At 42.0% G+C, this 139,717-nt stretch overlaps 11 protein-coding genes and 2 long non-coding RNA genes across 29 annotated transcripts; 3 read left to right on the plus strand and 10 right to left on the minus strand.

Annotated features, from left to right (window-relative positions):
• Positions 1–5,013: 5,013 nt before the first annotated feature.
• Positions 5,014–6,327, plus strand: LOC27208083. Of its 2 annotated transcripts, none has more exons than XR_005544623.2 (3): positions 5,014–5,284; positions 5,356–5,700; positions 5,885–6,327. It is a non-coding gene; the product is annotated as an uncharacterized LOC27208083 (long non-coding RNA). The 2 variants fall into 2 exon arrangements; XR_001600693.3 differs by having other exon boundaries at positions 5,015–5,284; positions 5,850–6,326.
• Positions 6,328–6,667: 340 nt separating this feature from the next.
• Positions 6,668–7,754, minus strand: LOC120285331. The gene is made up of 2 exons (XR_005544624.2): positions 7,712–7,754; positions 6,668–7,649 (listed from the first exon to the last, which is right to left on the minus strand). It is a non-coding gene; the product is annotated as an uncharacterized LOC120285331 (long non-coding RNA).
• An 11,679-nt stretch (positions 7,755–19,433) lies between these two features.
• Positions 19,434–24,258, minus strand: LOC6740416 (neutral alpha-glucosidase AB). 3 transcript variants are annotated; one of them, XM_016167637.3, is made up of 5 exons: positions 24,115–24,258; positions 23,417–23,546; positions 21,833–22,582; positions 20,184–21,669; positions 19,434–20,123 (listed from the first exon to the last, which is right to left on the minus strand). In XM_016167637.3, exons 2-5 carry the CDS (start codon positions 23,521–23,523, stop codon positions 19,692–19,694), a joined length of 2,775 nt encoding a protein of 924 aa, XP_016040294.1. In that variant the 5' UTR covers positions 23,524–23,546; positions 24,115–24,258; the 3' UTR covers positions 19,434–19,691. The 3 variants fall into 3 exon arrangements, with proteins under 3 accessions (XP_016040294.1, XP_016040295.1, XP_016040293.1); XM_016167638.3 differs by having other exon boundaries at positions 23,936–24,234; XM_016167636.3 differs by lacking the exon at positions 24,115–24,258 and adding an exon at positions 23,902–24,083.
• Positions 24,259–24,799: 541 nt separating this feature from the next.
• LOC120285318 (tektin-3) lies at positions 24,800–27,060 on the minus strand. Its single transcript, XM_039297219.2, has 3 exons — positions 26,460–27,060; positions 25,764–26,351; positions 24,800–25,595 (listed from the first exon to the last, which is right to left on the minus strand). The coding sequence occupies exons 1-3, from the start codon at positions 26,894–26,896 to the stop codon at positions 25,058–25,060; spliced, it is 1,563 nt and encodes a 520-aa protein (XP_039153153.1). The 5' UTR covers positions 26,897–27,060; the 3' UTR covers positions 24,800–25,057.
• Positions 27,061–28,373: 1,313 nt separating this feature from the next.
• LOC6726614 (NFU1 iron-sulfur cluster scaffold homolog, mitochondrial) lies at positions 28,374–30,528 on the minus strand. The gene is made up of 3 exons (XM_039297241.1): positions 30,369–30,528; positions 30,053–30,309; positions 28,374–29,052 (listed from the first exon to the last, which is right to left on the minus strand). Exons 1-3 carry the CDS (start codon positions 30,434–30,436, stop codon positions 28,526–28,528), a joined length of 852 nt encoding a protein of 283 aa, XP_039153175.1. The 5' UTR covers positions 30,437–30,528; the 3' UTR covers positions 28,374–28,525.
• A 497-nt stretch (positions 30,529–31,025) lies between these two features.
• Positions 31,026–33,802, minus strand: LOC27208883. 3 transcript variants are annotated; one of them, XM_039297239.2, is made up of 5 exons: positions 33,618–33,776; positions 32,596–33,455; positions 32,099–32,483; positions 31,448–31,944; positions 31,026–31,395 (listed from the first exon to the last, which is right to left on the minus strand). In XM_039297239.2, the coding sequence occupies exons 3-5, from the start codon at positions 32,448–32,450 to the stop codon at positions 31,198–31,200; spliced, it is 1,047 nt and encodes a 348-aa protein (XP_039153173.1). In that variant the 5' UTR covers positions 32,451–32,483; positions 32,596–33,455; positions 33,618–33,776; the 3' UTR covers positions 31,026–31,197. The 3 variants fall into 3 exon arrangements, with proteins under 3 accessions (XP_039153173.1, XP_039153172.1, XP_039153171.1); XM_039297238.2 differs by lacking the exon at positions 32,596–33,455 and having other exon boundaries at positions 33,618–33,802; XM_039297237.2 differs by having other exon boundaries at positions 32,099–33,455.
• Positions 33,803–47,727: 13,925 nt separating this feature from the next.
• Positions 47,728–78,129, minus strand: LOC6726616. 5 transcript variants are annotated; one of them, XM_039297234.2, is made up of 4 exons: positions 55,279–56,968; positions 54,628–55,124; positions 54,466–54,575; positions 47,728–47,896 (listed from the first exon to the last, which is right to left on the minus strand). In XM_039297234.2, exons 1-4 carry the CDS (start codon positions 55,757–55,759, stop codon positions 47,809–47,811), a joined length of 1,176 nt encoding a protein of 391 aa, XP_039153168.1. In that variant the 5' UTR covers positions 55,760–56,968; the 3' UTR covers positions 47,728–47,808. The 5 variants fall into 5 exon arrangements, 4 of the variants coding, with proteins under 4 accessions (XP_039153168.1, XP_039153167.1, XP_039153169.1 ...); XM_039297233.1 differs by lacking the exon at positions 47,728–47,896 and adding an exon at positions 77,999–78,129 and having other exon boundaries at positions 53,953–54,575; positions 55,279–56,635; XM_039297235.2 differs by lacking the exon at positions 47,728–47,896 and having other exon boundaries at positions 53,953–54,575; positions 55,279–55,663; positions 56,807–56,987.
• On the minus strand, positions 47,961–50,132 carry LOC6726613 (tektin-3). Its single transcript, XM_002107526.4, has 3 exons — positions 49,627–50,132; positions 48,931–49,518; positions 47,961–48,762 (listed from the first exon to the last, which is right to left on the minus strand). The coding sequence occupies exons 1-3, from the start codon at positions 50,061–50,063 to the stop codon at positions 48,225–48,227; spliced, it is 1,563 nt and encodes a 520-aa protein (XP_002107562.3). The 5' UTR covers positions 50,064–50,132; the 3' UTR covers positions 47,961–48,224.
• LOC120285321 (NFU1 iron-sulfur cluster scaffold homolog, mitochondrial) lies at positions 51,541–53,708 on the minus strand. The gene is made up of 3 exons (XM_039297240.2): positions 53,548–53,708; positions 53,232–53,488; positions 51,541–52,219 (listed from the first exon to the last, which is right to left on the minus strand). The coding sequence occupies exons 1-3, from the start codon at positions 53,613–53,615 to the stop codon at positions 51,693–51,695; spliced, it is 852 nt and encodes a 283-aa protein (XP_039153174.1). The 5' UTR covers positions 53,616–53,708; the 3' UTR covers positions 51,541–51,692.
• On the plus strand, positions 58,145–59,882 carry LOC123327037. The gene has a single exon (XM_044923608.1). It carries the CDS (start codon positions 58,423–58,425, stop codon positions 59,824–59,826), a length of 1,404 nt encoding a protein of 467 aa, XP_044779543.1. The 5' UTR covers positions 58,145–58,422; the 3' UTR covers positions 59,827–59,882.
• On the plus strand, positions 59,309–65,634 carry LOC120285319. 2 transcript variants are annotated; one of them, XM_039297222.2, is made up of 3 exons: positions 59,309–59,446; positions 61,779–63,163; positions 65,497–65,634. In XM_039297222.2, exons 2-3 carry the CDS (start codon positions 62,140–62,142, stop codon positions 65,499–65,501), a joined length of 1,029 nt encoding a protein of 342 aa, XP_039153156.1. In that variant the 5' UTR covers positions 59,309–59,446; positions 61,779–62,139; the 3' UTR covers positions 65,502–65,634. The 2 variants fall into 2 exon arrangements, with proteins under 2 accessions (XP_039153156.1, XP_039153155.1); XM_039297221.2 differs by lacking the exon at positions 65,497–65,634 and having other exon boundaries at positions 61,779–63,599.
• Positions 69,107–72,049, minus strand: LOC6739845 (double-stranded RNA-specific editase 1). Of its 4 annotated transcripts, XM_039297231.2 has the most exons (5): positions 71,852–72,049; positions 71,667–71,680; positions 70,237–70,555; positions 69,516–70,093; positions 69,107–69,463 (listed from the first exon to the last, which is right to left on the minus strand). In XM_039297231.2, the coding sequence occupies exons 2-5, from the start codon at positions 71,670–71,672 to the stop codon at positions 69,266–69,268; spliced, it is 1,101 nt and encodes a 366-aa protein (XP_039153165.1). In that variant the 5' UTR covers positions 71,673–71,680; positions 71,852–72,049; the 3' UTR covers positions 69,107–69,265. The 4 variants fall into 4 exon arrangements, with proteins under 4 accessions (XP_039153165.1, XP_039153164.1, XP_039153163.1 ...); XM_039297230.2 differs by lacking the exon at positions 71,667–71,680; XM_039297229.2 differs by lacking the exon at positions 71,667–71,680 and having other exon boundaries at positions 70,237–70,600.
• On the minus strand, positions 75,370–78,140 carry LOC120285320 (double-stranded RNA-specific editase 1-like). 4 transcript variants are annotated; one of them, XM_039297227.2, is made up of 5 exons: positions 77,999–78,140; positions 76,938–77,803; positions 76,462–76,825; positions 75,741–76,318; positions 75,370–75,688 (listed from the first exon to the last, which is right to left on the minus strand). In XM_039297227.2, exons 3-5 carry the CDS (start codon positions 76,805–76,807, stop codon positions 75,491–75,493), a joined length of 1,122 nt encoding a protein of 373 aa, XP_039153161.1. In that variant the 5' UTR covers positions 76,808–76,825; positions 76,938–77,803; positions 77,999–78,140; the 3' UTR covers positions 75,370–75,490. The 4 variants fall into 4 exon arrangements, with proteins under 4 accessions (XP_039153161.1, XP_039153158.1, XP_039153159.1 ...); XM_039297224.2 differs by having other exon boundaries at positions 76,462–77,803; XM_039297225.2 differs by lacking the exon at positions 76,938–77,803 and having other exon boundaries at positions 77,999–78,136.
• Between the last annotated feature and the right edge of the window lie 61,577 nt (positions 78,141–139,717).

Raw genomic sequence — 139,717 nt, forward strand, 5'->3', positions numbered from 1 at the left:
TTTTGAAAACGAACTTTTCAGAAAAACTGAATTTTAAACAAATCGCACATGCCATGTCGAAAATAAAGAACTATTCCTCTTTAGATCACACTGCTTCAGTTGGCTTGCAAAAAAGCCCTAAAATGAGGCTCTAAGAAGTGATAGATTCTCATATCACTCTTAAAAAAGGCAACTATCATGAAACAGGTTTCCGTACATGCCTCGTCCTGATCGCATCATTTCTGATTTAAACCCAACTCCCCCATATGCTCTCGCTTATACTATATATTGTCTGGCATTCAATCATTTGTTCAATCATATTTCCAGCAATCCCAGAGGCACCCGAATAATCGACTTCATTTAACTGAAAAACAGTGAACCACAGCTGAGCATTTGGTGGGTGGACTCCCGCAGGAGTGGCTCCTGCCGAATGGCATTACGATGTAATATTGCATTAGATGATAGATTTATTCCCAGCACAATTTTAACTGCCACTTCTGCTGTTTGCCGTTATTTCCGATTCCCCATTCCGGTCCCTTGTGCTTCCCCCAATGCTTCGGGTTCCTGGCCGACTTCCTTCTTTGGCAGTTTACAACGTCCGCACAGTTTTTGGACCAATGGCCGATTATGTCCTTTGGGTGCCTTTTGCCATTATTCCCCAAGTCCTCACGCCTTTCCTGCTTGCTCGCCGGGAGCTTCCCCCGTTTGGCTAACGTTTCCACTCTGCCCAGTTGATTGTTTCGTTTTTTTCACACAATTTTTCTTGTTTCGTTACTTTATTTCTGCTCCTACCACTTTATCTACTGGCCAAATCTGTATGCAGAAAATATTTTGTCCATCACCGACAACGTCTCGCCTTTTTTGCCTCGGTGGAAAAACTTTCGAAGTGAAAATGATAAACATCTTTGTGAAAATTCTGTGATTTTTTTCTTCCTTTCCTTCCAATGATTTTGATACCCTATGCGTGGGTGCCACAGTTGGTGGATCAGTTCAAAAATAGGTAACTTCACATAGCTCGGAAATTTCTACAGATTACCAGCTTGAAACAAAGAACGGAACATTTATAGGGTACACAAATATTACATATATGCTAAGTTTCTATATGGTATTAAACGAACGATGGGTTCTTTTATAATCTGCAAATTATTCGAGTGAACTTTGTTTTGTCTTTTTTATTGAGCTTAAAGTATATATATTTACTTAGTCGGTGCTATTATTTTTTTTAAGCAGCAGCTGACATAGTTTTTTATATTTCCTGTTGGGTTTCACAAACATATAGCCATCTCGCTCGGCTTGTCCATTCTGCGGCTTGTTTCTTCTTCATGCGCTCCACTTCCGTTTCCCTTCTTTCCTCATCTTCCTTTTGGTCGCTTCATCAATGTTTTGGTGTGAAATGTAACAGCCACTTATTGTGATTGTGTGGGTGCTGTATTGGTGGGCTTGTTTGGGTGTGTGTGTGTGTGTGTGTGGAGAATAAGAGATGGAACGTCAAGCGTATCAGATGGTAGATTCCCCAACCACCATTCTGAAATCCCTACCATCCCCTCCTCCACCACCCACATGATGATGATTCCGTTGGGTTGTAATTTTTAGTGTCCTTTTCTTCGATTGCAACATCATTTACACGCTCTGCCGTATTTATCAATCAAATTGAAATCTGTTTGTTGTTACCAACCACCAACCACCAACCGACCAACGAACCCCTCCCGCGGCCCATAAAATAATTGAAAAAGAGGCAAAAGCTGATGAAGTTTAAGGCAGGGGTGGAATTTATATGGGGAAGCGCATGTGTGTTGCTCTGGCCAGCTGAATGAAAAACGGAAATGGAATTGCCAAAGTGATTGCCATTTTTTAGGCAAGTATTCGGAGATTCTTCATCACTTCCTTGATATAAAGTGAAGTCCCAAAGCAATGGCTTCACAATGAATATTTTGTTGAAATAATAATAGTTTTTAGACATATTACGAGAGTGTGGCTTTACTGCGTGGCACTAAAATACGCACGCCTAATCCCAAAAGTCTAGGTCCTTCGGCTTCTGACGTTCTCAACATTCATACGAAGAGAAGGACAGGCAAACGGACATGCTAACGTTAATACATAACGTACATGGCCAGTTTGACTATGCTAATAATTTCATCAATGCACAATAGATAGGCTAAATGAACACGTCATTGCAATGACGCGTAAGACTTCCGCGTGTGTGCGTAAGTAATGCAAGTCCGAATGCGCCTCCCAAAGCACACGATTCCCAACACTGCAAAATGTACAGTGCAGGTGTTGCAGAGCGTCATGAAAGAAACTGCTTTGCAGGGTTTTAGCCCAAGTCGGATTTTCGGGGACTGAGAAACAGTTTGGTTTTGCACTTTAATAATTATGAAATGCATCTTTTTATAACCTCCTCCCAACCGCCTCCGTTCTTCAAATATTTATATTTATTACAACATTTTTTACGTTTGCACTTCCTGAATGTTGAATTCCTGGAATCACAGAAAAATTGTTGGGAAATTTGATAGTGCTTCTCACCCTGATATCACAGGCCGGATCGTTCCTGGCGCTCAAGCCCAAAATCATTGGCAATCGTATGCTTTCATGGCAATAGTTCGACTTCTTCAAATAATGTGAACAACAATCATTTTCCTTGATATGGGATTCTTTTTAGCCAATACATGATCACACTTCAGCTGCTAGACACGTGTATACTAGCTTATTAAAGTTGGTTACCAGTTTTATATGGTATGGTTTTGTCCAAAGGTGGAACTTGTACAATTCCACGAAATATTTTTCGACTCTTAATAGAAGTTGAATCTGAGTTGTCGAATAGAAGGAATAAAGACAGTCCCAGCGTAATCTGGAGTGTTTGTTTCAAATCCTGAACGGTGTCATTATTTTGCATGTGAACATTTTATAGCTTTTTTCTATTTTCGTGCGATAATTTTGTTCAAAGACAGGAACTACTCAGTAAAGCTTAAAATAGGTTTGATCGGTCAAAGAGGCTTTCAATCCCATTAAATGGAATAACTATAAAAAAATCTCTACCAAGTACGTGTTTTCTATTTTTAGGCGTGGGCGTGCTACAACATAGATTTTAAAGAGATGTCAAAACATAATTTAACGGAATGTAGACTCCAAAAGTTGTTAACTCAAAAGTATCCGTCCATGGAGTGCTGTATAAATAGTGCATTGGGTTTACTCTAGAACCGCCTGTTCATTTATCTATTTATTTATTATGTATTTATTTATTCATGCTTTGTTTCATTGGAATTCCTTTTCTAGCTTCTGTGGGGCCACGTCTCCTCCCCTTCCCCCCCGTCCATGTATGGGTGTGGGTGGAAGTGTGTGCTTTCATTTGATTTTCCAAGCTGGCGCTTTCAGTTTTCATTTCTTTGTCAAACACGTTACGCAAATATTGTTCCAGTTCCCACGGCGACGGGCGTGCAAACATCTGGCGCTTTTACCGTTACCTGACCGGGGGAACAAATGGAATGGGTCGCGGGGAACGGAAACGGAAACGGGAGTGCGGACTGTGCCTATGCCACTTATGTACACAGTGTCCACGGTCGGCTTTGAATACTGCCCGCTCGTCCCTACCACTCCCCAAAAATGGTAAACTATGTAGAACTGTCGTCGGTCATGGAAAACATGGATTGCATTGAATTTGGGAATTGCTGTTTGTAGCACAGTCCCAGAGGATGCTTCTTAAACGTCATCCGTGCTCAAGTTAAGTGACTCGAATAGTTACTCAACGTGTAACTTGATCAATTAGCTTTAAATAGCAATGCAATAATAGCTTATTAATAGTTGCTAGTTATGTCACAACATTAATTCATTCAAGCGTGATTTTAGCGTGGATAAACTACACTCATAAGAAGAATTTATTTACATAAAACCAAAAGATGCTTGGATGCATTGTACAGAAAAATAAAAGCAACATCGAACAGTCTAAATTTGAGCAGGAAACCAAAATGGAATTACAGAAGTTTGGCACCCAGTGAATTCTTGGTGGTGTGAGAACAACTAAGCTATAACTTATAACTATACAACTTTAAAAACCAATAGCCTAATCTTAACCGAGTTCAATTGATAGGATCGCACTGAAATCGCTTCGGTAATTTCAAGATTTACCATTTAACATTCCCTATCGATCGACTTTTCGCAGGATTCCCGTTTGTGGCCCCACATGTAGGCACATTACAAAGAATCCCCATTAAGGGAGTTAAGGCCAGCCAGGAGCCCCCGAAGCGCACTCCATACGCGGACGTAGTTTTCCGCTTTCCCCACAGCGTGGTTTTTCGGCACGTTCCACGTCCATCTCCTTTCCACTCGTTCCTGGAGTTCCCAGAAATGCCCAATAGCGTTGGATTTGCTCCATTCTCCAGCTTCCCGTTCTTCGTCCTTCATTCAACGATGCCCCATAAATTATTCCAGCGCTCCAAATTAAGCGAGCGTCATCGCCTTTTGATGGGCGCCCCGGTTGTTTTATGCTCAGTACTAATATTACCGAGTGTATTTTGAATTTCTAAAGCGCTTGTAACAATCTGTAATTATTTAAAAAAAATCCATTCTTGAAATGCCTTAAAATAGAATTATAAAAATTAGTTCCATACAAAAGAAAGTCTTATCCCATGCAGTTGACCTAAAGTGCCATATTTCATATTTAGTTATGCTATCAAATATATTTTGTTTTCAGTTCAGACGCCTATCTACATGTATTCCTGATACTAATTAAGTGAATACATTTTCCTGAATTTGCTTGTATTTGCACCAATAGAAAAAAAAATATTCTAAAATCACGGTATTTTATGATCGTTACGACATGTTTTAGTCCCGTTTCCTTTCTGGGCTTTTTTATCTTGAGTGTGTGTGGCTCTGCACCCCTGGACATTCAACAATTTGATTTTTTACGCCCACTCCAGCTGCCCGTGTTGGCCATTGATTTTACATGCTGTGAATAAATAATGAACGACCATGATGTGTTAAATTGAATATGGCGTGAAATTAGCTTAAGTAAATGGAATTAAGTGGATTTCACAGCTGACTGAGTGTCGCACCCCAGCATCCAGAAAAACGCAAAAAAAAAAAAAAATCGAGGAAAAAACTGAAAGCTGTTGACTGGACAGCGGAGGCAATGATTTAGTGGCCTATAAAAGGCCACTTCCCTGACCTAAAACCCCAACCAATCTTAAAAAGGGGAAGCCCCCGATGGAAGTCGTAAAAGTTTTCGGCATGAGTATATCGTGTCAGTTGTCGTGTCATGTCATGACCTCCTGGAACATTTTATGGCCGCTCCGGAAACGAGAAAAACGGGGTTGTCTTAAAATCCGTTCAGGCAAATCGCATCGTATTAACCTTCAACGTTTTCATTTTGAACATTTTCAGTGACAGCAATTCAATTCCCACCCCCACGAACACGAACTCCCCGCGCCACTTGATCCCCATTTGATTTGTCAAATGCTCCAGACATCAGAGACGTTGGTATGCAGGGGCAAAAGTACACACACATCCTCAGCAAAGCAAAAAAGGGTTCCCACATCGGCCTCACCAGCAATGACACTTGTAGCAGACAAATGGGATCTTGGAATACCGGGCGGAACCTTGTACACCCTTTCCTCTTGAAAATACAGCAGTGAATGCGAGAGCACAAGGAGCACTTACATAAGTCAAATTGTCTAACATCCTTACCTCGAGAAATAATATTCGAGTTGCACCTTATGTATTGATACAGTATGTATGTATTTTTAAGTTATAGTTAAGTTATTGTACCACTTAAAAAGCTCAGATATTTTACATCAATATTAAAGCTTGGCACTCCCCGCGAATAAGTGTAAACGTGCTGGCTATACTTATTAATGTATTTAATGTATTTATTTAAGGTATTTAATGCTGCTTCCCTTTCGTTTTGGCCCAGACTAAGCAACCTTGCTTTGAGACCATCAAGCCAGATGATCCAACTTGATGTAGGACTCTCAGGATACGAGGGACTTTGGGGATGCGGTGTCTGGATTCCGACCATCCGCATATCCCTCTCCGCCTGCGACTCCGGCGGAGCTAAAATGACATTCACTGACACTGAGCACTCGTCGCCTGGGAGTCTCGCAATAAAAATAAAACGATTCTCAAATAAGCGCTCAGGGAGTTTGTCACAGGAGCTGTCTTTTCGCTGCCAAAACAGCTCGCATATCCTTTCTGCCTGCCACACCTGCAAGTGTATTATATATATATATATATATATATATATCTAAGCGTGTCTGCAGAGAAACCCAAATACAAATGGTCTGTTTTAATTTGCAAGCAACGTAATAACACTGCCAATGTATTATACTATATTAGAATTTGAAGACTACATACATTATTTAAGTCCAGTGAATATATTTTTTTTTTATACTCGATGAGTAAAAAGGTTGGTAAAATTAAAACACAGGTAAGGGGTGCCGTTCCATACGTTCGTATGTACATAAATATTCTCTTGATCAGGATACCAAGCCAAGACCATGTCCGTTTGCTGTCCGTTGCTCTGTCCGTATTCGTTTAAAAGCACATGACTGCTACACATAAAGAAGAGTTTCCATCGCTAAAAGTATGTATATTCTTAGGGCACTAGCCGAGTCGAGATTCTCGGCTTATCCAATGTTTTAATGTCTTGGCCCATTTCAGCCGTGGAAAGTTTGTTGAAACAACGCCTTCGATTTAGAAAAGAGTATACATTTTCTTTGCTTGTACCAATAAGTATTCAAAGTGTTATGCAATTGCTTTAACCGCCAATGTCGCTGGCAACTTTGCTGCTTTTTCGCATACTTTTTCTTGTGACATATCCAATGAATGTTTGCCTTTTTAATTTTTGTAAAATATGTATATTACTTAGAGCTAAGAAAGGCTACGGATGAAATTAATAGTAAGTGTTCTCACGTACACCCTCTATGTAAGATCATAAGACTCTGAAGATTCACCTATGAAACAGCCAGAATCTGAAGCAGAGAATATGAGTCAAGTGAGTTAAATGCAGTTCGGCAAAAAGCAAGTGTCAGATGTCCACTCCAGTTCTAATGGAAATTCTACTCCAGTTAATGGCAGAGCTTATCAGCAGGGCATTGACTCCCAAAACAGGAGAAGTAGTTAAATATTATTCCTAGGCGGGAACACTTGGCCCATAGAACCGATTATAGGAGTAGACCAGAGAAAGATCTAAGATGGTATAAAACGACTATAGCCTACTAGAAGAATGTTGAGAGGGGACCCGCTTAGGAAAAGACAGTCTCAAGAAGGGACTCTTTTAGGAGGCTCCTAAAGGAGCCGTTCCGCTGAGGAGATCGTTCAAAGAGCTACAGTCATCGGTGCAAAAGGATCCCGCGATCGAGAGCCCCGAGAGCCCAGATAGGACATCGTCGTTCCGATCCTGTACAAAATAGCGGGATTTCATGGACCTAAACTGGAAAGGGGACCTGACAGGCAAAAGGACACTTCGTAAAAGAAGACTCACTTTTTCAATGCAACAGACAGGAGTTCAAGAGGGCGCCTTGTGAAGAAAGACTTGCCTTTCAAAGCAAGATACAGGAAATTCCTAGATGGGCTGCAATACGGCCAATGTGATAAAGAACGGGGAAGTAATGGACCATAAAGACCGGATCCTAGGCGTGCTCCATACCCTTACATTCATCGCGGCAATGTTGATGGTTCTGGCAGTATTGAAATTTGTGAACAAGTGGTCAGTGAAGCGGCGTCGTGATAATCACCCTACATTGGAAAAGATTGTGTCCACTATCCCGCAGTCTCAATAATCCATATTAAACTCGCATAGCAAGAAAACAAAAATAGTGAACCGAGGCAAAACCAATAAACAACAATAACTTCCCAAATTGCGGAGCATGCCGCGTGGAAACATACATACCACCCTACAATTATATATACATATATATATAAATAATTCTAGTGTGTACTTTTTTACGCTTTTGTATAATCTACAATTTGTTGGCACGCTTATATATATATGTGTGAATTGGTTCGAGTAAGAATACTCGCACTGGAAATAGGTATTAGATCTCTCGATACTTCTACATTGCAGCCCTGATTAAAATGCAACCCTAGACAAGAGCAAGCTATCGATAGAAATGGAGCGAGTGTAGAGTAAAGTGGCACTGTGTTGGCAAGAGCGATTGTTCTAAATCTAAATAATAAATTTTGTCATGAGTCTAAATAATTAAATTTGAAGTCTTGAAGAACATAAATGATTTGTTACACTTATAAGCTCTACTACTTGTTTAATAAAAACTACATAAGCGAAGAACTACATATGTATGTATATGTATATGTAAATGTATAATTCCAACAACATGTCTGAAAACAACAAGGATCAAACGCATCGAGATCTCATCGCCCACGATTAAGGCGGGGTCAGTTTGACGGAACACAGTTCCCATGTTTTCTTCATATTTCATTTATTGTTATATATACAATATATGCAACGGATACATGACATTTTTTGCTACATAAATCTTAAATATTAAAATGCTTAAGCCAAAATGACTCGTTTATGCACAGATGGGTAGCTTAAAGATGGGTTTTACATATGTGTACAAGCAGTTTATATATACCCTATTGGGCCGAAAATTAATTTGCCTCCACGGGTAGAAAACTTCTGCTAATCCTTTTTTATGCTCACACAAAACATGCATATGCGGGTGCTTTAAAGTTAAGGGCTTCCAGTGTGATCTTGGCCGGTAATTATCCTGGTAAAGAAGTCCGCCTACCCAAACTTGTCACGGCTCCTTCTCTTAACACTCCGTGTGTGAAAATGCTTGAAACGGTATAGGGAGAGTTTGGTCCGCTTAAAATGCTAATTATTAAAACAATTTTAAGCTGATGGCGGGTTGCAGGATTTGGCCGGTCTCGTTGCTATGCATGCGCTTTTGCGCTTTTAACAAGTTTCTTTAGCTAATTTGTCAAACACTTTGCATAATTTGGGCTCCGACCCCTCGATTCCTGCCCAGCTGCCACTCTCTTTGGCCAGGATAACGATGTGGCGTAAGGAGCCTGACAGCCCGAGATCCTGCAAGCTTTTCCATGACAGCAGCGTCTTGTGTTTGTTAATTATGAATTTCCACAGCGCAATTTGGAGCTTGCTCATATCGAGCGTCTTTTTTCAACGGTGTCTCGCACCACCAGCTTTAAACTGTACACCTATAAGCAGATTAATAATTTCTTTATGATTTTAATAAAAAGTACATATGGGCATATGAGTATATTGCAGAGCACGCGATTTAGTACTGGAAAAAGCTCCTAGCTTAAAGTTAATGGACGGATCTAGTTAACCCGCCCAAGTGCAACTTGAGTACTAAACAAGAGAGAAAGCTATAGTCGAGTTCCCCGACTATCAGATACCCGTTACTCAGCGAAATTTCGTAATTTCTCTGGCATATATGTATAGATATTGGGGAATAAAATGAGAAAAAATTTAAAAAATTTTCAACAATGTGGGCGTGACCGGCTTGGCGACTTTAGAGTGGGCGTGGCAACATGGGTTAACAAGCTAGCGCTGCGTTTTTGTCTCTAGGATCTGTAAGACAGAAGGACACACGGACATGGCTATCCTACTGATTAATCCGAAAAGTAGTAGCGAAAGGATTTCCCCAGGCAGTTCAGATCTATGGAAAAAAAGCAGAGCGAAGATTTCGCTTCGAATTCCCATACTTGCATTTGCAATTAAAGTAATTTCGCAACAATTTCGCGCTCAAGCCATTGCCGAGAATCCTTAAGTGAAGCGTTGAGTTTTCCACTGCCATCAGAAAATGGGAGTTATGCCTTAAATATGCGGAAAAGATTAGGGGTGAAAGGAAAAGACGCCCTTACGTGTTAATGTGTGCAATGCGAGAACATTTTCAACTCATAAATTAGCGTGCGCGTGAACATTTATTTCGTTATTAAATTTAACAAGTGCCACCCACCCCCCCTCTACAAAACCCGTTTTCCACCCCCACATCATCGTACAACGAACCAAATACACCCCCCCAACCCCCAACGACCCACACACAGTCTGTTATTAATTTGCAGTTGCCTTGCTGCCATCTTGGCTCAAAAGTTTTTGTCTTAAATTGTTCTCGCTCGTTTCGTTACGTTTCGCACTTGAATACAAAGTTGCCACCCAGCGCGACCTTCAACCCGGCCACGCCCCCCGACACGACCCGGCCCCGGAAGGGGTAATTGCCACTGTGTGTGTGTGGGTGGGAGAGGTGTGGAGAGGGCAAGGTAGTCCCTTTGGCGTTATTAAGCAATTTACAAGATACTTAAACAAGAATTATGTGCAACATTTTCCAACAAAATGATTCCGAGGAGCTGAATTTTAAAATAAACAAAACTGACTTCTGACAACCCAACGCCCCCCCTCCCCCCTCCACCTTCGATATATTCGCATGTGCGCTGTGTTTGTCTTTTTAGGTGAGAGGAAAATTAAAAATAATGCCTGATTTTAAAACGGCTTACAGCCGAAGACGAAGGAAAAGCGTCTTCGGCTGTAAGCCGTTTTAAAATCACTTCATTACCGACACAGACACTTGCAGCTTAGAAGCGAGTTTCGCCAATACATTAAGGGCTTGGAATTTTATTTTGCACCAAAAGAAACTGTATTCATTTTTCAAATCAAGTCCTAGGCACTACCTTCTCTGAAAAGTATAGTATAGTTTTCCGCACAGCTAAGTGGGCTGACTTGGAAGAGCCTTCCACTCGTCGCAGGAACAGGAGCAAAAACTTCCATCGCTGCACATTGAATCAATTTAATTTCCGCAGGACATGCATACATACGTACATGGCCACGTGTTTGAGCCATAAAAAATGCGTGACAAAGGCTTAAAAATCCACTCCTGGCTCCATAATCAAACTTCAGGCCAATTGAAAATTCAAAAGCCGGAATCGCTTCCCCTTCGCTTTTTCACATCATATGAAAGAAAGTCCCACCGATGCCCCCTTTTTCGCCGCCACTGCTCGTCGCTTGTCGCTTGTTTGCCGCACTTTACAGGGGCAGTAAACAAAGAATTGGCGACCTGGTAAGGGGGAAATGGTCAACAAAGAGTTAACGTGGTCGAGAGGACCAAGCCGTTGCATCGAACCTAGTCAGCATGGCATAATAAGTACAATGTATGTAAGCCACGAATTTGTGTGCTAATTTCCTTTGCAAATGCAACGCTGTACAAATGCAACGAGTGACATTTGTAGGCTCCTTGTTGATATAGGAGTTACAGATTGTTTATATTGTCAGTTCATAAAACTGGATATGGATCTCAGACTAGAATTTTTCAATCTTCAAGTCTTAGCGTAAAATCAGGAAGTGGCTGGGAAATTGCTAGAAAATGTGAAACTGTCAGCTTAAGGATGTCCCCGTCGCACTTTGGCAATCGGCACTGCAGCAATATGTGCAAATTTAATTTTCCGCCAATTCAGTCGCCGCACGTAGTCGCAGGCGGAAAAAGTCGGGAGTATGGGCCGAGGAAGGAGGACTTAAGGCGGCTTTAATGCCAAGCCAAGCCAAGACAACCTGCATCTGTTCCAGCTGCACACTCGGAGCTCCGTATTCATTGCCAGCTCCAGCCATAACTCACACGAAATCTGTAAGGACACACGCATCCTGCAGCGCCCGGGCAGCGCATTAACATTAACCCGAAATGAACTCCGTCCGCCAAACCCCCCTCCCTTTCGCCAGCTCCAAATCACGCGGAACATCTTTTGCCTGACTTAGCCGGCTGGATAAACATTACGCTTCAGGACGGGCACGACTGGGAAGGGGTACCAGCACTAGGAGAAATCGGCGCTGAGTTCCGAGTTCAGTTGTGCAAAGTCTATACAATTTTATTAAGAACGGTGCTCTCCACTTTCCGTTGTAAATTATAGTTTATATGCTTAACTTAAAACAAATCAACTATTAACTCATTTAATTTATTAGGTAATTAACTAAATTACTAATTGGACTTCCTCGAATCGAGAGTCTTTATTATACTAATACATATTTTTGCGAGTGTGCCTGTATGCGCCAGAATCTTGGGGCGGGCGGAGGAAGTGGCTGCCAGGAGGATCCCGGCATCGACTTGACATGTTTGCTTATGCATAAAGCGATGTCAGGCGGCACCGAGCGCGGAGCTTGCCACTCGAGGAGAGGCGACCAAGTTATCATCCGTGGCCCAGGCATCGGCATCCACGGGCATTTTTTGGGAATTTTGGAGCCACGAGCGGGCGTCTGGAAGCCGCGAGCAGCCAGTTTATTGCGTGTCGCCCCGTTGTTTGGCTTTCAATTTTTATTTTAGTTTTATTTATACATTATTTTTTTACTGACGCCAGCAATAGAGATAAGGGAAGCATCAGGCACTCGGTGCGTTGGGGTGCTTTTTGGTTGGCACCACGCCTTGAAGTTACTCCCCAGGCTCGCCAGTTTAGGATGTAGTGCGGAAATTTAAATATATTCACTACAACGTCACAACACTACAAAGTCATTTAATGAAGTGCATAAAATCGTAGTCCATTTAACTGATCAACTCATTTGCAATCGCCATGGCTTATCACCAAAGTTAGTTGGTTAACTATAGTCTCTAGAATAAGACAAACTATAAAAAGAGCAACTTTGGCTTAGACTAATCCATCGAACAGTGTAAACAGTTCTAAACTGTTCAGTTCAGCTTAAAAAGTCATCCGTTCCAGATGTCATAAATAAATTAACGTTAATGTATACAATACGGTTCCTTAAGATACATAAATGCAAAAATAAAAAACACTTCCTAAAGAAATTAAAAATAAATATGCAAAAACCAAATTCTCGACATCTAACATTTCAAAGAGGGAAATATAATATTTCTAATCAGAAATCACCGTTAAATAAATAATGAATCCTACTGATACCAACATCTGAAAGTACATTTTCTAACACTACATCATAATTTGGTGCTTTATTCGAACAGATACTGCGCCTTTCAACTCGCCGGCTGAAATTCAGTAGTTCTTCATCCCACTTGCTGAGTAATTAATCAGACAACGCCGAGATCGGGCAGATATCAATAAATATTATTGCAGGGTTTGACTTTGGCCCTACACTACCAAAGTGAAAGGCAAACAAAAGCGAAATGCTGCATAAACACGCGGCACTCGAACCCAAAGGAGCGGAGTCCCCTCAGTTCTGCCTCTGATCCCCTTTTTTCATCTAGCGTCGCACAGTGGGGCAATAAGTGATATTTCTTTGTGAAAATCATACCTTTATGAACCAAATGATAAGCGCTATAATATTGAATAGAGCAGTACATTAATGTTTAGTATAGTACATGTTGTATATAAAATAAAACGGAAGTATTAGAAAATTACTTTAAAGTACATAATTGTAATATCTTTATAATAATAACTATAATCAAGCCAACTGAATTCTGCTGACACCTAATATATACATTTCATATTTACTAGTCATTGCATGAGCTACATTTGGATTTTTGCACAACGTTTTACGATTAACAAGTGCGGAGAGCAACCAAAAGTCTAGACAGTCCGAGCAGAATTTTCTGTTATCGAGACAGCGACATACTTATCGGATAATATCGGAATTATCGATATAATCAACATTTTAATCGCGTTTTCCAATTACTATTTTGTGATTTCCTTACCTTCCCAACGGATAGTCCTCGATCGAAATACGTCGGCATTATCCGACTTACTAAAGCCGCCTTTCAAGCACCACCGATGGAATTTTACTTTGCAAATTTCATCCAAGTTAGTGCTCGGCAATAACAACATAAAGCGAGAGAGCTTCAATTAAAATAAATGCAGCACAAGCGTAAAAAGAGGAAAAAACGCAGGGCTCGATGGGAAGAGGCGTCTGCAGAAAAAAAGAGTGAAACAATAAACTTTGACTTGCTGACGGTGGCATTTGCGTGATGGTCCCAGGTTCCACATCCCCATACCCATGCCCACCCCTTCCCCTTCCACGTCCACGCCCGTGCCCCATGACCCATGTCCCGTGTCCTATATGCCCTATATGTATGTGCTATCCTATTCCGGCTCTGTGTCTCTTTGCACCTGCATCACAGATCAAAGTGACAGCTCCCCTTTCACCACGCCCCTGGTCAAGTGCTGCACTTGTGTGCGTGGACCCGTAATGAAAAAGCGCGACGTGAGTAGTGCATGGGAGGGTGAGGGGACTCCAAGGTGGAAGGGGGCTCCGTAAGGGGGTAAATAAATAGGTGGAAGCGGTTGGCTAAAGCGGGTCTAGGAAGGCGGCAAAGGGGTAAACACAGTGAGATGAGTGTTGCCCCGCTGCCCGCCTCCCCTTTTATTACCCACTTTTTGTTGCCACAATTTCATTTTCAATTGGAAGTCCGACTCCTCCGCCTGGTCATCATGTATAGTATAATATTTGTATTGCATCTCGCCGAGCGATGACCAAGTGGACCCCCTCTTACCGACGCCCTTTGACCAATTGCAATGTCGTTTGTTGGCTTTATTTAATAAGAGAAAAGTCGCTTACATATATTTACCGAGCCATTCGAATCCAATTTGCGGCCAGCTTCAATTGAAGCCTGCCAAGGCAGGAATACATTTTGTTTTCAATATTTTTAAAATACATATTCGAATCGTCAAAACTTTAAATTACTCGTACATTATTGTTTAGTCCTTCTATTAAGTGCAAGCCTGAAAATGTTATCAAAACATAGAAAATCTTTGTTACTGGGTTCATCAGTTAAAGTTCAACATCTTAATGGGTAGCTATTATTATTTTTTGAAATTTACAGTGAAGCTAAGATGTTACATGGTTTTTCCAACAGTCATTTTGGGAATTAGTATTGAATGCGAATGCGTTCCATCCATATTTACCTAGGTAAAGGTTTTAGGTTTTATACTTTTCTAGTTTTCAAAACGCGTCTACGACAGCGATCCATGAAAACTAGAGAGATCATAAGAGATGGTTTACATCACTCTGGAAGTGCTGTAAGACAGGAAAGTCGAGAAGAAAGTGTTTTTTTTTTTACTGCGAATATAACCATTTGCCAGATTTTATGCAAGAATGTCGCCTGGTTAGCTCACGACCCATCGATCCTACAGCACTTCATCCTCCAGACTCCTACTACTTTGCGGTCCCAACTAACTGGGCATTCTGGGCACCTACTCGATCGTCAGGTGTCCTAGGGTGTGGCGTCTTCCAGCTCGTCATCCTATATCAGATCTATCTTCCAGCCGCTCCTTGCACTGCGACTCCCCTCCAGAACGATCTAGACTTGTGTGTGACACTTGTTGGCTCTCGCTAATTAAGAGATTACTTTGCAATACATTTCCAATTGTTTTCCAACTGCTGAATTTGCTTAGAAGACACGACAATCGAGGGAAAACTATGAAATGAACCTTCGCTTCTGGCGGACCTTCTTCGTTCAAATTGGCACTGCATATGCAAAATTCCAGATTAATGGCGGTCATATCCGTCGCCTTTAAACAATTTTTCTTGTTATGCGTGGTGTTCTTACCATTTTTGCGTTTTTATCCAAATCTGTCTGCGTTTGGCTATTTTTTCTCCGCCTTTGTTTTGTTTTTTCATAAGAATTTTTTAATTTAACGCTCAATAAGCTTTTGCCGCGTTTCGTTTTGGTTTTCCGTTCTTGTTTTTGTTTAATGTTTTTTATTTGGTTTTTGGTCCTTCATTCTCATTCTCTCACTCTGCTTTTTGGATGCGCTTAATTTTTTTTGCTGTCTAAACGCAGCAAAGACGAGATATGTATGTATGTGTGTATCATGTAGATGGCTTTAGGGGAGAGCAACTACATTTAGTTGAGTGTGGCGCACACTGAGAGAAAGAACATGGCTACTAAAATTTCACTATATGGCTATTGGTTAGTTCTGCGATTATAAATTCATTTTTAGGCAACACACTTTGTCTCCATTGCGAGTAGTAAAGGCTATTCGATTCGTCCTCTTCGATCTAAAGTAGAAGACAATTTTTCTCAGTATCGGAGGAACTCAAATAGGAAGGAGAATACCGAAATCCAAATCATGAACGTGCACGCATCTGTGTGTGCGAGGGTAAGTGTGTGTGTGTGTGGCATTCGACCAAGATTGATGGGAATTTAAATTGAGCATTTCGTTATAAATATGCGCGCGTTTTACTGTGTTTTGCGGCAGGTCCCCCGAAACTAACACGCCTCCCCCCGATCTTGGCCCTCCACATCCCTCCACTATTTTCTCTGGATTACATGGCGTGGGGGGGAGGGGGGCTTTGGTTTGGTAGCGTGGCAAAGGCGTTCTGACATGGGGCGTGGCGCCGCACTACGTGTGTGCATCCGCACTTAACTTGACAGTCAGCAAGTCAGCCAAGTGCTGTCGTCAGTCAGTCAGCTGCATACATACATATGTCCGCCATCCCCATCCCCATTCCCTTCATGCCACTATCCCCTTACCTTTCCCCCAGCATACCGCCCTCTCGCTCGCACTGGCTTCGTCAAACTGCACAGTGGCCGAAAGAAATAGGCCTAAAACGACAATTATTCGAAACTTCAATGACTTCACATTTTCTAAACAACCTATTTTCGGACTATTCCATAAAGCTGTCGTGCCATACATTGAAAAATTTGGACAAGTTTCTCTACTATCGGATACCCATAACTCAGTTAAATTCAGGCCAATACTTGGACCCGACTGAATAGCTATGCTATATGTAATAAGATTAATATAACACAGGTATATCTAAAAACATATATGCATATATCACCCTGTAATTTTATACCACATTAAAAGGATGTCTAACAAACACATTAGACACTGTGCTTGTGAACAACAATTTGAGCATGACGCACATAATTCAAACGCATCAAAGCCAATGCATTGAGAAAAACAAAAACAATTTTTGCAAATATTGTGCTCGAATTTGAAACTTAAGTTTTAAAACGCATCTTTGGGTGGCGGAAACTTTGGCTAAAAAAAATACAAACAAGAGAGAATGCTATATTAGAGTTCCCCGACTATCAGATACCCGTTGCTCTGCTAGTGAATGCGAAGCCGAAATTTCATTATTTCTCTGGGATATCGATAGATATTGGGGAATAAAATGAGAAAAAATGGAAAAAAATTTCAAAAGTGTAGGCTCGACAGGCAAAAAATTGGTGGGCAAAGCGATAGAACTTTAAGCAACTAATAAAATTACGAAAAAATATTCAACAATTTTTCAAAAGGGTGGGTGTGGCAGTTTTGGGCGGTTTGTGGGCGTTCGAGTGGGCGTGGCAACATGGGTCAAAAAAATATCGCTGCGTCTTTGTCTCTAGAATCTTTATGCTAAATCTCAACCTTCTAGCCTTTATAGTTCCTGAGATCTCGACGTTTATACGGACAGACGGACGGATCGACTGTGCTATTGATCCTGATCAAGAATATATATACTTAATATATTCGGAAACGCTTCCTTTTGCCTGTTACATACTTTTCACTTTTTTACTCTAACTGCACAGAACTTTGGCATTGACATTTTTTTCAGTACACAACCCAATTTTCGGAATTCAAATCCACCCATTGCTGGTCGAGCAGGGATGCTGCTGTCAACAAAGTCGGGAATTGGGGCTTAAGCATTGTGGAATGGGGATTGGGGATTGGACGGGAGTGTGGTGAAAGGACCCTGAAATGATGGGAGACGAGAAGTGCTACTGACATTTGTTCTATTGCTGACGTTGCGTTCAATGTTGCACACAAAAAATTTGGATTGGTTAGCCTGAGACAGTTTCAAACACCGCAATATGGTAGCAACTGCCCAAATGAACTACAAGTAAAATATAATTAAAAACAAAAAATGCCAGCTGTTGGAATATTTTATACATTGAACAGCTCTGAAGCGGATATATTGCTGCGTTTTTATATCAAGAAGGACCTGAAACGACTCCTACTGTTAGTAAATGGATCTACTGGACTATATTTGGTGAAATATGACAGTCCCTACTGCTCGAGTAACAATTAGGAGTATCTAGCATCTTCAGTGGTTTTTGGAGATACTATCGGACTGCGACGAATGGACCCAAAAGCTCAGCTAATTTTCTAATTTTGCAATGTAATGCGCTCGGTCAGCCTGTGGGTGGCGATGGGGAGTTCGCAGGACACGGAAAAGCCAAGGATCCCAGAAATGCCAAGGATGTGCTTGTTGCTATTATTGTTTTTGCTTCGCTCGCTTACCCCTTTCAAATTCTTACAGAGCGCATTAAAAATAATTATGCTTATGCTGCCGGAAAATCTGCTGACCTCCATACAAGTGCTCACATGGCCACATCCGTTCAAAATGCTAAAATATATATGCATGCACATGTGTATGGGGGGGTACACAAGTACGAGTATAGGGGGAAATGACCGCAGAGAGAAAGTGGCAGTGGAAGGGAACCGAAGGAAGGCTGCAAAAATATTTTAACAACATTCTTAAGCTCAACCGAAACGAAAAGTTATGAACATTTTTATGAAAATACATCTAAGGCCGTCGGGGGTCAGAGGTCAGCAAGTGAAGTGGGAGCACCGCAGCCCATTTTCTCGCCCCACTGACTTGGAGCCACATTTTAATTGAAATAACTTTGATAATGTTGCCCACATCCGGGAAGGAAATGAATAAGAACAGCCACCAAGCGAAATCGGGATGCAGTTGGAATAAATTCGTTAAGATCAACAAAACTTATCAATATCAATATCTTATGGGTAAGATAAATCCCATGAGCAACTATCCCAACTATGGTAAAGAAGTTCGAATTAAAATCAAATCGAAAACCAAGAAAGCAATCATTCGATCATACGATAATTAATTGCTGAATAAGCCTAAAACGTGACGTTAAAAGTTTGGCAAATTTCTTAAGCAGTGGAATTAAGATAACATTTAAATAAAACTTTGTCTTTTCAACTGCATTTTGCACAAATCTCTAGCTTGATTACCTATGGGAACTGAAATGCTTACCCGCTGGCATCCTTCACAAAAGCCGTAGAACAAAACGGTCCTATATCATATATTACCATAAAAATTCGCTTACCACTCGACATTTCAAACATGAACACAACAATGCAACATAACTGGGACATTCTAGGACATTCGCCTTTTCTCCTGAACCGTGCACTTTTACCGGCACATTGCTATTACTCGTATGATCGAAGGACCACAGCAGGTTTTCATTTTTATGGTGCACTTCGTCACTACGCTCCACACTGAATGGTCTACTAATAACTTAAGTATTGAGTGTTTCTTCGGCCAATTTTTGGTATAGCCCCTAACATATGTATATTTGTGGACCCATGTTGCCACGCCCACAAGACGCTCAAAACTGCGGTTTGTCATGTTCGACATGTAGAACAGACACAAGACTTTGAAAAGCTTCAAGCAGATTACTAGCTAGGGCTTGTTTCGAACAAGAATATATACATATTGACAGATACTTTAAATGGTGCTGTGCTTATTGCTACTTTCCCTCTGGGCAATACTTTTACCAATAAGAAATCGTTCGTACAGAAAAATTTTTATATTTATTGAAACATAAATTGCGTTCCACTTGAGTTGCACTCTCCGAATGTTGAATTAATGGAATTGCAAAGAAGGAGCGGGGGATACTAATCGAAGGCAGTTAGGGAATCTATTATTTGAGTTTGCCTGGAATAGGAGAGGGTCGAGGTGATGCTTAAAACATTTAATGGCAATTTTTAAGATGCACAAAATTAAAATATTTAGGAGAACATTAATACACGGCGCACATTGCGACTACAGACTACGCAAAGTTGAGTTTAATGGCGAAGTCGACGTCCATCTTGACGCCCGGCTTGCGCACGACGACGGCGTTATCATGCTGGAGCACCTCCAACTGCTGGCTGACGCCATTCACCGTAATGCTGGCGCTGCTGGGCACCTTCTCAAGTCCGGCGATCACGATTCGCTCTATCCAGGCAAGGGTCTTGTACTTGGGCTTGCCCACGAAGCTGTTGACCAGCTGGTCGTGGGCGAACTCGTAGTTCACGTGGATGCGCTGTCCCTGGCGGTACGCGTAGGACTTCTCGTCGTCTAGGTAAAGGGAACCGGCTGCCTTGCCCTGACGGTCTAAGCAGATTATCAGTGTGTACGGATCGTGCAGCATCAAGGTTGAGGCGCGGCGCTGTCGCTCCTTCTTAGGAACAATACTGCCACCACGCTGCCAAACAGGGATCTGTAAGGAGTTTAAAACATAATTAATGTGACCTTTCAAAAACAGAAAAACGCCCCTCACCTTGAAATCATCTACTGGAACCGACACATAGCCGGATCGTTCCTGGCGCTGGTAAGTATCCACATCGTACCACCAGTCGCTGTTCTTTTTGTCATCAATTGCCGGGAAGTACACGTCCACCTTGCTGACGCCCTGCTGCATGACGGGTCTTACAAGCAGGCGATCTTGCACCAGCAGCTGGCTGTCAACGCCGAAGGCCTCCTTATCCAGTGGATAGTGAGCTAATAATGGGCGAATTACCGGCTCTCCAGTCAGCTCCAGCTCGTAGAATGCGGTGTACCACAGGGGCAGATATGAATAACGCTTGATCACAGCATTTTGGATTACCTGGCGAGTGCGTTCTGGGAAGAGCCATGGCTCCCGGCGCTTAGTGTCGATGTGTGCATGAGCCCGGAAAAAGGGCAGGAAGGCACCGGTTTGATACCAGCGCTCCAGCAGCTCAGTATCTGGGTTTCCAAAGAAGCCACCGACATCGGCACCGCAGAAGGAGAAGCCGGCCACCGCTTCCGTGAGACACATCTTGACGGAGTGCTGTAGATGCGACCAGTCCGCAAAGTTGTCACCCGTCCAAATGGCAGCATAACGCTGGGACCCAGCAAAGTGGGCGCGTGTGAGGATGAAGGGCCGCTGGTTGGGATCGCGCTGCTGCAGGCCCGCAAAGGAGCCCATCAAGTGCATGTGACCGTACAAATTGTGCACGTCGCGGTGCTCCCAGTTGCCGAAGTGGATCAAGTCCTTGGGCGCCGTGATCTCAGGACCGTTGAACACCGATGGCTCGTTCATGTCGTTCCACAACATCACATCTGCGGTGACCGTTTGGAACTTGTCCAGCGCGTACTGGCTGGCGTAGTACTCTCTGACCACGGGGTTGAAGAAATCAGGATAACTAGCCGCTCCCGGCCAACACCAGCCCTCGTAATCATTGCCCTCGCGCGTTTTCACATAATAACCACGATCCGTGCAGTCGCGGTGGAAAAAGTAATTATTATCCCGCTTGATGTGCGGGTCGACTATCACCACCAAGTGGCGACCCAATTCTGTAAGATTCTTGATCATTGCCAGCGGGTGCGGGAACTTGAACTTGTCCCAGGTGAAGTAGCGCTTGCCATCTGTATACTCGATGTCCAGCCACATGGTGTCCATGGGTATGTTGTACTCGTCGAATTTCGCTGACACGGAGGTCACGTCCCTCTCGTCGTTGTAGTTCCAGCGACTCTGGTGGTAGGCCAGAGCAAATAACTGAGGCAACTCGTGCGTTCCAGTCAAAGCCGCGTACTGCTTAAAAGCGTCCATGGGCTTGGGTCCCAGCATGATGAAGGCGTCCACGATGCCCGACTCCGACATGAAGTGGGCAGCCGGAGGAGGAGTCTTCTGCGAGCCGGATACAAAATTTACCAGCGAAGATACAACATTGGTCTCCGAGGTTTGGATGTCCACCCAAGTTTCAGCGGCATTCTGCCAGTAAACACCCGCAGTGCGTTGCGCTCTGGAAGATATTACAAATTAGATGTTAACATTTGTTCTAAACAACACTTCGTATTATAGCATTAAACAGTGTAGACAGCCTATATGGGCGATCAGCATGCTATTCGCCAGTTTTTAAGCTTTTAACTTACCTACAGTAGTAAAAGAACTCAAAGGAAACTCACCCATGACCATAGATTACCGGCACTGAGCCATATAGGGCCATCTTGCTGTCCACAATGTATTCGAACACATCCAAGTTGTACAGGCGGTAAGGATCCGTGCCCGAGGTGGACTTTAGTATGAAGCTGTCGGCGTGCTCTGGAATACCGAATAGAACTTTGGCTGCGGGGAACGAGAAGTCCAGAGCCACAGCTTCCGGACCGTAGGGCTTAGAGTCGTGGTGCGATTTGAAGTTCTCCTCCCATGCACCAGGGTCATCGATAGTATCTGCTGCTTTAGGAGTTTCGACAGCGGCATCCTGCTCCTGCTGATTCTCGTTTTCCGGCGGGTGGAAGGTCTGTTCCTGGGCCTTCTGCCGCAGATGTTCGAAGTACAACCAGTTCTTGGCATTCACCGAGACCACCAGCACGTCGTTCTCGAAGAAATCGATGCGGAACGGGTCTCCGTGGATCACAGCCTTGTTCTTCTCCGATGTGATAACGATCTCTCCATCTGTTTCCCGCTGGACACGAATGCGTCCGGCCTGGGTTGGACCCTTCAGAGCGTGCTCGACGCGATATCGTGGTCGAAGTGGCTGCTTCTCATCTATCTGCAAGCGGAAGGTACTGCCCTCCAGAGCCTCTAGCTTAAAGGCGAACTGGTGATGGTTCTCCTTGTTAACGAGATCAGCGGTCAACGAATCCCCATAGGTGTTCAAGGTGCCGGGAATTAAGGCGTACTTGCTGCCCGATCCCTGAATCTTTCGGGAGCGTCTGAAAACCATAAATAAAATCATCATCAAGTTATGGTGTTCCTATAAAACAGTCCTTTACAGCCGCAAAAACAACTTGAATTATCAATATGTGGGCTTATTTCGCTAAATATTTTCGAAATTACAGTGGACTAGCACTTTGAGTGCAGCCAACTTGAGCACCAAAATGTTGAGTTTAAACGTTGTGAAACTACTAGACACTTTCTTTTTAAGTGGACATTTAAAAACAACACAAAGCTACAGAGGGTAAAGTCTGCCTTCCTAGTGCGTTTCATTGACGAAAATATCCATATTTGGAGAAAAAACAAGAGAGAATGCTACAGTCTAGTTACCCGACTATCAGATAACCGTTACTCAGCTAGTGTGAATGCAAACGCGAAATTTCATCATTTTTCTGTGATATCGACAGATTTTGGGGAATAAAATGACAAAAATTGTAAAAATTGTTCAAAAGTGTAAGCGTGACCGGTTTGGCGTCTTTAAGGCGTTAGAGTGAGCGTGGCAAAAAGTTTTTGGAAAATCGATAGTAATTTAGGCCACTAATAAAATTATGAAAAAATATTCAACAATTTTCAAAAATGTGGGCGTAGCAATTTTGGGCGGTTTTGGGACGTTAGAGTGAGCGTGATAGAAATTTACAAGAAAAATAAAATGACGAAAAAATATCCATCATTTTTCGAAAATGTGGGAGTGGTAATTTTTGGCGGTTTTAGGTCGTTAGAGTAGGCGTGGCAAAAACTTTTTTTGCAAATCGATAGAAATTTACAAGACTAATACAAATGTGAAAAAATATCCCCGTACGTATGCAGTGCATCGTGTACAAAGCCAGACTCACCGACAAAAACTGCTCTGCTCGCAGGTCTTAAAGTTCCCGGGGTCCACTCCGTCGGCCAGGACGAAAAAAGCCCAGATGATGGCCACGATGGCCAGAGCGAATCGCATGGCGGCTTGTCCTGTGTTTCGACCTGAAGAGCGGGAAAATATATAATTAACAAACTACTACGGACTCGGCCGATTTTCGATTTTGTTTTCTAGTATTATCCTATTTTGCTCTACACGACGCGGCCTACTGTAACAGTAACAGTAACTGTAACTGTCAAGATTACAGGGAATTCGATCCTGTTGCTTCGCTTTTACATTGCTTACACACAAACGGCATTCTTTCAAGCCATCGTGTGTGTGCGCGCGTGTGTGTGTGTGTGTGGGGCCCACCGCTGCAAAATTAATGTACACGTCAGTCGTGGCCCAGAAGGTGGGACGGAACCGTTAGGCGAAAATGGTCGGAAAATGCAGCTTGCATGCAGCTGCGCTACGGATTACCCTCTAATCAACCCCTGGCAGGGGATATGCGCACTTGCGGGGAAAATCAGATGGTGTTGGTGTGTGGTGCAGCTGACTAGCACGGAAAAGTTTTGATTATGGTCGTAAAAATATGTCGCCGGTTATTAATGCACTTTGCACTGCAGGACTTTCGGGAGATCCGCTGATCCATTAAAACATTGGCCATGCATCCGTCTTCGTGTGACTCCAAACCTTTAAGTTTCAAACAGCTCGCCTCCGGTTGAATTCTGGTTAATAACTTTTATTAAAAATCTTGCATAGGACACAATCAATGTGACCGTCGCTTGGCTGTTTAAAGATGCAAAGTGTTCACTTACCAAAGTGTTCACTTAATACCAAACATAGCAAAAATACCAACCCCACTATTAGTGTGCCTGTACGTTTATTTTATGGCGGCAATTTTAAAAAATGTCAATATTCTTAGTGTTTCCAAAGCATCAAAAAATTTTCTAAGCTAGGAGAAGCTAAGAGCTAATGGATTCCAATAATCAAAAGTGGCAGACGAAAACTTCAGAAACACACAGACCCAACTTTCGTAATTTGTGCCAACATACACATCATAAGCTATCTTTTATAGTGAAATTCAGTAACTGTTCTTCAATATACAAGTCGGTTACATTAATAGTTTACAACTCTGTTATGCACATACATGTATGTATATTATATGTATATGTATGTATATTATATATACATGTATATGTATATTTGTTTATATAAGGCAAGGAAACTAAAATTAGCTATAGCACTTGTAGCCCATCGCTTGTCATGCATATGCATTTATGTTTTATAGGGCCAATGAAAAAGAGAATGTTGGATCATCTCGAAGGAGTTTTCAACAAATGCCATCTAGTCTTAAAGTAATCTATCAGCAGTTCCGTTTATGTAATATAGAGATTTAAAAATTATTTTTATTCTTGCTCCTAATAATTCCGAATAGTTAGTACACCTATTGTTCCGTTTGAAAGTATATCATATGTGCCAGTAAAAAGGATAACTGTGCTTCAGCGGGAGACTGCAGTTTGGCTCTTGAAGTGGACACACACAGAAAAGCCAAGTTAAGAAAACAGGTGGCGGAAAAGCGAGTGGGAGTGCGGAGTCCAGAGTCCAGAGCCCGGCGTGCGGTTACGGATACGGATCAGTACTTGATCAGATTGCTGACCGGAAAGGAGCGCCGGAGACTCATGCACTTCTCCCTGTCGATGAACAGGGCATTGACCTTGTTGCGCAGATCTACCTCCAAGGTGCAGCGCGTCTTTAGTAGGCCCTGGTGGGTGGCCTCCGCCTCCATCAGCTTGTGGTGCAGCGTCTCCACGGCACCCTGGATGTCCTGCACCTCTTGGACAAGGCGGTCCTGGGCGTGGTCCTTGCACAGCTCGACGCCCTCGCGGTGGGAGCGGGCTTCCAGTCGCGTCTGGGCCACTTTTAACGGCCCGGACTTGTCCTGGATGGCCTTCTGCAGCAGGAAGAGATGCTTCTCCATGTCGAACAGCTCCTGTTGGACCTTCTGCAGGTGCAGCTGCACCCGGTTCTTCGCCTCAGCCATCTCCTGCGAGCGGCGATCGAAGGCGTTGTTCGTGTTGCTCCAGAAGTCCCACACGGTGGTGGCCACCGAGTTGACCACACTCTGGGCATCGCTTCGCAGCTGGGAGAGCTTCGCGCGCTCCGCCTGGGAGCTGTGGAAACAAGGGATTGAAAAGGGTACAAGAATCTCGATTTTGGATGCGAATTTGATTAGCTTTCGGCTTAATGAACGAATCACCTCTATAGGCATCCTTTACTCCTACTCCTTTAAGCTAAATAATGGGTATTCGATAGGCGAGGCACAAGACAAATGGACTCACCGGCGGACGTGCTCGCTGCTGGCCTGCGCCCAGGACTCCTGGGTGCTGACCGAGGGATCGAACTTCTCGATGCCGCCGTAGTAGGTGATGCCGCGGCTGTGGTTGTTCAGCTGGTGGCACATGGAGTCGATGCCGAGCGAGGACTCCTTGTGCGACACATCGTCCTCGAGGAGATGCTGGGCGCCACGGCAGTCGAGGGCCTGCTTCGAGATCTTCTCGTGCAGGCCGCCCAGGCGGTCACGGGAGTTCCTCAAGTTGTTGATCTCCACGAGGAGGGCCTTCTCTACGATGTCATGCACCTTCTCTGTGCCCTGGCGCGACTCACGGTGAAAGAGGCACTCCTGGGCGATGTGCAGCGGTATCTCCAGGTCGAGGAGCGCCTTGCCGCACTGCCGCTGCAGCTCGTTGATGTCCGACATCTCGGCGATCAGCTTCTCCAGCTCCGCGTTCAGCTCGTTGCGCCAGAAAGTCAGGTCAGTGATGCGCTCGCCTAGCCTTCGGCCGGCGTCCCTCTGGCCCGAGGTGGCCTTCTCGTCCGTCTCCCGCATCAGACGCACTGCGTCATTCCGCATGCGCTCCGAGAGGTTGCTGAAAGACACGATGAATCATGCGGTTGTCCTTCTTGCAATAGTATGGTACCAGATATTCATACATACATATGTCATACGTCTTTTCAATAAGGAGCTAGCCACTTACCGATTCATGTTCGACTCGGAGTACTTGGTCATGTTGTTGTTGTACCACTCGTTGCTGGTGTACCGCGTGTAGAGGGCAGCCCGGGCGGCGTGCTGCGGATTGCGATCGAATCCGGTGACCAGGTTGGGGAATATCATGCCGTCCGTCTTCATGCCCTTGGGCAGGAAGCACTGCTTGGTCAGCTGGTTGGTCACCGGCTGCTCGGGCATATGCTTCACCTGGATTAGCTCATAGGCCATAGCCGGGCGCCACGGGTGCTTCGTGGGCGTCTCGTAGGCGGCGCCAACTCTCGGCGGGATCGAAGGCCCCATGACGGGCTCCATGCAGGGCGGAGCGCCCGCCTGGCTCCATGGCTGCAATTGGGAATACATGACCGTGGTTGGCGGGATGGGCGATCCGCCGGATCCGGCTCCGACACCAGCCCCATTGTGACTCATCGCGGTCGAAGGTTTCGGTAATGGTATCGGTTATAAGTCGAATCGTTGGGATAGTGAAGTACTAGTAATTTGTGCCACTTGGAATTTGGACTGGGTGTTGGGAACAAACGAATGATTTCAAAAAGCACAGATACGTTCCCGTTCGAGGAGTGGAGTAAACTAAACTAATCTCAGACTGTGACCGGGTGACAGGGCCCAGCGTTCAAAAGTGGCCTACTCCGATTGCTCACCGAATTTTAGCCAAGTGGCATTGCAACAGAAATAAAGTAAGCTATAAAGCATAATGTGGTATGTGGCATGACTCCAGCTCGATCCATATATCGAACGAAAAAGGATCAAATGACATGGCTGATGCGATATCGAAATCAACGTGATAGTCCTCCATGCAGGAAGCAGACATATAGATATGCCTTCTGGGTGCCCACCTACATCTAAAGCAGCTACATCTTGGCCAGGTGCTCCACTACTTTTCAGTGCTGCTATGGTAGATGAATGCCAAGATACGAAACTACATACATACATACATAGGTGCAATGGGTAATGGTATGGGTTAGTGGTACATAGGACTCCATGAGGTTCCGGTGGTCCTTGCGCTCGTTGTACTCGTTCATGTCAGCGGTGGGCCACTTGTCCAGAAGGTTGCCCTTGACCAGGCGGTGATCGAAGATGCGGTTCTCGAGGTAGGAGTGCTTGTGGAACTTGAGCACCTCCTGCCCCTTGAGCGGTGCCATGGTGCCGGCGAAACGTGAGTCCTACTCGGGGTTTGGAGCACTCACTATCGGTACACTGGATCGCAACAGCAGGTTCTTGAGCGTTTCTGGCGCCTTTTGCTGTGGATTCGGGTAGCGTTGGCTCAGATAGTGATCCTCGTTGGCCCAGCAGAGCATTGGTCGACGGACTTGATATATTACCACTTCTCTTCCTCGGAGATCCCTTTCCTTTGGGTCTGTGCGGTCCTGCGGCTATGGATAGAATGGTCCCAGCGCCCGCGCTCGGTGGCTTCTTCTCTGGCGGGCTTATTGATTAAACGGTAGCCTGGCAACGGTATCGCCTGGCAATGGGTTCCTTCAACGATTTGTGGAATCGATGGCAATGACACGGGTTATTGACCCACTTGCCAATGAGGGTCAGACTGGGCCGTAGGCCCCACTGAGTTAGTTTCTCAATTATTGACCTTGCTTAGTGCCGAATTAATTAGGCTGTTGGTTTTCAATTGATTAGCTTGAAGACCTTATCCTTATCGAACCCACATTTTCAATAGTATTGAATGAATGCATTGAATAGATATTCTTAGTGGGACGTTCTTATATTCCCTTCTTTTTTAATATCTAAATATCCATTTATAAATGAGGCACCTTTTGCCATTAAAGAGGGAATTTAAAGGAGTTATTTATAAATTTAAATTTGCTCAAAGAAATTTTAACAGTTTAAACAAGTGTAAATTTCCTTTGTAACCCCAAAGATCAAAGCTCGAATATGAGTTTCTGTACATCAGTTCATGCACTAACAGTTAAGCTTAAAGCCGTAGATTTATTTAAACAATCAACTACATGTACCTTATGTATACAACTAACTATTGGCTTCACTAGAGAATTAGCACCGTAAGCAGGGACATTAAAATAAGTCCCTCTAATGGGGACCGCCGCCACTGGGCTCCTGCTGCTTGAGCGTCTTAAGGTTCTTTTCGAAGCGCTCAAACTCGCTGTCAATCATCCTGTCTGCCTCGTCGAAGACCTGCTCAACGGACTCCACTTCCGGTATGTAGAACTGCAGCATGTTCTGCACGCCGTTCTTCAGCGTCACAATGGAGCTGGGGCAGGAGGAGCAGGAGCCCTGCATCTTTAGCTTGACTACGCCGGCCTCGTAGCCCATGAAGACGATGTCGCCACCGTCCTCCTGGACGGTTGGCCGGATGCGCGTGTCCAGCAGCTCCTTGATCATCATCACCGTCTCGTCGTCATCCTCGAGAATCTCGGTGTCCGCATTGGGCTGGGCATCGTTGAGGACTGGCAAGCCGCTGGCAAAGAAGTCCATTATGACGGCAAACACCTCTGGCTTAATCAGGCTCCACTCGGCGCCCTCCTGCTTCGATATGGTGATGAAATCGGCGCCAAAGAACACGCCCTTAACGCCCTCCACGCGGAACAGCAATTTGGCTGCGGATCCAGTGATAATTACAAATAGAACATTAGTATAGTAGTACATTTCATTAGGATTATATAATATCAAAAATTGGAAAGTTACAACGATCGGCCGTATGCATTATTAATCTTGTGGATCTAACAAAAATGTTTGGTTTCCAAGAACATCTAACAATTCAGTATTATGGCCTCCAGATGGAGTGCTTCCACTTGTTGTGCGCAAACTAGTTGCGCTTTAATTAGATAGAGACGCAACACTTTAGAACCTTTTTTTTTTAGAACGAATTTGTTTTTAAACCATTTTTAGAACAACTAAAAAAAATAAATTATTGCACATATTGAAATAGGCATTTAAAAAACAAGCTAAATGGTTGCACTTCGAGAGGCTGTTTTAAAATCTGAAATAATTAAATTGTGATTATTTAGATAATTCTTTACATTTTTAATTATGGGTGGCAGTAGAAATATCTAAATTCTGCGACTTTGTGCGTTAAGAATTTGTAAACAGCCAGGAACGTAATAAGTAATACTCAATTTTTCATCATCAGTATATATATATACTGATAGTGCTAGTAATGTAAATTGTATTTATATATATTGATTAATTTCTAACTGAATTACCCAGGTTACATTATTTTGCACCTTTTCATTCTTTTTCAAGAATGAATATTATAAAAATGTCCAGTTTTTCCCTACACTCCCTACCAAACCAAAACTACTTCAAATTAATGAAAGCATAGTATTTTCAAATTTAAATTAGTTTGCTAAGAACACTGAAGAACGCCACCAGATCCACCTTGAGCTCTACCATTGAAGATATAGCGCTTCCTTCACAAACTGCCTACGTATTGCATCAATTTCGGGGTGGAAGCATCAAGTATCTCTCTGCTAAAAGATAACCGCCTATTTTGGAGGCAATCAGAAAAACTGGACCTTTACAGCAATGTGATCTTTTCGGCCACCCGAGAACCGATTTATGGGATACCCAGGGAGCCGCACGTGGATCCTTACTCACCCAAAGGACTGCTGTGGGCGGTGGTTCCGTGGGGGAAGTCGTACGTGTTCCCCTTTCCCAGGACGTCCACGCCGGGCAGGAACTTCAAGCTCTCCGGATTCGGAGTGTCCTGGGTCTGGATGAACATGCTCCTTCTGCACGCCACCGGCATCCGCAACTCTAGCAGCCCGCGTCCCGCAGACTGACCACATCCCCATTCCTGGTGACCCGCTCCGCGATGGTTACGCGTGTTAGAGATGCCCGCAAAACTGCGCACTCTGGAGAACAGCGGCAATGGGTTACTCCTGTGGGCATCGGGTGATCGTGGAGTACTTACAGTTGTCGCGACCCCAGGCGCGTGTTTCGCAGCGTATTTATAGCCGCTTGGGACAGAAATTTCGACATGTCGTTCGCTTTTGCGTTTGATAATAAAAACTAACGAAAAGTCAGCTAACAGCTGCTGAAGGGTTGCCAACGCTGTTCGATTAGTTTATGGTGGGAAGCCAGAATAGCCAACTAGCACGGACCAAAACCCTGCTGCGATACCGTTTTACTAAAAAATGTATAATTGGGCAACATTGAACCAATACTCGCAAGTATGAGCGCAACAAATCAGAATACACTTGACAATTTTATATTCAATACTTGTATTAATGTGTTCATGTTTTTAAAAATCAAGTAATTTACCACTCAAGACCTAAAATTAATATTGCTCTATCTAGTTAACGACAACAAATGTAATTCACTGGTAAGCAAAATTTTTATTTTATACCCAATCTCCCACCGAAATGCTCTTCTGTGGAAGCGATTTCATAATAAAAAAAAAAACAAGCCAACAGTGTATAACAAAATACACGGAAAAAATTAATCAGCATTACCAAGGAACCTTGCGTTAAAATTATTCGGATAATCTTGCAGTTCAAGATTACTCGTGGTTGAAAACGGCTGCGGCCCACCTAAAAATTCATAAGTAAGAGCTGTTCCAAATGCAAGCTAAATTGGTAAATTCTTGTTTAATATGCCTCTTCACCTTCACAGAGAAGGAATTCTTAAAGCTGCGCATTTGGCGTCAGGGTCGCAATCTTCTGATTGCTGGCCGTTAAGAGAGGCGTGTTGGCGAGGTGTGTTGCTGTCGGCAGTTGGAGTCTGCGGCTGGAGTTGGTGTCTTAAGCGCTGTCGTCGTAGGTGAAGTTTGTGCCGAATAGAGAGTTGCACACTTTCACGGCCACGTTTCGACGGGCGATCTTCTTGGATCTGCCGTGGGCGTGGAACTTCTGGTTGTCCACCGTGATTCCCATATGCTGCATGTAAGTGACCTTGTGCCAAGATAATCCGTAGTCCACGTAGTTGAGTCCCGGGCGCATCTGCAGGGGAATTGATTACTGACAGTCAATATAGTGAGGTAAGCTGGCCTACAATGCAAAGAATGCTCGCCGGGTGCATGGTCTCCCAGCCAAAGGGTAGCTCCGTACGCTGGGCAGCATTGGCCGAAGGGTGCATCTTGGGTACGACATAGCCCCTGCGCTCCCACTCCGCGAACAGCTTGTAGATGGCAAACGAAGCCAGATTCAACATGGGCAGATCATCATCCGGAGCATCGGCCTCATCTTCGTTGGTATCCGTCTCCACCTTGTGAATACCGGGCGGCTTGGGAGTCATCTTTGCAATTATAAAATCGCGCCAAGCCTCCTCGCAGGCCGCGTTCTTAGCTGTCATTTCCGAGGTACCCTTGCCCACGTACTGAGTCGAGTTCACAGTGACAACGGCCGTGAATCCCCCGTAGGTATTGCTGACGATGGTGAAATCGCTGATGGTCACGCCCTTAACCTCCTTGAGGGCCATCAGAGCGTTCTTGGGGAGCATGGACTCGCGCAGCTGGCGGTTCTGTCGCAGCTTCTTGTCCCGAGTGCGTTCTACGATCGAGTTAGAAGACATATATGTTATTTTAAAAAATAAATTTAAAGTTGTTAAGTAATTTCCAGTCTGTCCTTTCATAAGAATTCTAGTGATTCCTGTGTGTGTGTGAAAAGTCTGGGAAATCTGATCACCAAAGGATTTCATGCTTACCAGACGACTTCTTGCGGTTTTGGAAGATATTTATAAATGGGATCTTGCCCCCGATGCCGATGGCACTGGTACTGGAACTGGTATTTTCCTCTATAATATCGACGGACGGTTTATCGTCGACAGAGATCGGCTCCTCCTTGATTATAACTGGCAAGGGCAGCTTCGAATCTGCATCCGGATTCTGGTGCTGGACGGAAGAGTTCGACACTCGAACAGGTACAGGAGCCGATGGAGGCTTCACAGCCAATAATGCGTCCGGTGGCGACTGAACAGCCACCGGAGTGGCCGGTGTCGGATATGAAGCCACCGGAGGAGACTTTTGCTCCTGGACATTGGCGGCCTGCAACGGCATTTGGATCAAAGTCTTGACGGTGCCATTGGGATTCTGCGTTTGCGAAAGAGTTAACCGATTAGTTAGCAAAGGCAACGGGCTGGTCCAGTGGGTCGACAGAAAAGCGACTCGCTGGCCAACGGAAACCATCAAGTCGTCAAGTTACCCGGAAGCGTCAGGGTGGTCGGCTGGTCAACTTAAAACCATAGTTCCGGAAATAGCCATGGCCATTCCTGCGACCCAAGTGCCCCGAAACAAAGCTCTGCACCATCGGAGCCACCTGCCCAGCGAATTTGGATCTAGGGTAGGGTAACAATTCCCTCATTCATTTTAAGGGGTTAAAAACAGCAGAGTCCGATTAACAAATAAATGCAGTCTCATGGTGAGTTAATTTTTCGCTAATGTATTCTGTTGCAGCGAGGTTCGAGAAAATCAAATTCTAATTCCAATACAATTTTCTCCGATATGCAAAAATAGATTAATTTTTAATGACTAGTGCTCTATAAGTTACACAATTCTAAAATAAGTTAAATTTTTTCTTTCTATTTTAGTAAGAAACAAATCAAACACGAATTAATTTTGGACTTGGAATAGCATAGTTATGGGGATCCTTCGGTCATCGGCTGTGCTCATGGCCGCCGGCTCGTTTCGGGCACTTTCGGTGGAGTGAATGGGCATTGCTATCTGACGCAAAACTAATAATTTTAGTTACAATTTTGGGTGAATCCATTTTCAGTAGCCATAAAAGTTAGCGATAACCGCAAGTCAAGCATGAATCTATCGTAGTGCTGGCGATCTCTAGCTGTTCGAAAGGACGAGCGGAGTGGAATGAGTGCAATGACCAAATGGGTGGGATAAAAATGCAATGGAAGAGGTGGTGGTGGGCTGGAGGGTGCATTGTGGATGCTGGTGGAATTCGGACAACGATCTGCAGTGCAGACTCTGCACTTTCGATTAACCCGCTTTTAGTGGCTATTGCAAATGAGTTCACAATTGTAATGAATACACACACTTTCACTTTGTGCGCTGCAAATTATAGAAATAAAATCGAAAACTTTGTTATTTCACAAATCAAATATGGATGAGTCCAACAATGGTTTTTGTTTTCGTGATCTAGGAACACATCTCTTCACAGGGAAGTTTAAACTCACAATCCTGCACACACTTGCAAAAAATGTAGATTCTTACGTAAATGCCTCCAAAGACAAATGGCTTGTTGTTTGCCGCGAGTGGACGAAGATTTCCCTCCATCTTGATTTTTTCGTTTTTGTAATTTAATTTTTCACTGTTCAAATCACAGAGATAAGCTTACTGCGCTGATGGGAAAAGCCTAAATAGGGATGTAAGGCATATATCAGAATATATCGATATTTGTTTCACATATTTTGAAAATCGATTCTTGTATTAAATATATTATAGACATTTCACACTGGTCATAGTAATATAACCAAGTGAAGATATAGAAAGACGGCGGAAAATGAACGCAGGCAACTGATTTTTTTCTAAAAAAATTAACAATAATATAAAAATAACACGAAAATGCCTATTTGAAGTGTCTAAAAATTAATGCGAAAATTAAAAATTGCAACAGTATTTCTGTATTTCTTGAGAAATTTATAGCTTTTAGAGCGTGTGCATGTTAATTCCCTCAATTTTTTGTGACTGACTTACATTTGAATATAGTAAAAGAATAGTCTAAAACTCAAACCATACCCGCAACAAAATTATTAATTTAACGCACAAAATTTTTGTTATGATCGTGGTTTATTTTTTGACCACAAATGTATAGTACTTTTAAAATATTTAAGCTGAAGACACTGTGCACACACGACGAGTTAGAAAATGGCAATGCAATAACGTATTAAATCGTTTTCATGACTTGCAAACACAATTTGGCAGTCCGCAGCGTGGGCAAAATCTATAAGGTTCCAATCAACGAAAAACAGAAAAGGTGTTCACACTGTTTTAACAAGAGTTTTGCGTTTCCTCAACCACAGCAATAGGAAAGAATGCGAATTTATAAAAATGAACACCGAATTAAGTGAATTAACTATCTGGGTTGGGATTAATCGCCCAGTTTTTAATATTTTTCATATATTAAACAAATATTATTATTCGTCAAAGTAAGGTAAGATACCTGTAACTCAGATAGTGGTAGTTCGATGGAGAATTTTCGACATTCTTTTTGCACATCTATAGAAAGTGCCAAGACAAATAATTTTCAGAAAAAAATGGGAACATTTTTGAAAAGGGTGGGCATGGCAGTTTTGGACAAACTTGCTGCATCAACTGCTCTAGAATCTGGACCATAAGTCTCAACGCCCTGACTTTTTATAGTTCCTCAGATCTAGAAATTCATACGGACGGAAATGGACAGATCGCGGATTTTATTATTTTTACGAAAATTTAAGCAGTAGTCAACCTGCGCTGCATAGGCATACAGGCTTGGCCCAACTAGCCTTTAAGGTTCGCGAGGACAAAAGACCATGGGACAGCACGACTCGTTTTGTGATTCTGGACTACAGAGAACTCAATACAAACATATATACACTACATCACTACACTAAACTACAGATCTATGTTTAAATTGGGATATCTGAAATAAAATGGTACAATTTTTTTAACTGAGGTCCACCCAAATAAAACGCATCTAAGAGAAGGAATTGAACAACATTGTACCAAAGACGAAACAGGACGTCAAAGATTAAGTGTGCTTGCATACCTAAATATTATAAATACAAAACAGGAAAACTTCTTAAAAAATTTAATTCTTATAGGCTTAGGGAAATGTAAGTCGACAGCTAACTGAGCTCGCAAGCCGTTTGGAATCCGATAATATATTTATATACCAAATAATGTCGCAAAACTTTTCTTCACTTCGGTACAAGCGCCTGACTAAAATCAATTTACGGTGTCCACGAATATGTAAATTGTACACTGACGATGAACTAGTGTCAAATTTGTACAGCACCTATTTTAACAACATTCTTAACGAGAAAACTTAGACAGCATTTTTAATATAATTGTTTTTTTTTCGCGTTTCCACATGTGCACATATACACATGTGACAATTTGAATTTTAAAATTAAATAAGAAGAAAGGCATTTTTTTAAATAAAAAGACATGAAAATAACTTCAAATTTTTCGAACTACAATTACACTTAATGCGCGTGCGCATTTAAAACAATTTAAAATGCAGTGTTCACTAATTAGTTTAAACTCGAAAATATTTCGATATAATTGAGTAATTGAAATTCTACGGGAAACAACAACGAAAAGAAAGAGGTTTGTGGGTTGGAAACCAGAATACCCAACTAGCACGGACCCAAACCGTGCTGCGATACACTGACAAAATTTCGTCAGAAACCCACTCTCCTCCCGGACAAACTTCAGGGTCAATGGCTTTACCCTACATACTATCAACCATCCGGATGACAGACAACACGAGGGGGCGCCGATCCTTGCTAGATCAAATATCTCTCATCGCCACTCTATCTCAAAATCATATCCAGGAAGTAACTATTCAGCTGACTGCAAGCAGAGTAAACTTTAATGTTGCCTTAGTATACTGCCCTCCGACACTTAGATGGACAGATGCCATTGCTGGGCATTTCATCACACACAATTGGAGAAGCCACATGCTACCCCCACCGTGCAACTGCCTCTCCAAGTGCCATAGATTTTGGGATCTCCAAAGGCTTTAGACAGCAACTAATCAGGGTGAAAGTGCTAACAGAACTGTTATCTGACCATCATCTGCCATTGATTGAAGACGCCGAATCATTTAGAAGTGTTAAAAAAATGCTGTCTCCACAAGCCAGAATTCGGATCTTTAAAGAACACATCGAGGCTACTGTAGAACTCAACATTTTCATTGACACTTGCAGTAGGCTGGAAGCGTACGTCGACTACTTCACATCGGCGATCATTGAAGCTGCAAGGCAGGCTACACCAAGTTGGTCTCACGGCCATAAGGAGGCCTGCCATTTTAAGCTTGAAGGCTAGGGACTTGCTTAGCCACAAAAGACGCCTCAGAAGACAATACACCGCGACAGGAGATCCTAGCATTTACCAGCAATATTCATACTCCAACGCTCAGACACGCCCTATACCTTACCGCATAAGGTAATGATGCAACTAAAGGCTTTGCAGCAAAAAAAAACCCTGGTTACTATGGCATAGACAACCGAACTGCGAAATTTCTACCACGCAAAGGAGTGCTTGCTCTTGTGAAAATATTTAATGCTATGCTAAGATTAGGTAATTTTCCCAGGCAATGAAAACGTGCGCGCATTGTAATGATCCCCAAAGCTGGAAAGTCACCAACACAGATCGACTCATACCGCCCGATAATCCTGCTACCAACTTTCTCCAACGTTTTTGAGAGAATTTTGCTTACCCGCTTGATGGAACTGCCGGAGGTAGGTAACACATCCCACAAGAACTAGCTTTGAACAGTCGGCGTATTTTTGGACGTGAAACAAGCGTTTGATAAGGTGTGGCATGAAGGTCTGCTATATAAAATGAAAGATCTCCTCCGAGCAGCCCATTTGGCCATCCTCAGCTCCTTCATCGCTGATCGGCCCCATCGATGTTGCTGTACGAAACTGTCGGTCAAGCCTGGAAAACATTCATGCAGGGGTTCCACAGGGAAGTGTGCTTGGACCCTTTCCGTATACCCTGTACACTGCTGACATGTCAACTCCCGTCAACAACACCGATGAAGCCTCCCCTGCTCAGCTGCTCCTGGCCACCTACACTGATGACACCGCCATGCTTGGGTCGCACTCATCCTTTCAATTCAGCCCAATACAGTTCAGGAATGGCTGCATGCAATCGAGCGATGGACTGGTAAATGGAACAAATCCATTACATTCACTAAGTCGGCCTGTGTCACATTTACCCTGCGACCTCAACATGCCTAGGTCTTCTCTTTGACGGAAATACCATTGACCACGTCTCATCCCACTGCTACTTCGGAGTTCACCTTGATGGACGCTGAGTTGAAAAGCCCATACAGGCTTTTCCACTCAAGCAAACTCCATAAGGCTCCCTTAATAAAAGACATATTAGGTCCAACACTGACCTACGCCATCCAAGTGTGGAGTGTGCCTCTGGGACTCAGCTCAATGGGCTTTGATGGGTTGTTGGGGGTTGCTGTCCTGGAATTTTCCAAATATGCTGAAAAGAAAACACTCGAAGAAAAGCGACCACTAGACTTTTCGTAATTGCGCGGGCGCGACCGGGCGTATGTTTATTCAGCGTGGTTAGTTTTGACACTGGTGCTTATTCTAATTAGTTAGGCTCTCCCAAGCGCAGCGGAGACTCCTTGGAGACTCTGTGGTGAAGAGCGGAAGAGCGTAAGAGGGAGCGGAGAGCGTATGAGGGAGCGGAGAGCGGGTGACAGTCCAAACCCCGTAACTTGAACATTTCGCCCTCCTTGCAATCACTGGGGTTGCAACACAGCCATCCTACGGCAGGCTGCAGGCACCGGACACGATCCACCCAAAAACAGTTTTCTGAGCGACCGGCATTCCCTCGTCGAAGGTCAGGAATCCGGATTGGATAACCTTTGGATAAACATCTGCTCCTAAGACCATGGAGACGGTAGCAGGCCGATGGAACTGGTCATCAGCCAGCATGATGTCCCGGAACTTGGACCCCACGGTGTCGCTCAATGCCCGGACAGGTGTGCGGATCCGCACACTAGGCTCGATCTTGAGCACGACCTCCAGCTTAGTGTTCGCGTCGATCCTGGAGCGAATCGTCGTCGTGCAGACCTTCTCGTCGCCAACGTTGGTCATCGGAAGCGTAAAGGCTGACGCCAACGAAGCGTCGATGCAGCTCATGGGGGTGCACGGATCGATAAGTGCTGCGGTCTCGAAGGTCTTCGTCCCGGTCTCCAACTTGACCAGCGCTGTCGGAAGGATGTTCACGCTGTGGCGTTGCAGCAGCGACGAGAGCGATGGGCCTGGCGTGGTCGATTACGGGTGTCGTGGCGGTGAACTCCTACGCTGAGTTGGCGGATTTTGCCGGCGGGAACGTTGGGACGAGGCCGAAGCTGCTTGCCGGGTTGGCACCGGTTGGAGACGCGAGCGCGTGCTAGTGAACTACAACTAAGGACGAGAGGAGCGCCTATTATTGTGGAGATTCGGAAGACTCCGTCGGCAAAAGCACCACTTTTTCCACTGGATGTTTAATATCTCCACGTGCAGTACGGATATTTACTACACGGACGTTGCCGTCGGCTCCTGGGAAAACAGACTCAATTCTGCCGAGCCGCCACTCATTAGAGGGCAAGTTGTCGTCCTTGATAACGACCATGTCATCGATGCGGAGATTTTTGGACGGGGCCTGCCATTTAGAACGCTTGTGGAGTTCTTTGAGGCACTCTTCTTTCCATCGCACACGGAACTGCTGATGGAGAGCTTTCAAATGCTGCCACCGATTAAGAAGGGATTTCGTTTCCCCCTTTACTTCGGGTTCCACCGTGGACATAAGGGGTCCCCCTGGCGTCAGAGCCAGCAAATCTGTCGGATCCTCAGACATAGGAGAGAGCGGCCTGGAGTTAAGACACGCTTCTATTTTTGCCAAGAGCGTGGAGAGCTCGAACGTGAATTTTCGTGTGGCAGTGCATTTGTAAAATAGCGTCTTAAAACTTTTTACGCCTGCTTTCCAAAGGCCTCCCATATGGGGTGCCCCCGGAGGAATAAATTGCCATTGCATCTCTTGATGAATATAGGCATTCGTCACCAACTCTTTTACGGCTTGAAGGAAATCGCGGGAAGGCAGGGTGGCAGCGCCAACAAAGGTTTTGCAATTGTCTGACTGGACTTGACGTGGACACCCTCTTCTGGATACAAAACGAGAGAAAGCGGCAAGAAACTTTTCGGTCGTTAAGTCAGATGTAGGCTCTAAATGGATGGCCTTGGTGGAGAAACAAACAAAAACTAACACATACCCCTTTGTAATAAGACATGCTCTTCCCGTATAGTTCTTTATATCGAACGGACCGGCGTAATCCATGCCAGTATACGTGAATGGTCGGGAGAACGATGCTATTTCTTTGGGCAGGACACCCATCAGTTGGCTTTGCAACCGCTTTTTGTGGATCACACATACTTTGCACGAATTTACTACTGCTTTCATCAGATTCTTAATTCTCGGAATCCAGTATTTCGACCGGATGAGGCGCACCATTAACTGGTTACCACCATGGAGAGTTATGCGATGAGTGAAATTCGCAAGGAGGCGAGAAAGCAGGCAGTTATACGGAAGTTATACGGAAGAACTGGATGCAGAGTAACGACATATTTGCCGCACTCGTTTCTCGTGGCCGTTTGAAGCAAATTCTTCTCACACATGGAATCGGATTCTTTTACAAACTATGTTGGTATATTCTCCACCTCCCAAAATTTTGTGAGTAGTTTGTCCAGTGAATTATCGTACGCGTGGGAGATCTGTGTCGAAAAAGAGGAAATTCAGCTTTGGGCTGAGTCTGACACTGGCCCAGTTAGTACCCAGCCGAAAATGGTCTCTTGCCCCAAGAGAGAGCCACAGATGTTGGTTTTTGCTCCACTCAGAAGCACCGAAGGCAGAATGTCGGCTCCGATAAGGACATCTATTTGTGCGCTCTCATAGAATTTTGGATCCGCCAGTGGAAAATCGGGAAGATCCCGAGGGAAATTTTGCGGAATTGGGTAGGAAGGCAGATTTCCGGCTAGTTGAGGGAGGACATAGGCCGTCGTCTCCAACTGCAACGCGGGCCTAGTCGGAGATCGGATGGTGAAACTGCAGAGCTTCTTGGACTGAGCAGCTACTGTTTGGTTTAAGCCCGAGACTTGGGCTTGAACCACCTGGAATGGCAATTAGATTGAACAGTCGCTCGGTTATGAATGTCGCTTCTGATCCGGAGTCGATCAGGGCGCGTGCCTTAAAGTTAGTGCCAAGATGGGAGATATTGATTATGGCAGTACCAAGAAGGATAGCTCTTGAGCTCGTGGCGAAATAATTTTGAACAACGGCTTGCTCATTTGGAACGAAATTGGCCTGATTAGCGGAAATTTGCGGAAATCCTTGCAGGATTTGAAGGGCTTGAATTGCTGGAACAGAGGTTGTTTCGGTGCAACAACGTGTGATGCCGGCCACGGCAAGTAAAACAATTGTGCGTGCTTTTGCACTCACGAAGCTGATGTCCCTTTGCGAAGCAGTTTAAGCATAACTGCTTCCGTTTAATGTGGGCTGACCGGTCGTCAACCGACATTTGGAGAAAACGCGGACATACACGGACAGGATGGTTCTCCTTGTTGCACAAGTCGCAACTTTTCGATTTTGGGGCCACTTTCGTCTCATAGGAATTTAATCTTCTAGAGGGCCCACTTGAGTTTATCGCTTTGGAATGCGACTGACTTGGTACGGACGGACTTCGATGACGTTCTGTGAGGAAGGTGTTCAGCTCTCCCCATGTCGGGGGGGGGGCCATAAGGAGAGAGTTATCTTCGGGAGCTTGGATGAACACAGATATACCAGCAGGCAGTCCCAGTTCTCAGTGTTGATGCCTGACAGTTCTAAGGCAGTCAAGCAACCTTGAACAGTACTTTGCAGTACCTTCAAGGCCGCCCCAGATTCCTGTGGTATCGACTGCACATTAAACAGTATTTTCAATTGACTGTTTACCAACAATCGTTTATTTTCGAAACGCTCTATTAGGTTTTCCCACGCACAGCTGAAACCCTCGTTGGTGAGAGGCGAAATCGAAACTATGGCATGCGCGTCGCCACTTGTTTTGGCATTTAAATGGAATAACTTTTCAACCGGAGTCAGCCGTGGATTATTGATATAAATGGCTGTGAAAAGATCCCGGAAAGTCGGCCAGCGAAGATAGTCGCCTGCGAAAACTTCTGTATCGCATGGAGGCAACCGACAACCAGAGGAAATGTAGGGCTGGGGCGCAGCGTTCGCGGTTGGGATGGACTAAGACGTGCCCTGCTCGATTTTATCAACGAGCTGGGCAACACACCTTTCATAGACTGAATAGCAATAACTGTATTTAGCCCTGAGAATAGGCATGTTGCTTGCTGCCGCTTCGCCCGCTGACACAAAGCACTCTGAGCAGAGGTCGTATTCCTTTTCAACTTTGTCCCATAGGGTTCGGACTTGGTCGCGACGGACGCCAAGCATCGTGACGGTTGGAGCTGCGGATTCCGGAGTGTTGATCTGAGCCTCAAATTCGCTTAAGCGGTCAGAAACCGAAATGAATTTGGCTAGCGCTAGATCGGAAGCAGCCATATTTTAAGCTGTGCGCTGTACTGTGGCTTTGGATGGAGTAGCACAGTCGTCGGAAATCTGCGCAGGCGTTTTCACCGAAATGCTTGGGATTCTTACACTCTTGGGCCCTTGTGGTGAAAAAATAGACCTGGGACAATTTCTTCTTATCGTCCCCGATGGGCATAATCGAAGAAATACGAAATGGAAGGGAAGCGGTTTTGGAGCCCGTTCACACTTTTGAAAAAGTAGACAGATTCCTCAGACTGCACTTAATAAATTTAAGCTTGCCGCCGTGAACGGTATAAAGCAGCGGAAAAAGACCGTATAGGATGTAATGGGTGAGAAAGTGGTGTAAAATTTACGAAGTGGAATCGCCGTAGTTTAGACTAATTGGACAGGTGACTCGGAGTGAACAGCGAATTGTATAAATGACCTGTGATTTATGGTAATTAGGTCCACCTTATTTACGGTTGGAACGAAGAAAATTTTATTTTTTTGTTTACAAATGAAAATGGAATGGTGGAATTGGAGTCTTTTCTCCGCGTTGTAAGTACTTCTAAAATAAACACAAATTAATATCCAAGCAATACAGGAAAAAATATTTGTCGGGTGAACGACTTGTATTTGGCGGTCGTATTATTTATTTATGGATGATTTTTTTTGAAAACTTTCAAAAAAAAAAAAATTTAAAAATAATTTAATAAATATTGAAAAAGTTATTTATTATTTTACGGAAAAAATTGATGGAAAACAAAACGCCTTTTCCGCGTCGGCACTTGGAATAAATTTTATTTGTGGTTTGGATTTGCCGACGGGAAACAATTTAAACTTTGGTATATGTTTAAAAGGAATGCAGATAATATGCGCAATGTATGTCGGTAATATATGTGGATATAATATATGTTGATGTGATATATGTAATATATATGGATGTAGTATATGTTGATGTAATATATGTAATATATTTGGATGTAGTATATGTTGATGTAATATATGTTGATGTAATATATGGAACTGGCGGGTAAATGTTTAATTAATATTTTATTTGGAATGGCCAGAGGGTATGTGTTGTTGGTTGTTGTATTCTTCGATAGCAAAGCAAATTGTATTAAGTGGACTGCGGAGTTAAAGCAAAAAAATGTGTTGCGAAAAGAATTTGGCTTGCGTTGGACACAGTGAAACGAGAACAGAATTTTTGCCACTTTTGGCAAAGCTTTGGACTTAGAAATTTTCACTGAACTTGGCACAAATTATTTTCCATTTTTCACATTTGGAATTTAGCACTTTTCGGACTGGATGAATATTTATATATATTCGGAAATTTGGAATTAGAAATTTTCAAGAATGAGGGTGAAAGGAGAACGGTGGGTAATATGGCGGCGCCCGTGATAAGTACTTTTCTTTAATTGCCTTTTGTCGGAGAAATCCGTTAGATTTGGATTAGAATTGGATTTTCGAACCTTTTGCTGCAGACCGGCAATTAAAAGGAATGGAAATTTCGTACTCATCTTATAATTTGGTCGCTGGTGGACAAACTTGAAAATCCAGGGGATCCGGCTCGAAGGACCAAAAAATGATGGGTTGTTGGGGGTTGCTGTCCTGGAATTTTCCAAATATGCTGAAAAGAAAACACCCTATTTCCCCCTATTTCCCTTACACGTAAGCTAGCATAATCTCTCCACGGTACATTTGTATATGTCGCAGATCATTTATATGTAACGACATTTCTAGTAATTGCGCGTTTCTGCTATGCAGGCGCCTTTTCTATTCTTTTGATGCGTGGCAGAGAACCGTTAGAGTTTCTGCCGAACGTAGTCTGGTCGTGTGTATGAGCGCGGGGAAGTAGATGTCTGCAGTAATTACGGAAGCGTACAGCAAAATGCGGTGTGCATTAGTATTGATGTATGTGGACTAGAGTGGGTCTCCAAAATGTGTTGGTAATGCGTGTAGAGTTAAGAACTACCCATAATTCTGATTTTGTGAAGAGAGATTGAGTCAGTCAGTAATCGATTATTGAGCAGAACACATGCCTCGCTCACGCGCCAGAAAACGTTGCGCAGACAACGAGAATAGTGAAGAGGAAGATGATGAATCTCCGACATCAGAAGTGGGATCGCGTATACCTACTTTGAACAGTGAAAATGGTTTGCTGGCAATTTTGAAGTCGCAAAATCAAAATTTTTCTGAACTTTTGAAACAAGTGCAACACTCACAAAGAGAGCCAAAAGAATCGTTTGCTGTGGTATTGCCCAGGTTTAATCCTGATCGTGCGGGATCAGACGCGCAATCCTGGTGATCAACAGTGGACTACATCCTGTCGGAAAACGGTATGAAAGGCAGCGCTCTTGTGATGACCCTCAGCAAATCACTGGAAGGAAGCGCGTCTCATTGGATGTCACAGACTTGCTTTCCCGGTATATCATGGACACAGTTCCGAGACTTGTTTCTGCAACATTTTGCGGGAACAGAAACATTAGCGGCAGCAGTTATGAATCTGCTAAATGGACGCCCTGCGGAAGGCGAGTGCCTTTCGTTATATGGAAGCCGCTTATGAATGAAAGCCGCTTATGGCCAAATGGAAGACGCTGAGTGTGGAGCAAATCGCAGTGTCCATTACACTGGTGCATACAGCTGGAATTGAGAGGCGTTTGGCGTTTCATTTCCGACATCAGCACTCACAACGAGCTGCACCAAGAACTGAAGGCCTATTCATTTGACCGAGCCACATTTCAAACGATGGTACATCAGAGCCGCCAGGAAAACGAGCTAAGTCCTACTTCGAGTGTCACAACTGCGGAAAGCCTGGTTACAAAACGGCGGATTGTCGATCAAAAACAATGGCAGTGCACGTCCAGCAACCCGGCAAGCAACCATCCGGAAAAGACCGGTCTACTTTGACTTGTTTCACCTGCGGAAAAGCTGGACACATCTCTACAGTATGTCCTGATCGTCAGGACGTTCGTAGTGTACCAAAAACAAAAAAAAGATGTCAACCTGTAGGAACGTTTTCGCAATCTGGTGAGTCGTTCCAATTTTGTTTTGATTCTGGATCCGAGTCTTCACTCATCAAGGAGGCTACTACGCATAGACTATCTGAATCCAGAATGGGCAACGTAGCTATTTCAAGGGGTATTAGTAGCAATACTATTTGTAGCACTTTGCAGATATTGGGCAATGTTTTGATATGTGAACGTTTATATGAAATATTTTTTCATGTAGTGTTATTTATCGGGCCAGTCTCATATTTTCGACCCCTAGAGTTCGTAGGTGGTGGTCGTACTTGCAATCTTTTGAATTTGATATTTAGTATAGACCATGTGAGAACATGTGTATTGGTTTGGCTCGTGTCGACTTTCTGTTTTGGAATCCGGTTCCAAAAATTGTCGATGTGGTTAGAGAAATGGCAAAACGTAACATGGAAAAGAATGCCAAAATTGATAAAGCTAGATTTGATTAAAATAAAGCTTCTATTGTAAGACACAAGGTAGGAGACCATGTTTTGCTTAAAAATGAAGAGCGTCATCAGACCGACCTAGATCCTAAGTTTAAATGTCCACTTGTAGTGGTCGAAGTATTACCAGGAGATCGATATAAACTCAAAGCATTAACTAATAACCGAACTTATAAATATTCTAATGAATTTTTGCGATGTATGCCTGAGAGGAGGATTACCACAGTGTTTGATGATGAAGACGCAGAAGACGCCAGTGAGGGCTGTGATCTTGAGAACGACTAAGAATTCGTAAACCTCCGGACCTATTCCAAATGCGACTTTCTCTACCTCATGGGTGCCCGAGTTAAGTGGTTCGCCATTTTGTTGCAGTTAAGCTTAAATTTGGTAACGGTTGGTGGTGTGAGTTAACTGGCCGGCTTATAGACTTCGTCATCTGGGTGCCACGTATGTTGGCCGGATTATCGAGTTGTAAGCTGTGAGCTAGGCTAACAAAAGATGGACTGCCCGGTTTGAAAAACTTTGCGCTAGTAGAAAAATGTATTATAAATCCAGAACTTTAACGATTTATGTGTAAAATTATGATTGATTGCTTGAAAGTTGTTGGTAATCCGGATCTCATGGCTTAAATGTAATAAGTGAAATGTTTTAAATACTTGTATTGGTTTGCTTTGAAGTAATAAAGAATGAAGAATAACTTAATGAATTAATAACGATGATCGATATTAAGGGATTACTAGCACACGTGGACGGGTGATAGATCAGGAAGGCCGTGTCGCAGATCATGCAAATGTAATTGTGCGTTTCTGCTTGGCACGCGCCATGCAGGCGACTTTTCTATTCTTTTGATGCGCGGCAGAGAACCGTTAGAGTTTCTGCCGAACGTCTGGTTGTGTGTAGAAGCGCGGGGAAGTAGATGTCTGCAGGAATAACGGAAGCGTACAGAAAAATGCTGTGTGCAATAGTATTGATGTATATGGACTGGAGTGGGTCTCCAAATTGTGTTGGTAATGCGTTTAGAGTTAAGAACTACGCATAATTCTGAATTTGTGAAGAGAGATTGAGTCAGTCAATGATCGATTATTGAGCAGAACAGACATGCCTCGCTCACACGCCAGAAAACGTTGCGCAGACAACGAGAATAGTGAAGAGGATGAAGGGAATTTGATGATGAATTTCCGACATATACATTATAATTAAGGTACAGTATCCATAATAATATCTTTTAAGCAACACATTAAGTTCATAAGTTCAGAACAATAAAAGATTTCAAAAAAAAAAAAAAACATTCTTCGTGTTGATTCTGTATGAGTATGAACACAAGAAATTAAAATGCACTTTACAATTTTGTATTCAAAACATGTATTTATGTCTTTGTTTTTAAAAACCAAGTAAATATACTACTCAAGACCTAACATTAATTTAGCTTAATCTAGATAACGACAAAAAATTTAATAATTCAATTAAAAATTGAAATATTTAATTAAAAATTTTATTACTTGATACCCAATCTGCCACGGAAATGCTCTTCTGTGGAAGCGTTTTCAAAAAAACAAAACCAAGAGTGCACAAAGAGGACGCACCGTGAACTAACGGTACAACTGTTGGACCTTGTACCCGAACGGGCCGTGCGCAAAAGGGGAAATAACGGGATCCCGGCGGCCTATAAAGGGACGGCGGAAGCGCAGCTCGAGGCAGTCAGTCTCAACACGCGAGGAGTACGTACGCGAGGATAGTCGAGGAGAGTACCGGCGCGAGTCGCGCGGTCAGCGCGCAGTCGGAACGGGGTCTGAAGGCGGAGGAGTAGGAGACAGTTAGTGAGACAGCAAGATCGCGTACGGAAAAAGGCCGAGCGTCGGAGTGTTAACGGAAGGAGCTCGGAAGTGAGAACGCGCGGTCAAGTCAGAAGGAAAGGAACAGGGCAAGCATCGGGCGGCAAGAAGCCCGAAGGACGCGAAAGGACGATCACCACAAGCAAGTGGAGATCCTGGGAGTGGAGGAGAAGGATCGGGCGTGTCGTAAGGATCAGTGGAGTCAGTGGCCAGCAAAGGTAGTCCCAGGCCGAGCGTTGCCTCGCCCGTGGACGATACACACTGCACCATAACATCCTAGTCCCGGCCGGGCCGACTCGTCGTCCGCGTCAAGGAGCAAGCAGTACCACGGAGGCAAGGCGTTGCAGGAGAAGCGCCGCAGGAGTAGTGAGATCTCCGAAGAAATTATATTTGAAACGGTAGAATAACGGCTATAATAAGAACCCATTGCTTTTCCTTGGTCGGGCAATCACACAAATCATAAATTTGGTGGGACGAACGCGCAAACTCTCTGAGCTACCCGCTGCAATCCGTAGCGAGCGAAGTAAGAAAATCAGTTCTTCACAGCATCTTGCTTTAAAATTATTCGGATAATCCTGCAGTTCAAGATTACTCGTGGTTGAAAACGGCTGCGGCCCACCTAAAAAATCATGGGTAGGAGCTGTCCCAAATGCAAGCAAAATTGGAAAATTCTTGTTTAATATGCCTCTTCTCCTTCACAGAAAAGGAATTCTTAAAGCTGCGCATTTGACGACAGGGTCGCAATCTTCTGATTGCTGGCCGTTAAGAGAGGCGTGTTGGCGAGGTGTGTTGCTGTCGGCAGTTGGAGTCTGCGGTTGGAGTTGGTGTCTTAAGCGGTGTCGCCGTAGGCGAAGTTGGTGCCGAACAGAGAGTTGCACACTTTCACGGCCACGTTGCGACGGGCGATCTTCTTGGATCTGCCGTGGGCGTGGAACTTTTGGTTGTCCACCGTGATTCCCATTAAAAGTAATCTATCAGCAGTTCCGTTTATGTAATATAATAGACTTAAAAATTAATTTTATTCTTGCTCCTAATAATTCCGAATAGTTAGTACACCTATTGTTCCGTTTGAAAGTATATCATATGTGCCAGTAAAAAGGATAACTGTACTTCAGCGGGAGACTGCAGTTTGGCTCTTGAAGTGGACACACACAGAAAAGCCAAGTTAAGAAAACAGGTGGCGGAAAAGCGAGTGGGAGTGCAGAGTCCAGAGTCCAGAGCCCGGCGTGCGGTTACGGATACGGATCAGTACTTGATCAGATTGCTGACCGGAAAGGATCGCCGGAGACTCATGCACTTCTCTCTGTCGATGAACAGGGCATTGACCTTGTTGCGCAGATCTACCTCCAAGGTGCAGCGCGTCTTTAGTAGGCCCTGGTGGGTGGCCTCCGCCTCCATCAGCTTGTGGTGCAGCGTCTCCACGGCACCCTGGATGTCCTGCACCTCTTGGACAAGGCGGTCCTGGGCGTGGTCCTTGCACAGCTCGACGCCCTCGCGGTGGGAGCGGGCTTCCAGTCGCGTCTGGGCCACTTTTAACGGCCCGGACTTGTCCTGGATGGCCTTCTGCAGCAGGAAGAGATGCTTCTCCATGTCGAACAGCTCCTGTTGGACCTTCTGCAGGTGCAGCTGCACCCGGTTCTTCGCCTCAGCCATCTCCTGCGAGCGGCGATCGAAGGCGTTGTTCGTGTTGCTCCAGAAGTCCCACACGGTGGTGGCCACCGAGTTGACCACACTCTGGGCATCGCTTCGCAGCTGGGAGAGCTTCGCGCGCTCCGCCTGGGAGCTGTGGAAACAAGGGATTGAAAAGGGTACAAGAATCTCGATTTTGGATGCGAATTTGATTAGCTTTCGGCTTAATGAACGAATCACCTCTATAGGCATCCTTTACTCCTACTCCTTTAAGCTAAATAATGGGTATTCGATAGGCGAGGCACAAGACAAATGGACTCACCGGCGGACGTGCTCGCTGCTGGCCTGCGCCCAGGACTCCTGGGTGCTGACCGAGGGATCGAACTTCTCGATGCCGCCGTAGTAGGTGATGCCGCGGCTGTGGTTGTTCAGCTGGTGGCACATGGAGTCGATGCCGAGCGAGGACTCCTTGTGCGACACATCGTCCTCGAGGAGATGCTGGGCGCCACGGCAGTCGAGGGCCTGCTTCGAGATCTTCTCGTGCAGGCCGCCCAGGCGGTCACGGGAGTTCCTCAAGTTGTTGATCTCCACGAGAAGGGCCTTCTCTACGATGTCATGCACCTTCTCCGTGCCCTGGCGCGACTCACGGTGAAAGAGGCACTCCTGGGCGATGTGCAGCGGTATCTCCAGGTCGAGGAGCGCCTTGCCGCACTGCCGCTGCAGCTCGTTGATGTCCGACATCTCGGCGATCAGCTTCTCCAGCTCCGCGTTCAGCTCGTTGCGCCAGAAAGTCAGGTCAGTGATGCGCTCGCCTAGCCTTCGGCCGGCGTCCCTCTGGCCCGAGGTGGCCTTCTCGTCCGTCTCCCGCATCAGACGCACTGCGTCATTCCGCATGCGCTCCGAGAGGTTGCTGAAAGACACGATGAATCATGCGGTTGTCCTTCTTGCAATAGTATGGTACCAGATATTCATACATACATATGTCATACGTCTTTTCAATAAGGAGCTAGCCACTTACCGATTCATGTTCGACTCGGAGTACTTGGTCATGTTGTTGTTGTACCACTCGTTGCTGGTGTACCGCGTGTAGAGGGCAGCCCGGGCGGCGTGCTGCGGATTGCGATCGAATCCGGTGACCAGGTTGGGGAATATCATGCCGTCCGTCTTCATGCCCTTGGGCAGGAAGCACTGCTTGGTCAGCTGGTTGGTCACCGGCTGCTCGGGCATATGCTTCACCTGGATTAGCTCATAGGCCATAGCCGGGCGCCACGGGTGCTTCGTGGGCGTCTCGTAGGCGGCGCCAACTCTCGGCGGGATCGAAGGCCCCATGACGGGCTCCATGCAGGGCGGAGCGCCCGCCTGGCTCCATGGCTGCAATTGGGAATACATGACCGTGGTTGGCGGGATGGGCGATCCGCCGGATCCGGCTCCGACACCACCCCCATTGTGACTCATCGCGGTCGAAGGTTTCGGTAATGGTATCGGTTATAAGTCGAATCGTTGGGATAGTGAAGTACTAGTAATTTGTGCCACTTGGAATTTGGACTGGGTGTTGGGAACAAACGAATGATTTCAAAAAGCACAGATACGTTCCCGTTCGAGGAGTGGAGTAAACTAAACTAATCTCAGACTGTGACCGGGTGACAGGGCCCAGCGTTCAAAAGTGGCCTACTCCGATTGCTCACCGAATTTTAGCCAAGTGGCATTGCAACAGAAATAAAGTAAGCTATAAAGCATAATGTGGTATGTGCCATGACTCCAGCTCGATCCATATATCGAACGAAAAAGGATCAAATGACATGGCTGATGCGATATCGAAATCAACGTGATAGTCCTCCATGCAGGAAGCAGACATATAGATATGCCTTCTGGGTGCCCACCTACATCTAAAGCAGCTACATCTTGGCCAGGTGCTACACTACTTTTCAGTGCTGCTATGGTAGATGAATGCCAAGATACGAAACTACATACATACATACATAGGTGCAATGGGTAATGGTATGGGTTAGTGGTACATAGGACTCCATGAGGTTCCGGTGGTCCTTGCGCTCGTTGTACTCGTTCATGTCAGCGGTGGGCCACTTGTCCAGAAGGTTGCCCTTGACCAGGCGGTGATCGAAGATGCGGTTCTCGAGGTAGGAGTGCTTGTGGAACTTGAGCACCTCCTGCCCCTTGAGCGGTGCCATGGTGCCGGCGAAACGTGAGTCCTACTCGGGGTTTGGAGCACTCACTATCGGTACACTGGATCGCAACAGCAGGTTCTTGAGCGTTTCTGGCGCCTTTTGCTGTGGATTCGGGTAGCGTTGGCTCAGATAGTGATCCTCGTTGGCCCAGCAGAGCATTGGTCGACGGACTTGATATATTACCACTTCTCTTCCTCGGAGATCCCTTTCCTTTGGGTCTGTGCGGTCCTGCGGCTATGGATAGAATGGTCCCAGCGCCCGCGCTCGGTGGCTTCTTCTCTGGCGGGCTTATTGATTAAACGGTAGCCTGGCAACGGTATCGCCTGGCAATGGGTTCCTTCAACGATTTGTGGAATCGATGGCAATGACACGGGTTATTGACCCACTTGCCAATGAGGGTCAGACTGGGCCGTAGGCCCCACTGAGTTAGTTTCTCAATTATTGACCTTGCTTAGTGCCGAATTAATTAGGCTGTTGGTTTTCAATTGATTAGCTTGAAGACCTTATCCTTATCGAACCCACATTTTCAATAGTATTGAATGAATGCATTGAATAGATATTCTTAGTGGGACGTTCTTATATTCCCTTCTTTTTTAATATCTAAATATCCATTTATAAATGAGGCACCTTTTGCCATTAAAGAGGGAATTTAAAGGAGTTATTTATAAATTTAAATTTGCTCAAAGAAATTTTAACAGTTTAAACAAGTGTAAATTTCCTTTGTAACCCCAAAGATCAAAGCTCGAATATGAGTTTCTGTACATCAGTTCATGCACTAACAGTTAAGCTTAAAGCCGTAGATTTATTTAAACAATCAACTACATGTACCTTATGTATACAACTAACTATTGGCTTCACTAGAGAATTAGCACCGTAAGCAGGGACATTAAAATAAGTCCCTCTAATGGGGACCGCCGCCACTGGGCCCCTGCTGCTTGAGCGTCTTAAGGTTCTTTTCGAAGCGCTCAAACTCGCTGTCGATCATCCTGTCTGCCTCGTCGAAGACCTGCTCAACGGACTCCACTTCCGGTATGTAGAACTGCAGCATGTTCTGCACGCCGTTCTTCAGCGTCACAATGGAGCTGGGGCAGGAGGAGCAGGAGCCCTGCATCTTTAGCTTGACTACGCCGGCCTCGTAGCCCATGAAGACGATGTCGCCACCGTCCTCCTGGACGGTTGGCCGGATGCGCGTGTCCAGCAGCTCCTTGATCATCATCACCGTCTCGTCGTCATCCTCGAGAATCTCGGTGTCCGCATTGGGCTGGGCATCGTTGAGGACTGGCAAGCCGCTGGCAAAGAAGTCCATTATGACGGCAAACACCTCTGGCTTAATCAGGCTCCACTCGGCGCCCTCCTGCTTCGATATGGTGATGAAATCGGAGCCAAAGAACACGCCCTTAACGCCCTCCACGCGGAACAGCAATTTGGCTGCGGATCCAGTGATAATTACAAATAGAAGTACATTTCATTAGGATTATATAATATCAAAAACTGGAAAGTTACAACGATCGGCCGTATGCATTATTAATCTTGTGGATCTAACAAAAATGTTTGGTTTCCAAGAACATCTAACAATTCAGTATTATGGCCTCCAGATGGAGTGCTTCCACTTGTTGTGCGCAAACTAGTTGCGCTTTAATTAGATAGAGACGCAACACTTTAGAACCTACAAGAATGTGTTCACAAAACCCCATTTTTTTTTAGAACGAATTTGTTTTTAAACCATTTTTAGAACAACTAAAAAAAATAAATTATTGCACATATTGAAATAGGCATTTAAAAAACAAGCTAAATGGTTGCACTTCGAGAGGCTGTTTTAAAATCTGAAATAATTAAATTGTGATTATTTAGATAATTCTTTACATTTTTAATTATGGGTGGCAGTAGAAATATCTAAATTCTGCGACTTTGTGCGTTAAGAATTTGTAAACAGCCAGGAACGTAATAAGTAATACTCAATTTTTCATCATCAGTATATATATATACTGATAGTGCTAGTAATGTAAATTGTATTTATATATATTGATTAATTTCTAACTGAATTACCCAGGTTACATTATTTTGCACCTTTTCATTCTTTTTCAAGAATGAATATTATAAAAATGTCCAGTTTTTCCCTACACTCCCTACCAAACCAAAACTACTTCAAATTAATGAAAGCATAGTATTTTCAAATTTAAATTAGTTTGCTAAGAACACTGAAGAACGCCACCAGATCCACCTTGAGCTCTACCATTGAAGATATAGCGCTTCCTTCACAAACTGCCTACGTATTGCATCAATTTCGGGGTGGAAGCATCAAGTATCTCTCTGCTAAAAGATAACCGCCTATTTTGGAGGCAATCAGAAAAACTGGACCTTTACAGCAATGTGATCTTTTCGGCCACCCGAGAACCGATTTATGGGATACCCAGGGAGCCGCACGTGGATCCTTACTCACCCAAAGGACTGCTGTGGGCGGTGGTTCCGTGGGGGAAGTCGTACGTGTTCCCCTTTCCCAGGACGTCCACGCCGGGCAGGAACTTCAAGCTCTCCGGATTCGGAGTGTCCTGGGTCTGGATGAACATGCTCCTTCTGCACGCCACCGGCATCCGCAACTCTAGCAGCCCGCGTTCCGCAGACTGACCACATCCCCATTCCTGGTGACCCGCTCCGCGATGGTTACGCGTGTTAGAGATGCCCGCAAAACTGCGCACCCTGGAGAACAGCGGCAATGGGTTACTCCTGTGGGCATCGGGTGATCGTGGAGTACTTACAGTTGTCGCGACCCCAGGCGCGTGTTTCGCAGCGTATTTATAGCCGCTTGGGACAGAAATTTCGACATGTCGTTCGCTTTTGCGTTTGATAATAAAAACTAACGAAAAGTCAGCTAACAGCTGCTGAAGGGTTGCCAACGCTGTTCGATTAGTTTATGGTGGGAAGCCAGAATAGCCAACTAGCACGGACCAAAACCCTGCTGCGATACCGTTTTACTAAAAAATTTATAATTGGGCAACATTGAACCAATACTCGCAAGTATGAGCGCAACAAATCAGAATACACTTGACAATTTTATATTCAATACTTGTATTTAATGTGTTCATGTTTTTAAAAATCAAGTAATTTACCACTCAAGACCTAAAATTAATATTGCTCTATCTAGTTAACGACAACAAATGTAATTCACTGGTAAGCAAAATTTTTATTTTATACCCAATCTGCCACCGAAATGCTCTTCTGTGGAAGCGATTTCATAATAAAAAAAAAAACAAGCCAACAGTGTATAACAAAATACACGGAAAAAATTAATCAGCATTACCAAGGAACCTTGCGTTAAAATTATTCGGATAATCTTGCAGTTCAAGATTACTCGTGGTTGAAAACGGCTGCGGCCCACCTAAAAATTCATAAGTAAGAGCTGTTCCAAATGCAAGCTAAATTGGTAAATTCTTGTTTAATATGCCTCTTCACCTTCACAGAGAAGGAATTCTTAAAGCTGCGCATTTGGCGTCAGGGTCGCAATCTTCTGATTGCTGGCCGTTAAGAGAGGCGTGTTGGCGAGGTGTGTTGCTGTCGGCAGTTGGAGTCTGCGGCTGGAGTTGGTGTCTTAAGCGCTGTCGTCGTAGGTGAAGTTTGTGCCGAATAGAGAGTTGCACACTTTCACGGCCACGTTTCGACGGGCGATCTTCTTGGATCTGCCGTGGGCGTGGAACTTCTGGTTGTCCACCGTGATTCCCATATGCTGCATGTAAGTGACCTTGTGCCAAGATAATCCGTAGTCCACGTAGTTGAGTCCCGGGCGCATCTGCAGGGGAATTGATTACTGACAGTCAATATAGTGAGGTAAGCTGGCCTACAATGCAAAGAATGCTCGCCGGGTGCATGGTCTCCCAGCCAAAGGGTAGCTCCGTACGCTGGGCAGCATTGGCCGAAGGGTACATCTTGGGTACGACATAGCCCCTGCGCTCCCACTCCGCGAACAGCTTGTAGATGGCAAACGAAGCCAGATTCAACATGGGCAGATCATCATCCGGAGCATCGGCCTCATCTTCGTTGGTATCCGTCTCCACCTTGTGAATACCGGGCGGCTTGGGGGTCATCTTTGCAATTATAAAATCGCGCCAAGCCTCCTCGCAGGCCGCGTTCTTGGCTGTCATTTCCGAGGTACCCTTGCCCACGTACTGAGTCGAGTTCACAGTGACAACGGCCGTGAATCCCCCGTAGGTATTGCTGACGATGGTGAAATCGCTGATGGTCACGCCCTTAACCTCCTTGAGGGCCATCAGAGCGTTCTTGGGGAGCATGGACTCGCGCAGCTGGCGGTTCTGTCGCAGCTTCTTGTCCCGAGTGCGTTCTACGATCGAGTTAGAAGACATATATGTTATTTTAAAAAATAAATTTAAAGTTGTTAAGTAATTTCCAGTCTGTCCTTTCATAAGAATTCTAGTGATTCCTGTGTGTGTGTGAAAAGTCTGGGAAATCTGATCACCAAAGGATTTCATGCTTACCAGACGACTTCTTGCGGTTTTGGAAGATATTTATAAATGGGATCTTGCCCCCGATGCCGATGGCACTGGTACTGGAACTGGTATTTTCCTCTATAATATCGACGGACGGTTTATCGTCGACAGAGATCGGCTCCTCCTTGATTATAACTGGCAAGGGCAGCTTCGAATCTGCATCCGGATTCTGGTGCTGGACGGAAGAGTTCGACACTCGAACAGGTACAGGAGCCGATGGAGGCTTCACAGCCAATAATGCGTCCGGTGGCGACTGAACAGCCACCGGAGTGGCCGGTGTCGGATATGAAGCCACCGGAGGAGACTTTTGCTCCTGGACATTGGCGGCCTGCAACGGCATTTGGATCAAAGTCTTGACGGTGCCATTGGGATTCTGCGTTTGCGAAAGAGTTAACCGATTAGTTAGCAAAGGCAACGGGCTGGTCCAGTGGGTCGACAGAAAAGCGACTCGCTGGCCAACGGAAACCATCAAGTCGTCAAGTTACCCGGAAGCGTCAGGGTGGTCGGCTGGTCAACTTAAAACCATAGTTCCGGAAATAGCCATGGCCATTCCTGCGACCCAAGTGCCCCGAAACGAAGCTCTGCACCAGCGGAGCCACCTGCCCAGCGAATTTGGATCTAGGGTAGGGTAACAATTCCCTCATTCATTTTAAGGGGTTAAAAACAGCAGAGTCCGATTAACAAATAAATGCAGTCTCATGGTGAGTTAATTTTTCGCTAATGTATTCTGTTGCAGCGAGGTTCGAGAAAATCAAATTCTAATTCTAATACAATTTTCTCCGATATGCAAAAATAGATCAATTTTTAATGACTAGTGCTCTATAAGTTACACAATTCTAAAATAAGTTAAATTTTTTCTTTCTATTTTAGTAAGAAACAAATCAAACACGAATTCATTTTGGACTTGGAATAGTATAGTTATGGGGATCCTTCGGTCATCGGCTGAGCTCATGGTCGCCGGCTCGTTTCGGGCACTTTCGGTGGAGTGAATGGGCATTGCTATCTGACGCAAAACTAATAATTTTAGTTACAATTTTGGGTGAATCCATTTTCAGTAGCCATAAAAGTTAGCGATAACCGCAAGTCAAGCATGAATCTATCGTAGTGCTGGCGATCTCTAGCTGTTCGAAAGGACGAGCGGAGTGGAATGAGTGCAATGACCAAATGGGTGGGATAAAAATGCAATGGAAGAGGTGGTGGTGGGCTGGAGGGTGCATTGTGGATGCTGGTGGAATTCGGACAACGATCTGCAGTGCAGACTCTGCACTTTCGATTAACCCGCTTTTAGTGGCTATTGCAAATGAGTTCACAATTGTAATGAATACACACACTTTCACTTTGTGCGCTGCAAATTATAGAAATAAAATCGAAAACTTTGTTATTTCACAAATCAAATATGGATGAGTCCAACAATGGTTTTTGTTTTCGTGATCTAGGAACACTAGGAACACATCTCTTCACAGGGAAGTTTAAACTCACACTCCTGCACACACTTGGAAAAAATGTAGATTCTTACGTAAATGCCTCCAAAGACAAATGGCTTGTTGTTTATCGCGAGTGGACGAAGATTTCCCTCCATCTTGATTTTTTCGTTTTTGTAATTTAATTTTTCATTGTTCAAATCACAGAGATAAGCTTACTGCGCTGATGGGAAAAGCCTAAATAGGGAAGTAATGCATATATCAGAATATATCGATATTTGTTTCACATATTTTGAAAATCGATTCTTGTATTAAATATATTATAGACATTTCACACTGACCGTAGTAATATAACCAAGTGAAGGGATAGAAAGACGGCGGAAAATGAGCGCAGACAACTGATTTTTTTCTAAAATAATTAACAATAATATAAAAATAACACGAATATGCCTATTTGAAGTGTCTAAAAATTAATGCGAAAATTAAAAATTGCAACAGTATTTCTGTATTTCTTGAGAAATTTATAGCTTTTAGAGCGTGTGCATGTTAATTCCCTCAATTTGTTGTGACTGACTTACATTTGAATATAGTAAAAGAATAGTCTAAAACTCAAACCATACCCGCAACAAAATTATTAATTTAACGCACAAAATTTTTGTTATGATCGTGGTTTATTTTTTGACCACAAATGTATAGTACTTTTAAAATATTTAAGCTGAAGACACTGTGCACACACGACGAGTTAGACTCATCGTTTTCATGACTTGCAAACACAATTTGGCAGTCCACAGCGTGGGCAAAATCTATAAGGTTCCAATCAACGAAAAACAGAAAAGGTGTTCACACTGTTTTAACAAGAGTTTTGCGTTTCCTCAACCACAGCAATAGGAAAGTATGCGAATTTATGAAAATGAACACCGAATTAAGTGAATTAACTATTTGGGTTGGGATTAATCGCCCAGTTTTTAATATTTTTCATATATTAAACAAATATTATTATTCGTCAAAGTAAGGTAAGATACCTGTAACTCAGATAGGGGTAGTTCGATGGAGAATTTTCGACATTCTTTTTGCACATCTATAGAAAGTGCCAAGACAAATAATTTTCAGAAAAAAATGGGAACATTTTTAAAAAGGGTTGGCATGGCAGTTTTGGACAAACTTGCTGCATCAACTGCTCTAGAATCTGGAGCATAAGTCTCAACGCCCTGACTTTTTATAGTTCCTCAGATCTAGAAATTCATACGGACGGATTTTATTATTTTACGAAAATTTAAGCAGTAGTCAACCTGCGCTGCATAGGCATACAGGCTTGCCCAACTAGCCTTTAAGGTTCGCGAGGACAAAAGACCATGGGACAGCACGACTCGTTTTGTGATCCTGGACTACAGAGAACTCAATACAAACATATATATGTCGCATCATTATTAGTCTTATTTTTATTTTCTATGTTCCATCTCTAATAAATAAAATTCGTATCGAGCTGTTCTTGTCTTCGTTTCTTTTTGATCGCTGTTCGCTGTGTTCCGTTATGCGAGTTTAACGGATTTTGCTCTGTTCTACATAGCCTCGGTTCGACGATGCGTTAGAGTGAGACAAATGCTTGTCCTGTGGTGAGTTCGGACCAGCATGTATCAAGCGAGATAGAGCGATGTTGAAATGTACGCGGGTCACTTATGTTTGAAAACTCTGAAAAAGCAGACGCGTGAATATGTCGCAACCGAGGAAGTGTACGACTCGCGGGCGGAGCGCGGCAACAGAGGACCCCGAAACAGTTAACTTTCCGACATCAGAAGTGGGATCGCCTCAGCCCCAAGCCATCACTGATGATCGCCTGTCCACAATTTTAGAAATGCAGCATCGTAATCTATTGGAAATTGTAAATGCCGTGAGGGGCTCGCAGACTACACAAGTAGTTGTACTACCCAAGTTCAACCCTGAGTCCGCCGGTTCAAGTGCAGCCACTTGGTGCTCTACAGTGGACCTTATTGTAGGAGAAAATCCTCTGGATGGCAGTGCTTTGCTCATGGCCTTAACCAAATCATTGGAGGGCAGTGCTTCTAATTGGCTGTCACAAATTTGTTTCGCCGGAATGACTTGGAGCCAATTCCAAGAAATGTTCCTTCAGCAGTATGAAGGCAATGAGACGCCAGCAGCAACAGTCTTTAATGTATTAAACGGGCGGCCAAACGACGGCGAATGTCTTGCGCTGTATGGTAGCCGATTAATAACAACACTTATGGCAAAATGGAAGTCTATGACCGCAGAAGAAATCGCAGTGTCTGTTGCCCTGGCACATGCTGCAAATATAGATGGTAGGCTGCAACGCACTGTGTTCACAACTACTGTCAAAACACGCAACGAGTTGCAGAACGAGCTAAGAGCGTTTTCGTATGGCAAGAGGAAGGACCATCCCGTTCCAGAAAATTCTACCAGCAAAAGAGCTCGCCTACACCCAAATGTTGAGTGCCACTTTTGTGGAAAAATTGGCCACAAGATAGCTGACTGCCGCTCCATGAAAAACAACTTAAAGAATCAACAAGGATCTAGTTCGAGTATTGGGCGCTTATCTGACTCTAAACCTGGGTCAATTACTTGCTATAGATGTGGAAACCAGGGGCATATAGCGTCAGCTTGCCCTGCAAGACAATCGTTGTCAAACCAAACTAAAGCCGACGAGAAGCGTGTCAACGTGTGTCACGTAGTCGAGCCAATTGGGACATTGATATCATCTGGTGAGTCGTATCCATTTTATTTCGACTCTGGAGCCGAATGCTCACTTGTAAGAGAATCTGTGTCCACCCAACTCTCGGGCACACGAATTAACAACATTGTAGTTTTAAAGGGTATCGGAAATAATACTGTTACCAGTACATTACAAATTTTGTCAAACGTAACAATAAGTGGCTACTGTCTCGAAGTGCTTTTTCACGTAATTCTTAATGATTGCATTAATTATAATATTATAATTGGACGCGAAATTTTAAGTCAGGGATTTAGTGCTACTATAACAATAGATAAAATAGAGTTATGTAAAACAAGGTCTGTGCAAACCCTATCTGCTTTGAGTAGTAGTTCGTGTTACAACTGGCGAATTAGAAGTACGCTTAATTGATCCAATAAAAACTGTACACAGACGACCGTACCGACTTAGTATAGAGGAAAAACAAATTGTCCGAAACAAGGTTAATGAGCTGCTGTTAGCTAACATCATCCGTCCTAGCAGCTCACCGTTCGCCAGTCCAGTTTTACTCGTTAAAAAGAAAAATGGTTCTGATCGTCTTTGCGTGGATTACCGCGAACTAAATACAAACACAGTTGCAGAGAAATATCCCTTACCACTAATTAGTGACCAAATATCTAGGTTGTGTGGAGCAAGTTTCTTTAGTTGCTTGGATATGGCCAGCGGGTTTCATCAGATACCTATTCACGCAAATTCAATTGAGCGCACGGCTTTTGTGACACCTGACGGCCAATTCGAATTTCTAACTATGCCCTTCGGGTTAAAGAATGCCCCATCCGTGTTCCAGCGTGCAGTTATGAAAGCTTTGGGTGAGCTTGCCCACTCTTACGTTATCGTTTATATGGACGATATAATGATTATCGCAGAAACAAAAGAAGAAGCTTTTGTAAGGTTAAGGACAGTTTTGAAAATATTATCGCAGGCTGGGTTTTCTTTTAATATCGGAAAATGTTCATTCCTGAAATCTTGCGTTGAATATCTGGGGTTTGTGGTAAAAGAGGGCGAAATAAGACCAAATCCCTCTAAGATAAAAGCATTAGTCGCTTTACCGCCTCCGCAGTCTGTTACCCAAGTAAGACAATTTATTGGCCTAGCCTCTTATTTTAGGCAGTTTGTGCCAAAGTTTTCAGAAATCATGAGACCCTTATATAGACTGACCTGCAAAAACAAAATATTTGAATGGAAACTTGAACACGAACAAATTCGTCAAAAAGTCACTAAATTGCTTACAGATGAGCCCGTCCTTGTTATCTTCGATCCTCGGCATCCCATTGAACTGCATACAGATGCCAGTATGGATGGCTACGGAGCAATTCTACTCCACAAAATAGATAATAAACGTCGTGTAGTTGAGTATTACAGCAAACAAACATCCTTGACGGAATCTCGATATCATTCGTACGAGCTTGAAACTTTAGCTGTGTATAACTCCATGAGACACTTTCGTCACTATTTACATGGACGACGATTTGTTGTTTTTACAGACTGTAATTCTCTAAAAGCTACTCGCAACAAGACTGAACTAACGCCGAGAGTACACCGTTGGTGGGCATATATGCAGTCCTTCGACTTTGACATAGAATATAGACCAAAAATATAAAGGACCTTTCCTCGTGACAGAGGTACTTGAGGGAGATCGTTATATTTTAAAATCTTTAACTAATAAGCGGACTTATAAGTACCCACATGAAGCTTTGCGCAGTATGCCAACAGAGGAGATCCCCAAAGAGTTAGATCTATGTGATGATCAAGAAAACGTTGAAAGAGACGTTAGAAATCCCTTGGTGGATTCCAATGTGGATGAAAACGTTGAAAGAGACGTTAGAAATCCCTTGGTGGATTCCAATGTGGATGAAAACGTTGAAAGAGACGTTAGAAATCCCTTGGTGGATTTCAATGTGGATGAAAACGTTGAAAGAGACGTTAGAAATCCCTTGGTGGATTCCAATGTGGATGAAAACGTTGAAAGAGACGTTAGAAATCCGTTGGTGGATGCCAATGTAAGCGAAAAGTTACTGAGTTGTTTGAAGACTCAAGTGAATGAGAGGCATTGATGGATTTCAATGCGAGATTGGGGACACATGCAACGTCGCCAAGTTGCCAGTGCTAGTAGGTACACGTGTTACTGTGTTGACTTATTTGATGTCTGGTGACTGGCGGCGTGGCGGGTTGAATTGTCCTAGTGTGTTGCTAATAATAACAAACGATCTTCTTGGTACTTCTGTCACTCGAGTTGGTCGATAACAAGAAAAATAAAATTAAAAAAAAAAAAAAAAGAGAACCTTTACTAATACTCTGAATTACGTTTAATGTTATCTTTCTAGATTAAGCTTGTTTAATTTCAAAACTTATATTACACACGAGGACGTGTGCTGGTCAGGAAGGCCGTGTCGCATCATTATTAGTCTTATTTTTATTTTCTATGTTCCATCTCTAATAAATAAAATTCGTATCGAGCTGTTCTTGTCTTCGTTTCTTTTTGATCGCTGTTCGCTGTGTTCCGTTACGCGAGTTTAACGGATTTTGCTCTGTTCTACATAGCCTCGGTTCGACGATGCGTTAGAGTGAGACAAATGCTTGTCCTGTGGTGAGTTCGGACCAGCATGTATCAAGCGAGATAGAGCGATGTTGAAATGTACGCGGGTCACTTATGTTTGAAAACTCTGAAAAAGCAGACGCGTGAATATGTCGCAACCGAGGAAGTGTACGACTCGCGGGCGGAGCGCGGCAACAGAGGACCCCGAAACAGTTAACTTTCCGACATCAGAAGTGGGATCGCCTCAGCCCCAAGCCATCACTGATGATCGCCTGTCCACAATTTTAGAAATGCAGCATCGTAATCTATTGGAAATTGTAAATGCCGTGAGGGGCTCGCAGACTACACAAGTAGTTGTACTACCCAAGTTCAACCCTGAGTCCGCCGGTTCAAGTGCAGCCACTTGGTGCTCTACAGTGGACCTTATTGTAGGAGAAAATCCTCTGGATGGCAGTGCTTTGCTCATGGCCTTAACCAAATCATTGGAGGGCAGTGCTTCTAATTGGCTGTCACAAATTTGTTTCGCCGGAATGACTTGGAGCCAATTCCAAGAAATGTTCCTTCAGCAGTATGAAGGCAATGAGACGCCAGCAGCAACAGTCTTTAATGTATTAAACGGGCGGCCAAACGACGGCGAATGTCTTGCGCTGTATGGTAGCCGATTAATAACAACACTTATGGCAAAATGGAAGTCTATGACCGCAGAAGAAATCGCAGTGTCTGTTGCCCTGGCACATGCTGCAAATATAGATGGTAGGCTGCAACGCACTGTGTTCACAACTACTGTCAAAACACGCAACGAGTTGCAGAACGAGCTAAGAGCGTTTTCGTATGGCAAGAGGAAGGACCATCCCGTTCCAGAAAATTCTACCAGCAAAAGAGCTCGCCTACACCCAAATGTTGAGTGCCACTTTTGTGGAAAAATTGGCCACAAGATAGCTGACTGCCGCTCCATGAAAAACAACTTAAAGAATCAACAAGGATCTAGTTCGAGTATTGGGCGCTTATCTGACTCTAAACCTGGGTCAATTACTTGCTATAGATGTGGAAACCAGGGGCATATAGCGTCAGCTTGCCCTGCAAGACAATCGTTGTCAAACCAAACTAAAGCCGACGAGAAGCGTGTCAACGTGTGTCACGTAGTCGAGCCAATTGGGACATTGATATCATCTGGTGAGTCGTATCCATTTTATTTCGACTCTGGAGCCGAATGCTCACTTGTAAGAGAATCTGTGTCCACCCAACTCTCGGGCACACGAATTAACAACATTGTAGTTTTAAAGGGTATCGGAAATAATACTGTTACCAGTACATTACAAATTTTGTCAAACGTAACAATAAGTGGCTACTGTCTCGAAGTGCTTTTTCACGTAATTCTTAATGATTGCATTAATTATAATATTATAATTGGACGCGAAATTTTAAGTCAGGGATTTAGTGCTACTATAACAATAGATAAAATAGAGTTATGTAAAACAAGGTCTGTGCAAACCCTATCTGCTTTGAGTAGTAGTTCGTGTTACAACTGGCGAATTAGAAGTACGCTTAATTGATCCAATAAAAACTGTACACAGACGACCGTACCGACTTAGTATAGAGGAAAAACAAATTGTCCGAAACAAGGTTAATGAGCTGCTGTTAGCTAACATCATCCGTCCTAGCAGCTCACCGTTCGCCAGTCCAGTTTTACTCGTTAAAAAGAAAAATGGTTCTGATCGTCTTTGCGTGGATTACCGCGAACTAAATACAAACACAGTTGCAGAGAAATATCCCTTACCACTAATTAGTGACCAAATATCTAGGTTGTGTGGAGCAAGTTTCTTTAGTTGCTTGGATATGGCCAGCGGGTTTCATCAGATACCTATTCACGCAAATTCAATTGAGCGCACGGCTTTTGTGACACCTGACGGCCAATTCGAATTTCTAACTATGCCCTTCGGGTTAAAGAATGCCCCATCCGTGTTCCAGCGTGCAGTTATGAAAGCTTTGGGTGAGCTTGCCCACTCTTACGTTATCGTTTATATGGACGATATAATGATTATCGCAGAAACAAAAGAAGAAGCTTTTGTAAGGTTAAGGACAGTTTTGAAAATATTATCGCAGGCTGGGTTTTCTTTTAATATCGGAAAATGTTCATTCCTGAAATCTTGCGTTGAATATCTGGGGTTTGTGGTAAAAGAGGGCGAAATAAGACCAAATCCCTCTAAGATAAAAGCATTAGTCGCTTTACCGCCTCCGCAGTCTGTTACCCAAGTAAGACAATTTATTGGCCTAGCCTCTTATTTTAGGCAGTTTGTGCCAAAGTTTTCAGAAATCATGAGACCCTTATATAGACTGACCTGCAAAAACAAAATATTTGAATGGAAACTTGAACACGAACAAATTCGTCAAAAAGTCACTAAATTGCTTACAGATGAGCCCGTCCTTGTTATCTTCGATCCTCGGCATCCCATTGAACTGCATACAGATGCCAGTATGGATGGCTACGGAGCAATTCTACTCCACAAAATAGATAATAAACGTCGTGTAGTTGAGTATTACAGCAAACAAACATCCTTGACGGAATCTCGATATCATTCGTACGAGCTTGAAACTTTAGCTGTGTATAACTCCATGAGACACTTTCGTCACTATTTACACGGACGACGATTTGTTGTTTTTACAGACTGTAATTCTCTAAAAGCTACTCGCAACAAGACTGAACTAACGCCGAGAGTACACCGTTGGTGGGCATATATGCAGTCCTTCGACTTTGACATAGAATATAGACCAAAAATATAAAGGACCTTTCCTCGTGACAGAGGTACTTGAGGGAGATCGTTATATTTTAAAATCTTTAACTAATAAGCGGACTTATAAGTACCCACATGAAGCTTTGCGCAGTATGCCAACAGAGGAGATCCCCAAAGAGTTAGATCTATGTGATGATCAAGAAAACGTTGAAAGAGACGTTAGAAATCCCTTGGTGGATTCCAATGTGGATGAAAACGTTGAAAGAGACGTTAGAAATCCCTTGGTGGATTCCAATGTGGATGAAAACGTTGAAAGAGACGTTAGAAATCCCTTGGTGGATTTCAATGTGGATGAAAACGTTGAAAGAGACGTTAGAAATCCCTTGGTGGATTCCAATGTGGATGAAAACGTTGAAAGAGACGTTAGAAATCCGTTGGTGGATGCCAATGTAAGCGAAAAGTTACTGAGTTGTTTGAAGACTCAAGTGAATGAGAGGCATTGATGGATTTCAATGCGAGATTGGGGACACATGCAACGTCGCCAAGTTGCCAGTGCTAGTAGGTACACGTGTTACTGTGTTGACTTATTTGATGTCTGGTGACTGGCGGCGTGGCGGGTTGAATTGTCCTAGTGTGTTGCTAATAATAACAAACGATCTTCTTGGTACTTCTGTCACTCGAGTTGGTCGATAACAAGAAAAATAAAATTAAAAAAAAAAAAAAAAAGAGAACCTTTACTAATACTCTGAATTACGTTTAATGTTATCTTTCTAGATTAAGCTTGTTTAATTTCAAAACTTATATTACACACGAGGACGTGTGCTGGTCAGGAAGGCCGTGTCGCATCATTATTAGTCTTATTTTTATTTTCTATGTTCCATCTCTAATAAATAAAATTCGTATCGAGCTGTTCTTGTCTTCGTTTCTTTTTGATCGCTGTTCGCTGTGTTCCGTTATGCGAGTTTAACGGATTTTGCTCGGTCGCAACCGAGGAAGTGTACGACTCGCGGGCGGAGCGCGGCAACAGAGGACCCCGAAACAGTTAACTTTCCGACATATACACTACATCACTACACTAAACTACAGATCCATGTTTAAATTGGGATATCTGAAATAAAATGGTACAATTTTTTTAACTGAGGTCCACCAAATAAAACGCCTCTAAGTGAAGAAATTGAACAACATTGTATCAAAGACGAAACAGGACGTCAAAGATTAAGTGTGCTTGCATACCTAAAATATTATAAATACAAAACAGGAAAACTTCTTAAAAATTGTAATTCTTATAGGCTTAGGGAAATGTAAGTCGACAGCTAACTGAGCTCGCAAGCCGTTTGGAATCCGATAATATATTTATATACCAAATAATGTCGCAAAACTTTTCTTCACTTCGGTACAAGCGCCTGACTAAAATCAATTTACGGTGTCCACGAATATGAAAATTGTACACTGACGATGAACTAGTGTCAAATTTGTACAGCACCTATTTTAACAACATTCTTAACGAGAAAACTTAGACAGCATTTTTAATATAATTGTTTTTTTCGCGTTTCCACATGTGCACATATACACATGTGACAATTTGAATTTTAAAATTAAATAAGAAGAAAGGCATTTTTTTAAATAAAAAGACATGAAAATAACTTCAAATTTTTCGAACTACAATTACACTTAATGCGCGTGCGCATTTAATAGAATTTAAAATGCAGTGTTCACTAATTAGTTTAAACTCGAAAATGTTTCGATATAATTGAGTAATTGAAATTCTACGGGAAACAACAACGAAAAGAAAGAGGTTTGTGGGTCGGAAACCAGAATACCCAACTAGACAAAATTTCGTCAGAAACCCACTCTCCTCCCGGACAAACTTCAGGGTCAATGGCTTTACCCTACATACTATCAACCATCCGGATGACAGACAACACGAGGGGGCGCCGATCCTTGCTAGATCAAATATCTCTCATCGCCACTCTATCTCAAAATCATATCCAGGAAGTAACTATTCAGCTGACTGCAAGCAGAGGAAACTTTAATGTTGCCTCAATATACTGCCCTCCGACACTTAGATGGACAGATGCCATTGCTGGGCATTTCATCACACACAATTGGAGAAGCCACATGCTACCCCCACCGTGCAACTGCCTCTCCAAGTGCCATAGATTTTGGGATCTCCAAAGGCTTTAGACAGCAACTAATCAGGGTGAAAGTGCTAACAGAACTGTTATCTGACCATCATCTGCCATTGATTGAAGACGCCCAATTATTTAGAAGTGTTAAAAAAATGCTGTCTCCACAAGCGAGAATTCGGATCTTTAAAGAACACATCGAGGCTACTGTAGAACTCAACATTTTCATTGACACTTGCAGTAGGCTGGAAGCGTACGTCGACTACTTCACATCGGCGATCATTGAAGCTGCAAGGCAGGCTACACCAAGTTGGCCATAAGGAGGCCTGCCATTTTAAGCTTGAAGGCTAGGGACTTGCTTAGCCACAAAAGACGCCTCAGAAGACAATACACCGCGACAGGAGATCCTAGCATTTACCAGCAATATTCATACTCCAACGCTCAGACACGCTCTATACCTTACCGCATAAGGTAATGATGCAACTAAAGGCTTTGCAGCAAAAAAAAACCCTGGTTACTATGGCATAGACAACCGAACTGCGAAATTTCTACCACGCAAAGGAGTGCTTGCTCTTGTGAAAATATTTAATGATATGCTAAGATTAGGTAATTTTCCCAGGCAATGAAAACGTGCGCGCATTGTAATGATCCCCAAAGCTGGAAAGTCACCAACACAGATCGACTCATACCGCCCGATAATCCTGCTACCAACTTTCTCCAACGTTTTTGAGAGAATTTTGCTTACCCGCTTGATGGAACTGCCGGAGGTAGGTAACACATCCCACAAGAACTAGCTTTGAACAGTCGGCGTATTTTTGGACGTGAAACAAGCGTTTGATAAGGTGTGGCATGTAGGTCTGCTATATAAAATGAAAGATCTCCTCCGAGCAGCCCATTATGCCATCCTCAGCTCCTTCATCGCTGATCGGCCCTTCGATGTTGCTGTACGAAACTGTCGGTCAAGCCTGGAACACATTCATGCAGGGGTTCCACAGGGAAGTGTGCTTGGACCCTTCCCGTATACCCTGTACACTGCTGACATTCCAACTCCCGTCAACAACACCGATGAAGCCTCCCCTGCTCAGCTGCTCCTGGCCACCTACACTGATGACACCGCCATGCTTGCGTCGCACTCATCCTTTCAATTCAGCCCAATGCAGTTCAGGAATGGCTGCATGCAATCGAGCGATGGACTGGTAAATGGAACAAATCCATTACATTCACTAAGTCGGCCTGTGTCACATTTACCCTGCGACCTCAACATGCCTAGGTCTTCTCTTTGACGGAAATACCATTGACCACGTCTCATCCCACTGCTACTTCGGAGTTCACCTTGATGGACGCTGAGTTGAAAAGCCCATATCACGGCAGTTAGAGCCAAATCCTCATGGAAGCTGAAAAAGCTGGACAGGCTTTTCCACTCAAGCAACCCTCATATGGCAGTTAAGGCTCCCTTAATAAAAGCCATATTAGGTCCAACACTGACCTACGCAATCCAAGTGTGGAGTTTGCCTCCGGGACTCAGCTCAATGGGCTTGGAGTAATACAATCGCGAGCGGCACGACATGCATCTGGGCTACCCTGGTATGTGAGCAACCGAGTCATCGAAAAGGACTTAAAAGTTGTCCCACTGGGAGACCAAATAAACTTCCACAGCAGCCGATATGCCGACAGACTTAGCGCCCACCCGAACTCGTTGGCGAATCTTGTCGACCCTTTTTCCCCCTATTTTACATTTGTATACATTATAATTAAGGAACAGTATCCATAATATTAAGCAACACATTAAGTTCATAAGTTCAGAACAATAAAAGATTTCAAAAAAAAAAAACATTCTTCGTGTTGATTCTGTACGAGTATGAACACAAGAAATCAAAATGCACTTTACAATTTTATATTCAATGCATATATTTATGTCTTCATGTTTTAAAAAATCAAGTAATTATACCACCCAAGACCTAACATTAATTTAGCTTAATCTAGATAACGACAAAAAATTTAATTCACTGGTAAGCATAATTATTATTTGATACCCAATCTGCCACCGAAATGCTCTTCTGTGGAAGCGTTTTCAAAAAAAAAAAAAAAAAAACAAGCCAACAGTGTATAACAAAATACACGGAAAAAATTAATCAGCATTACCAAGGAACCTTGCGTTAAAATTATTCGGATAATCTTGCAGTTCAAGATTAGTCGTGGTTGAAAACGGCTGCGGCCCACCTAAAAAATCATAAGTAAGAGCTGTCCCAAATGCAAGCTAAATTGGTAAATTCTTGTTTAATATGCCTCTTCACCTTCACAGAGAAGGAATTCTTTGAGTTGCGCATTTGAAGTCAGGGACGCAATCTTCTGATTGCTGGCCGTTATGAGAGGCGTGTTGGCGAGGTGTGTTGCTGTCGGCAGTTGGAGTTGGTGTCTTAAGCGGTGTCGCCGTAGGCGAAGTTGGTGCCGAACAGAGAGTTGCACACTTTCACGGCCACGTTGCGACGGGCGATCTTCTTGGATCTGCCGTGGGCGTGGAATTCCTGGTTGTCCACCGTGATTCCCAGATGCTGCATGCCGTTGGTCTTGTCGCCAGATGACCCGTAGTCCGAGTAGCTGAGTCCCGGTCGCATCTGCAGGGAAATTGATTACTGACAGTGAATATAGTGAGGTGGGCTGGCCTACAATGCAAAGAATGGTCGCCGGGTGCATGGTCTCCCAGCCAGAGGGTAGCTCCGTACGCACTGGCGGCTTCTTTGGCTCCTTCGGCGCGGCGGGAACTGGAGTTCCGGCATCCCCTCCGGCCTGCTGGGCAGCATTGGCCGAAGAGTGCATCTCGGGTACGACATAGCCCTCGCGCTCCCACTCCGCGAACAGCTTGTAGATGGCAAACGAAGCCAGATTCAACATGGGCAGATCATCATCCGGTGCATCGGCCTCATCCTCTTTAGTGTCTATTGGCTCCGCACCCATCTCCACCTGGTGAATACGGGGAGGCTTAGGCGTCATCTTCGCAATTATAAAATCGCGCCAAGCCTTCTCGCAGGCCGCGTTCTTGGCTGTCATCTTTGAGGTACCCTTGCCCTCGTACTGATTGGAGTTCACAGTGACAACGGCCGTGAATCCCCCGTCGGTATTGCTGTCGATGGTGAAATCGCTGATGGTCACGCCCTTAACCTCGTTGAGGGCCATCAGAGCGTTCTTGGGGAGCATGGACTTGCGCAGCTGGCGGTTCTGTCGCAGCTTCTTGTCCCGAGTGCGTTCTACGATCGAGTTAAAAGACATATATGTTATGGTAAAAATGTTAAGTAATTTCCAGTCTGTCCTTTCATAAGAACTCTAGTGATTCGTGTGTGTGTGCGATAAAAGTCTGGGAAAACTGATCACCAAAGAATTCCACGCTTACCAGACGACTTCTTGCGCTTTTGGAAGATCTTTTTAAATGGGATCTTGCCCCCGATGCCGCTGGCACTGGTACTGGCACTGGTATTGTCCTCTATAATGTCGACCGACGGTTCATCGTCGACAGAGATCGGCTCCTCCTTGATGATAACTGGCAAGGGCAGCTTCGAGGCGATGGCGTCCGCATCCGGATTTTGCTGCTGGACGGACGAGTTCGGCACTTGAACGGGGACAGGAGTCGATGGCTGCTGAACAGCCACCGGAGTGGCCGGTGTCGGATATGAAGCCACCGGAGGAGACTGCTGCTCCTGGACATTGGCGGCCTGCAACGGCATTTGGATCAAAGGCTTGACGGTGGCATTGGGATTCTGCGTTTGCGAAAGAGTTTCATTAGCCGATTAGTTAGCGAAGGCAACGGGTTCCGCCTGGCTACCCTAGACAAAATCACTTGCAGCGAGCTGGTCAAGTGGGTCGACAGAAAAGCGACTCGCTGGCCAACGGAAACCATCAAGTCGTCAAGTTACGCGGAAGCGTCAGGGTGGTCGGCTGGTCTACTTAAAACCATAGTTCAGGAACTAGCCATGGCCATTCCTGCGACCCAAGTGCCCTGAAACGAAGCTCTGCACCAGCGGAGTCACCTGCCCAGCGACTGTGGATCTCCGGTCATTGCATCCAGCCAAGGACTCCGGGACCTGGTTGTCTATGCTAATCTATGGAAATCAGGTGTACTCTACTAGTAGGGTAACTATTCCCTCATTCAATTCAAGGGGTTAAAAACGGCAAAGTCCGATTAACAAATAAATTCAGTCTAATGGTGAGTTAATTTTTCGCTGATGTATTCTGTTGCAGCGAGGTTCGAGAAAATCAAATTCTAATTCTAATACAATTTTCTCCGTTATGCAAAAATAGAGTAATTTTTAATGACTAGTGCTCTATAAGTTACACAATTCTAAAATAAGTTAAATTTTTTCTTTCTATTTTAGTAAGAAACAAATCGAACACGAATTCGTTTTGGAATAGGCATAGTATAGTTAAGGGGATCCTTCGGTCATCGGCTGAGCTCATGGTCGCCGGCTCGTTTCGGGCACTTTCGGTGGAGTGAATGGGCATTGCTATCTGACGCAAAACTAATAATTTTAGTTACAATTTTGGGTGAATGCATTTTCAGTAGCCATAAAAGTTAGCGATAACCGCAAGTCCAGCGTGAAACCATCGCAGTGCTAGCCATCTCTGGTTGATCGAAAGCACGAAGGGAGTGGAATGAGTGCAATGACCAAATGGGTGGGATACAAATGCAATGGAAGAGGGAAAGCTGGGGGTGGGCTGGAGGGTGCATTGTGGATGCTGGTGGAATTCGGACAACGGTCTGCACTTTCGATTAACCCGCTTTTAGTGGCTATTGCAAATGAATTCACAATTGTGGTGAACACACACACTCATTTTGTGCGCTGCAAATTATAGAAATAAAATCGAAAACTCTGTTATTTCACAAATCAAATATGGATAAGTCCAACAATGGTTTTTGTTTTCGTGATGTATTTTCACTCGGAATACATCTCTTCGTGACGTCACAGGGAACCTTAAACTCACACACTTGCAAAATATTTAGAGATTCTTACGTAAATGCCTCCAAAGACAAATGGCTTGTTGTTTGCAGCAAATGGATGACGATTTCGCTTCATCTTGATTTTTCTGTTTTTTCTAATTTAATTTTTCACTGCTCTAATCACAGAGACAACCTTAATGCACTGTTGTGAAAAACTAAAGTAGGGATGTCATGTCAAACTATATGTAAGTATTTTGTACATATTTCGAAAATCGATTTTTGTATTAAATATATTATAGACATTTCACACTAGCCATAGTCATATAACCAAGTGAATAGATCGGTATTTGAAGTGTCCAAAAATGTAAAATAATATATAAAAAATTAATTCTTTGTTTCTTAACGAGTTAAAAAAGGCAATGCTTTAACGTATTAAATCTTTTTTATGACTTGCAAACACAATTTGACAGTCCGCAGCGTGGGCAAAATCTATAAGGTTCCAATCAACGAAAAACAGAAAAGGTGTTCACACTGTTTTAACAAGAGTTTTGCGTTTCCTCAACCACAGCAATAGGAAAGAATGCGAATTTATGAAAATAAACACCGAATTAAGTGAATTAATTATCTGGGTTGGGATTAATCGCCCAGTTTTTAATATTTTTCATATATTAAACAAATATTATTATTCGTCAAAGTAAGGTAAGATACCTGTAACTCAGATAGGGGTAGTTCGATGGAGAATTTTCGACATTCTTTTGGCATATCTATAGAAAGCTCCAAGACAAATAATTTTCTGAAAAAAATGGGAACATTTTTGAAAAGTGTTGGCATGGCAGTTTTGGACAAACTGCTCTATAATCTGGAGAATAAGTCTCAACGCCCTGACTTTTTATAGTTCCTCAGATCTAGAAATTTATACGGACAGAAATGGACAGATCGCGGTTTTTATTATTTTACGAAAATTGAAGCAGTAGTCAACCTGCGCTGCATACAGGCTTAGTCCCAACTAGCACTTAAGGTTCGCGATGTTCCAAAGTTCATACAATCGGGCAGTCGGACAAAAGACCATGGGAAAGCACGACTCGTTTTGTAATCATAGACTACAGAGAACTTATATACACCCACCTACAAAAAATCCAATTTAATTTTTCGCTGCTCAAGTCACAAAACTATTGACAATGAAGACAAACCCGGATCAAATGAAACCACAAGGTAACTATAGATCTATGTTTACATTGTAGTATCTGAAACAAAATGATACAATTTTTATACCTTTTACTTGTAGAGCTATACTAGATTTGTTGAAAAGTATATAACAAGCAGAAGGAAGCGTTGCCGACTATATAAATTATATGTATTCTTGATCAGGATCAATAGCCGAGTCGATCAAGCCATGACCGTCTGTCCGTATGAACGTCGAGATCTCAGGAAATATAAAAGCTAGAAGGTTGAGATTCAGCATACAGTTTTTAGAGACATAGATGTTGCGCAAGTTTATTTACAAACCGCATAAAACTACCACGCCCACACTTTTGAAAAATGTGTTGATTTTTTTTCACATTTGTATTAATCTTGTAAATTTGCAAGATCGATTTGCCTAATAACTTATTTTTGTCTTTGGTCTATGGCTTTACCCTACATACTGCCAACCATCCGGATGACAGACAACATCCTTGCTAGATCAAATATCTCTCATCGCCACTCTATCTCAAAATCATATCCAGGAAGTAACTATTCAGCTGACTGCAAGCAGAGGAAACTTTAATGTTGCCTTAATATACTGCCCTCCTTACACTTAGATGGACAGATGCCATTGCTGGGCAGTTCATCACACACAATTGGAGAAGCCACATGCTACCCCCACCGTGCAACTGCCTCTCCAAGTGCCATAGATTTTGGGATCTCCAAAGGCTTTAGACAGCAACTAATCAGGGTGAAAGTGCTGACAGAACTGTTATCTGACCATCATCTGCCATTGATTGAAGACGCCCAATCATTTAGAAGTGTTAAAAAAATGCTGTCTCCACAAGCGAGAATTCGGATCTTTAAAGAACACATCGAGGCTACTGTAGAACTCAACATTTTCATTGACACTAGCAGTAGGCTGGAAGCGTACGTCGACTACTTCACATCGGCGATCATTGAAGCTGCAGGGCAGGCTACACCAAGTTGGTCTCACGGCCATAAGGAGGCCTGCCATTTTAAGCTTGGAGGCTAGGGACTTAGCCACAAAAGACGCCTCAGAAGACAATACACCGCGACAGGAGATCCTAGCATTTACCAGCAATATTCATACTCCGACGCTCAGACACGCCCTATACCTTACCGCATAAGGTAATTATGCAACTAAAGGCTTTGCAGCCAAAAAAAACCCTGGTTACTATGGCATAGACAACCGAACTGCGAAATTTCTACCACGCAAAGGAGTGCTTGCTCTTGTGAAAATATTTAATGCTATGCTAAGATTAGGTAATTTTCCCAGGCAATGAAAACGTGCGCGCATTGTAATGATCCCCAAAGCTGGAAAGTCACCAACACAGATCGACTCATACCGCCCGATAATCCTGCTACCAACTTTCTCCAACGTTTTTGAGAGAATTTTGCTTACCCGCTTGATGGAACTGCCGGAGGTAGGTGACACATCCCACAAGAACTAGCTTTGAACAGTCGGCGTATTTTTGGACGTGAAACAAGCGTTTGATAAGGTGTGGCATGTAGGTCTGCTATATAAAATGAAAGATCTCCTCCGAGCAGCCCATTATGCCATCCTCAGCTCCTTCATCGCTGATCGGCCCTTCGATGTTGCTGTACGAAACTGTCGGTCAAGCCTGGAACACATTCATGCAGGGGTTCCACAGGGAAGTGTGCTTGGACCCTTCCCGTATACCCTGTACACTGCTGACATTCCAACTCCCGTCAACAACACCGATGAAGCCTCCCCTGCTCAGCTGCTCCTGGCCACCTACACTGATGACACCGCCATGCTTGCGTCGCACTCATCCTTTCAATTCAGCCCAATGCAGTTCAGGAATGGCTGCATGCAATCGAGCGATGGACTGGTAAATGGAACAAATCCATTACATTCACTAAGTCGGCCTGTGTCACATTTACCCTGCGACCTCAACATGCCTAGGTCTTCTCTTTGACGGAAATACCATTGACCACGTCTCATCCCACTGCTACTTCGGAGTTCACCTTGATGGACGCTGAGTTGAAAAGCCCATATCACGGCAGTTAGAGCCAAATCCTCATGGAAGCTGAAAAAGCTGGACAGGCTTTTCCACTCAAGCAACCCTCATATGGCAGTTAAGGCTCCCTTAATAAAAGCCATATTAGGTCCAACACTGACCTACGCAATCCAAGTGTGGAGTTTGCCTCCGGGACTCAGCTCAATGGGCTTGGAGTAATACAATCGCGAGCGGCACGACATGCATCTGGGCTACCCTGGTATGTGAGCAACCGAGTCATCGAAAAGGACTTAAAAGTTGTCCCACTGGGAGACCAAATAAACTTCCACAGCAGCCGATATGCCGACAGACTTAGCGCCCACCCGAACTCGTTGGCGAATCTTGTCGACCCTTTTTCCCCCTATTTTACATTTGTATACATTATAATTAAGGAACAGTATCCATAATATTATCTTTTAAGCAACACATTAAGTGTTGGCGAGGTGTGTTGCTGTCGGCAGTTGGAGTCTGCGGCTGGAGTTGTCTTAAGTGGTGTCGTCGTAGGTGAAGTTTGTGCCGAATAGAGAGTTGCACACTTTCACGGCCACGTTGCGACGGGCGATCTTCTTGGATCTGCCGTGGGCGTGGAATTCCTGGTTGTCCACCGTGATTCCCAGATGCTGCATGCCGTTGGTATTGTCGCCAGATGACCCGTAGTTCACGTAGCTGAGTCCCGGGCGCATCTGCAGGGGAATTGATTACTGACAGTGAATATAGTGAGGTGGGCTGGCCTACAATACAAAGAATGGTCGCCGGGTGCATGGTCTCCCAGCCAGAGGGTAGCTCCGTACGCACTGGCGGCTTCTTTGGCTCCTTCGGCGCGGCGGGAACTGGAGTTCCGGCATCCTCTCCGGCCTGCTGGGCAGCATTGGCCGAAGGGTGCATCTCGGGTACGACATAGCCCTCGCGCTCCCACTCCGCGAACAGCTTGTAGATGGCAAACGAAGCCAGATTTAACATGGGCATATCATCATCCCGTGCATCGGCCTCATCCTCTTTAGTGTCTATTGGCTCCGCACCCATCTCCACCTGGTGAATACGGGGAGGCTTAGGCGTCATCTTCGCAATTATAAAATCGCGCCAAGCCTTCTCGCAGGCCGCGTTCTTGGCTGTCATCTTTGAGGTACCCTTGCCCTCGTACTGATTGGAGTTCACAGTGACAACGGCCGTGAATCCCCCGTCGGTATTGCTGTCGATGGTGAAATCGCTGATGGTCACGCCCTTAACCTCGTTGAGGGCCATCAGAGCGTTCTTGGGGAGCATGGACTTGCGCAGCTGGCGGTTCTGTCGCAGCTTCTTGTCCCGAGTGCGTTCTACGATCGAGTTAAAAGACATATATGTTATTGTATAAATGTTAAGTAATTTCCAGTCTGTCCTTTCATAAGAACTCTAGTGATTCGTGTGTGTGTGCGATAAAAGTCTGGGAAAACTGATCACCAAAGAATTCCACGCTTACCAGACGACTTCTTGCGCTTTTGGAAGATCTTTTTAAATGGGATCTTGCCCCCGATGCCGCTGGCACTGGTACTGGCACTGGTATTGTCCTCTATAATGTCGACGGACGGTTCATCGTCGACAGAGATCGGCTCCTCCTTGATGATAACTGGCAAGGGCAGCTTCGAGGCGATGGCGTCCGCATCCGGATTTTGCTGCTGGACGGACGAGTTCGGCACTTGAACGGGGACAGGAGTCGATGGCTGCTGAACAGCCACCGGAGTGGCCGGTGTCGGATATGAAGCCACCGGAGGAGACTGCTGCTCCTGGACATTGGCGGCCTGCAACTGCATTTGGATCAAAGGCATGACGGTGGCATTGGGATTCTGCGTTTGCGAAAGAGTTAACCGATTAGTTAGCAAAGGCAACGGGCTGGTCCAGTGGGTCGACAGAAAAGCGACTCGCTGGCCAACGGAAACCATCAAGTCGTCAAGTTACCCGGAAGCGTCAGGGTGGTCGGCTGGTCAACTTAAAACCATAGTTCCGGAAATAGCCATGGCCATTCCTGCGACCCAAGTGCCCCGAAACGAAGCTCTGCACCAGCGGAGCCACCTGCCCAGCGAATTTGGATCTAGGGTAGGGTAACAATTCCCTCATACATTTTAAGGGGTTAAAAACAGCAGAGTCCGATTAACAAATAAATGCAGTCTCATGGTGAGTTAATTTTTCGCTAATGTATTCTGTTGCAGCGAGGTTCGAGAAAATCAAATTCTAATTCTAATGCAATTTTCTCCGATATGCAAAAATAGATTAATTTTTAATGATTAGTGCTCTATAAGTTACACAATTCTAAAATAAGTTAAATTTTTTCTTTCTATTTTAGTAAGAAACAAATCGAACACGAATTCGTTTTGGAATAGGCATAGTATAGTTAAGGGGATCCTTCGGTCATCGGCTGAGCTCATGGTCGCCGGCTCGTTTCGGGCACTTTCGGTGGAGTGAATGGGCATTGCTATCTGACGCAAAACTAATAATTTTAGTTACAATTTTGGGTGAATGCATTTTCAGTAGCCATAAAAGTTAGCGATAACCGCAAGTCCAGCGTGAAACTATCGCAGTGCTAGCCATCTCTGGTTGATCGAAAGCACGAACGGAGTGGAATGAGTGCAATGACCAAATGGGTGGGATACAAATGCAATGGAAGAGGGAAAGCTGGGGGTGGGCTGGAGGGTGCATTGTGGATGCTGGTGGAATTCGGACAACGATCTGCAGTGCAGTCTCTGCACTTTCGATTAACCCGCTTTTAGTGGCTATTGCAAATGAGTTCACAATTGTAATAAATACACACACTTTCACTTTGTGCGCTGCAAATTATAGAAATAAAATCGAAAACTTTGTTATTTCACAAATCAAATATGGATGAGTCCAACAATGGTTTTTGTTTTCGTGATCTATTTTCACCAGGAACACATCTCTTCACAGGGAAGTTTAAACTCACACTCCTGCACACACTTGGAAAAAATGTAGATTTACGTAAATGCGTAAAATTTACGACTTACGTAAATGCCTCCAAAGACAAATGGCTTGTTGTTTGCCGCGAGTGGACGAAGATTTCCCTCCATCTTGATTTTTTCGTTTTTGTAATTTAATTTTTCATTGTTCAAATCACAGAGATAAGCTTACTGCGCTGATGGGAAAAACCTAAATAGGGATGTAATGCATATATCAGAATATATCGATATTTGTTTCACATATTTTGAAAATCGATTCTTGTATATTAGAGACATTTCACACTGGCCATAGTAATATAACCAAGTGAAGGGATAGAAAGACGGCGGAAAATGAGCGCAGACAACTGATTTTTTTCTAAAATAATTAACAATAATATAAAAATAACACGAAGATGCCTATTTGAAGTGTCTAAAAATTAATGCGAAAATTAAGAATTGCAACAGTATTTCTGTATTTCTTGAGAAATTTATAGCTTTTAGAGCGTGTGCATGTTAATTCCCTCAATTTTTTGTGACTGACTTACATTTGAATATAGTAAAAGAATAGTCTAAAACTCAAACCATACCCACAACAAAATTATTAATTTAACGCACAAAATTTTTGTTATGATCGTGGTTTATTTTTTGACCACAAATGTATAGTACTTTTAAAATATTTAAGCTGAAGACACTGTGCACACACGACGAGTTAGAAAATGGCAATGCAATAACGTATTAAATCGTTTTCATGACTTGCAAACACAATTTGGCAGTCCGCAGCGTGGGCAAAATCTATAAGATTCCAATCAACGAAAAACAGAAAAGGTGTTCACACTGTTTTAACAAGAGTTTTGCGTTTCCTCAACCACAGCAATAGGAAAGTATGCGAATTTATGAAAATGAACACCGAATTAAGTGAATTAACTATCTGGGTTGGGATTAATCGCCCAGTTTTTAATATTTTTCATATATTAAACAAATATTATTATTCGTCAAAGTAAGGTAAGATACCTGTAACTCAGATAGTGGTAGTTCGATGGAGAATTTTCGACATTCTTTTTGCACATCTATAGAAAGTGCCAAGACAAATAATTTTCAGAAAAAAATGGGAACATTTTTAAAAAGGGTTGGCATGGCAGTTTTGGACAAACTTGCTGCATCAACTGCTCTAGAATCTGGAGCATAAGTCTCAACGCCCTGACTTTTTATAGTTCCTCAGATCTAGAAATTCATACGGACGGAAATGGACAGATCGCGGATTTTATTATTTTACGAAAATTTAAGCAGTAGTCAACCTGCGCTGCATAGGCATACAGGCTTAGCCCAACTAGCCTTTAATGTTCGCGAGGACAAAAGACCATGGGACAGCACGACTCGTTTTGTGATCCTGGACTACAGAGAACTCAATACAAACATATATACACTACATCACTACACTAAACTACAGATCTATGTTTAAATTGGGATATCTGAAATAAAATGGTACAATTTTTTTAACTGAGGTCCACCCAAATAAAACGCCTCTAAGAGAAGAAATTGAACAACATTGTACCAAAGACGAAACAGGACGTCAAAGATTAAGTGTGCTTGCATACCTAAAATATTATAAATACAAAACAGGAAAACTTCTTAAAAATTGTAATTCTTATAGGCTTAGGGAAATGTAAGTCGACAGCTATCTGAGCTCGCAAGCCGTTTGGAATCCGATGAATATTTTTATATAACAAATAATGTCGCAAAACTTTTTTTCACTTGGTACAAGCGCCTGACCAAAATCAATTTACGGTGTCCACGAATATGTAAATTGTACACTGACGATGAACTAGTGTCAAATTTGTACAGCACCTATTTTAAGAACATTCTTAACGAGAAAACTTAGACAGCATTTTTAATATAATTGTTTTTTTTTCGCGTTTCCACATGTGCCAATTTGAATTTTAAAATTAAATAAGAAGAAAGGCATTTTTTTTAATTAAAAAGACATGAAATTAACTTAAAATTTTTCGAACTACAATTACACTTTAATATTTCGTTACATTTTTCAAGCGGCTTGCCAACTTTTTTTTTGTGTGTATTAAAAGACTTGATCTTTGGGTTCCTTTCGAGAGTCTTCTTTTCATTTCTCTCAGTTGCTTTTTGACGCCGGGCTCGTGCGCATTTAAAACGATTCTCAAATGAAGTGTCCACAAATTTGTTTAAATTTGAAAACGTTTCGGTATGGACGCAAGAAAAAGGAATTCTTAGTAATTGATATTCTACGGGAAACAACAACGAAAAACAATTTAAAAAAGGATAATAATATACAAAAATAAGAATACGGCGGTACAACAAATAATTAAGGAATCTGTTTTAGAATTTCATGAATCATTTATAAAGTTAAATCTGTTAAAAAGATCTCCGGCTAATTTTGTTGTTTCTTGAACCAAAAACCTAATCTAATATTTTATTCATTATTCTCAGCGCAGTAGTAGTGTAAAATATATTGGCCTTGGTGACTTACGTCACCCAAGATTTTGTATATTAGCAAGCGGTAATTGTTAAGTCAGCGCGTTCGTGTTTATGGGACATTGGAGATTTGTACACCGATGCTGGTGGGAACGAACGGCTATTAAAATTTGGCTGACTGCTTGGGTTGTTTAAATTCGAAAGAAGGAAATTTTGATGACTAAGGGGATAAAACGTACTGTTTTGGAATTGTTTTTGCTGGATTGTATTTCATGGTAATGTGTGGAATTTGGTGGGGTCACTTTTCTCGATGTGGTTCGATTGAAGTTTAGGTTTTAGGTTTATATTATTATGAGAAATGTGGAAACTTTTATTAGTATTTGCAGTGACAGTATAACGCATAAACATTAACTGAAGGAGATTTATAAGAATTATGTGCACATACCTAAATATATTGAGTATGTTTTCATCTGCAAACCCCTTTTTTATTATTATTTTTACACATTTTTTAAACTAATTGGTTTTATAATTTTGGGTAGCGATGTTAGCATGTATACATTTTACTATTTTTGTATTTTTTCTTTTAATAATCGTCAGAGAAATACTGGTAGTAATTCTACTAAATCGGAATGCAGCATACAAATTAAAAAATTGCTTGTTTATTTTTATTATTAGTTAGTTGTTATTAGTTACAATTAGTTTTTATTAAAAATTTTGAGGGTCGTTTTTGAAACCTTCACTCTTTACCATTTAACGTATAGTATTTCTTATTCCTTTCCTTATAAAACGGGCTTGATTATGACAATATTTATATTTTCTATATTTTATATTTTACCCGTTACTTGTAGAGTAACGTTGAAAAGTATGTAACAGGCGTTTCCTACTATATATAGTATATATATTCTTGATCAGGATCAATAGCCGAGTCGATCTGGCCGTGTCCGTCTGTCCGTATGAACGTCGAAATCTCACTATAAATGCTAGAATGTTGAGATTCAGCATACAGATTCTAGAGACAAAGACGCAGCGCTAGATTGTTGACCCATGTTGCCACGCCCACTCTAACGCCCACAAACCGCACAAAACTGTCACGTCCACATTTCTTAAAAATTGTTGGATATTTTTCATCGCCCACGCCCACTTTTGAACAATTTTTCAATTTTTTCTCATTTTATTCCCCAATATCTATCGATATCCCAGAAAAATTATGACATTTCGCGTCGCATTCACACCAGCTAAAAAACGGGTATCTGATAGTCGTGGAACTCTACTATAGCATTCTCTTTTGTTCTCTTTTGTTTTATTTTATATTTTTTGCATATTTAATTTGTAAAAGTGAGCGAATATGTGTTTTACAATTTCGGATAACCATTTGGCTATGAGGACTTTAAAACTTAGGAAAAATATATAAATTGGATCAGACAGTTTTGGTTAACGACTCCTAAAAAATAACAAAGGACAATTATCTGAGCAACGAATCGCTTTGAAGTATTCGCTGCTTAAATTCTATGATGATCACGATAAAAGATTTTTGGACAAACTGTTATGGGGAATTATCACTTAAGGCCCCGAAACTACATTATTCAATTTTTGTAGCTTGTCTGTGGGCTAAAATATATTTCGGCCGAAAAGTAGGCAATACAATTTTTATCAGTTGACGCAAGATTTTGAGTATTTCACAAATTGTTGGATTCCTAAAAAAGACAGATCAGATTTTGAGTCATGACTAGAAGCTCCATTTCATTGGGATTTTTATCCATTTTATTCCGAAGTGCTTTTATAACAACAAATGAAAGCGTCAGCCAGAGCCAGCACTTGATATTCTCTATATTAATTCTCTATATATTACGATCATTTATAGCTTTTCCTACCCAAGATCTAGCTTTAGCGAAAGCCAGCCACATTTTCTGGCGTAACGAGCACCAGCCAGAGTCGCAATTTTTAATTTCGTAATAGCAATTTCATTAAATAATATATATATATTATTTATATTTATATATATATATATATGGGAGCTGATTCCTTTGAATGTTTTTCAGATTTGTTTGTGTACACAACAAAGTATAGAAAACAATCTATCTACAAAATTATGTTATCCAAATTATGTGCCGACGACCTGGGGAAATGACCCCAGATCGGCACTAGGTCGGATATTACCTAATTATGTGTTCCATGTGAAATAATAAGGCGAAGTATTTGCTTTTGGTTTTCGTTTATTATTCTTGACAAGTTGAAGTTAGATATGATCCGCTCAGCTCCGGTTCTCCTCTGCAAGTGTCACCCGGCCCCCGCGCTATGAGCGTCGAGCCCTCGGTCGGCCAGCATATACAAGTAATATAAATTCGGGTGTCCACTGGAGGTTCCCTCGCTGCAGTCTCCGATATTAAGCCGGTTGACCGATGATGCCCCTCGCACGGGAGACAAGGGTAGTAAACTCACTTGAAGAGTTATGACGATTATGTTGGGAAGATGACTGTCTTCCTTGGAGCATCTGGCCTAGAGACTCAGAATGCTGTAATCAATATAAAAGATTAACGACAGAGTGTCGGAGTTGTTTGCTTATGAGCGATGGCTCTTTATTATGTCAATGCCCAAAACGAACTGCTTAAAAGCTAACAGAATGAGAACTTCATAGCGGCCTCTGCAAATGTGCAGAGCTTTTGCCGGCTATGTGAAAGCTTCCGGTCAAACGCTTGGTCAGCAATTTGGCCGGTGCTGGAATACGGACGATCGGTCCGGTTAACTTAGTTAACTACTCCCCCTTCAAGATTGAGGCCGCCCTCGGCCGACCTTATTTGATCGAGGACATCCGTCAGTTGGGCCGCGGATCTTTTGGCCCTCGTGGCTCGTAGGTAAGTTAGGCCGACACAGATAAGAGCGCAGACAATTACTCCCGCAATTAGCGCTATCCGGCTCAGTCGGCATCCGTCGACTTCTTCTCCGAATTTCCTGATTTGCTCCAAATTTCTCTCACTCAAGCGGTGAAGATATGGGAGACTCAGGATCTCGTGTTTCACAGAGATATTGAGGACAGGAGAGTTAGCTACTCCTGGTGCCTTTTTCTGGATCGTGTTATGGTTCACAAACACGGTCTCATTGACCATAGCACTATCGGTAAACATAATCAGATGCGTGCCTGTAATGTGGGTGGTAGTTCCACTATCCACGCGCACGAGTGCTGGTCTATCATTAATAATGATAATCCCTTCGTCGACATAGGTGATAGGGTGGAGATTGCTCTGTTGCGTATCGCAATGGGCCACTACTCCAGCATGGAGTTCTCGGGCGCAAGAGCTCACCGAAGATATTTGACAGAATGTTGCTCCGGGTGACATGGAGCAGTTTTTTACTGTACGGATTTCTCCATTGCATTCTGCCACCATATTGTTTTCTAACCTCAGTATGGTGTCATGGTGAGCCACTGGGAAGACGGTGATCTTGTTACAGGTCATCACGATCTTGGGGAATTTTATAACAAAATACAAAACGTTAAGGGACTGTAAAACCTTTACGGACGCAACGGACAAAATTTCCCTTATGGGGGTGTTGGTGGGCTCCTCGCCCCAAACATTCTCCAAGTCTGCATGGTCCAGGAAGACTGGACTAACTACATTTATTTTTGCAAGTGATATTGTGAGTAAAAGGTTCTGCAGTTCCATGACAATGATCCTATTGCGTGTTAATAAAGTTTCGAAAAGGTGTCCTGTGTCTACTTGCTTCTGTTTTGAAATTTTTAAAAGCTCATTAACGGTGTCGGTAAGTTCATTAATTCGGACTTGTGTTTTGGTGTTAATTTCGATTTGGCCGTTGTGTGCATCAATAAGTCTCGCTTCGGTGAACTTAATGTTCTCTAAGTCTTCGGCGTCAGGTGTCCCTGCGACAACCTTCAACACAGTTCCCAAGAAGTCAAGGCTCCTAGCCACTCTGTGATGGACGCTCAACGAGTCGAGCATGTCACGAAGGTGAGCGATGTCAATGCTCAGGAGCTTCTTCATATGGGATTCAGGGAACATATCGACCATGCCGTTGGTTTCGTCAATCACTCGCCTATACTCGGAGAGGTTAGCAGAGTGTCTGACGTAGGCATATTCCTCCCATACCAAGACTTGACCGTCGATGACGGGAATATAATTTGCATGGGTATAATCTGTGACTTGGGCTGAAGCCACTGCCAGGAGACAGAGTAGAAGCGTTGTAAACGACCTGTAATATGCGTGGTTGATTAATAAATATTCGGAATGGAGTTGCCCACCACCAATAGACAAATAAGATGAAGCAAATTAAACTCTAAAAGATTAAGCCGCGTGGCTATGAAGAATATAAGAAAACTTACGCCAAGTGGCTATAGGAAGCAAAAAATAATGAAACTTATGCCAAGTGGCTACGAATAATAATGAAACTTATGCCAAGTGGCTACGAATGAAGAACCAATGAAAAACTTATGCCAAGTGGCTATGAATAAAAAACGAATAAAAAGAAAATCCGGGTGAACCGCAACTGGGCTCTGTTAGTGTCACTTTAGGTTGTCCTTGTGGACCACCCTCCCTTTAATTAGGACTGTGGTCCCCAAGTCCGCCTCGACAGTTCTCTCCTCGCATAAGGGAGTGAGTTTGTTGCCTAGTCGTCTGTTTGACTTTACTAGGACTTTATCGCCGACCTGGAAGACTCTGTTCCGCCGAGAGGAGTTTTCTCGGTTTCTTGTCATGTTTTGGGCATTTTTGATTTTTTCCTGGACATCACTTTGTAGCTCGTCCGGATCTGCCCGCATGACCTCGGCCGGTTTCTTGTTAATGACAGAGTGGATGGATTGGTTATATCTGGCTGCTGCCAGCAAGATCAACTCCACCGTGTCATTTATGCCTTTATCGATTTTTAGGCATCTAGCGAGCTCGAGCAACGTGCTGTGGAAGCGTTCCACCTGTCCGTTGGAGACGCTATGGAGGGGCGGTGCATTCGAGATGCTGACGCCGAAATGGTTTTCCAGCATGGCCACTATTGTGTGCGATTTCAATGATGGTTCATTGTCGCAGTAGATGGCTTTAGCTCTTGGGAAAACATTCATAAGTTGAAGTAGTGGTGGTTTTAGATCCTCTATGGTTCTAGATTGGATCGGCTGCACCATGGCGAATTTCGAAAATTTGTCCACACAGGTGAGGAAGTATTTCCTATCCGTTGAGAAAATATCGACGTGCAATATTTCTCCAACGTGGCCCGGGATTGGTGTTTCACCGAGCTCCTGTTTCCTTGGATGTCTATCATACTTCGCCCTGGCGCAGGTTTTGCAATTGGCGGCAATCTCGCTCGCCAATTTGGTCATCTTGGGGAAGTAGTACTCGGAGAGTACTTGCTTCACATTCTCTTGGGCCGACCTGTGAGCTCTGTCGTGCTCTGCGGTGAGGATTTCTTTCCTCTCCCCAACCGCGAAAATGTCGGTGACCCTTTTTTTTACAATGCCAGAACTTTGTGGCCGGAAATTGTCGGACCACCTCGTCTTGGAATTGTGCCAACGTGTGAAGGTCACAGTGGAAGGCATTCACACCATTAGGGATAATGGTGTTGGCGAGTTCTTCCAGCAAAGTCTTTTTGCATGAGAAGCCAATCGCGTGACGCTTCTTATTTCCAAATAGAATAAAAGTGCGTTTCCAAGGGGAGCGCGCTTCTTCTAAAACTATTTGGTTCTGGAAGCAATTTACGGGTTTGTCCGTAGACTGAATTGTGTATGTGAGCGAAAGCTCACTGTGCACCGTGGCCGCGCACGACTCGGGTTCCTGGTTTTCAACAACGTTGAGTTGTTGCCTCGAGAGGGCATCCGCAACGAGATTATTTTTTCCGGGCTTGTAAAAAATTCTTGCGCCGGACTCATCGATGCGTGCCTTCCACCTTTTGATTTTGGCGTTCGGATTGGATTCCGATACCGCAAACGTCAAAGGTTGGTGATCGGTAAAGATGTTTATCTCTTTGACAGCATACAGGTAGTGTCGTAATTTGGCTAGCGCCCAGACTATGGCTAATAGCTCCCTTTCGTTGGTAGCGTAGTTAACCTCTCTGTCACACAATGTCCTAGAGATCATTGTAATGGGGCGTCCCTCTTGGGACAACACTGCGCCAATGCCGTAGGCCAAAGCGTCTGTCGTTAGATCAAACGCTTTTTTGTAATCCGGATATCTAAGTATGACATCTTCCGACGCCAAAATGTTGCGAAGTTTCTCGAAGGCACGTTGCTGCGCTTCGGAAAATTCCACTTTGATATTCCTAGACCTGTGTCGGCTAACACTTCCGTTCTCGCCCTTCAGTATGTCTGAAATGGGCCTTGCTATTGATGCGAAATCTTTGATGAAGCATCGATAATAGCTGGCTAAGCCCAAGAATGACCTCACCTCAAATACATTTTTGGGTTCCGGAAATTCCTTTATGGCCTTAACCTTTTCTGGGTCAGTCGCCGCGCCATTGTTGGTGACGATGAACCCTAGGAAGCTCACGCTTTTCTTAAAGAAGCGTGACTTCTCTGCAGATATTCTCATGTTGGCATCGTACAGGCTCTTCAGAACCCAATCTACGTGCTTGACATGCGCATTTTCATCCTCTGAGAAGATGATGACATCATCAACGTAAACATAGCAGAACTTGCCGATCTGCTCTCGCAGAATATCGTCAATCGTTCTTTGGAAGATGCTTGCAGCATTCCTGAGTCCGAATGGCAATCTTCGGAACTCATACTTCCCTCCGTTTACCGAGAATGATGTCTTCTCACGGTCGCGTTCGGCGAGCGTGATTTGGTGATAGCCAGACTTCAGATCAAGTGTCGTGAAGTACTTGGCCTTGCCGAGATTCCCTAATATCATTGAGATATTTGGCATAGGATATCTGTCTGGTACAGTTCTCTCGTTTAGTTTACGGAAGTCCAGTACCAAACGCATTTTTTTGTTGCCTGCTTCGTCGGTGCCCTTTTTGTCTACGACCCATATTGGGTTATTGTAGGGGGACTTCGACTTTTGGATTATGCCATTTTTCAGCAGCTCCTGGATTTCGCCATTGACGAAGTCAGCTGCTCCCATAGGGTATGGGTATAATTTGGCATAAATGGGCTCCTCGTCGGTCGTCCGGATGGTTGCTACCACCGACGTATTGTAAGGGAGAGCCTCATTAGGATCAGCAAAAGCTTTTTTCCTATTCCCAAGCATCTTCAAAAATGCACCCTTAATCAAGGGCGGTGCGTCCGAGCAATCTACGTTGGTAAAATTGACATCGGGGCAGGTGTGGAAGTCAATGCGCTCTGTTTCGGAGCCCCATTTGAGGTGGCCGGAAGCCAGGCAAAGCGACGCGCCGGCCTGCTTTAATAGGTCTAGGCCAATGATCGCGTCGAAGGAGGTCAGATCTGGTAGTAAGAAGAAGGTAGCTTTAATGTTAAAAATAGACACAAAACATTTTTTTGTGATTGTAGTCACACCATGAATCGAATGGATTACAAATGGGGACTCTACCGGGCGAACGCCTTTCAACCCCTTAAATGGTCGGATGAAATTTTTTGACGCGCCCGTGTCAACCAGTAGTTTCATGTCAATCCCCGCTACTCTTCGTCTGATGACGGGTAGCAGGGATTTTCCCCTAAAAAATTGATGGCATCTGAGTCATACTCTAGGATGGCATCATCGTCAACTTTAGTCGCTGCACTGGAGGCCGCGGTGGCATAAGCCTTGTCGGAATCATCTGAGGCCTGGGCCACATGGTTGACCCTTTGCCTTTTAGGCGGGATCGAGCGGCCAGACGCGGCCGGCTTCGACTTTGGGAAAGCCGGGGCGTGGGACGGCTGCATCCTGGACAATGATGGGTCAATGTTGGTCATTGGCTCCGGCGTGTTCCCTCGAGCCATTCGGACGCTACGCGGAGCGGAGTGCACCTGTGCTCTATGTTGTCTAGTAAAGTGCGGGTTTCTCCCGGCACTTCCCTGCGGCCCGGCTTGTGTGGGGGCCTGCTGGCGCTCTTGCGCTTTGGGAATTTGTCTGCGATCCCTATTTTCTTGGCTCTGCGCAAACGAAGTTGCGAAGGTATATCTCTCGTGGTTGGATTCTACCTCTTGCGCCAAAGCGAGGGCTGACGGCATGTCTTTTGGCTTTGCCGCGAACAGCACATCCGTGAGGTTGCGCCTGAGTCCCGAGACGAAAACTCTCAAAGCATCATCCCGGAATTTCTCACATAGGATCGCCGCTGCCGACGCTTCATGTGACATGGTTACTTTGTTGGTCAACAAGGTGAGTTTTTTCTCGACCTCGTCATAATATTGAAGGAGCGTTAGGCTTCCCTGTCTGAGGGTGCCTAGCTCTTGTTCAATAACATGTATTGGGCGTTTATCACTGTATGTGAAATCGAGGCGACTTATGATCGCATCGAAATTGAGTACTGTCCCAAAGGACGCAAGAACTGCATCAGCAGGGCCTTTAATTTTGCTCCTGATGATGACCACCGCCTGATAGTGTCGCGAACTATCTTCATATTCTCTAAACATATGGTAAGCCGCATTTGCCGCTTGCCGCCAGGAGACGTATGTCTCCTGGGTTCCCATAAAGTCTGGGAGACATTTGACGGCATCCAATGTTTCGCTACAACTGACCTTTCCAGTGATAATTACTGGTTTGTAAATCTTAATCTGGGGAGTTTCGGCTTGCGCCGGGGCAGTCCGTATAGCCGCGACTTGACCGGCAAGATCCTGTATTACATTACGTAATTCGTTCTCCCTGCGTTGACTGTCAATAGCCTGATCTTGTAAAGCTTTTATGAGAGCCTTAATTTGCTCCGTTTCGAGCGACATTTTATATGCAATAAATGCGTTAACCAGGGTGTTTTTATGCACAGAGTTTTCTGTGGAATCGTCACCTTCTGACTCTGAGTCGCTGGCGAGCGGTTTAGAATTCCTATACTGTAGAAATGAATTGCTCATGAGGAGCTGAGTATATAAACATTCAAATCGTCTTGCCCATAGGAGGCACTAGTATGGCGAGGGGACGCGGGGGCTGAGTCGGCGTTTAATAACATTGGCCGAGGGCTCGTTGAGCGGAGCCGTAGGTTCGTTCAGCAACGATACGGTGAGGGGCTTGCGGGGAGTCTGCATCCGCTAAGCCAAACAAATATATAAATTACAAACAAATCGTAACAGCAAAGACAAAGAGATATATAAAGGCAAAAAATTGCCACAGCAATGCATGCGCTGCTGTATCGGGTGTCGGGGCAACGATAGGAGGGCCCGAGACGGCTGCGGGGAGAGAATTCAAGTTCGAGTGGAACGACAGTGTCCAGACATATGCAGAAGTGGAACGAAATAATGCACACAATGTAAATTGTAGGTAAATAAATCTCTGTGACAGTGTCAAAGAATAATTTAATCCGCACAGTTAATAAAAATTTAAAATTCCGTGTTCAACTTTAATTTCATAAATATAACTTAAATTCACAACACATACAAGGGTTAGGATTGTCATGGAAATACAGATTAGTATTTAGTGTAGCTCGCACAAATGTTTTAGAACTTTATTTAAATGCAGCTGGGGTTTGGAGATAGGCGCTCACTTACATAATCTGTGTGTCTTGTGTGTGTTTTGTTGTGGGTTTCCAAGTTAGTTGGGCGCCAGTAATATAAATTCGGGTGTCCACTGGAGGTTCCCTCGCTGCAGTCTCCGATATTAAGCCGGTTGACCGATGATGCCCCTCGCACGGGAGACAAGGGTAGTAAACTCACTTGAAGAGTTATGACGATTATGTTGGGAAGATGACTGTCTTCCTTGGAGCATCTGGCCTAGAGACTCAGAATGCTGTAATCAATATAAAAGATTAACGACAGAGTGTCGGAGTTGTTTGCTTATGAGCGATGGCTCTTTATTATGTCAATGCCCAAAACGAACTGCTTAAAAGCTAACAGAATGAGAACTTCATAGCGGCCTCTGCAAATGTGCAGAGCTTTTGCCGGCTATGTGAAAGCTTCCGGTCAAACGCTTGGTCAGCAATTTGGACGGTGCTGGAATACGGACGATCGGTCCGGTTAACTTAGTTAACTTACATAAGTACTTTCAACATCTTTAAAAATGATAGCTTCAACTAAAAGCTTTGTAATGAATAATTGTGAGACACTTTTGAAGAAGATAGGTAATTTTGACTATGTTATGAAAATGTTAGTTATCTCTAGCCTATAAACTCCATTAAAAAAGAATAGAGAAAACTATTCTTTTCTTTCCCTTTCCTAAGTCATATGGTCTCAGTCAATGCTAGAATGCAATGCACAGATTCGTAATCTCACCTCTAAAGAAATACCTTAGGATAACCTGTCCAACATGCAAACGTTTAAAGCCTGTTTAAAATTTGGCGAAACAAATAAAAGAAATAACAATCGAAAAACAAAATATTACTGCTAGTAATCCATCTTGTCACAACAATAAAACGTATAAATGTAAAATTTTACAAGGGAACATGTGAAAAGAAAACTTATTTTTCCTCGTTGAATAGTATGTAACAGGCAGAAGGAAGGGTTTCCGCCCATATAAAGCATAATATTCTTGATCAGGATCAATAGCCGAGTCGATCAAGCCATGACCGTCTGTCCGTATGAACTTCGAGATCTCAGGAAATATAAAAGCTGGAAGGTTGAGATTCAGCATACAGATTGTAGAGACATAGCGTCTATGTCAGCGCAAGTTTGTTTGCCCCAAACTTGCACACACACATTTTTGAAAAATGTTTGGACATTTTTTTCATAATTTAATAATTTTAAAAATTTGAAATTTTTTAATTTCATAATTTTAGGGTGGCCACCCAAAACTAATACGCCCACACTTTTGAAAAATATTTACATCTTTCTTTGTCTTATTGTTTATTTTGCTTCATCTTTATACCAAACACCTGTGGCCACGACCTTCCATTCACCACAAGATGTCCAAAACGATCACCCCCACACTTTTAAACAATTTGTAATTTTTTTCTCATTTTATTCCCCAATATTTATGGATATTCCAAAAAAATTGTGAAATTTCGCGATCGCTTTCACACTAGCTGAGTATCGGATATCTGCTAGCCGGGGAACTCGACTATAGCATTCTCTCTTGTTTTCCATAGATGTCCCTATCAGCAGTTGGATTCTCCTTTTTCAGGATTCACTTAAGTTTTTTGTTACATTTTAAAAGAGGATAGTTCTGCACTTTACGGCTCAGGGTTTCCTAGCCATTTCGTTAAATTAATGCTAATTTATAAAATATCTGCATTTATTTTTTTTAAATTGCATTTCTTTGAGCAATTACTCTATATTTATATACATGATATATATATACCCTTTTCCCTTTTAATTTTACCTACCTTTTTATAAATACTTTAATAAACCATAATATGTTCGTGAGCATACTAACCAGTTAAAAAACAAAAAATAGTCCACAGTATACATAATTGTTTACAAATTCAAGAAAGCAGAAAAGATCATATCGAAAAAATGTGCTTGGCTTTTGATATTCGAAAAACTTTAACCCAAGCCCCAAGATTCGATGAAGCGTTTTGTTCCTTCGAAAACGCAGTCTGAAATTCGCTTAGCGACAAATACAAGAATTTGAGATTTGCGATTGCAATCTAGGGAAAAAAAAGATTATTTCGAAAAAATATGTTTTCCTTTTTATATTCGAAAAACTTTAAGCCAAGACCCAAGATTCGATGAAGCGTTTTGTTCCTTCGAAAACGCAGTCTGAAATTCGCTTAGCGACAAATACAAGAATTTGAGATTTGCGATTGCAATCTAGGGAAAAAAAAGATTATTTCGAAAAAATATGTTTTCCTTTTTATATTCGAAAAACTTTAAGCCAAGACCCAAGATTTGGTGTAGCGTTTTGTTCCTTCGAAAACGCAGTCTGAAGTTCGCTTAGCGACAAATACAAGAATTTGAGATTTGCGATTGCAATCTAGGGAAAAAAAGATTATTTCGAAAAAATATGGTTGGCTTTTTATATTCGAAAAACTTTAACCCAAGCCCCAAGTTTTCATGGATCATTTTGGTCCTTCGAAAACGCAGTCTGAAGTTCGCTTAGCGACAAATACAAAAATTTGAGATTTGCGATTGCAATCTAGGGAAAATGTTACACGTTAAACTAACAAATTAAAAATAAATTATAACACAGTTTTAACGCTAAGCTTGCGGTGCGTATCCATATCTGCGAAGTATGTTATTATTTGTGGCACATTAGAGTATTTATTAAAAAGTAAGGTAGCAACGCTAACTATTAGCTAAGCTTTTTTAATTTATAACTTCACTTTTTTTGTAACTTGTTAAAGGAAAACAATTTCCTGTGGTTAATATTGCTAATAAATTGGCCCAAGTCCTCTCCAATAGAACTCTCTCCGGTTTTTAGTTAATTAATCATTTCTCTACAAGCTGTATTTTGATTGATTTCAATTTCAATACCTATTGAAAAGTAAAGTAGACGACATGTTTTATAAAGAATTGAAATGATTGTATCCATTACATGTTTTACCAGATATGGAATTTAGAAGTCTGAATAGTGTTAGGCAAATGGGTAGATTGCGAGAACTAAGAGAACGCGCGCGACTTTTGTCCTGTGTCCAGGAATTGATCCAGTTTTGTCCAGAGCTCGAGCTAGAAGATTTTTGGACCAATTAATAGCTCGAGTCATTTTATTCTCTTTTTCCAACTGGTTCTATATTAATTAGCGTTGGTCAGAATGAAGCGCTCCTTCCTTAAGGAAATAATGGCAATGGATGAAGGGGTAGACGTCTCGAAGCTAGTCCCGGGGGATTCTACTAGCAATTATTTCAAAAGTTTAGTTTTCCAATAATACAAATTTTAATCACTTATGACTTGTGTGCGTTTAGGTCTTCGCCTTATCAATAATGTCAGTTCCGTGTATGCTGGACAGTGAGATTTTTAATTTGTTCTCGGACGATGTAACTCCTTGTATGCGGAATTCCATTTATGGAATGTTATAAACGTTCATACAATTTCTCGTTTGCAAATTTACAGAATTCATCGATTATAGTTAGGATGGTCTATCAGTTAGCGGAATGAATGTAAATTGTGGTTCACATTCCACCGGGAATTGAAGTCGTTGAAATTTTTTCACATTTTTATTAGTTTTGTAAATTTCTATCGATTTCCCACGCCCACTCTAACGCCCTAAAACTGGCACGCCCACATTTTTTGAAAAATTTTTGGATATTTTTTTAACTTTATTTATATTTATTTATATTTTCATATTTATTTATACTTTTTTAACTTTATAAGTCGCTTAAATTTCTATCGATTTGCCAAAAATATTTTTGCCACGCCAACTCTAAAGCTCGTAAGGCGGCAAGCCGGTCCTCAATTTTTAGCGGTATCCCAGAAAAATTATGAAATTTCGCGTTCGCATTCACACTTGCTGAGTAACGGGTATCTGATATCGGGGAACTCTCTCTTTTTTGATACTAGGGCCAAGGTGGCCTTCTACCGTATTTAAGAGTCTGTCAAATGTCGCGTTGGTTTATAATATGGATGATCATTGCTTAACATCGGGAAAATAAATAGGTCGTTTTCGTGTTAGGTGTCCTTTGGAATCCACTCCATTTCTAGCTTAACATATATAAAATTAATCGTGCTTTAAAATTTTATAGAAATCATGAAGTCCTTCGGGTTTCTGTCCCCACTGCCCCACAAGCTCAGCATTTGGTCGTAAGCCGATCGGGCAGTATTTTACTCATATATTATTTGCTTGTCTTGTTCATATGCTATTACCAGCTAAATGTGATTAAAATATTACAGTGCATATCGATAATTATAGATATATGAAGTGCAGGCAGTTACGAATACTACCTTGGAAAACTCTTTGCATTCTTGGGATTTAAATGATATCTGTAAAGAAAGCTCCAAATAATAACACAAGTCCTTTTTGTAGTTTGTTGCAGCCGTCAGGCTGACTTAGGTTTATTGAATTCTTTCTTGTATTTTTAGTTGGCAGAAATGGTTCTGCCAGCTCAACGTCTTCACAGTGTCTGATTTGTAAGTTTTGAATATATTTGGTCTTAGGCTAATCCGCGTAGCTGCGCTGCCCGGTACGCCAGCGGCGGAGCGGCGTTCTTATGCATATCTTATATATCTGAGCTTATCGGGAGAGCGAGCTATGTATGTACGTATGTAATATGCATTTGGTCGGCGTGGGAATGCTGACCATGCACTTATACTTTGTGTCCTTCAAGTGTGCGATCATGTTACATCCGCCTTGGGCCGTACTGCTTGCATAAACATAAACATAAACATAGCAACAAAGTGCTGCTATATGTTAGTATGCTAGTATACTTAAATGTTCTTAATATTACATAGGCACATACTACATATCAACTGAAAGCCTTGAGTCTTCAGATAATTCAGACACGTTTATTTAATTCAAATTGCCGAAATTGGACTGACTGGCCAGCGTTTTGCCGGCCACTCGTAAGCTCCGCGGCCCAACGCTTAGCCAAATCCCACGGCATCAGCACATTCCCCTGCAGTCACTCGCGCAGCGCTGCTCTGCAGCGCTCCAGAGTCGTTGGCCTGTCGTCCGATGCTGACGCTGCGATGAAGGTGGGGTAGGAACTGCCCGGCTTGCATAACACTGAATGCCGCAGCAGTGGGGACAGCGAGCGGGGTTGGGAGGGGAAGGCAAGTGCTGCGTGTTAACTCATATAAATGTATGCGAAATTTAACTCGGACACTCGGACACAGCGGACTCTGACAAGCGTACGCCGGGACTGTTCCAACATTTTTTGCTTCGTGAGTTGAATGTAACTCTCCTGTCATTTTGCCCCACTGAGCTCAACACATCCTTCTCTTCTAAGGGTTTAAGGGGCTTTCTTCAAACGCACTCCAGTGCAGATGCCATCGTGTTGGCCCCTTCCAGGAGTTCGACATGGATCTGCTTCAAATCTATTGCATGAAACCCCTCGACACTTCTGCCAACACTTTGCATTTCCCTGGTCATATAAAGTTTTACCCTTTCGTAGCAGCTTTTTGGGTCAAGCTTTGAGTTGTATTCCTCTGTTTTATTACCCTTAGGCCACTACGAAGGGTGCATTCAATTCGGCTTATCTGGGAATTACAATTTCGCTGATTTGTTGCTCGTGGCATCATTAGCTCGGCTAATGTTTGAGAAACAAATGGTTTTCCATTATAGTAATCGACCCTCAGTGGAAGTTGGGTCTAGGACTTAGTAACGACTTGTCCTCCTCCACTCCTCACGCTTTTTAATAAAGCCATAGAATTGGTTGAACACTTATAAATTTCCACAGGTCTGGCAATGGGAGATGGCGGTGTCCTTGTAAGTTATCTGACATTACAGTACGGGATAAAATGAATTCTTCTTTATCCCAGCCACTAAGTCACGTTGAACAGAAAGATAGAAGGGAATTTGGTTCTTGGCAATCGAAGGTTATCGTAGTGTTTGGGTCTGTAAATGGGAGTTATACGGTTGACATTTTGTCTTATGTAGTTACGCCCCACGTTGAAAGATTGGTTGTGTAGTTTTAGATTTACTTTATTTTGATTTAATTTGGAGGAGGTCTGTAATAATTGTAATGCATTTTTGTGTTCTTTATATTACTTTTATTGAAATAGAGATTCAGTATGATATCAGTAAAATTGTAACTTCTGTTAAGACTCATTAATATTCAATTAGGACATGTTGAAGGCTCTTTGACGACTCTTTTACGACTGCCTTGTACTTGGTCTTGAAGAGTCCAAGCTAGCCAAATGCAATCCGTCTGCGCCGGCAGAGAGGCCGTCGGCAGAGACGTTGCTTTGCTCTTATGTACTTAACTTTGGCAGCGAGAGCGCCGCTGTCTAAGAGAGTCATGTGCACATAAAGATCGAGCAGTCGCGCATGCTAATTATGCCGACTCTGCACTTCTGGTCTGAATAGCATTCTTGTGTGGTCAGATTGCTGAGCACTCAAGATATGCCTGGGAACTGAAAAGTCTTACATAAACATTGTTGCAAAAGTGCTACAATGTGATTGTTCCCAATGTTCTGATTTGATACAGTGCTTATTCGATATGTGTGCACATTACATCTCCCTCCTTTTGGAAAATAACGTAATTTTATGAAGTTATTTTATAATTAAAAATTTTATATATATATATATATTTTTTTTTTTTTTTTTTTTAAGGAAGTAATTTTAATGTTAAGGAAATTTAAGGAACATTCTGTACAAACATACGTGTTCTTGGGGTTTTTTTTTTGTTTTTTTTTTTTTTTCAAATTTTTAGTTTATAATCGTTCAACCATCAAAGATGATAAAAGAAAAATGTTTTCTTACATTCAATGCACTTATGTGGGGTTAACTCTTTTCTCTATATATATATTTTTTTTTTTTTTTGCTGGTGGCCACCATATTATTTTTTTTTTTTTTTTTTTTTTTTTTTTTTTTTTTTTTTTTTTTTTTAAGAACTAAACAATTTTAACCTATCCTTATGTACCGTTTGTGGTTTTTTCTTATCATTTGATATTACTATATTATCCCTTTCTTCAATCTTTACTACCGTATATGGTCCAGTATATTTGAAATCTAATTTATGTCCGGTTTCGTTTTTTAATAACACCTTATCTCCTATTGATATACTTATATCGTTTAATTTTAAGTCATATAATTCTTTATTCTTTTTCTTCTGTTCTTCGAGCATAATTCTTGCTCTGTTATATGCTTCTTCTAACCTATATTTACTTTCTTTAGCATAGTCTTCTATATTATAAATGGGTTCTATTCTATCCGTGCTATTAAAATGCTTTGGTAAATTGCATGTTTTACCAAAAATCAACTCATATGGACAATAATTATGTGCCATAGAGGGTGTAGTATTAAAACAAAATTCGAAATATTTTATCCATACGTCCCAGTCAGTTTTATCAACCGATATGTATGACCGGATGTATTCGTTAAAAGTTCTATGACTTCTTTCCACTGTTCCTACCGTCTGATGATGGTGTGCTGAAGAAGTTATATTTTCTACTTTCAGGTATTTGCATAAGTCTTTGATAATTGAATTTCTGTATTCAGTTCCCATGTCCGAAATGAACGTCTTCATTGGACCGAACTTTAGTACAAAAGATTCAAATATTGCTTTCGCTACTGTATTTGCGCTTTTATTTGCGATTGGAATGGTTACCAAATATTTTGTCAGGTCGCATATAAGTGTAACAGCATATTCATTACCGTTTTCTGACTTTGGTAGTGGACCTATCGTATCCACTATGACTCTGTCAAATGCGCTTATTGGTGTCTCTGTAATTGATAAAGGAGTTTTTGTGTGTTTCATAATTTTAGCTTTTTGGCATTTTGGACATTTCCGTATGTACTCTGTTATTTCCCGAGTCATACCTTTCCAAAAGTAATGTCTTTTAATCCTGGCCAGGGTTTTTGTAATGCCTGCGTGTCCTCCTTGTGTTGGATCGTCGTGGTGTGTAGACAGGATTGCTTCTTTTTCTTTCTTTGTATTCACTAAGGTCACCGGGTTGAGTAGCGCTACTCTTAATAGTTTTAATGTTTTATTGCCCATTTTCTTAAATGTATCTATTGAAATGTTATCAAAGATATTTTCCCACGGTGCCATTTTAAGTTGATTGATATTATGCATACCGGCCTGCTTTTCAAGCCTGTGGAAAAATTGACCTAAGTCGAGAGTTCCATTAATATACAAATCTTCAACGTTGTATCTTGCAGTAATTTTTTTTCCATGTTTAAAAAAACATATCATATTATTTACATGCAATGTCACTACTTTGCGTACTTCGTCATTATTAATGACTCCGTATACTTTGGGCTTAGAAGCTTCTTGAGTAGTTTGCTTAGGCAATTCTACTTTATCATTTTTATTTCCTTTTCCTGCGCAGGATTCCTGTCTACTTTGATTTCTTGTAGTGACTTTAAGTACTTGTTTGGATATATTTTTTAGTTGGTCGATGGTTATTCTGGATAACGCATCTGCTACGTAATTGTCTTTTCCCTTAAGATATTCCACAGTAAATTCATATTCTTCTAAATCAAGCCTCATTCTGGTCAGTTTTGAGCTTGGATTAACCATCGAGAACAAGTATGTTAACGGTCTGTGATCTGTTTTGACGGTGAAGTGTCTACCATATATATATGGTTTGAAATGATTTATCGCCCAATGTATTGCTGACAACTCTTGCTCTGTTGTTGACTTGTTGCTCTCACCCTTAGTGAAGCTACGGGATGCATAAGCTACTGGCAAATGGATACCATTATAGTTCTGGGTCAATACCGCTCCGCATGCCTCTTTGCTTGCATCAGTTATAATACAGAACTCTTTGCTAAAGTCGGGGTATTTCAGCAAAGTTGGATTCATTAGTTGTTTTTTCAGGTGTTCGAAGGCATGCTGGCAATCAGCTGTCCATTCGAACTTTACATTTTTCTTACATAATCTTGTTATGTGACGGGAATAATCTGCAAAATTTTGTATAAAACGTCTATAATAGTTACAAAATGCTACGAATCTTCTGGCACTGTCTGCGTCAGTAGGAACTGGATATCTCTGTATAGCATCATATTTAGTATCGTCAGGCAATATGCCTTTATCAGTACATTTGTGTCCAAGAAAAGTGACTTCACTCATGAAAAATGAGCACTTATCTGGATGCAGTTTGAGGTTGTTTTTCCTGCATAGTTCAAAAACATTTGTAAGATTCTTGGTCATGTGTTTTTCAGAACAGCCTATGACAATTAAGTCATCCATGTACAGAAATGCTTGAGATGGTTCCAGACCTGTAAATGCCATTGTCATCATTCGTTGAAAGGAATTTGGAGCTATTTTTAATCCGTATGGTAGTCGCGTGAAGCGATAAGAGCCACTGCTCGTAGAAAAGGATGTTATATTTCGAGAATCTTCTTCTAACTCTATTTGATGGAATCCCGACATAAGATCCAGGCACGAGAAATATTTTGCTCGGCCTAATTGATCAAGTATGTCATCTATTCTTGGCAAGGGGAACTTGTCAGCTAACAACTTTTTATTTATTTGGCGATAGTCTATCACTAAACGCCATTTTTTTTCTTTTGAATCCGGTAAGGATTTCTTTGGAACTAGCAATAATGGGCTATTGTATTCAGATACAGCTGGTTCTACTATCTTGTCTTCTATTAATTTAGTTACCTGTCTCGATATTTCGGCTTGTTGTGAATGGGGTGTTCTATAGTTCTTAATATAGCTTGGTTCATCATCTCTCAATCTTATCTTTTGTTTGTAAAATTTATTTGTAGTGATTGGCTCTGTCTCCAATCCAAAAATATCAGTATATTGTGAACACAGTTCAGTCAACATTTTCTTATGTGCAGATGGAAAGTTTTTCTTTAATCTGCTTAAAATTGATTCGGCTCTTATGGAGTCGTTTAGGTCTGCTATTTTGTAGTTAGTTAATGGTTCAAAATTGATTTTGTTTACATTTAAAATTTTATTGCTGTTAGTTGTGTTTAGTATTCGGATGTACGTGTTTTTTGAATCTGATATCGAATTTCCGACAAATACACCATCTTCTATTTCCTGATTGGGTATTAGAATTTGGTTATCCACCGAACTTACGGTAATTTGCCTGATAACCTCACAACGAGATGGTATGGTTATCTCAGTGTTATCGATATTATGAAAAATTGGTATTTGTATCGCTTGTTTAATATTGTTTGGTCTTAGAATGAAAAAATCACTTTCTGTAGTAAAATCTAATTGGCAATTGAATGTTTTTATGAAGTCGATTCCAACTATTCCGTCACCAGGGATCGGAAAATTGTCGTCCACAACATGAAAATTGTGCGGTACTATATAGTTACCGGTTCTCATCTCGAGAAGTGTTAAACCTATTGAATTTATTGAACCCTTTCCAATTCCTGTAATTTGTGTTATATTATTATGATCAAGATTCAAAAGTTCATCTGAGTTTTCTTTAATGACTGATATATCGGCGCCTGTGTCTACTAGAAATGTAAGTATCTTATTTGTGTGTTCATTTTTTACTTTAATGAAAATATTTAGATTAAGATTGATGGTATGAACCTTTTGTTTTACTGTTCTTGATGCCCTAAGGGAGCCTGCTGGTTTTCCGACGTGCCTTGTGCATGTCTGACATTACCATTTTGGCTATAACTTGAGAAATTGCGGTTTTGGTTGTTATAGTTACCACCGCCTCTGTTCTGGTAGTTATATTCTCTATATCCTCCTCGTCCTCTGCCATTGCTATTGTTATAATTATTAAAGTTGTTGTATTGGCCGGTGTTCTGGTTATAATTATTTCTATTATTACCACCTCGACCATTTCCTCGTCCTCGGTAGTTACCTCTGGTGTAACTTCCTTGTCCTCTGTAATGATGAACTCCAATTAAGAACACAAGTCCGTTTTAAGTTGAAGGCAGCCGTCGGGCTGACATATATTTATTCAATTTCTTCTTTTGATTTTAGAGTAGGCAGAAATGGTTCTGCCAGCTCAACGTCTACAGAGTCTCTGATTTTACAGTTTTGAATATATTTGGACTTAGGCTAATCCGCGTAGCTGCGCTGCCGGGTACGCCAGCGGCGGAGCGGCGTTCTTATGTATATCTTATATATCTAGGCTTATCGGGAGAGCGAGATATGTATGTACGTATGTAATATGTATTTGGTCGGCGTGTGAATGCTGACCAAGCACTTATACTTTTTGGCCTTCAAGTGGGCAATGCACTTATACTTTGTGGCCTTCGAGTGGGCGATCATGTTACATCCGCCCTGGCCTAACTGCGTGCATAAACATAAACATAAACATAGCAACAAAGTGCTGCCATAAGTTAATATGCTATTTTATTTAATTGTTCTTAATATTGCATAGGCACATACTACATCTCCCTCCTTTTGAAAAATAACGTAACCTAGTGAAGTTATTTTGATTATTAAATGCAAATTATTTTATTTTTATTTTTATTTTGTTTGTGTTTTTGTTTGAACAACAATAGTTGATTTTATAATGCAAAGATAAAAATATACGTAGTGTATGGAAAATTTGTATAAATGATTAAGGAAAATATAAGTTTAAATTCAATCATGAATGAAATTTCTTTAATCTATCTTTATGAACTATTTGTTTTTTGTTTTTATTAGTAAGTAGCGTAATATTGTTATTATCTCCTATGCTTTCTATCTTATAGGGCCCCGTATATTTAAAGTCTAATTTATGACCTACCTCATTTCTTAGTAAAACTTTATCTCCTACTTCTAATTCTATGTCTTTTACTTTTAAGTCATAATTTTCTTTATTTTTTTCTTTGTGTGCTTCAAGAAGTTTTCTTGCTCGAGCATATGCTACCTCTAACCTATATTTACTCTCCTTAGCGTAATCATCTATGTTATATATTGGTTCTATGCTATGTAGTTTATTAAAATGTTTTGGTAAATTACTTGTTCTACCGAAAACTAATTCATATGGACAATAATTATGTACCATAGATGGGGTCGTGTTGAAGCAGTATACGAAATATTGAAGCCATACGTCCCAATCGGTTTTGTCCGTCGATATGTAGGATCGTATATACTCGTTTAAAGTTCTATGACTTCTTTCTACTACTCCAACTGTCTGGTGGTGATGAGCTGTTGATGTTATATTTTTTATTTTCAAATATTTACACAGGTCAGTAATTATTGAATTCTTATACTCTGTTCCCATGTCCGTTATGAACGTCTTCATTGGACCGTACTTTAGAATAAAAGATTCAAATATAGCTTTTGCGACTGTTTTTGCGCTTTTATTTGCTATTGGTATGGCAACTAAGTACTTGGTTAAATCACATATGAGAGTGACTGCGTACTCGTTACCATTTTCTGACTTGGGTAGTGGACCAATTGTGTCCACAACAACTCTATCGAAAGCATGTTCTGGTGTTTCAGTTATCGTCATTGGAGTCTTTGTGTGCTTTGTTGTTTTTGCTTTTTGGCATTTTTGACATTTTCTTACGTACTCTTTTATGTATTTACTCATATTTTTCCAGTAATAATGTCTTTTGACCTTGGCCAAGGTTTTTGTAATGCCTGTATGCCCTCCTTGTATTGGATCATCATGTAATGTAGACAATATAGCTTCTTTTTCTTTTTCATTATTTATTTGGGTCACCGGGTTAAGTAGCGCTACTTTTAAATTCTTTAATATTTTATTGCCCATATTTTTAAATTTATCTATTGAAACGTGTTCAAAGATTTTTTCCCACGGTGCCATTTTGATTTGGCTGATATCATATATACCGGCCTGCAATTCAAGCCTTTGGAGAAATTGATCTAAATCAAGAATTCCATTAGTATAAAGATCACCAACATCATATCTTGCAATAATTTTCTTTCCATGTTTAAATAAACATATCGAGTCATTCAATTGCAATGTCACTACTTTTCGTACCTCGTCATTTGTTATGACTTCGTATACGTTGGGCTCTGAAGCTATTTCTTTGGTTTGCTTTTGCAAATCCAATTGTTCTTTTCCTGCGCAGGATTTTTGTCTACTTTGAAATCTTGTAGTGACTTTTAATATATTTCCAGTTATATCTTTTAGCTCTTTGATGGTTATTCTTGATAACGCATCTGCTACATGATTGTCCTTGCCCTTTAGATACTCTACTGTAAAATTATATTCCTCTAGTTCAAGCCTTATTCTAGTTAATTTAGAGCTGGGGTTCACCATCGAGAATAAATATGTCAATGGTCTATGGTCTGTTTTCACAGTGAAATGTTTTCCGTAAATGTATGGTCTGAAATGTATTATTGCCCAATGAATTGCTGCTAACTCTTGTTCTGTTGTACTCTTATTGCTTTCACCTTTCGTAAAAGCTCTGGATGCATAAGCAACTGGGAGTTGGTGGCCATTATGGTTTTGAGTTAAAACTGCGCCACACGCTTGCTTGCTTGCATCTGTTGTTATGCAAAATTCTTTGCTGAAGTCTGGGTACTGCAAGAGTGTTGGGTTAATTAGCTGAGATTTTAAATGTATGAATGCTTTTTGACATTCATCTGTCCACTCGAATGGAACATTCTTTTTACATAATCTTGTTATGTGCCGCGAATAGTCGGCGAAATTTTTGATAAAACGTCTGTAGTAATTGCAAAATGCTACAAAACGTCTAGCGCTGTCCGCATCATGTGGAACTGGGTAGTTCTGAATGACATCATATTTTTTGTCATCCGGCAAAATTCCTTTGTCTGTGCATTTGTGTCCCAAAAATGTGACTTCATGCATGAAAAATGAACATTTTTCAGGATGTAACTTTAGGTTGTATTCCCTGCATTTACCAAAAACTTCAGTGAGGTTTTTAAGCATATGTTTTTCGGAACAACCTATGACTATTAAGTCATCCATATAAAGGAATGCTTGAGACGGTTCTATTCCGGAGAATGCTATAGTCATCATTCTTTGGAATGAATTAGGCGCTATTTTTAAGCCAAATGGCAATCGCGTGAAACGATATGAGCCATTGCTGGTTGAGAAAGATGTTATATCTCTCGAGCCTTCATCCAGTTCGATTTGATGAAAACCTGACATTAAATCAAGGCAGGAGAAATATTTTGCTCGACCAAGTTGGTCCAAAATATCATCTATTCTCGGTAGTGGAAATTTGTCAGCTAAAAGTTTCTTATTAATTTGGCGATAGTCTATTACTAATCTCCATTTCTTTTTATCAGAATTCGGGCTTGACTTTTTGGGTACTAATAGCAAAGGGCTATTGTACTGTGAAACTGATGGTTCAACTATTTTATCTTTTATTAATTTCTGAACTTGGGCTTGTATTTCTTCCACTTGACTATGAGGACTTCTATAATTTTTCGTGTATACTGGCTCATCATCTTTTAATCTCAACTGTTGTTTATAAAAATTATTAACTGTTATAGGTTCTGATTCTAATGCAAATATATCTATATATTCGCTGCATATATTTTCTAATTGTGATTTAAACAATTCGGGGAAATTTTTCTTTAATTGAGATAAGACAGTTTTATTTCTGTGTTCACTATTTGCCTGAACTACATTGTAGTTCGAAAGTGGCTCATATTTTAGAGTGTCCATATTGACTAATTGGTCGGAATCGGTTGTATTTAAAATTCGGACAAATGTATTACTTGATGTTGCGATTGTATTTGCAACATAAATACCAGTTTGAATTTCCTGGTTTGGAATTAAAATGTTATCATCTTTTGATGATACTATTAATCTTCGGACAACTTGGGATCTTGCTGGTAATAACGTTGTGTTAATACCAGAGCTGTATGCTATGGGAATATATATTGGAAATTTCAAATTGTTTGGTCTAATTATAAACCAATCTTCTTCTTGGTTTAAATCGATTTGGCAATTATATTTTTTTATGAAATCTATTCCGATTATTCCATCACACGGTATTGGAAAGTTTTTATCTACTAAATGAAAATCGTGTGGGATAACGTATTTACCTGTCTGTATCTCAATAAAAGTCTGTCCTCGAGACTGAATTTTCTGTTGGCCTATGCCTTGAATGTTTATTTTATTGGTTATTTGAATATTAGAAAATTTGTCAGAGTTCTCTTTGAGAATAGAGATATCTGCACCTGTATCAAGTAGAAAAACTAGTTTTACGCCTGTTTTGGCATGAATGAATGTAGAAAATATGTTGAGATTATAATTGATGGTGTATACTCTACGATCTTCTTCTACTGAGTACCTAAAGGCTGTTGCGAGTTTCCCTGTTCTTGGATTACTCGTACATTGGCATTGTTTCTGTTGTAGTTGTTCTGACTGTTGTTACGGCCTCTGTTTCCATTATAACGGCCTCTGTTATAGCCATTATAACGGTTATTATTTCCATTATAGCGGTTTTGATAACCGTTATTCTGGTAACCGTTATTTTGGTAACCGTTATTTTGGTAACCGTTATGGTAGTTGCCTCTAATACTATTGTTATTAAAGCCTCTACCGCGGTTACTACCTCTATTGGCATTTCCGTATCCTCTATTGGGTCTGTTACCTCTAAAGTACATCACTTTATTGATGTCACCGGTAACTCTTGTACTCGTTCTTATGTATGCGCTTATCGCTGCATCCATAGTGGTGCAAGTCCCTGCTTCCAGTACTGTTTTGATACTTTCGTGCTCAGCACGATGTATCATGGTTTCAATTGCCTCTTTGGTGCTTAGACCAGTGGCATGTTCTAGAGGTATACCCTCATCGATATAGGAAGCTTCTAAAAGTTTTCTCAGGCTATCAACTTCAGCGGTAAATTGCGTTGCAGTTTTACCTCTCTGCTGAACTGTTGCTAGCTTTGCTTTGACATTACTGGATGTCTCACCGACAACTACTTTCTGCAATTTGTTTATAATTGCTGGAATTGTCGTTTCATTGTCAACTGAGTTCAAAATTGTGCCAACTATTTTTGACTTAATGACCTCAACTGCAATGTCTTCAAATGGTCCCTTAGCTAGGTCTACCAATTTGATTGCCTTAATGAATCTTTGTAAATGGATCTTTTGCCCATCAAATTCTGGCACTGTGCAGGCGACTTCCCTAATGTAAGACCTAATGGCAGCTGCTTCTTCTGCCATGGTTAAGTTATTTTCGGAGTCGGCTGCGTTATTTGTTTTATCGTCGTTCTTCAGCATTAATTTTGCTGGTATAGTTAGATCGTGAAGATCTTCCTCTTTAATGTCTTCCTTGACTATAGTCCTATCTTCCTCGTCAGAGTTAGTGCTGTCTTCATTCAAATTTATTCTTAGTGGGGTGTTTACTATGGTTGGAATTTCTATCTGGAGACTGAATTTATTTTTTATAAATATTAATTTTTCTCTTAATGTCACCAGTAGGTTCAAAGCCTTAGCACACTGTTTGCGTTCCAAATTCTTTCTATTTTGTTGGATCAACTCTCTGATTTCATTATAACTATTTACCAAGACTTGGGCATTCCTATTGATTGTTACAGCTTGTGTTGATCTGTTTTGCGTTAAGCACTTATAGGATTTTCTGAAATTTTCATTTGGATCTTTTATCTGATCAACAAGCTTTTCCCAGTCCATGCTGTGGTATACTCATAACTTCAAATTTATTCATTTGTATATATTTTTTTTTTTTTTTTAATGTAGATAAATTCAATATTACGTTTTATATTTTTTTATTTATTATTTTTTCTTCATATAATTTTTCTCATATTTTCATTCATAATTGACTTTATTAAAGATCTTCCTTAAATATTATCTATACCGTTAGCAGTGCTACGGTATCGTTTCTTAAGACACTTGTTATGCAGTTTGTATATTTTTATTAATGCATTGGATACCATAATTAATGCAATTACAATTAGTATTATGGTTATCCAGAACAAGTCTGCATTTTGGACTTCTACTTTATTTATTACATTGGCTGTAGAGTCCACAGTTTTAGTGTCTATTAGACCCATTTTGGGTATACTAATTTTATATTTTGGAGAATAGAATAGAAAATTTCCTTTGTATATACTTTTATTTTCAGTTTTACTTATTTCATTTGTCTCTATAGACATTTATGTTTGGAATTATCTATTTATAAAATCTTCCAATGTTCGCAAGAGTATAAAAAAAAATTGTATTTTACATTGTTGCCTGCCTGATTCTAGCTATGGCTTCACGGGCCATATTGGGTTAACAGGGCATAATAGTATATGCTCCGTTTTACAATATTTCTTACAATTTTTCTTATCTATATATATTTTATATTTACTTTATATTTATATATATTTATTATTATATTCTGCTGTTGATGATGCTCATCAGGTGTCAGCTGGGCGTCGCCGGGGGTGGCACGCTGACACTCCCTCGCTGCTGTCTATTTGTTGGGTGTCAGCTGGGCGTCGCCGGGGGTGGCACGCTGACACTCCCTCGCTGCTGTCTATTTCTTCGCCGCTGAAGACGTCGATGGTCGCTCACAAGTCCCCAGGCAGTGGGGACTCCAGATTCCTTCGCAGCCAGGGGGGCAGGACTTCTTTGGTTTTGTTAATGCTGGTGCTGGTGCTGGACATGCCTGGTATTTTGGAACTTCATTAATTGTGGGTATATTTTTAATATTATCTGAGTGAGTTTTCTCGAGCTTATGGGTCTTTAATTCTTGCTGATATTGCAACAAGTGGTCTAGCTCTGCATGTAGCTTTAGAGCTTTCGACCAAACCGGTGGCGTTTGCTGACCGTATATTAGCCACCTTACGTGGGCTATACGTTTATTCAGCTTAGTTTTCAAACCGCCACGGTGTTTGCCCATACTCAATAGAACTCTACTCACTCAGATTTTTCCTTGGTTTTTGCAGTTCCATTTAATTAGTCCAGTCTTCTTCCAGTCCAGTGTTCCTTTGTTCCTTTGTTTTCACCAGCTTTGGTCAATTCGTCCAGCGTTGGACGACTGTCACGGTCGCCATGTAATGATGAACTCCAATTAAGAACACAAGTCCGTTTTAAGTTGAAGGCAGCCGTCGGGCTGACATATATTTATTCAATTTCTTCTTTTGATTTTAGAGTAGGCAGAAATGGTTCTGCCAGCTCAACGTCTACAGAGTCTCTGATTTTACAGTTTTGAATATATTTGGACTTAGGCTAATCCGCGTAGCTGCGCTGCCGGGTACGCCAGCGGCGGAGCGGCGTTCTTATGTATATCTTATATATCTAGGCTTATCGGGAGAGCGAGATATGTATGTACGTATGTAATATGTATTTGGTCGGCGTGTGAATGCTGACCAAGCACTTATACTTTTTGGCCTTCAAGTGGGCAATGCACTTATACTTTGTGGCCTTCGAGTGGGCGATCATGTTACATCCGCCCTGGCCTAACTGCGTGCATAAACATAAACATAAACATAGCAACAAAGTGCTGCCATAAGTTAATATGCTATTTTATTTAATTGTTCTTAATATTGCATAGGCACATACTACACCTCTCTTGTAAAACAAAACGGAACTTGCACTTCCTGTCATCTCAGTGCTGCAATGGATGTATTTACTTATTGCTTCGTCCATTGTCTTAAATGTTCCTGCCTCTAGGATTGTTTTCAGTTTTCCATGATCGCAATTCTTTGTCATTGTATTGATTGCTTCCTTTGTGCTAAATTTGATAGCATGTTCTGGTTGCAATCCTTCATCTATATATGAAGATTCAAGAGACTTGCGTAGGTTTTCAATTTCATTTGTAAATTGTGTGGCTGTTTTACCTTTTTGGTAAACATTTGCCATTTTTGCTCTTACTACGTCCGTTGTTTCTCCTACGACCACTTCTTCTAATTTCCTGATTATGGCATCAATTGTAACTTCATTCTGTACTCTATAGAGTGTTGTTCCGATTATTTTTGATTTAATCACTTCAATGGCAATAGCTTCATGTGGTCCCTTAGTCAGGTTAACCAACTTGATTGCCGTGATAAATCTACGCAAATTGATCTTTTTACCGTCAAATTCCGGAATCGCCGTTGAAATGTCTTTTATGTATGCCCTCTGGGCAGCTGCTTCGTCCACCATGATGACAGATTTTGTTTCTGTTTCTTCTATGTCTGACTCAGCCAATTCTTCCTCCGTCAATTCAGCTAGTGTTAGTATAGCTGGAATTGTTAAGTTGTTTAAATCTTCGTCTTCTATTTCTGTTTCTGTTTGTTCGTCCGATTCTATTTTTATTGGCGAATTTAAAATGGTTGGTATTGATATATCCAAACCAAGTTTCAATTTTACAGATAACAAGTTCGATCTAAGTTTTATGAGAACTTTCGATACCTGAGACCAATGATCTGGATTTAGTCTTTCCTTGTTATCATACACTAGTATTCGTGCTTCGTTGAAGGAATTTACCAGAATATTTGCATGTTTCTTTATTGTCGGTCCTAAAATAGGTCTATTTTGTGACAAACATTTATGAGATTTTTCAAATTCGTTTCTTATTCTTGTTATGTTTTTACATAACTCGTTCCATTCCATACTATTTTATATATTCCTACTTGTTAGTATATATTTATATACTCATTCTTTAAAATATATTTTTTTTTTCTTTTTTTTTTTTTGATAATATATATATTGTTTTTTTTTTGTAAAGCTAAAATTTTTTTTTTTTTTTTTTTTTTTTTAAACCCTGTCTAGATTATTCGCCCTACTCATATATCTTCTTTTTAATATTTTGTTGTGTTTTATGTACAACGTCAGAAGGAACTGGGCCACACTTGTAATTGTCAAAATTAGGAGTAAAACCCACAGTGCTTGAATATCTTCTGTGTGATCTACAATTTTGACGTTGTTCACGACATTAGCCGTGTTGTCTTTGGTCTGACTATCGTCAGATCCGAACCAACCCATAGTTGTTAATTGAACGATTATTATTATTTATTTTTATTTATTAAATTTTGATTAAAAATTGTATATTGCTATAATTTCTTCCTACACGTATGTCTGTCCAAGAAAAAGTTAGTTAGAGGGCATGTGTACGGTTTACAATGTTTTGCTCTATATAATTCAATACCGTACACATGTTTTTAGTAAAAGCCTAACAGAGATTAGTATTTTTCAAGCAGCGTTTTCACGCATCGGCTTGAGGTATGTATTTTTAATATTAAGGCAGATTGGGGCATTGGTATTAAATACAGCCTCAACTGCGTTATTGCGCACCACTGCACAATTTGGCTTCAATCGCTTCCAGATTTTTGGCTTGGTTAGTTTTCTCTTCCTCCGTAGTTGCCGTCTTTATTAGGTCCTTTATTAATCTCCGTTGTTGAAGAAGCTTGATCCTTTTGCCGCTTCTTTTCTTCTTTATTTTTGGTTTCGGCTGTCTTCTTGCCCTATACTCAGCTATTGTGAGTGGGCGTGGTCCATCGTTTGGACACACCTCTAGTGCCTCTTGTAGAGTAGGTGCGTCCCTTTGCTCGATAGGAGCAGAGTCCTCCAGTTTGCGGCTTCTGTTGTCGTCTGGGTTTGATCAATTGTCACAATTTTATTTTTTAATGGTCACTGTTCGCATTTTAACTTTTATATATTTCTTTTTATTATTGTTTTACAGGCTTAAGTGACCATGTCACGGTCGCCATGTAATAATTGTAATGCATTTTTGTGTTCTTTATATTACTTTTATTGAAATAGAGATTCAGTATGATATCAGTAAAATTGTAACTTCTGTTAAGACTCATTAATATTCAATTAGGACATGTTGAAGGCTCTTTGACGACTCTTTTACGACTGCCTTGTACTTGGTCTTGAAGAGTCCAAGCTAGCCAAATGCAATCCGTCTGCGCCGGCAGAGAGGCCGTCGGCAGAGACGTTGCTTTGCTCTTATGTACTTAACTTTGGCAGCGAGAGCGCCGCTGTCTAAGAGAGTCATGTGCACATAAAGATCGAGCAGTCGCGCATGCTAATTATGCCGACTCTGCACTTCTGGTCTGAATAGCATTCTTGTGTGGTCAGATTGCTGAGCACTCAAGATATGCCTGGGAACTGAAAAGTCTTACATAAACATTGTTGCAAAAGTGCTACAATGTGATTGTTCCCAATGTTCTGATTTGATACAGTGCTTATTCGATATGTGTGCACATTACAGGTCCATTCGAAGTTAATTCGTCAATGTTCTGGCGATCTACATACAAAGGTTTTTAGCCTAAGTCGAGGAGCAGCGCTGCCGGCATAGCCTGCACACATATTAGCGATCAGCGCTTGGGCAGCGTAAGTACTGCTGATCATGCAATTAGGTATGTTAGGCCTCAAGTGGGTGCTCTTATTACGCATACGCTTGGTCTGGACTGTTTATGTACACATTGCAACAGAGTGCTACAATGTGCTTGTATATTATGAATACATATAGGTACAATCTCCCTCCTTTTGAAAACTAACGTAATATTATGAAGTTATTTTAAAGGTAGTTTATACATTATTAAAAATTGTGTTATGATTGTTTTTAAGTACATTTATGTAGTGAGAATTTTTAAGTAAAACCTCAAAAAGAAAAAAATTTTTTTTTTTTTATTATTATTATTATTATTCTTATGCCTATGTTTGATCATGCTATAAATATTTGCTACGTAGCAACTTTTAATCTGTCTTTATGAACAGTTTGCTTTTTATTTTTATTATTAGTTATTATAACGTTATTATTTTCTCCTATTTCCGTTACTTTATACGGACCTGTATATTTCGAGTCTAACTTATGACCTGTTTCATTTTTTAATAGAACTTTATCTCCTACTAATATATCTAAGTTCCTAGCTTTCTTATTATAAAGTTTCTTATTTTTCTTTTTATGTTCATCTATCATAATTCTAGCTCTTTTATAGGCTACTTCTAATCTATATTTACTTTCCTTAGCATAATCGTCTACATTATATATGGGTTCTATATTAGTTATGCTATTAAAATGTTTTGGCAAATTATTTGTTTTACCAATGACAAGTTCTTATGGACAATAGCTGTGTGCTACTGATGGGGTTGTGTTAAAACAGTATACGAAATATTTAAGCCATACGTCCCAATCGGTTTTATCGACCGATATGTATGAACGTATATATTCATTGAAAGTTCGGTGACTTCTTTCGACTGTTCCAACTGTCTGGTGATGGTGTGCAGTTGATGTTATTTTTTTTATTTTAAGATATTTGCACAAGTCGTTTATAACTGAAATCTTATATTCTGTTTCCATGTAATGAACGTCTTCATTGGACCGTACTTCAGAATAAAAGATTCATAAATTGCTTTAGCGACAGAATTGGCGTTTTTGTTTGCAACTGGTATGGCAACTAGATATTTAGTTAAATCACATATTAGTGTGATTGCATATTCATTGCCATTTCCTGATTTTGGTAGCGGACCTATAGTGTCCACTATCACCCTGTCGAAAGCTTTTCTGTTATTGTTAAAGGAGTTATTGTATTTGTTGTCACTTTTGATTTTTGGCATTTCTGACATTTTCTAATGTACTCAGTTATATCTTTAGACATACCTTTCCAGTAATCTTATCTTTTGACCTTGGCCATTGGTTGTATTGGATCGTCATGAAATGTAGACAATATAGCTTCTTTTTCTTTTAATTTTTCTATTAGGGTCACCGGGTTGAGTAGCGCTACTCTCAATGAATTTAATATTTTATTGCCCATTATTTTGAAATTATCAATTGAAACATGTTCAAAGATATTTTCCCACGGTGCCAATTTGAGTTGGCTGATTTCATTTATGTATACCGGCTTGCATTTCAAGCCTTTGGAAAAAATGACCTAAATCAAGTATTCCATTAGTATATAATTTGCTAACATCATATCTTGCAATAATTTTCTTACCATGTTTAAAGAAACATAGCATATTTTTTATATGCAAGGTCACTACTTTACGTAATTCGTAATTTTTGATGACTTCATATACATACGTTGGGCTTTGAAGCTTTTTCTATAGATTGCTTAGGCAATTCTATTTCTTTATCTCCTGCGCAGGATTTTTGTCTACTTTGATATCTTGTAGTGACTTTCTTTATATTTCTTGTCATTTCTGGTAGTTCTTTGATGGTTATTCTTGATAACGCATCAGCTACATAGTTATCTTTTCCCTTTAGATACTCAACTGTAAAATTATACTCCTCTAATTCAAGTCTCATACGAGTTAGTTTAGAGCTTGGATTTATCATAGAGAACAGGTAAGTAAGTGGTCTGTTTTGACAGTGAAATGTCTACCATAAATATATGGTCTGAAATGAGTTATTGCCCAATGAATTGCTGCCAATTCTTGTTCTGTTGTGCTTTTGTTACTTTCACCCTTGGTAAACGCTCTTGATGCTACTGGAAGTTGGAGACCATTTTTGCATTGAGTTAGCACTGCTTCACAAGCTTGCTTACTTGCATCCGTTATTATGCAAAATTCTTTGCTGAAATTTGGGTATTGTAATAAATTGGGATTAACTAGTGCCGATTTGAGATGTTCAGCTGTCCATTCGAATTTTATACCTTTTTTACATAATCTTGTTATGTGACGAGAATATTCGGCAAAATTTTGGATAAAACGTCTATAGTAAAAATGCAATAAATCGTCTAGCACTGTCCGCATCGTGTGGGACTGGATAATTTTTGATGACGTCATATTTTTTGTCATCTGGCAAGATTCCTTGATCTGTTCATTTGTGTCCCAAAAATGTGACTTCATGCATGAAAAATGAACATTTTTCTGGATGTAGCTTTAGGTTGTATTTCTCAAAAACATCAGTCAAGTTTTTAACCATATGTTTTTCAACCAATAACTATTAAATCATCCATATACAGGAATGCTTGAGAAGGTTCCAGTCCAGAGAAAGCTATAGTCATCATTCTCTGAAAAGAATTTGGTGCTATTTTTAGACCGAATGGTAATCGCGTGAAGCGATATGAGCCATTGCTCGTTGAAAAAGACGTTACATCTCTTGAACTTTCTTCGAGTTCAGTTTGATGAAAACCTGACATTAAGTCTAGGCACGAAAAATATTTTGCTCTACCTAGTTGATCTAAAATATCATCAATTCTAGGGAGTGGGAATTTATCGGACAACAATTTTTTTTAATTTGACGATAGTCAATTACTAATCGCCATTTTTTCTTGTCAGAACCAGGAAGAGATTTCTTTGGAAGTAACAAAAGTGGGCTGTTATATGGGGACACAGACGGTTCGACTATTTTATTATCAATTAATTTTTCTACCTGTACTTGAAGTTCGTCAAGTTGACTATGAGGATTTATATAATTTTTAATATATACTGGTTCATCATCTGTCAATCTTAGCTTTTGTTTGTAGAAATTATTTGTTGTGATTGATTCGGTTTCAAGTCCGAATACATCGCTATACTTGGTGCATAAATCTGTTAGTGAAGATTTGAATTGTGGTGGAACATTTTTTGTTAATTGAGACAAGACAGTTTTTTCTCTTGCTTCAGGATTGGTTTGAACTATGTCATAGTGCGAAAGTGATTCATATTGTAGATCTTTTATATTTACTATTTGATCTTTATTATTTGTATTCAGCAATCGGACAAATGCATTTTTGGTTGTTGCAACTGTGTTTGCAACATAAATGCCTTTTTAAATTTCCTGGTTTTGTATTAAAACACTATCTTCATTTGAGGATAGTTGTATTTTTCGGACAACCTGGTAGAATTATTGAGTTATTACCAGAGCTGTATGTTATTGGAACGTATATTGGGAAATTCAAATTATTTGGTCTCATCTTGAGCCAATCTTCTGTTTGATTAAAATCTAATTGACAATTGAATTTCTTTATGAAATCAATTCCTCATATTCCATCACATGGGATTAAGAAATGTGAATCTACTAAATGAAAATCGTGTGGAATTATGTAATTGCCTGTCTGTATCTCAATTGAAGTTAATCCTTTGGATTGAATTAATTCTTGTCCTATTCCTTGAATATTAATTTTGTTGTTGCCTTGGATATCATTAAAGATATCAGAATTTTCTGTTAGAAGAGAAATATCTGCACCTGTGTCAAGTGACAAGTCAAAAGACAAGTTTTTTATTTGTTTCTACATTGACAAAATTAACAAATATGTTTTGGCTATGATTAATTGTGTGAACCTTGTATCTATTTATTGTTGAGCAGCTAAAGGGTGATTGGAGTTTCCCGAGTTATTTTGGGCTACACTTACATTTCCTTGGTTATTGTTATTTTGGCCTCGGTTCGAGTTGCCACGGCCTCTAGAGTTTCCTCTATTATTATTATTATTGGAATTGTTATAACGATGACCGCCTCTGTAATAAGGGCGGCCCCTCGTGTTATAACGACCGCGGTGTGTACCGCGATGAGTCTGATTTTGGTAGAACAGAACAGCGTTGGAATGTCCAGTTGCTTCTGTGCAACTGTCTATAAATTTAGATATGGCATCGTTCATGCTGTTGAACGTGCCTGCTTGCATGATAACTTTTACCTTATCAATCGAGCAATTCCTCGTCATTGCTTTGACGGCTTGTGTCGTGCTGTATTTGTTTGCAAGTTCTGGTTTCAAATCATCACTAATATAAGCACCTTCTAGAGCTCTTGTTAATTGCTCCACCTCTTGAGTGTATTGGTTGGCTGTTTTGTTCCTTTGCTGCAGATTTTGTAATTTTGCAGAGAGTACCTCAACAGATTCCCCCTTTACTGTTCGCGAGAGTTTATCTTTAATTTCCAGTATAGTATTTTCTGTGCTAATGAGATTCCTAGCATGACCTCTTAGTTTGGTCTTAATGACATTGACTGCTAAAGTCTCATGTTCTCCTTTTATCGAATCTAACAAGTTCAAAGCGTCTTTGAAACTCTTTAGGTTTTCGGATTTCCGTCGTACTCAAATAATAGAGACGAGGCTGTCTTTAGGAAATCTACTACTGATTGTGCCATCCTGTTTACTATCTTGCTTCCTGTTGGCTTACTATTTCTTTCCTCAGCAATTACGTCTAGTAATAGTTCAGCTGGGAAATTTAGTGTATTCGGAACAAGTACTTGTAACTTGTGCCTTTGTGACACATATAATATGTTCTCTTTTAATCGAGATATTATATCTTTTACTTGTGTCTGTTGTAACGAAGATAATTTCGTATTGTGGTCAAGTATTATGACACGGACCTCGTTATATTTTCCTAATAGTGTCTCTAAATGTTTTATCTTTGTATCGTTACTTATTGGTGCACTCTTATTGAGGCACTTAAACGATTTATCAATGTCTTCGCGCAGTTTCTTGATTTTAGCTTTTATATTTAGCCAATCCATCAAGTTAAGAACTGGGGTGTTAATCAAAAGATTTATTTAATTATATTTTATATTTTGTTTTCATATTGTAATAAGTAATAAGTAATAGCTCAGTGTAATAGATATTGAATAGCTCAGAGCGTCTGTTCCGTTTGAATCGTTTTATTTGAATGAATTCTATGTTGCTGTCTTTGGGTACAGCTACCCGTACATGGTGTTCTTACATATTGTACATATTGTATATACATATACATGTGTATGCAGAAGGCATACATATGTTATGTATGGCTTGACCACTTGAGCTGCTAAGTGCATGCTCAGCATTCTCACGCTCCGCGATCGGCTTATGTATAAGCGTTAGATCGTATTTCATTGGCTGGAGTGTTTATGTAAGTGCATGTGGTCTTTGATGTGAATTATGTTTATTTGTGTTTGCAACAAAGTGTCACAATGTATGTACGTTACTTATATATATGTAGAGTAGAGTTATAGTGAGGGTAGATACACTACACCTCCCTTTTTAGAGAAATGACGTAATATATGTAGTCATTTAATTAATTAAAACATTTTTTTTTTCTTATATTATTTCTTATTTATCCTTTCTATTAGAAAAAGTTTGGTCTCAGAATAATTTGTGTAAAAGAATTTTTTTTTTTTTATATTTTTTTTTTTTTGTTGTTTATAATTACGTTATGCTTCTATTTTTAACTTTCTTAGACAAAAACTTATTTAATTTTTTTTTCGGTTGATCAGACCTTTTTTTTTTTTTTAGTTATTTATTTTGTATAAAACGTTTCATTAATTATATATATTTTTAACCTATCCTTATGAACTTTCTGTTCTTTGTTCTTTTTATTCCTAATTACTATGTTATTGTTTTCTTCGATTCTAATTACTTCGAATGGCCCTAGATACGTTGGTTCTAGTTTGTGACCTGTTTCGTTTCTTATTAAAACGTTATCTCCTACTTTTAGTTTAAAATCGCTAACTTTGTTATCATAACTGGTTTTCTGTTTTACTTTATTACTTTCTAATAATATGCGTGCTCTTTTATACGCGTTTTCTAGTCTAAATTTAACTTCTTTAGCGTAATCATCTATGTTATATATAGGGTCTATATTATCTATGTTACTAAATTGTTTTGCTAAATTACTAGTCTTACCAAATACTAGTTCATATGGACAGTAATTATGCGTTACGGATGGTGTAGTGTTAAAACAGTACACAAAATATTGTAACCATATGTCCCAGTCAGTTTTATCTACTGATATATATGAACGAATGTACTCATTGAAGGTTCGATGACTTCTTTCAACGGTACCTAATGTCTGGTGGTGGTGTGCTGTAGACGTTATATTGTCTATTCTCAGATATTTGCATAAGTCGGCTATAATGCTATTCTTGTATTCTGTTCCCATGTCCGTAATGAACGTCTTCATTGGACCGTACTTCAGAATGAATGATTCAAATATAGCTTTTGCGACTGTATTTGCATTTTTGTTGGGAATTGGTATGGCAACTAAATATTTTGTTAAGTCACAGATTAGAGTGACTGCATATTCATTACCATTTTCCGATTTGGGTAGTGGACCTATAGTGTCTACTATCACTCTGTCGAAAGCGCAAGTTGGTGTTTCCGTTATTGTAAGGGGTGTTTTTGTATGCGTCGTTGTTTTAGACGTAAGGCATTTTTGACATTTATTAACGTACTCTTTGATATGACGTGTCATATTTTTCCAATAATAATGTCTTTTAATTTTTGCTAGCGTTCTTGTAATGCCTGTATGACCTCCTTGAATTGGATCGTCATGGTATGTAAACAGTATCGCTTCTTGATCTTTTTGATCATATATTTGGGTCACCGGCTTGAGTAGCGCTACTCTCAATATTTTCAATAATTTATTGCCCATTTTTTTAAAAGAGTCTATTGAAATTGTTTCAAAGATCTTTTCGCTCGGTGCCACTTTGAGTTGGCTGATCTCATGTATACCGGCTTGTGTTTCAAGCCTTTGGAAGAACTGACCTAAGTCTAGAATTCCATTGGTGTACAGATCGCTAACATCAATTCTTGCTATAACTTTATTTCCATGTTTGAATAAACATTTTGATTCAGTTATTCGCAGAGTCACTACTTTTCGTATTTCGTCATTATTAATGACTTCATATACGTTGGGCTTAGAAGCGTTAACAAGAGTTTCTTCTTGTTTATTTATATTAGTATCTGCGCAGATATTTTTCTGTTTACTTTGCTGTCTTGTAGTGACTTTTAGTACATTTGCTGATATGTCTTTCAGCTCGTTTATAGTGATACGTGACAGTGCATCTGCCACAAAATTATCTTTTCCCTTTAGGTATTCTACAGTGAAGTCGTATTCTTCAAGCTCTAGTCGCATGCGAGTTAATTTTGAACTGGGATTGGTCATAGAAAATAGATATGTTAAAGGTCTGTGATCTGTTTTGATTGTGAAATGTTTGCCATAAATGTATGGTCTAAAATGGGTAATTGCCCAATGAATTGCCGCTAACTCTTGTTCCGTTGTACTCTTATTGCTTTCCCCTTTTGTAAACGAACGTGATGCATAAGATATTGGGAGCTGAATTCCGTCTCGGTTCTGGGTTAAAACCGCTCCACAAGCTTGTTTACTAGCATCCGTTATGATGCAAAATTCTTTGCGAAAATCAGGGTATTGTAATAATGTGGGGTGCATAAGCTTTTCTTTAAGGTATTCGAATGCGTTTTGGCATTCGCTTGACCATTCAAAAGGAACATTCTTTTTACATAATCTAGTTATGTGCCGTGAATAGTCGGCGAAGTTCTTTATAAATCGACGATAATAGTTGCAGAATGCTACAAATCGTCTTGCGCTGTCCGCATCGTGAGGGACAGGATAATTTTTGATGACGTCATATTTTTTGTCATCTGGCAAAACTCCTTTGTCTGTGCATTTGTGACCTAGGAATGTCACTTCATGCATGAAAAATGAACATTTTTCCGGATGCAACTTTAGGTTATATTTCCTACATATATTAAAAACATCAGTTAAGTTTTTAATCATGTGTTTTTCGGAACATCCTATCACCATTAAGTCATCCATATAAAGGAATGCCTGAGAAGGTTCTAAACCAGAGAATGATATAGTCATCATTCTCTGAAATGAATTTGGTGCTATTTTGAGACCAAATGGTAATCGCGTGAAGCGATATGAGCCATTGCTTGTTGAAAAAGATGTTATATTTCTTGAGTTTTCTTCAAGTTCTATTTGATGGAAACCTGACATCAAGTCAAGGCATGAAAAGTATTTAGCTCGACCTAGTTGATCTAAAATGTCATCAATTCTAGGGAGTGGGAATTTATCAGAAAGTAGTTTCTTATTAATTTGACGATAGTCAATTACTAATCGCCATTTCTTTTGTTCTGAATTCGGTAATGATTTTTTCGGAACTAGCAAGAGTGGGCTGTTATATTCAGATACAGATGGTTCTACGATTTTGTCGTTAATTAATTTCCCTACTTGTTTTTGAATTTCTTCGATATGGCTATGCGGGCTTCTGTAGTTCTTAATATAAATGGGTTCATCATCTTTAAGTCTTAATGTTTGTTTATAAAAATTATTTGTTGATATTGGTTCGGTTTCCAGTCCGAACACATCACTATACTTTGTGCATAATTCAGTTAATTGACTTTTAAATTGTTCTGGAAAATTTTTCTTCAGTAATGATAGTACTTTTTCGCTTCTATCTTCTAGATTGGTATTATGAATGTCATAATCTTTAAGATTTTCATATTTGATTTTGTTTACTTTGACCATTTGGTCGAAATTAGTGGTATTTAGAAGTCGAATATATACATTTTTTGATGCTGCTATTGTATTCGCAACATAAATTCCATTATGTATTTCCTGATTAGGAACGAATATTTGATCATTTACGCTATTGATGTCTATTTTCCGAATAACTTGTGATCTGGCTGGCAGAAGAACTGTATTGTTGCCAGCGCTATATGTTATTGGGACATATATTGGATAATTTAAATTTTGGGGTCTAATTATAAACCAGTCTTCACTTGGTTTGAAGTCAAGTTGGCAATTGAATTTTTTTATAAAGTCAATGCCTATTATTCCATCACATGGTATTGAAAAATTTGAGTTTACCAAATGAAATTCATGTGGAATAATATATTTTGTTGATTGAAGATCTATTAGGGTTGTTCCTTGAGACTTTATTACACCTTGGCCTATGCCTTGGATGTTTATTATTTTGTCATCCTGAATTTTGAAGTTATCTGAATTAACTTTTAAAAGTGAGATATCTGCACCAGTATCAATGAGAAATGTTAACTTGTTATCAGTTGAATTATTGTAAAAAGTTACGAATATATTAAGACTATAATTGATGGAATGAACTCTAGCATTTATTGATTGTTTCCTAAAGGGGTCTGTGAGTTTTCCGACGTGTTTTGCGTCACTCTCACATTGTTGGTATTGTAACCTTGGTTGGAGTTGCCGCGGCCTCTACCTTGGTTTCGGCCTCGTCTTCCTCCACGGTTGTTATAGTTATTACTATTATTGTTGCCTCGGTTGTAATTGTTGCCATTTCTGCCGCGATTATAACCTCGGCCCCCTCTATTATTGTTATTTGCACCTCGTCGATAATAGAGTACAGTGTTACTCTGACCTGTTATCTCCGTGCAGCTGTTTACAAATTTAGATATGGCATCATTCATGTTTGTGAATGTGCCTGCTTGCATGATAAGTTTTACCTTATCAATGGAGCAATTTTTCGTCATGGCCTTTACAGCTGTGGTAGTGCTGTATTTATTGGCAAGAGTTTGGCCTAAACCTTCACTGATATAGGCGCCTTCAAGGGCCTTTGTCAGTTTCTCCACCTCTTGGGTGTATTGGTTGGCCGTTTTACTCTTTTGTTGGAGACTGAGAAGCTTAGCTGATATAACTTCTACCGATTCTCCTTTAACTGCACTTGACAGTTGGGTAATGATTGCAGCAATTGTCTGCTCATTACTTATGAGGTTTCTTGCATGGCCTTTAAGTTTGGTTTTTATAACCGAAACAGCTAGAGACTCATGCTCACCTTTGATTGTATCTACAATGTTTAGAGCATCTATAAAACTTGTTAAGTTTTCAGCCTTACCGTCAAAGTCGGGTATAAGCTTTGATGCTGTATTCAGAAAATCAATATTGGACTGTGCCATTATGTTTTCTGTTTTAAATTTTTCCTGATTAGTGTCTTCAGCTAATGTTAATATAGCTGGAATTGTTAGGTTTAGTAGGTCTTTATCCTCGATGTCGGTATATTTTTCTTCCGACTCGGTGACCTCTAAATCGATTTCTTCTGGTTCTATTGATTCAGATTGTTCGTCTGTATCAATCGTTAAAGGGGTATTTAGTATTGTTGGAATTGAAATTTCCAAACTAAATTTCCTTTTAACTGCTATCAAGTTTAATCGAAGTTTGATTAATAGTCTTGATAACTTAGACCAGTGTTCAGAATTAAGTGTTTCTCTATGTTCGTATATTAGTGTTCGTGCTTCATTAAAGCAGTCGACTAATGTAGATGCATGTTTTTTAATTGTTTCAGCCTGTATAGGCCTATTGGGCGATAAGCATTTATATGTCTTATCGAATTTAGTTTTAATATTTTTAATTGTTGTGCATATTTCATGCCATTCCATGCTCTAATTCTTACGAACTGTTATTATTTCTGTTGACCCTAGTATTGGGTTTGATATTTCTACAACTTCTGCGATAACATTTGGTATTGAATTTAATACCATGATTTCTTGTTCTCTTTCCAACCCGAACATTGGAAAGAACTCGCAGTTGTAGGTGTTAATGTATAATATTTGCAACTCGTAAAGGCTTACGGGTTGCTCGGCAAGTATAAAATATAGTCTACTTGCGAAGTGGGGGTCTCTACTTAATATTTCATTTATAGTATGTTTGATATTCTTTTTTTTTTATATATATATGTAAAGATAATTTCTATTTAATTGAATATTCGAAATTTGTACGCAGGGTACTACTTTAGACCTTATCTAGGTCCAATGCCTTACTCAAGTATTTCTTCTTGAGGCATCTGTTATGTAGTTTGTACAATTTCGTTATCATACTCGCACATAGCAGTACTACTATTATTATGAGGAGTACCGTAATTATTTTAAGTTCGGGCTGTGATACCTGAACTGTATTGATTACGTTTGCGGTGGAGTCCGCTATATTGGAATTTTTGTCTAACATAGTAGACAGTTCCGAAATGATTGTCTTTAGGGGGTCTATCTTCGGTATGGAATTATCTTTAATGCTCATTCAATTTTAATGACATGTAATATAATTGTTTTACTTATTAGGTTTCCTAATTTTATTTCTAATTTTTATTTGATTTGTGTATGAATATTTATTTAGTCTATCAAAACTACCTAGACGTCTGGATTTATGACGTTCTCAAAATGCATTGCGACGTCTTCGTCGCGGCTAGCTATTTCTTGTAATTCTTCCGCGTTAATATTGAGCCAGCAGTAGGCAGTAAAACGGACAGAAACAAAAATGCGCGTATAGAGGCGCCCTAAAATAGTTCTATGAATATCGCTGTACTTGTATACATCTATAATCATATTTATTTGATTTGCCTAATTTTAAATTGAAGAGAAAATTTATTTTAATTTGTGTTGAATATTTTTATATATTCAATGAAACGTTTTTTGTTTTTGTTTTTTTTTTTTTTTTTTTTTTTTTTTGAAGTATTATATATAATGTTATTATATATAATATGAAAAATAAAAATCTATTTTTTCTTGTATTTTTAGAAAGAAAATTCTCTGTAAGAAAGTTATTTTTTTTTTAATCCATTTTTAAAATGTTATTCATTTAAATTTAAAATGTAAAATTTTATTTTTGAAATAGAAAATTTAAAGTTGTTAAAGTTACACAAATTATTTGCAACTGAGTATATATACTCAGTGCCAGAGACATGGAAATTTGATAGTGCTAATGTGGTTGGCTCACAAGTCACAATTTACAATTCAATAGGATTTTAAAAAAAAAATCTCCAACCACATTTTTTAGTATAAAGCCTAGCATAAAGTTTTGTTAGTATTTCCAAGCAGCGGTTTCCCGCCTCGGCTTGGGTTTATTTTAATTCTAAGGCAAATTGGGGCATTTGCATTTAAGCAGCCCGTTTGCGTGTCTTCGCACTTTGGCGAAGTTCTTGTTCAATGGCTTCCAAACGCTCTTGGTAGCGTTGTCGTGCTGATTCTTCTTTTGCCAACTGGGTCATTTCCTTGACCAGTCGGCGTTGTTGTAGTAGTTTAATCCTCCGTCCTGAGCGTTTGTGCTTTCGTAGTTGTTTCTTCTCCTGCCGTGCCCGGTACTCAGCTACTGTGAGTGGGCGTGGTCCATCGGCGTTGTTTAACTGCAACGCTTCCTCTAGCGTTGGCTGGTCCCGTTGCACTTGTGGTTGTGCATTGGCGAATTGTGGCTCGTCTGCCATCAATCGCCGCTTGTTCTTCTGTGTGTGCTGTGTTTGCGTGTTTTTGTGCGTTTTTGTGTGTGTTTTTGTGTGTTTTTGTGCTTTGTTTGTTTCAATTGAACATATATTTGCATTTAATGCGTCCAAGTACTACAAGTACATTTTAGTTATGTTTGTGTGTTCACACGTTGAATATAATAGGCACAAAATGTTGTTTTTTTTTTTTTTTAACACAAACACAATACACGATACATAATCACAATACACAGAGGCACAACACAGAGGCAGACTCGAGACCAAGTCACGGTCGCCATGTAATAAGTAATAAGTAATAGCTCAGTGTAATAGATATTGAATAGCTCAGAGCGTCTGTTCCGTTTGAATCGTTTTATTTGAATGAATTCTATGTTGCTGTCTTTGGGTACAGCTACCCGTACATGGTGTTCTTACATATTGTACATATTGTATATACATATACATGTGTATGCAGAAGGCATACATATGTTATGTATGGCTTGACCACTTGAGCTGCTAAGTGCATGCTCAGCATTCTCACGCTCCGCGATCGGCTTATGTATAAGCGTTAGATCGTATTTCATTGGCTGGAGTGTTTATGTAAGTGCATGTGGTCTTTGATGTGAATTATGTTTATTTGTGTTTGCAACAAAGTGTCACAATGTATGTACGTTACTTATATATATGTAGAGTAGAGTTATAGTGAGGGTAGATACACTACAATATATATTTATATGTTCATAACTAGGCTTGTTTTTTGTTTTCTTTTTGAAGCTTTTGACATGGCAGTTTTATGCTTGCTTACTAGGGTTAAAAATTTTTTTTTTTCGCTTTATTTATTGCCTTTCAGCTATCAAACCCTGTCCAAGTCATTAGCTCTGCTTATATATCTTTTCTTAAGGCATTTACTATGCATTTTGTATAGTTTATAACATATATTTATCAACATAATTATTGTTATAATAATTAAATATATTATTATGTAATCCAGGTTTAAAGGCACAACTTCGACCTTGTTGATTACATTGGCAGTGGAGTCCACTGACTTAACATCTACTAGACCCATGTTTGAAAAGAGGTTTTCTCCTAATACAGTTTTTTCTGAATATATTGGGTCTGGATATAATTCACTTATAGAGTTGTCAAATGACATTTACTTATTGTTTATTTATTGATTTTGTTTTTGATTCGCTTTTTTTTTTAATTTTAAAATATCTATTTTGTTTTTTTTTTTTTTTTAAGACGCCTTGCGGCGGTGAGAAATTCAAAATTAATTCATCCGTATGAATTTACAGGTTTCCTACCTAAATTTTCGTTTGGCTTTACAGGCCGAACTTCTCATCGGGCAGAAAAGGTTCCGCTCAATGTTACAATTGGTTTTTATAATTATTAAAAAAAAATATGCATCGCAGTGCAATCAGAAAAACAAATTTTGCACACAGTGCTATTAAAAAAAAAATGATGCGCTTTTTGAAGCGCTGTCGGTTCTCTCTTGTCAGTTGTTGTTGGAGATCCACCGTTGCTGTAGTGTGCGGATAGCGCACCACAGTGTGAATACTATTCCCGCGTTGACGTAGTGGGCGGGCTGCACACCACGTTATCCTGTGTCAGCTGGGCGTCGCCGGTGTTGGCACGCTGACACGCCCTCGATGACGTAGTGAGTGGGCTGCTCACCACGTTGATGATAATGTCAAGAACGTTTATAATGTGGTGTGAACAATGGTCCCTCGCAGTCGTTCGGGCAGATTTTCTTAAATTCCGGCAGGCTTTTTGGCTGGGTAGGTTGAATTTTATTATTATTTGTTAAGGATTTTATTTCTTTTACTGAGTAAGCGGGTGTGGTTGGGTTTGTTTCCTTAAGATATTTGACATAGTGGTCTAGCTCGGCTTGTAGTTTTTGAGCTTTCGACCATACTGGCGGTGGAGTATTCGTATATAATAGCCACTTTAGGTGCGCTATTCTCTTTTTTGCTTTATTTCGAATTCCGCCCCTGTTTTTACCCATCACACTCACACTCTACTCACTCAAATCGCTGTTTCTCCGCAATTGCCGCCGTCTTGGTTGTTTGTTGAAGTTGTTGAGTCCTGTCACGGTCGCCATGTAGTTACGCCCCACGTTGAAAGATTGGTTGTGTAGTTTTAGATTTACTTTATTTTGATTTAATTTGGAGGAGGTCCATTCAAAGTTAATTCGTCAATGTTCTGGCGATCTACATACAAAGGTTTCTTAGCCTAAGTCGAGGAGCAGCGCTGGCGGCATAGCCTGCACACACATGATCATGCAATTAGGTATGTTAGCCCTCAAGTGGGTGCTCGTATTACGCATACGCTTGGGCTGGACTGTTTATGTACACATTGCAACAGAGTGCTACAATGTGCTTGTATATTATGAATAGGTACAGTGGTTAACCGATATGTGTGCATACTACAATTCTCCTGAGCCGCCCTGTGTACACGATTGTGTTCTGTCGTGACAATTTCCAATTGCTCGTTTCTATTGGTAACGTCTATTACAATATTTTTACAATATCGAAACTGCGTAGCCGGAATATGAGCAATTAAGTCATGTTGAAAACTTGCCAGGGTGGGTAGGTCGCAGTGTTATGCATTTACGACCTCGGGGTTCACGACTTCCTTCAGCATTTCCAAAATGGTGCTTTTGTCGGCGAAATTAATTAAGTGACGAGTTTTGCTACGAAACAACACCAAGCTTCGCTTTAGTTGGAAACGTGCTTCTTGTATAACAATTTGGTTTCTGGTTGACATTTCACTGTGAATAGTCGCAGCGTTCGACTGAGGCTCATCTTGTAAGGCATTAATGTTCTGCCTGGAAAGAGCGTCGGCCACATGGTTGTCTTTACCTGGTTTGTAGTGGATTTTTGCGTTATGATCATCATATACGCTTTCCATCTTTTTATTTTCGGATTTGGATTTCGATCGGACACCGCGAATGTCAAAATGTCAAAATTAATATCACGAGTGCCGTAAAGGTAGTGTTGTAACTTGCCTAAAGCCCACACTATGGCCAATAATTCTCTTTCATTCGTGGCCTAGTGTGACTCGCTCTCTTTGAGGGTCTTAGAGATCATTGTGATGGTTCCTTTGTCTTGCGATAGAACCGCACCTATACCGTTCGCGGAAGCATCCGTTGTCAGGTCGAATGGCTTCCTGAAATCAGGGTATCTGAGAATTACATCCTCGGAAGCCAAGATATTTCTCAGCCTCTCGAATGCATCTCTCTGCAAGTCACCGAACTCAATAGGAGTCTTCTTAGACATGTGCTTGCTGACAGAACCATTTTCTCCTTTCATCAAGCTTGTCAAAGGCCTCGCGATCGCCGCGAAGTCTTTAACGAAACATCGGTAATAACTGGCTAGACCCAAGAATGATCTAAGCTCATACAGATTTGTAGGCTCTGGGTATTCCTTTATGGCCTTTACTTTTTCTGGGTCGGTTTTTGCACCTCCATTGGTGACAATAAATCCCAGATATTCAACGCTTTGCTTAAAAAAGTGCGTATTTTCGTTGCATACCTTCATGTTGGCATCACACAGGCTTTTTAAAACCCAATCTATGTGCCTAACATGGTCGTCTTCATTTTTAGAAAAAATAATGACGTCATCTACGTAGACATAGCACGATTTGCCAATCTATTCCCGTATGACGTCGTCGATCGCTCTTTGGAAGATGCTTCCCGCATTCTTCAGCCCGAACAGTAATCGACAAAACGCATACGCCGTTTACCGAAAAAGAGGTCTTCTCACGGTCATGCTCGGCCAAGTATATCTGGAGGTAGCCGGACTTTAAATAAAACGTTGTAAAGTACTTGGCTTTTCCTAAGTGTTCCAGTATCATGGGGATGTTTGGTATTGGGTACTTATCAGCGATGGTTTTTTCGTTAAGTTTTCCAAAGTCTATAACCAGACGCTTATTTTTGTTCCCCAGCTCATCATTGCCTTTTTTGTCCACAACCCATGTTGGATTGTTGTACGGTGACCTTGAGGTTCCAATAATGCAGTAAGTCTGCGATTTCTCGCTTAACAAACTCAGATACACCCATGGGGTGCGGGTATAATTTGGAATATACCGACTTTTCGTCGCTTGTGCGAATTGTGGCAACAACAGAAGTTGTAAACGGCTGTAGTTACGCCCCACGTTGAAAGATTGGTTGTGTAGTTTTAGATTTACTTTATTTTGATTTAATTTGGAGGAGGTCCATTCGAAGTTAATTCGTCAATGTTCTGGCGATCTACACACAAAGGTTTTTAGCCTAAGTCGAGGAGCAGCGCTGCCGGCATAGCCTGCACACATATTAGCGATCAGCGCTTGACAAGCGTGAGTACTGCTGATCATGCAATTAGGTATGTTAGCCCTCAAGTGGGTGCTCGTATTACGCATACGCTTGGGCTGGACTGTTTATGTACACATTGCAACAGAGTGCTACAATGTGCTTGTATATTATGAATACATATAGGTACAGTGGTTAACCGATATGTGTGCATACTACACTATCAACTTCAGCGGTAAATTGCATTCCAGTTTTACCTCTTTGCTGAACTGTTGATAGCTTTGCTTTGACATTACCGGATGTCTCACCGACAACTACTTTCTGCAATTTGTTTATAATTGCTGGAATTGTCGTTTCATTGTCAACTGAGTTCAAAATTGCGCCAACTATTTTTGACTTAATGACCTCAACTGCAATGTCTTCAAATGGCTAGCTAAGGCTAGGTCTACCAATTTGATTGCCCTAATGAATCGTTGTAAAAGGATCTTTTGCCCATCAAATTCTGGCACTGCGCAAGCGACTTCCTTAATGTAAGACCTAATGGCTGCGGCTTGTTCTGCCATGGTTAATTTATTTTCTGAGTCAGCGGCGTTATTTGTTTTATTTTCTTCCTTCAGCACTAGTTTTGCTGGTATAGTTAGATCGTGAAGATCTTCCTCTTTAATGTCTTCCTCGACTACAGTTGTATTTTCTTCGTCTGAGTCAGTGCTTTCTTCATTAAAATTTATTGTTAATGGAGTGTTTACTATTGTCGGAATTTCTATCTGGAGGCTGAATTTATTTTTTATTAATATTAATTTTTCTCTTAATGCCACCAGTAGTTCCGAAACTTTAGCACACTGTTTACTGTCCAAATTCTTTCTATTCTGTTGTATCAGTTCTGTAACTATTTACCAATGTTTGGGCATTTTTAATTATCGTTACAGATTGTATTGATCTATTTTGCGTTAAGCATTTATAAGATTTTCTGAAATTTTCTTTTGATTCTTTTATCTGATCAATAAGCTTTTCCCAGTCCATGCTGTGGTATACTCATACTTTCAAATTTAGGCATTTTATTTTTTAGGTTCTAATCTAGATAAATTCTATATTACGTTTATATTTTTATTTATTATTTTTTCTTCAAAAATTTGTTTTTCATATTCTAAACCGTTGGCAGTGCTACGGTATCGTTTCTTACGACACTTGTTGTGCAATTTGTATATTTTTATTAATGCATTGGATACCATAATTAGTGCAATTACAATTAGTATTATGGTTATCCAGAACAAATCTGCATTTTTGACTTCCACTTTATTTATAACATTGGCTGTAGAGTCCACAGTTTTAGTGTCTATTAGACCCATTTTGGGTATACTAATTTTATATTTTGGTAGAGAATCTTCTTTATATATATTTATATTTTTAGTTTTACTTATTCCATTTGTCTCTATAGACATTTATATTTGGAAATATTTATTTATAAAATTTTTGTCAATGTTCAAAAGAAAAAAAAAAAATTGTATTTTACATTTTTGCCTGCCTGATTCTAGATATGGCTTCACGGGCCATATTGGGTTAACAGGGCATAATAGTATATGCTCCGTTTTAGAATATTTCTTACAATTTTCTTATATATATATTTTATATTTATTGTTATTTATTTAATGTTCTGCTGCTGCTGATGCTCATCAGGTGTCAGCTGGGCGTCGCCGGGGGTGGCACGCTGACACTCCCTCGCTGCTGTCTATTGCTTGGCCGCTGACGATGTCGATGGCTGCTCACAAGTTCCCAGGCAGTGAGGACTCCAGATTCCTTCGCAGCCAGGGGGGCAGGACTTCTTCGGCTTTGTTAGTGCTGGTGCTGGACGTGCCTGGTATTTTGGAACTTCATTAGTTTTGGGTATATTTTTAATATTATCTGAGTGAGTTTTCTCGAGTTTATGGGTCTTTAATTCTTGCTGATATTGCAGCAAGAGGTCTAGCTCTGCATGTAGCTTTAGAGCTTTCGACCAAACCGGTGGCGTTTGCTGACCGTATATTAGCCACCTTACGTGGGCTATACGTTTATTCAGCTTAGTTTTTAAACCGCCACGGTGTTTTCCCATAACTCAATACAACTCTACTCACTCAGATTTTTCCTTGGTTTTGGGAATTCCATTTAATTATTCCTTGGTAATGGGTCTTCTTCCAGTCCAGTTTTCCTTTTTTGTTTTTAACAGCTTTAGTCAATTCGTCCAGCGTTGGACGACTGTCACGGTCGCAATGTAAAGATTAGCTCCAAATAATAACACAAGTCCGTTTCTTAGTTAGATGCAGCCGTCAGGCTGACTTAGATTTATTCAATTCCTTCTTGTATTTTTAGTTGGCAGAAATGGTTCTGCCAGCTCAACGTCTACAGAGTGTCTGATTTGTCAGTTTTGAATATATTTGGTCTTAGGCTAATCCGCGTAGCTGCGCTGCCGGGTACGCCAGCGGCGGAGCGGCTTTCTTATGTATATCTTATATATCTAGGCTTATCGGGAGAGCGAGCTATGTATGTACGTATGTATTATGCATTTGGTCGGCGTGGGAATGCTGACCATGCACTTATACTTTGTGGCCTTCAAGTGTGCGATCATGTTACATCCGCCCTGGGCCTTACTGCTTGCATAAACATAAACATAAACATAAACATAGCAACAAAGTGCTGCCATATGTTAGTATGCTATTTTATTTAATTGTTCTTAATATTGCATAGGCACATACTACATTATATTTTCGTTCATAATTGAGTTCCCTCATAATTTCCTTTAAATATTATCCAATCCGTTAGCAGTGCTACTGTATCGTTTTCTAAGACACTTGTTATGTACTTTGTATATTTTTATTAATGCATTGGATACCATAATTAGAGCAAGTACAATTAGTATTATGGTTATCCAGAACAAGTCTGCATTTTGGACTTCCACTTTATTTATAACATGTGCTGTTGAGTCAACAGTTTTAGTGTCTATCAGACCCATTTTGGGTATACTAATTTTATAGTTTGGTAGAAAATCTTCTTTATTTTTATATATGTTTTTAGTTTTGCTTATTCCATTTGTCTCTATATACATTTATATTGGAAATTATTTCTTTCTTAAATTTTGTCAATGTTAGCCAAAAAAAAAAAATTTTTGTTTTACATTATTGCCTGCCTTCTAGCTATGGCTTCACGGGCCATATTGGGTTAACAGGGCATAGTAGTTTATGCTTCATTTTACAATGTGTCTTACATTTTTCTTGTATAAGTTAAGCGAGACTACTTTTCGCTCTGCTACTACGGCTCTCGTAGCCGCACAGCTCACCTAATCATTATGACAAGCATTCCTAGGGTTCTTGGAGATCGGCTCCCAAAATGAAGAGAAGAGTGAACAGCTCCGTTTCACGTTATAATTTTATTAAGTCCAACTTAGGTTCAATGTTTTACAAAGTTAATTTAATTTTAATAGCTCGCGGCAGTTCTCCAGTTGGAGTGTTCGGGTGTTAGTCCAAGACTGCCTTCTGCAGTCTTCGCCAGGTCTCACCAGAGCTCCGGCTCCAGTGTTTGAACTTGGGACGAGGGGTGACCCTGCATAGCTGCTGGGCCAGCGGCCGAAATATGAGCTATGCTGTGTCGGCGGTCGCTTGCGCAACATCCGGCGGCTGCGCTGCTCATAACAACAATGTGTCATTTGCAGGCGCAGCAGTTTTGCAGCGGGCGCGATCGGCAACAAAGTGTCTCTTGCGGACGCAGCACATAGTGGCCGGCGTGGCTGTTGAATGTATCGTGAAATTGGTGGGCAAGGCGGGGGGCGAAGTCAGCGTTTCTTGGGGTATGTGAGAGACCACTGTGTGGTGTAGAGTGGTCTAACGGGGGAAGCGTATATAAACACAGCGGGGCGGGGAAAGAGGGAAGATATTCAGAGAGGGTTCATAACTTCTATGTGGGCCACATGAGTGGAGAGTGGACGAGTGGGAATTGAGTGACCATAACATCATTACTGTTGTGGCCGAACCAATATAGCGCGCGCAGTTGAGAGCATAGCTCCTGTGCCGTCTTGGAACTTCTCCAATGCACGTTGGCGATTGTTCAAGGAGGAAATGGTGAGTAGAGCAGCCGAACTTCCGGAAAACTTTTCAGAGTCGCCGTTGGACCAGCAAGTTTCGACCCTGCGCAGTATAGTACATAATGTATGTGATTAGCGCTGGGAAGGAAGTCGATTCGATCGCCCAACAGGAGAGCACGTTGGTGGACTGCCGACCTCTGCGATGCAAGGCGCGAAGTCCGGAGACTTCGTCGCCTACTCCAAGATGGAAGGCGTCGTGATGACGGTGCCGCTATAGAGCGTGTAGTGGTCGAGCTGAGGCGGGCCTCAGCTAACTACAAGAAGCTCATTGGGAGGGCGAAAATGGATGACTGGAATCGCTTCGTGGGAGATCATGCCGACGAACCATGGGGGCGCGTCTACAAGAATTGCCGAGGCCGCAGGAAGTGCACGGAGATTGGGTGCCACCGCGTGCATGCCGAGCTGATCACTGATTGGGGTGACTATGCACGAGTGCTCCTCCGCAATTTCTTCCCAGTTGCGGAGTCCGAAGCACCGACAGCCATCGCGGAGGAAGTCCCACCGGCCCCCGAAGTATTCGAGGTTGATGTATGTGTTGCCCGGTTGAAGAGCAGGCGCTCTCCCGGCTTGGACGGCATCAATGGCACTATCTGGAAGGCAGTCAGGCGCGCCATAGCTGAGCACCTAGCATCGTTGTTTTCCCGATGCATCCGATTAGGATACTTTCCCGCGGAGTGGAAGTGCCCACGAGTTGTCTCGCTGCTCAAAGGGCCAGATAAGGACAAGTGTGAGCCCTCCTCATATAGAGGAATATGTTTGCTACCAGTCTTTGGTAAGGTGCTCGAGGCCATCATGGTGAATCGTGTGAGAGAAGTTCTTCCGGAAGGCTGCAGATTGCAGTTTGGATTTCGGCAAGGACGATGTGTGGAGGCACATGAAGAGCAGTGTTGGTGCCAGCCCGGCGCAATACGTGCTCGGCACATTCGTGGACTTCAAAGGAGCATTCGACAACGTCGAATGGAGTGCTGCACTCCGCCGACTAGCCGACTTGGGATGCCGGGAGATGGGCTTGTGGCAGAGCTTTTTCTCCGGCCGTGTATATCACATAATTTAATCACATAATGTATGTGATTAGCGCTGGGAAGGAAGTCGATTCGATCGCCCAACAGGAGAGCACGTTGGTGGACTGCCGACCTCTGCGATGCAAGGCGCGAAGTCCGGAGACTTCGTCGCCTACTCCAAGATGGAAGGCGTCGTGATGACGGTGCCGCTATAGAGCGTGTAGTGGTCGAGCTGAGGCGGGCCTCAGCTAACTACAAGAAGCTCATTGGGAGGGCGAAAATGGATGACTGGAATCGCTTCGTGGGAGATCATGCCGACGAACCATGGGGGCGCGTCTACAAGAATTGCCGAGGCCGCAGGAAGTGCACGGAGATTGGGTGCCACCGCGTGCATGCCGAGCTGATCACTGATTGGGGTGACTATGCACGAGTGCTCCTCCGCAATTTCTTCCCAGTTGCGGAGTCCGAAGCACCGACAGCCACCGCGGAGGAAGTCCCACCGGCCCCCGAAGTATTCGAGGTTGATGTATGTGTTGCCCGGTTGAAGAGCAGGCGCTCTCCCGGCTTGGACGGCATCAATGGCACTATCTGGAAGGCAGTCAGGCGCGCCATAGCTGAGCACCTAGCATCGTTGTTTTCCCGATGCATCCGATTAGGATACTTTCCCGCGGAGTGGAAGTGCCCACGAGTTGTCTCGCTGCTCAAAGGGCCAGATAAGGACAAGTGTGAGCCCTCCTCATATAGAGGAATATGTTTGCTACCAGTCTTTGGTAAGGTGCTCGAGGCCATCATGGTGAATCGTGTGAGAGAAGTTCTTCCGGAAGGCTGCAGATTGCAGTTTGGATTTCGGCAAGGACGATGTGTGGAGGCACGTGAAGAGCAGTGTTGGTGCCAGCCCGGCGCAATACGTGCTCGGCACATTCGTGGACTTCAAAGGAGCATTCGACAACGTCGAATGGAGTGCTGCACTCCGCCGACTAGCCGACTTGGGATGCCGGGAGATGGGCTTGTGGCAGAGCTTTTTCTCCGGCCGAAGAGCAGTGATCCGAAGCAGTTCCGGTACTGTGGATGTACCGGTAACTAGAGGCTGCCCGCAGGGGTCAATCAGCGGCCCATTTATCTGGGACATACTGATGGATGTACTGCTTCAGCGTCTCCAGCCGTATTGCCAGCTGAGTGCATACGCGGATGACTTGCTGCTTCTCGTCGAGGGAAATTCCCGAGCTATGCTAGAGGAAAAAGGAGCACAACTGATGTCCATCGTAGAAGCGTGCGGAGCGGAAGTTGGCGTTGCCGTCTCGACCAGCAAGACGGTAATAATGCTGCTGAAAGGTGCCTTGAGACGTGCGCCTACGGTGAGGTTTGCTGGAGCGAACCTTCCGTATGTGCGTAGCTGTCGGTACCTTGGCCTCACGGTCAGTGAAGGAATGAAATTCCTCACGCACATAGCTTCGCTTCGCCAGCGGATGACCGGAGTCGTTGGAGCATTGGCGCGTGTGCTTCGAGCCGACTGGGGCTTCAGTCCTCGAGCCATGCGGACCATATATGACGGACTCATGGCACCTTGTGTGCTGTTTGGTGCCTCGGTATGGTATGACACCGCCGAACAAGTAGCCGCCCGGAGACGACTAGCCTCCTGCCAGAGGCTAATCCTGCTTGGATGCCTTTCGGTATGCCGAACAGTGTCCACAGTGGCACTGCAGGTACTTGGTGGAGCTCCCCCGCTTGACTTGGCTGCTAAGTTATTAGCGGTCAAATACAAGCTAAAACGTCGATACCCGCTGGAGGAGAACGACTGGCTTTACGGCGAGGACATTGCGTTTCTAAGCTGGAAGCAGAGGAAGACTCGCCTAGATGAGTGTTTACTGCAGAGTTGGCAGAACAGATGGGATGATGACAGCGAACCAGGACGGGTGACGCATAGATTTATCCCATACGTCACTCTCGCCTATCGGGATCCAAGTTTTGGATTCTCGATGAGGACGTCTTTCAAAGTCGTTCAACGCATTTTTGCACGGGAGAGCCCTCAGCGATACCACCGCTTGCGCATGTGGAGATCCATATGAGGACTGGATGTACGTATCGTGCGCTTGCCCCCTATATGCAGATTTGAACCTTTAACGAAAACTGGACCTTTGAGAGAATCCTGAATGATCAAGAGAGGACTGAACGGCTGGCAGTGTTTGCGGAGGAAGTGTTCCAGAGGAAGAGGGGTGTTTAGCCCAACATATTCGCCGTGTGGTTAGCGGGCGAGAATACTTCCACAGTCCTCTGTTGCTTGTCGTAAGATGCAACTAATACAGCGATAGGTTCCTCTAACCATGCTTGTCGGAGCAAAAGGAGGAGGCCCTTCAAGCCTCTTTTTTGGGTACGACGGGTACCACAGATTGCGAAGAACTACGTTTTTCTTGTTTGGAAAGTGATTAAATCGGTGATTTAGTGCTTCGCGGAAATGGTGTGCAAATTTTCGTGTAAAAAAAAAACGAGCGGTTTGGAAGTTATTAGCAATAAATTATTATAAATTATTGCAAATTTTCCACTCAGCCCGTGTTGCGAGGTGAGCTTTTTGAACAGTGGTGACAAAGCTTATTGGTGGTAGTCACTGCTCGTGTCAGTGAGCATACGTTTGCTGGAGTCGACGGAAGGAGGAGCCACCTTCGGAGTAATGCCGATGGAGAGCGACAGCGGGGCGAGTGCCTTGAGCGGATGCAGTGCCTCGAGGAAAGCCAAACGAGGCAGGCGTAGAAGCCATCTGGCCTCTAAGAGCTCGGCGTCCTCGTCGCTGGAGGACGCCCGAGCGGCTACATCAAACGCTGCCATTGATGCTGCCCCAAAACCCCCCCCCCCCCCCCCCCCCCCCCCCCCCCCCCCACACTGCTGACCAGCCAGCTGCTGCCCCCGCTGCTGATCCCACTGCTGCCCCTGCTGCCGACCACACTGCTGCCTCCGCCGTTTCCACTGCCGTTAAAATTGTTGCCACCACTGCCACTGCCGCTACTGCTGCCGCCCGTGCTGGGCAAGCAGCCATGATGGCAGAGCTGTCGGCCACCCAGCGCATGGTGAGAAGCAGCTTCCGCAGCCTAGGAGAAGTGGACACGGAAGAGCTCTCGTATGCTATCAGCCGCTACGATGAGCTAGTGTTGGCGTTAATGCTCCGGTGTGGAGAACTGGAGACGCGGCTCGCTATGGCGCCACCGCCGCCGCCGTCGTCGAATCCGTTGAAGAATACGGCCGCCAATGCTTCCCAGATGCAGCAGGTTGCACCCACCGCTGCCCCGCGTGAAGTGCGACGACCCTGCGCTATCGGGTAAAGCTATAACGGAAAAGGTGCGAACGATGGTTGCACCCTCTCTCGGAGTCAGAGTACATGAGGTACGTGAGCTCCGTCGAGGTGGTGGTGCGATCATTCGTACTCCTTCAGTTGGAGAGCTGCAGAAGGTGGTAGCATCAAAAAGATTCCAAACGAGCGGTTTAGAAGTTATTAGCAATAAATTATTATAAATTATTGCAACTTTTCCACTCAGCCCGTGTTGCGAGGTGAGCTTTTTGAACAGTGGTGACAAAGCTTATTGGTGGTAGTCACTGCTCGTGTCAGTGAGCATACGTTTGCTGGAGTCGACGGAAGGAGGAGCCACCTTCGGAGTAATGCCGATGGAGAGCGACAGCGGGGCGAGTGCCTTGAGCGGATGCAGTGCCTCGAGGAAAGCCAAACGAGGCAGGCGTAGAAGCCATCTGGCCTCTAAGAGCTCGGCGTCCTCGTCGCTGGAGGACGCCCGAGCGGCTACATCAAACGCTGCCATTGATGCTTCCCCAAAACCCCCCCCCCCCCCACCCACACTGCTGACCAGCCAGCTGCTGCCCCCGCTGCTGATCCCACTGCTGCCCCTGCTGCCGACCACACTGCTGCCTCCGCCGTTTCCACTGCCGTTAAAATTGTTGCCACCACTGCCACTGCCGCTACTGCTGCCGCCCGTGCTGGGCAAGCAGCCATGATGGCAGAGCTGTCGGCCACCCAGCGCATGGTGAGAAGCAGCTTCCGCAGCCTAGGAGAAGTGGACACGGAAGAGCTCTCGTATGCTATCAGCCGCTACGATGAGCTAGTGTTGGCGTTAATGCTCCGGTGTGGAGAACTGGAGACGCGGCTCGCTATGGCGCCACCGCCGCCGCCGTCGTCGAATCCGTTGAAGAATACGGCCGCCAATGCTTCCCAGATGCAGCAGGTTGCACCCACCGCTGCCCCGCGTGAAGTGCGACGACCCTGCGCTATCGGGTAAAGCTATAACGGAAAAGGTGCGAACGATGGTTGCACCCTCTCTCGGAGTCAGAGTACATGAGGTACGTGAGCTCCGTCGAGGTGGTGGTGCGATCATTCGTACTCCTTCAGTTGGAGAGCTGCAGAAGGTGGTAGCATCAAAAAGATTCCAAACGAGCGGTTTGGAAGTTATTAGCAATAAATTATTATAAATTATTGCAAATTTTCCACTCAGCCCGTGTTGCGAGGTGAGCTTTTTGAACAGTGGTGACAAAGCTTATTGGTGGTAGTCACTGCTCGTGTCAGTGAGCATACGTTTGCTGGAGTCGACGGAAGGAGGAGCCACCTTCGGAGTAATGCCGATGGAGAGCGACAGCGGGGCGAGTGCCTTGAGCGGATGCAGTGCCTCGAGGAAAGCCAAACGAGGCAGGCGTAGAAGCCATCTGGCCTCTAAGAGCTCGGCGTCCTCGTCGCTGGAGGACGCCCGAGCGGCTACATCAAACGCTGCCATCGATGTAGCATCAAAAAGATTCGCTGATGTTGGACTGAATGTGGCACGGAATGCGGCCGAGAAGCCGAAGGTCGTCGTCTATGACGTCGACACAGCTATCGGCCCAGAGGAATTTATGAAGGAGCTCCATGAAATTAACTTCGATAGCGAAATGACTCTGTCCCAGTTTAAGAAGTCCGTGCACCTGGTGACCAAGGCGTGGTCGGTAACTGACGGCGCCACAGTAAATGTGACGCTAGAGGTAGACGGCCGGGCGATGGCGAAGATTGATGTAGGTCGTGTTTACATCAAGTGGTTTTCATTTCGATGCCGATCACAGGTCCGCACATACGCCTGCCACAGATGCGTGGGTTTTGACCACAAGGTCAGCGAGTGCCGGCAGAAGGACAATGTTTGCCACCAGTGCGGGCAACAAGGCCACATCGCGGCAAAGTGACAAAACCCGGTGGACTGCCGGAACTGCCGTCACAGAGGGCAACCCTCGGGGCTTTACATGCTCTCGAGCGTTTGCCCGATATACGGGGCGTTGCTGGCGAGGGTGCAAGCTAGACATTAATGTTTAGCTTAATCCAAGCGAACTGTGGCCGAGGCCGAGCTGCGACCATCGAGCTCGGAGTCCGACTCAGGAGATCGGAGTTTATGTTGGCGCTGGTGCAGGAGCCGTATCTCGGCGGGGACGGAATGGATGTGCTGCCTGAAGGAATGAGAATTTTCACCGACCGGCGAGGGAAGGCAGCCATCCTAGTGGATCATCACGAAGCCATCTGTATGCCAGTGGAGACCCTCACCACAGATTATGGCGTATGTCTGGTCGTTAAAGGGAGTTTTGGCTCAATCTTCCTTTGCGCCGCATACTGCCAGTTCGATGCACCTCTGGAACCGTAGCTCCGGTACATGGATGCGGTCCTGCTGTAGGCCAGCAAAACCCCCGCAATCCTGGGCATCGACGCGAATGCAGTGTCCCCCATGTGGCTTAGCCAGCTCTCTCGTCATGCCGAGGGGCAATCTAACTACAGACGGGAAGAAAACGACTGGCTTGACAAAAAAAAAAAAAGAAAACGACTAGCTTTACGGCGAGGACATTGCGTGTCTAAGCTGGAAGCAGGGGAAGACTCGCCTAGATGAGTGTTTACTGCAGAGTTGGCAAAACAGATGGGATGATGACAGCGAACCAGGACGGGTGACGCATAGATTTATCCCATACGTCACTCTCGCCTATCGGGATCCAAGTTTTGGATTCTCGATGAGGACGTCTTTCAAAGTCGTTCAACGCATTTTTGCACGGGAGAGCCCTCAGCGATACCACCGCTTGCGCATGTGGAGATCCATATGAGGACTGGATGCACGTATCGTGCGCTTGCCCCCTATATGCAGATTTGAACCTTTAACGAAAACTGGACCTTTGAGAGAATCCTGAATGATCAAGAGAGGACTGAACGGCTGGCAGTGTTTGCGGAGGAAGTGTTCCAGAGGAAGAGGGGTGTTTAGCCCAACATATTCGCCGTGTGGTTAGCGGGCGAGAATACTTCCACAGTCCTCTGTTGCTTGTCGTAAGATGCAACTAATACAGCGATAGGTTCCTCTAACCATGCTTGTCGGAGCAAAAGGAGGAGGCCCTTCAAGCCTCTTTTTTGGGTACGACGGGTACCACAGATTGCGAAGAACTACGTTTTTCTTGTTTGGAAAGTGATTAAATCGGTGATTTAGTGCTCCGCGGAAATGGTGTGCAAATTTTCGTGTAAAAAAAAACGAGCGGTTTGGAAGTTATTAGCAATAAATTATTATAAATTATTGCAAATTTTCCACTCAGCCCGTGTTGCGAGGTGAGCTTTTTGAACAGTGGTGACAAAGCTTATTGGTGGTAGTCACTGCTCGTGTCAGTGAGCATACGTTTGCTGGAGTCGACGGAAGGAGGAGCCACCTTCGGAGTAATGCCGATGGAGAGCGACAGCGGGGCGAGTGCCTTGAGCGGATGCAGTGCCTCGAGG

This window comes from Drosophila simulans, chromosome X, assembly GCF_016746395.2.
Source record: "Drosophila simulans strain w501 chromosome X, Prin_Dsim_3.1, whole genome shotgun sequence".
Taxonomy (NCBI): domain Eukaryota; kingdom Metazoa; phylum Arthropoda; class Insecta; order Diptera; family Drosophilidae; genus Drosophila; species Drosophila simulans.

What these genes read in the sequence shown, in the direction of transcription:
- LOC27208883 (XM_039297237.2), bottom strand. Translation starts at nt 32,579, where the DNA reads ATGGTTTCCGTTGGCCAGCGAGTCGCTTTTCTGTCGACCCACTGGACC. An exon ending in AAACCGCAAGAAGTCGTCTG is followed by an intron (nt 31,945 to 32,098) that starts GTAAGCATGAAA and finishes ACTCGATCGTAG; the next exon opens with AACGCACTCGGGACAAGAAG. An exon ending in CGGCGAGCATTCTTTGCATT is followed by an intron (nt 31,396 to 31,447) that starts GTAGGCCAGCTT and finishes ATTCCCCTGCAG; the next exon opens with ATGCGCCCGGGACTCAACTA.
- LOC123327037 (XM_044923608.1), top strand. Translation starts at nt 58,423, where the DNA reads ATGTCGCAACCGAGGAAGTGTACGACTCGCGGGCGGAGCGCGGCAACA.
- LOC120285318 (XM_039297219.2), bottom strand. Translation starts at nt 26,896, where the DNA reads ATGAGTCACAATGGGGCTGGTGTCGGAGCCGGATCCGGCGGATCGCCC. An exon ending in TCCGAGTCGAACATGAATCG is followed by an intron (nt 26,352 to 26,459) that starts GTAAGTGGCTAG and finishes CGTGTCTTTCAG; the next exon opens with CAACCTCTCGGAGCGCATGC. An exon ending in AGCAGCGAGCACGTCCGCCG is followed by an intron (nt 25,596 to 25,763) that starts GTGAGTCCATTT and finishes TTGTTTCCACAG; the next exon opens with CTCCCAGGCGGAGCGCGCGA.
- LOC120285321 (XM_039297240.2), bottom strand. Translation starts at nt 53,615, where the DNA reads ATGTCGAAATTTCTGTCCCAAGCGGCTATAAATACGCTGCGAAACACG. An exon ending in CGCCTGGGGTCGCGACAACT is followed by an intron (nt 53,489 to 53,547) that starts GTAAGTACTCCA and finishes GCTGTTCTCCAG; the next exon opens with GGTGCGCAGTTTTGCGGGCA. An exon ending in CGCCCACAGCAGTCCTTTGG is followed by an intron (nt 52,220 to 53,231) that starts GTGAGTAAGGAT and finishes CTGGATCCGCAG; the next exon opens with CCAAATTGCTGTTCCGCGTG.
- LOC6726613 (XM_002107526.4), bottom strand. Translation starts at nt 50,063, where the DNA reads ATGAGTCACAATGGGGGTGGTGTCGGAGCCGGATCCGGCGGATCGCCC. An exon ending in TCCGAGTCGAACATGAATCG is followed by an intron (nt 49,519 to 49,626) that starts GTAAGTGGCTAG and finishes CGTGTCTTTCAG; the next exon opens with CAACCTCTCGGAGCGCATGC. An exon ending in AGCAGCGAGCACGTCCGCCG is followed by an intron (nt 48,763 to 48,930) that starts GTGAGTCCATTT and finishes TTGTTTCCACAG; the next exon opens with CTCCCAGGCGGAGCGCGCGA.
- LOC6739845 (XM_044923609.1), bottom strand. Translation starts at nt 70,740, where the DNA reads ATGGTTTCCGTTGGCCAGCGAGTCGCTTTTCTGTCGACCCACTTGACC. An exon ending in AAAGCGCAAGAAGTCGTCTG is followed by an intron (nt 70,094 to 70,236) that starts GTAAGCGTGGAA and finishes ACTCGATCGTAG; the next exon opens with AACGCACTCGGGACAAGAAG. An exon ending in CGGCGACCATTCTTTGCATT is followed by an intron (nt 69,464 to 69,515) that starts GTAGGCCAGCCC and finishes ATTTCCCTGCAG; the next exon opens with ATGCGACCGGGACTCAGCTA.
- LOC6726616 (XM_039297234.2), bottom strand. Translation starts at nt 55,759, where the DNA reads ATGGTTTCCGTTGGCCAGCGAGTCGCTTTTCTGTCGACCCACTGGACC. An exon ending in AAACCGCAAGAAGTCGTCTG is followed by an intron (nt 55,125 to 55,278) that starts GTAAGCATGAAA and finishes ACTCGATCGTAG; the next exon opens with AACGCACTCGGGACAAGAAG. An exon ending in CGGCGAGCATTCTTTGCATT is followed by an intron (nt 54,576 to 54,627) that starts GTAGGCCAGCTT and finishes ATTCCCCTGCAG; the next exon opens with ATGCGCCCGGGACTCAACTA.
- LOC6740416 (XM_016167637.3), bottom strand. Translation starts at nt 23,523, where the DNA reads ATGCGATTCGCTCTGGCCATCGTGGCCATCATCTGGGCTTTTTTCGTC. An exon ending in GAGCAGAGCAGTTTTTGTCG is followed by an intron (nt 22,583 to 23,416) that starts GTGAGTCTGGCT and finishes TATGGTTTTCAG; the next exon opens with ACGCTCCCGAAAGATTCAGG. An exon ending in CCGGTAATCTATGGTCATGG is followed by an intron (nt 21,670 to 21,832) that starts GTGAGTTTCCTT and finishes AATATCTTCCAG; the next exon opens with AGCGCAACGCACTGCGGGTG.
- LOC120285319 (XM_039297221.2), top strand. Translation starts at nt 62,140, where the DNA reads ATGTCGCAACCGAGGAAGTGTACGACTCGCGGGCGGAGCGCGGCAACA.
- LOC120285320 (XM_039297224.2), bottom strand. Translation starts at nt 76,921, where the DNA reads ATGGTTTCCGTTGGCCAGCGAGTCGCTTTTCTGTCGACCCACTGGACC. An exon ending in AAAGCGCAAGAAGTCGTCTG is followed by an intron (nt 76,319 to 76,461) that starts GTAAGCGTGGAA and finishes ACTCGATCGTAG; the next exon opens with AACGCACTCGGGACAAGAAG. An exon ending in CGGCGACCATTCTTTGTATT is followed by an intron (nt 75,689 to 75,740) that starts GTAGGCCAGCCC and finishes ATTCCCCTGCAG; the next exon opens with ATGCGCCCGGGACTCAGCTA.
- LOC6726614 (XM_039297241.1), bottom strand. Translation starts at nt 30,436, where the DNA reads ATGTCGAAATTTCTGTCCCAAGCGGCTATAAATACGCTGCGAAACACG. An exon ending in CGCCTGGGGTCGCGACAACT is followed by an intron (nt 30,310 to 30,368) that starts GTAAGTACTCCA and finishes GCTGTTCTCCAG; the next exon opens with AGTGCGCAGTTTTGCGGGCA. An exon ending in CGCCCACAGCAGTCCTTTGG is followed by an intron (nt 29,053 to 30,052) that starts GTGAGTAAGGAT and finishes CTGGATCCGCAG; the next exon opens with CCAAATTGCTGTTCCGCGTG.